Genomic DNA, 144,179 nt, shown 5'->3' with positions numbered 1-144,179 from the left:
AGGTTTGGGAAGGTGGTGGTGGTGGTGGTGGTGGTGGTGGTAAGTGCTGTCAAATCAAAACTGAATTATGGTGACCCCCAGAGGGTATTTTGAGGCAAGAAACATTCTCTATGTTGTAACCCTGGACTTCCTTACAGGTCTCCCATTCAACTACTAAGTCAGATCTGAACTTCCGATATCTGAGGAGACTAAGCTAGTCTGGGCAATTCAGATCAGGGTTGGTACTCCTCTTAAATATACTCCATCAGACACCTAGTTGGAAAGTCCCAAGTACAATTCCCAGGCTCCCTGGAACCTCTATTTTCTCCCTGGGTCTCTGCATGCCTGCCTGCCAGTAGGTGCGAACAAGATTTTCCGCACTTAACAGGAGGTAGGCCAGGAGGGACCAAAGCACACCCCTAAAGCTTGTGACAGTATAGTGGAAAAAAAGACACAGGAAACACAAAAACATCCAGAAGTTTTCCTAAGCCAGGCATCCTGTGGGCACATCTTAATGACCAATACAGAACAGTATTTGCCAACCTTTTGACCAGCACTGTTCTGTCTTGTCGGTGAAAAAACTCAGCACTGAAGCCTTTCGCCTCCACGGCCTCTACCTATGACCTGACTAGACCACTACCCAACTGTTCTTTCTGCTTGAAATTTAGCAGTTTTTATCCAGCAAAGAAATGTTGCTGCCCTTCATGCGTTATTCTGCAGGAATTTTTCTGCGCTTCCCTCCTTCCCGCAAGGTCAAAAACAAAAGGGGGGCAATCCTTTTTTCCAGAGGCAAAGCTTTACTTTGAACCAGTTGAGAAGCATTGCCAAAGGCACACAGTAGTTCAACTTCAGTCGTACGCTCACATGCACGTGTGCACAAGCACGCACATATATACAAAAGGAAGAAAAAAATGAAAAGTGAAAAACTAATACCCTCTTGCTGAATATTTTTTTTATCAAACAAAGGGGAGAAATCTGCATTACAGACTTGGACTAGTTTAAAAACTATCCCCTGTTCTTAGGAAATTTTGGGAACTAGTGTTCTTCAAGGGGGATTGAAAGAGAATTCTCAGCACCTTCTACCAAACTACAACTCCCAGGATTCTTTGGGGATGATGACAGAGTGGTACAAGGTCTCTGTTGTGTTTGTTGTGCAGATATGCCCAGTGTCTCTTGAGCAATATCCAGTTAATATCCTTCTGTTTTGCCATTGAGTTGGAAGAAGAGGAAGAACAGTTTTGGATTTTTGCCATGCTTTCCTTAACCGGAAGCAGTCCCAAAGCGGCTCAGAAACTCCTTTCCCTTCCTCTCCTCACAACAGAACCTTGGGTGGTAGGCAGGGCTGAGAGAGTTCTGAGAGAACTGTGACTGACCCAAGGTCACCCAGCAGGCTTCAAGTGTAGAAATAGGGAAACAAACCAGATTAGAGTCTGCCTCTCCTGTGGAGGAGTGGGGAATCAAGAATGTCAGAACATAAGAACAAGCCGGCTGGATCAGACCAGAGTCCATCTAGTCCAGCATTCTGCTACTTGCCGTGGCCCACCAGGTGCCTTTGGGAGCTCATGTGCAGGATGTGAAAGCAATGGCCTTCTGCTGCTGCTGCTCCTGAGCACCTGGTCTGCTAAGGCATTTGCAATCTGAGATCAAGGAGGATCAAGATTGGTAGCCATAGATCGACTTCTCCATAAATCTGTCCAAGCCCCATTTCTAGATAAGAGTCCACTACTCTTAACCACTAAACCATAGGTGTCGAACTCGCGGCCCTCCAGATGTTATGGACTACAGTTCCCATCAGCCCCTGCCAGCATGATACTGGCAGGGGATGATGGGAGCTGTAGTCCATAACATCTGGAGGGCCGCGAGTTCGACACCTGTGCACTAAACCATGCTGGCAGATAGAGGTGCAAAAAGTCCACCCTAAATATCCTGCACAGAAGCAGAAAGTAAACAAATTAAGCAGATTTACAACTGTTTTCTCCTTTTGTCAAATTTGTTCTGCTTCTACCAGAAAATGGTAGACACTGGAGGAAATCTGTTGGGGTTAGGACACAATTCATGATGACTAAACATTCTCCCATCTGCCAGCATGGTGTGGTGGTTAAGAGCAGGTGGATTCTAATCTGGAGAACCGGGTTTGATTCCCCACTCCTCCACCTGAATGGCAGAGGCTTATCTGGTGAACCAGATGTGTTTCCACACTCCTACATTCCTGCTGGGTGACCTTGGGCTGGTCAAAGTTCTCTCAGAACTCTCTTAGGCCCATCTACCTCACAAGGTGTCTGTTGTGGGGAGAGGAAAGAAAGGAGCATGTAAGCCACCTTGAATCTCCTTACATGAGAGAAAGGTGGGGTATAAATTCAAACTCTTCTTCTTGACTCCAAAGGTTCTCTTGGGGTACGCCTGAGGCAAAAAAATGCTTTATTTCCCCATTCATGTTCTTTATAAAGATCCCTTTTGTTCCACTTTTCATTTCATTTTTTCCCATCCATTATAATTTGACTAATTTTCATCTTTGCCCCTTTTTCTTAAAAAAAAAATCCCCATTAATTACAAAGGAAGAACCAGCCGCTCTTCTTCTGTGAGCAGACCTGGAGCTTTGAATGCAAATGAAGTTCTCAATATTTCTACTACTCCCTCAAGGCATAGCATATGCCAGATTTTAAAGAAATGTGACAACGACTGTCCTGTTTGGAGCTCCTTTTAAAAGACACGCAGCCTATAGCCATCCCATTCTTTGAAAGAGCTTTGGAATTTTATGGCTCGGTCAATTACACAACTCCCACCTACCTGTTCATTTCCCCGTAATTTTTCTGTGAATCCCACGAGCCATTTCAACGAACAGACCCAAAGCGAAATGCCTCCGCTGCATTTCTTAGCATCCCCAATGTAACAGCAACAGTTATTGGGGGCAAAAGCAAAAAAATCCAGATTTTTTGGTATTGATTTTTTTTCATTTGTTTTGGTTTCTTTTCATTGACTTCTATTGTTAAATCTCATAAAAACAAGTGGGGGGGGATAATTTATTCTGCTGGGATAGGGAAATTGGCACACGTGCTCCTGTAAATATTATTTTGAACCATAGATCAGTAGCGACTTCCCGGCACTTCCCCCCACCTCTCCACCTTGCAAAACTGTTGTGAAGAGAAGACAGAGTAGGAATGTTTCTCTGGGCAGCCTTTACGTTCCGCTGTGAAGTCGCAGCTGACCTAAGGCAATCTTGGAGGGTTCTTGGAGCAAAAGACAAACAGAGGTAGTTTGCCATTGTCTCCTCCTGCATAGCAATCCTGGACTTCCTTGGTGGTCTCTCATACTGAGTACTACCTATGGCCAGCCCTGGGTCGAATCCCCACTTGAAATTTGCACACAGATCCAAACCTGTTGGTTGTGAAACCGTGTCCTCTTCATCGGAGTTTCTCCCTCCCCACTGCAGTGAGCACACAGCAGACACACTCGGTTGCAGAACTCTTAGCAATCCCCACTACCAGGAGAGCTTGCTTCGCCGGTCTCCCCTGATTGGCTGGCGTGCCTTGATGGGGTGGGACCTTTTCCCACTGTGAAAACATACATTGTAGGGACATGATAAAAAAAACAGCGTGTAAAAGTTTAACGTTTAACTGTTTAACAGTTAAACAGTTAATAGTTACCTGTGTAAACCATTAACGATTCAAAGTTACACGTTTGACTGTTTAATATTTGCGTCCCTTTCTGCTGGCTGATCGCAAAAGTGGATATGAAACCAAGGAAAGGCTGGGCATGCATCGCAGCGCTGATTGGTTGCCTGAATTCTGCGTCACACTCCAGGGCGGGAAACAAGTCAGGGTTTCAACCCTCATCCCTCCCCTCGAATCAGTTCTGAACCGTGTTAATGGGGTCTGTGCCACTTGCAATCAGGTCCTGCCAGAATGCGGATTAACGGGGAGAATGAGCGCCAGAAACGGAATCTGCCACGCAAGCAATGGGGAGGTCGTCCCTCAAACCTGGTTAGTTTGTGTTCAAAAACCTGGCTAAGACGGTAGTGGGGATTCGACCCTGCTTAGCTTCCAAGAGCTGATGAGTTCAGTCTTGCCTGGTCAGGTCAGGGTGTGAGTAGATAAAGGTGGAAATGAAGAGTGGAGATATGAATCCAGAAGTTCCTGATAGTAATCCAACGTACTAACCATTACACTACGCTTCCTCTGACTTATAACACCACTGCACAGTCACATACATAGTCAAGTGAGAGCACACAGTGTGTGGCCAGGAAGAAGAAGAAGAGTTGGTTTTTTATACCTCGCTTCTCTCTACTGAAAGGAGTTTCAAAGCGGCTTACAATTCCTTCCGTCCTCCACAACAGACACCTAGTAAAGTAGGTGGGGCTTGTGAGAGCTCTGAGAGAACTGTGAGCGGCCCAAGGTCACCCAGCAGGTTATATGTGGAGGACTGGGGATACAAACCTGGTTCATCGGGTTAGAGTCTGTCGCTCCTCTGGAGGAGTGGAGAATCAAACCCAGTTCTCCAGATTAGAGTCCACTGCTCTTAACACTGCACCATGCTGGCCAAATAAAAACTATTGTACTTTGATGTAATGTTGAAGACTTTCATGGTCGGAATCACTAGGGTGTTGAGGGCTTTCCAGGTTGTTATGGCCGTGTTCCAGTAGCGTTTTCTCCTGATGTTTCATCTGCATCTGTGGCTGGCAGCCAAAGATGCAGGTGAACCGTCAAACGAAAATGCTACTGGAACACGGCCATACAACCTGGAAAGCCCACAACACCCTACTGTACTTGGGTTGCATAATGAGAAAACTGTACTTGGATTGCATTATGAGGTTCCTGTACTTGGGTTTGCATTATGAGAAAACAGGAGCCAGTGGAAGAAACCACAATGCTGGGTATAGTTGCAGGCAATTCCCCAGATTACAACCTGCCACTCTTAACCACTACACACCATGCTGGCTCTCAAATAATTTACTCGAGCTTTACTCACATAATTATCACTAGCAGACTAGCAGATATTGATGGGAGGCATTGTGCATTGTGGGCCATTCACACTGCAGAGTCTACGTCTTGGAAGAGGAGGGGAAAACTCCAAGGAGAAACTCATTTGTAACATTTATAGCTGAAGTGGTAAAGGAAAGCAAGAGAGATGCATGAGAGGAGTGGGCATTTAAAAATGAACGAGAGGGAAAACGTGACAACAAGAAGAAGAACCCCTCGATATGTTACCAAGCAGAGCACACAGCAGAATTGAGCATTTTAATACATTATGCAGCAAGGACAGCTGGTACATTTTTTTCTCGCGTTCGGCATTAATCTAAATGCAATGAGAGAGAGAAGTTTTTCAAATATCGCCGCTACACACTGCGCTTATGTTGTTCACACTTTCGACAGACACCTGCTTGTACCAGATAAAAACCAATATATATCTTTGTTCTGACAGCGCTGATGTGGAGCCATTACTTATACCGTCTAGCTCTTTAATCAACGCCAGTGTGGGACTGAACCAGAGCTGAACAGCGTTTTTGTCTGTTTTAAAGGAACCTCTCCTGAGGATTGTTTTTTTTTTAGTTTGATACCAAAGGACTGAGCTAGGACAGGGAAGAGCCCATAGCTGGTGTGGTGTACTAATCAGAAGAGTTGGATTCGGATCTGAGGGACCCAGGTTCGAATCTCTGCTCTGCCATGATTCGACTCCTGTTGAGTTCCCCACTCCTCCACCTGAGTGGCAGAGGCTTATCTGGTGAATCAGATGTGTTTCCGCACTCCTACCTTCCTGCTGGGTGACCTTGGGCTAGTCACAGTTCTTCGGAACTCTCTCAGCCCCACCGACCTCACAAGGTGTCTATTGTGGGGAGAGGAAGGGAAAGGAGCTTGTAAGCCACCTTGAGTCTCCTTACAGGAGAGAGAGGTGGGGTATAAAGCCAAACTACTACTCCTCTTCCTTCTTCTTCTTCTTCTTTTCTTCTTCTTCTTCTTCTTCTTCTTCTTCTTCTTCTTCTCCTCCTCCTCTTCTTCTTCTTCTTCTTCTTCTTCTTCTTCTTCTTCTTCTTCTTCTTCTTCTTCTTCTTCTTCTTCTTCTTCTTCTTCTTCTTCTTCTTCTTAATGCATCAGCTTTAGTGAACTCAGAGAAGGTGTAGCACTCATTAAGAAGGAACCAGCCAGAGTACAGAAGTTTTGGGAAAAGGTGAAATGACCTGTCCTTTTGAGGCTTCCCCACTCTGCCTCCTGTTCTAAAACCAGGACACCTTGTGTGGTTTGAGCCCAAATCCTCAATGATATTTGAGCTCATTTCTCTTGTTCCTGATCTGTGTTGCTAATTATGAGTCACGTCATGCCAAGGCGATCCAACAAATGCCTTGAAGGATTCATTACAACTCAAACCCATTTCAGTGCAATCCTGTGCAGAGTTACTGCTTCCTAAACCCACTGATTTCAGCTGATTTTGATGGCTGCAACTCTGCTTTGGATTTCACTGTGGGTATTTAATCTGCATCCCCCCCCCTTTTTTGGGACTAGAGCAACAGAAAGCGAGGATGCATGAGAATACCAATGAGAGGATTCTCCTATTCAATCCTTTTATTGCTCTATAACTCCCCTCTGCCTTCTATTTCACTCCTCCTGAATTTGCTTTAAGTAGTAGAATTTATAAAAATTACTTCCAGAACTGGGGTCTGCACAATTAATCTTAGGTTTCCATTCCTTTAGCATCTGTCTAACTTTCTCCTTCACCACACTGCTGATGCACATGTGTGCATTGATAAAAAGCAGCAAAGAGATGAGTCTTGATACAATTTCAGCACCAATTGCATTGAGCGGGGTGTTGGATCATGTGTTCCTGATGGGCAAGGATTCTAACACGATCACAGCAACAGGGATCCACAGACGGGCTGGGCTTGGCAACCAGCCATTATTTTCCACATGACTGATTTAATGCCCATTCCCACACTAATGTTACTTATAACAAGAAGAGCATTCTTAGGCCAATAGGCTCTGCAGCTAACTGTGATGATAAAAATCATAAAATACCACTATAAAACTCATATGAATATGGTGCTTAAACAAATCAGAGTAGGCTAATACACCCCAATCTCCTGATTTACAGATGGGAAAGGGGATGGGCCCCAAGAGGGAGGGAGGCCAGTCAGCTAGGTATCTCAGCTCCATTGCTGTCTTCAGCCATAGGCTTGGCAGAAAACCTCTGTCTTACAGGCCCTGCAGGAATGCAATAGCTCCTGCAGGGCTCTGAACTCATAGAATCATAGAATCATAGAGCTGGAAGAGACCCTAAGGGCCATCAAGTCCAACCCCCTCCAATGCAGGAACACATAATCAAAGCACTCCTGACAGACGAACTAATTCAGCAAAGCATTCCATCAGGTTGGGACCAGGCCCGAGAAAGCCCCGGCCCTGGTTGAGGAATAGCTGGACTGGTTTTGGGCCAGGGACCTCCAACAAGTTGTAATTGGCAGAGTGAAAAGCTCTCTGGGGGACATATTGGGAGAGACGATCCCAGAGACACGCTGTGGTAGGACTGATGAGTAGATGGCCATTTCACAGAGAAACCTGGAGCTATCCAGAGTACTGAAATCCTGCCTCTTCTTCATGCCCGCTGTAAGTCCTTTATTTGTGCCTTCCCCACAGCTGCCCGTGGCTGCTTGCTCCTTGCAAGGTACACACAAGGAAGTGTCCCACCGCTTGCCCCAAATGCAGATGCCATGTTTGCCAGCCTCTGGTGGCTGTGTTATTCCATGGCTTTTCCTTCACATTCTACCTTTTTTCAGCGTTTCAATGTTCCATCACAGCAACAATTGAATGATGGTGTTGAAATTTTTCAAAAGAGATGTTCCTCCAATCCCTAGAAGTGCCTGTGAAGGAGTGGGCAGAGGGACACTGAGGCTATTTCACTGTCCCTGCTCAGGCAGAGACAATATCATGCCATGCCTGCTCTTTGAAGATGTGGGGCTTCTCAGATCTGTGGTGCAGTGCATTGTGGTGGGGGAAATGTGTCGGTAAGTGAAAATCTCCTCTGAAGGGAATGCATACTCACCACGGGACAGACTTGTTGTCCATAATGGACCACAGACACCTGCAATCCACAACAGCCTGTCCACAAATCCTTTCTAAGGATAAGTGGGTGAGTTCTTCTGTGATCTACCCAGCTAACATGGTGCCTTCTCTGATTTCTAGGACTGTGGAATGTGAGACTCTGCCTCAGGGAAAGGAGGTGGAGCTTGCTTCTCTTGCTTTCAAAAAGTTGAAGTCATACAGCTGTTGCTACCAACATTGGCCTTTATAGCTCTGGCCCTGGCCTGGTGGAACGCTCTCCCTCCAGCTGTCAGGGCCCTGCGGGATCTTAATGAGTTCCGCAGGGCCTGTAAGACTGAGCTGTTTCGCCGGGGCTTTGGGGAGGCTAGCCGCTGATGGCCCCCTATAACATCAGTGGATCCTGCCACCCCCCTCCCCCCCCCCCCGCTTTCTGGTTTTTAGGGGATTTGATAGTAGGTGCCATCTATTATGTTGATTTTAGTATGCTGCGTTTTAATGGGATGGGGTTTATTTTATTTTATATAGAGCCAATTTAATTAATATTTAATGGATTTTAGTCTTTGGTTTATGTACTCTATTTCTGTTTTGTTGTTCACCGCCCTGAGCCCTCCGGGGGAGGGCGGTAAGTAAGTAAGTAAGTAAGTAAATAAGTAAGTAAGTAAGTAAGTAAGTAAGTAAGTAAGTAAGTAAGTAAATAAATAAATAAATAAATAAATAAATAAATAAATTGATCTGACTTCCAAGTCACTTAATAGCACCATGCAAAGAACATGCAAAGAACACCATTAATCACTGGGAGTCAGTCACTCATCCCTTGGAACTGTCATAAGGTTAAGTAGCACTCCTGAATGCCTGTCTTGCTTACCCTCACTAAAAGTTTTGCAGCTGTGAAAAGTGGACAGCGATCCAATCCAGATCAGCACTGGCTCCCAATAATTTCAGATTAGCAATTGACTCAGTGCAGCTGTGCAGGCCTCTGATTTTAATTTATTAGCCTTAGTATCATAGAATTGTAGAATTAGAGGAGGCCACAAGGGCAATTGTTAAAAGCGTAAAGAGGCAAACATGTCATTCATGCCCAATCAATCTGCATTTCGTCACCTTCAGCAGTTCAGTATCATCAAATGCAGCGCCTTTGTGTGATCACATCTCTCCCTGGTTTGGCATTCCCCAGAGAAGCTTGGCTGATTTTTCACCCCTGACCTCTTTCATAGAATCACAGAGTTGGAGGAAACCACCAGGGCCATCCAGTCCAACTCCCTGCCATGCAGGAAGGCATAATCCAAGCACTCCCAACAGACGACCGTCCATCCTCTTTTTAAAAACATTCAAAGGAGGAGACTCCACCACCCTTCGAGGCACCGTATTCCACTGCTGAACAGCCTTTACCATCAGGAAGTTCTTCCTAACGTTTCGGCGGAATCTCTTTTCCTGTAATTTGAATCCAATAGGCTGCCCTTCCCCTTTTGGGCTTGGTAAGGCGTACAACATAGATTTAAAATACATATAAATAAGACATGTATTTTTTTTTAAGATGCCAGATGATATCATGGCGACCTCAACCATATGCATGATGGAATAGCTCCCTCTTACAGCCCCTGCTGTTTCAGTTATTTCATTAGTATCCAAGTCCATGCCCCTTACCCAGACTGGGAAGGTTTAAATATTCAAATATTTAAATATTCCAAAGAGTATTATTAGATTCTTGAGGGACTCCACGCACATGGAGGAGAAATTTTGTCCTGGCCAACTGGAGTTATCTAACTGTGGCGAAATACTTCTGGTGAAATCTGCAGCAGATATTTGCATTGTGACCCAATATTGCACAAATTGGTCTTTCTTTCTGCAAAACTGGGGGGGGGGGTTGACACCCTTGGAAATATATGGCTTCCTTAAGTTTCATGGGCAAGATGAATATTAAATAGGAGCTGGCGATTTATTCATAGGGTCTGACTTAATTCACCGAGTCGTTCTGTGATCCATGTTTGAAAAATAGCCTCCCTTGGGAGATGAGTCATGTTTAAATTCAGGGCAGGAGACCTCCCCTTCCATGAGATGCCTACAATGAGACCACTGGAAATGCGCAGGCATAGAAAAAAAAATTTTTCACCCTCCCATAATTATATGCTGGGAAGCAAAGAAGATACTAATAGCAGTAATGGCAAGATACGCTGACGTAGCCGTGCCGTCTAATTGCAAGAAACAAACTACAGAGATAATAATCTAATCCAATTAGCAAGTACAAGAGAAGACGCCGAAAACACAAATGCCAAATACATGTGCAGCGGTTTATTAAAGAGCATGAACACCTGCAATTTAGCTGCAAGGATGCTCAGGAGGGAAGCAGCACAGGTGAGACCTCTCAGTGTTCTGCAGTGAGAAGGAAACGAGCTATGCCCGAGAGCTGAGAAGATGAAGTACAGAAGGTCCACAGTCAGACTGATCTAGAGGGGCCACTGCTTTGACACCTTTTAGATGCTTGTATGCAGCAGTGGCATAGGAGGTTAAGAGCTCATGTATCTAATCTGGAGGAACCGGGTTTGATTCCCCGCTCTGCCGCCTGAGCTGTGGAGGCTTATCTGGGGAATTCAGATTAGCCTGTACGCTCCCACACACTGGGTGACCTTGGGCTAGTCACAGCTTTTCAGAGCTCTCTCAGCCCCACCTACCTCACAGGGTGTTTGTTGTGAGGGGGGAAGGGGAAGGAGATTGTAAGTCCCTTTGAGTCTCCTGCAGGAGAGAAAGGGGGATATAAATCCAAACTCCTCCTCCTCCTCCTCCTCCTCCTCCTCCTCCTCCTCCTCCTCCTCTTCTTCTTCTTCTTCTTCTTCTTCTTCTTCTTCTTCTTCTTCTTTGAAGCATCTATGTTGCATTCCTAAAGAGCTGGAGTGAAATGTCTTTCATTCTCAGGGAAGAGAACTAGGAAAGGACCTTCCCTTATACCAGGTCCTGAAAAACCACCACCCACCAGATAGTTTCAGGTGTGTTGGACTGCCATAAAAGAGCAAGCTTCAAGTCCAGTAGTACTTTAACATCCAACAAGATTTCCAGCATATAAGCTTTCAAGATCCAAAGCCCTGTAGAGCCGTTCAATGTATTGGGGAAAGTTTTCATGACTAGAATAAGTTAGCTGTTGTGGATTTTCCAGGTGGCATGGCTGTGGAGCTGAAACCACCAGGCCATGGAGGAGTTAAACCCACCAGACCAGGGGGCTGCAACCTGCGGCCCTCCAGATGTTCATGGACTGCAACTCCCATCAGCCCCTGCCAGAATGGCCAATTGGCAGGGGCTGAGAGGAATTGCAGTCCATGAACATCTGGAGAGCCGCAGGTTGCAGATCCCTGCTCCAGACCACAGCCACAGTCTGGAAAGCCCACAATATCCACTCAAAGCTCCCTTCATCAGACTACCTACCACTATTGACGTGGTGCTTGTGGGTGCTTGTCAACATCCTTCCTAGAACCTTCTAAGAGTTTTAACAAAATGGGAGGAGCTAGGTGATATAGTGGTTAAGAGCAGGTGGATTCTAACCTGGAGAACCAGGTTTGATTCCCCACTCCTCCATCTGAGTGGTGGAGGCTTATCTGGTGAACCAGATGTGTTTCCACACTCCTCCATTCCTGCTGAGTGATCTCAGCCCCACCTACCTTTCATGCTTGAGATCCCAGAGAGCCACTGTCCAATCATTTGAGACAACACTGAGCTCAATGAACCAATGATTTGACTTGATATAAGGCAGCTTTGTACATTCATATAGGGGGGGAAAGGGGGAAAGAGAGACCAGCGGCAGAGTGCCTGTTTTGAATGCTGAAAATCCCCATTTCAATTCCTGGCATCTCCAGTTGAAGGATAGAAGGCACTGTGGAAAGACCTTTCTTGGCTTAAGATTCTGGACAACCACTGCCAAATCGTTTGGGACAATACTGAGTTCAGTAAGCCAATAGTCTGATTTGCAGCTTCATAGATTGAACGAGGACAATTTTTTTCAACAACATGCATTTTAATGGCCCACGGGTATATTTGCCATTCCCCACTACCACCAGAAGTGCTAATATTGATTTTGGTTTCAAAATGTCCTTTTATTTACATAAAGATGCAAGACCATGTTTCATGCCACTCATAAAACTGCATTGGCTGGTGCGGCATAGCTGCAAAGGCTGTGTGCCACGGACCTCAAATGAAGCAACAGAGAGTTTCTATCATCTTGATTCTGTTTTGGAAACCAGACCAGATGATTTGGAACTCCCAAATCCATGGAGAACTTGGGATGCCTTAATGTTTGCTTGATTGGTTAGCCACCACTTGGGACAAACGATCACTTCTCACAGGCAATTAGCTTTCCAGACTCAGCGCCGAAGCCGTTTTGGATCCTGTTGATATATGTGGACACCTGGGGTCACGCATTATTTTTTCATAAGCTGCTACATAAATTTTGTAATCTGCAAGGCTCATTAAAAGGAGGGTGGTACTGATTAGCAGATCTCTCCAAATCTAGCTCTACAGTCAGCATGGTGCGTGGTTAAGAGCAGGTGGAGTCTAATCTGGAGAATCGGGTTTGATTCCCCACTCCTCCACCTGAGTGGCAGAGGCTTATCTGGTGAACCAGATGTGTTTCCGCACTCCTCCATTCCTGCTGGGTGACCTTGGGCTAGTCACAGTTCTCTCAGAACCTTCTCAGCCCCTCCTACCTCACAAGGTGTCTGGTGTGGGGAGAGGAAGGGAAAGGAGCTTTTAAGTCACATTGAGTCTCCTCACAGGAGAGAAAGGTGGGGTATAAATCCAAACTCTTCTTCTTCTGGTTGAATTGTTCTTTGGGTCATGGCCTGCAGGTACCCATCAAAACAGGTAGCCTTCAGATAATGATGACAGTTTCATGAAGGAGAAGTTCACCAGTGGCCACTAGCCAGGGTGACTATTATTATTATTATTATTATTATTATTATTATTATTATTATTATTATTATTATTATTATTATTATTATTATTATTATTATTATTATTATTATTATTATTTATTTATTTATTTATTTATTTATTTATTTATTTATTTATTTAATTTGTATACCGCCCGATCCCCGAAGGGCTCCGGGCGGTGAACAACATTCACTACAACATCAACAGGAGCGGTCGTACAAATATAAACACATAGGCTCCATCCCATAAAATAGCTTAAAACTCATAAAACAGCAAAAAACCATAATACATAATAAAAGGCGTCCGACCCCAATTTAAAACCTACCCCCATGGGGGGGGATGGCAGGACCCCTCAATATGAGGGGACCCTGATGTAACTGCCCTAGGGGCAGGGCAGTAAGGGGGCACCATGTCAGCAGCTGGACGCTCCAAAGGCCCGGTGGAACAACACAGTCTTACAGGCCCTGCGGAACTCACCCAGGTCCCGCAGGGCCCGGACAGCTGGAGGAAGGGTGTTCCACCAGGCCGGGGCCAGTGCCGTAAAGGTCCTGGCCCGCGTGGAGGCCAGCCGCATCATAGAGGGGCCGGGGGCCACCAGTAAGTTGGCCTCTGCAGAGCGCAGAGGCCAAGTTGGGACATATGGGGTGATGCGGTCCCGAGGGTCCCAGGCCGCGCAAAGCCTTAAAGGTCAAAACCCACACCTTGAAGATGATTCGGAATTCAACCGGGAGCCAATGCAGCTGTCGCAACACAGGCTGGATGTGTTCTCTGAAGGCGCCTCCTGTGAGCAGGCGTGCTGCCGCATGTTGGACTAAAGGGGATCTCCAAATTTAGAGGCAGTAAACCTCTGAATATCTGTGTCAGGCAGCAACAAGGGCTCGGCTTATGTCCCCTGTGGGACCTCTAAGAGTAACTGGTTGGCCTTTGCATGAAACAGGATGCTGGGCTAGGTGGGTCACTCATCTGCTCCATCAAGTTTCTTTTTATGTGTTTGTGATTAATGGTAGCCAATCATTAGCCCTAGACCACTTGCAGGGTCAAGACCCACAGATTAGGCAAGGCTGTCCAGTCAAAGTTTAGACTAACCTGGAAATCTTTACAGGCCTGAGAGCCGACATGGTGTAATGGTTAAGAGCAGGTCCACTCTAATCTGGAGAACCGGGTTTGATTCCCCGCTCTGCCACTTGAGATGTGGAGGCTTATCTGGTGAACTAGATTAGCTTGTGCACTCCAACATAAGCCAACTGGGTCGCCTTGGGCTAGTCCCAGTTCTTCAGAGCTTTCTCAGCTCCACCTACCTCACAGGGTGCTTGTTGTGAGGGGGAAGGGAAAGGAGATTGTAAGCCCCTTTGAGTCTCCTGCAGGAAAGAAAGGGGGATATAAATCCAAACTACTCCTCCTCCTCCTCCTCCTCTTCTTCTTCTTCTTCTTCTTCTTCTTCTTCTTCTTCTTCTTCTTCTTCTTCCTCTTCTTCCTCTTCTTCTTCTTCTTCTTCTTCTTCTTCTTCTTCTTCTTCTTCTTCTTCTTCTTCAAGACAGCAGGCTCAGCGCCAGCAGGACAGAAAAACAGGAATGCTCCTCGGAGAGCTCCTCGGATGTTTCTGATTTGAGAGATTTAGAATCCCCACGAAAGAGCTAATGTATGCACGGCTCATTCCAAGGGCAGCTAATTCATTCATAGCTGTCACCAGGCTTAATCATTGCAGACGGTCTGAGCTGGGATAAGCTTTGGCCGGGGAGGAGAGGGGAAGGGCTATGCCACAGGTGTGGTTTCAACTTGCCTTCCCTGTTAATTAAATGAGCATCTGTTGAACAAGGTCAGGGGGAAAGGAATTGTCTCAAGGCAAAGGAGAATTCAAATGATGCCTCAACTGGTGTGAAGCGTCATGTTCTTGACACCCAGGAGCAGCCGGGTGAGAGAGAGCAACACCAGACAGCTGTTTGACAGTGAAAGGAACCCGGGGGCTGAGCTATGTTCCAGACCCTGGTTGCTGAACAGCAGGGGAGCTGTTCACAAGGTCACTGGGATGCTCAGTTTAAGGCAAGAACAGGCAACAGAGATTACTGCCTCTGTGTGTGTACCTTGCAGGCTTGTGCTGCCGCAGTTTGCCTGGGGCAGTGCAGAGAAGGGGATTAACCCTTCAACCTCCCCTGAGTTTTGCTAATCGAAACAAGACCTTCTGCTTAAGTTATTAGGATTTCGGATGGAAAAAATGTCTTTTTAAATCACTGGATTCAGCAGGATATGAGGGTAGAGTTTCTTCTGTGGTTTAATCTCAAATTTCCCATCAGGGGTTCTATGTCCTCTTGGCATCAGGGTGGTTTCCTCCAAAAAGTCCAGCTGAGGACACTTCAAGACACTGAACCAAGCAGAGCTTCAATTCAGTTTCCATTACGTGGGGACAAACGAATCCTGCCGCTAGTTTTTTTTTTAATAAATATTTTCTAGAAAGGCAGCATTCGCTATTCTCCTTTGAAGCTAATGCTTAGGGAGGTTAATAATGTTTTCCCCAATAACTGAGAATATTTGCCTTTTTATTTCTGTTTTGGTGCCAGCGTTCCTCTTGTCTTCAACTGTTTCATTACCCCTTTTAAGAATCCCTCCTCCTCACAACTGCTCCTTTCTTTCATTTTTTTTGTTGGTTATCATGGTGATTCCAGTTTTGGGGCTCATGCAGTGCAAAGTGATGATGTCATGGCACCACGTAGCCAATCAGATTGGCTTATGCGAGAGCAAATCAGAGGGCAAGCAAAGCTGATTGAGAAACATGGCAAACAAAGTCAGTGTCCATGACGAGGTGGATATCTTCACAAGTATGGCCAAGAGAATCACCAAGAATGTTCTAGAAATGCAGTGAGTCCTTTGCACCCAGATGTGCAGATTTCATCTGGTGAATAACCACAGGACACGTCTTGGAATTAAAATGGGCCACGGCCCTTTTTATTGAGGCAGAAACTGGGCAAGCAAGAGGAGCACATCCATTTGGCAGCTGGTCAGCACCCATGGCTAAACCCCATCACCAACCCTAATCCATCTTGGGGAGGACAGAGAAGGTACCAGGCCACCTGGGCGCCCGCCCCTTGTGGCCCCCTTCCTGCTGGGGTGTCGGGCTCAATTGCAGAGGCCTCCGTGGCATGCGCCATGAGCCCGCCCCACCCCAAGCCTCTTATGGAGGCCCCCAACCACGGGGAGGTCCGGTGCGCAAGCTCGACCTCCCCAAATAGGGAGGGAGGGTGGGTCAGTTTGCTTCAAGCGTCGAAGAAGGCCGGAGCAATCACATGCTGCCTAAAATATAGAGAGTGTGCTCTGCCCATTGCGTTCGTGCGCCAAAGTGATCAGGCCGGGTATGGCTCAGCCCCCCGGCCGGCTTAGGGCACGCATGCTCACTGCTCCGGAGCTCACCATGTGCCCTGCCCCCTGTCGCAATTACGGCCCTAGTTGACTCTAGTGCCATTATTTATTCTTCAGAGAAACCTACTCCTTGACAGCACCAGGAGCCTAGTTGGCATTGACCCAAGATCACCACTGTTATTCATAGCAGTGCATGGCAGCTATTCACTTAACGTGAGAGAAAACTGAGTTACATACTCAACTGTCTGTTGAGTATGGAGGCCAAATCTTTGCCCTGTCTTTTATGAGGAGTAGGTATTTGATTTCTTCTGCCTTAATTTCTGGATACATTCAAGAGCCCTCTGGGGATGGGGCGGTATATCAAATATTAAACAAACAAACAAACAAATAAATAAATAAATAAATAAATGAGTCAATAAATGAGTCAATAGAAGAGTCAACAGCCGCCAGGAAGATCAAAAGTTCTCCTTCTCCTCAGATCTTTTTCATCTTTTTCAGCGGTACTGATGTTTGTAGCTGGTCGGTGTCATTCACTGTTCTGTACAGAAACACAAAGACTCCAGCCGGTACGCTTCTGGGCATGCAAGAGGTTGTCAGAAGGACAGAAAAATTGCCTGGGTGGATCAAACTGAAGTCCACCTAATCCACCATCTTGTGTCCAGCTAGATGTCTTAGAGAACTTCATGAAGACAGTTTGAAGGAAATGGGCGGTACATTTTTGCCCAACCAGTGGTAACTGGTAGCATACTATGGAAGCCCTACAACAACTGTTTGGCCTACAGTGACAATCTGATAAAAGAAGTGAAAGGATACATATCAAAAATTTAAAATGGTTCTCTCTCACCACTTCCACCAGTGCCTTCCTAAACAGATTTCCAGAAATCAGAAGGGTGTCGTTCTGTTTAGACTAGCACCGTAACTCTCAGATAAGAGCTACTGTCTGTCTTCTGCCTATGGAACATCTTTCTCCATACAAAATCCAGACGGAACAAGCAAAAAGGTCGCAAATATCCTCTTAAAGATTCAAGGTCCACCAAGCAAAGAAACACCTGTTTCTAAATTCATCCTTTTTATTTTTCTTTAAAAGCCCCCTGTTTTTTAATTGGCCTCATAATGAATGAATGTCAGGAACAGCCAATATTGCAATGAAGTGAGAAGCGAAGTGGAACGAGCAAAATGTTTGTAAATGTAATTGAAGGCATAATGTGGCTTCCCCCCCCCCTCATTTTAACAACCAACGTTCCCCGCCCCCGCTCGTATCTCCCACTGTCAAATTGCATTTGAATATGATCCATCACCTTTGGTTTCATTACATGGAATGAATTTGTTAAATTGGTTCCATCAGTTCCAAGGTGAATGTTTTCATGGTTGGGACATGAAGCCCCCAAAGTTCTTCTGTGCTACTTCTCTAGAGAAATGAATGGCAGCTGAAACATCAGGATTCCCTCTTACAGCTTCTGGGTTTATGTAACAGTATTATAGTTTGAAATATGAATGCCATCAATGCCATCAAAGAGGACTGGGCTTTTTAGAAACGGGATTTGCAACATACAAACATTGTAAACTGTTTGAGGTTTTTCCCCCCACCGCAAATGGGATAACTGGCTGGAGGAGGATGCTCTTCTTTTAGTGTTTGGGGATCAAATTAGTTTAGATTTGGGGGTTCAGTTGAACTAGGCAAGGGTGATTTTACATCCTAAATGGATTTAGAATAATAGAAGAGTTGGAAGAGACCCCCAGGGCCATCAAGTCCAACCCCCTGCAATGCGGGAACACACAATCCTTGCAGATGGCCATCCAGCCTCTCTTGAAAAACCTCCAAAGAAGGAGACTCCACCACACTCCGAGGTAGGGCATTCCACCGTCAAACAGCCCTCACTGTCAGGAAGTTTTTCCTGATGTTGAGGTAGAATCACTTTTCCTGCACCTTGAACCCATCACTCCTGGTCCTGGTCTCTGGAGCAGCAGAACACAAGCTTGCTCCCTCCACAACAACCCAAGCTGGGAAACATCTGGAGATTTTGGAGGTGGAGCCTGAGGAAGAAGAAGCCCTTCGGGGGTTGGGCGGGATATAAATAAATAAATAAATAAATAAATAAATAAATAAATAAATAAATAAATAAATAAATAAATAAATAAATAAATAAGAAGAGTTTGGATTTATATCCCCCTTTTCTCTCCTGTAAGGAGTGTCAGGGGCTTACAATCTCCTTTCCCTTTTCCCCCCTCCCCTCCCCCAACAAACACCCTGTGAGGTGGTGGTGGGGGCTGAGAGAGCTCTGAAGATCTGTGACTAGACCAAGATCACCCAGCTTGCATGTGTTAGAGTGCACAAGCTAATCTGGTTCATTAGATAAGCCTCCACAGTTCAGACGGCAGAGCGGGGAATCAAACCTGGTTCTCCAGATTAGAGTACACCTGCTCTTAACCACTACGCCACACTGGCAGTGCTTGGTGAGGGGAGAGACTCAAATGGGAAGTAGAGCCATTTTCCAATGCCATTTTCTCCAGGTGAACTGATCACTGCAGTCTGGAAATGTTGCCATCGCAGGAGATCTCCAGCCACCATCTGGAGGCCACATAATAAACAACCTTGCTGTCAAGAGCTGCTTTCCTTCCATCAAAGGATTGCCCTTAAGGGGCCCTTCACACTTACTCTGGGGAAGGGGCCGTGTTTGCTCCCCTTTTCTATGTTAATGGACCTTTCTCTTCCTTTCATTGTCTTTGCTGCTTACAAGATGAAGAGGAGGAGGAGGAGGAGGAGGAGGAGGAGTTTGGATTTATATCCCCCCTTTCTCTCCTGCAGGAGACTCAAAGGGGCCTACAATCTCCTTGCCCTTCCCCGCTCACAACAAACACCCTGTGAGGTGGGTGGGGCTGAGAGAGCTCCGAGAAGCTGTGACTAGCCCCAGGTCACCCAGCTGGCATGTGTGGGAGTGTATAGGCTAATCTGAATTCCCCAGATAAGCCTCCACAGCTCAGGCGGCAGAGCGGGGAATCAAACCCAGTTCCTCCAGATTAGATACACGAGCTCTTAACCTTCTGCGCCACTGCAGCTCCTTAGATAACATAGATGCTCCTTAGATAACATAGATAACGAAGGAGGACTCAAGTGTGGGCTCTGGTGGGGGGGTGGCAGGTGGTTGATCTATCACTGTTCTGGCCTTGGGATGCTCCCCTCCCCAACAGTTCTTTCCTTCCGCTATGTGTTTCTCACATTCCAGGGAAATGGGAGGGGAGTATTGTTGGGTGTTACATGGGGATAAAAGTAGTTGTCATAGCAAGTGTGCCCAGAACTGGCTTTCGCAACACCAGATACATGCTGTTGTTATCAATAAAGACTCCTGATCAAGAATCCAGAGTCCTCCATCACCTTCAGGCATAAGACCCGACATTTGCACTCCTCGGCTAACAAAGCAACACTGCTGCATTTCACTGCATCTGAATTCTTATCGGTTTCCAGTTTCCTTAACAAACAAGCCTCGTAAAGCAAAGGTGTGTGTGCATCACACCAAAGCATCAGTTAACGTTCAAGAATCAGTGTCAACACAGAATACCAATATTTTTGACAGTTTCCATGTCAAATATTAAACAGCCCTATGAGTCTCTTAGGACTCTGAACCAAGTTATACAAACAAAAATAAGCAAATGTGTTGTACGCCACTGGACTGATCTGCTTCTGGTAATAACCTATCTCAAACAGACTTCATGGACCTGAGGAAGTATGTTGAATCTTCTTAGGCAAACCTCCAGTTTCAAACATTCTGGGTTTTTGAAATATGATGACGAACTGCATGCCACATTGTATTGTCGAAGGCTTTCACGGCCGGAATCACTGGGGTGCTATGTGGTTTCCGGGCTGTATGGCCGTGTTCTAGCAGCATTCTCTCTTGATGTTTCACTTGCATCTGTGGCTGGCATCCTCTGAAGATGCCAGCCACAGATGCAGGTGAAATGTCAGGAGAGAATGCTGCTAGAACATGGCCATACAGCCCAGAAACGACACAGCAACCCTGCATGCCACATTCTTTGCATTGATGCCACAGAGTCCACCCTCCCAGGCATCCATTTTCCAGCAAGGGGTAGTGGTTAAGAGCAGATGGATCTGGAGAACCGGGTTTGATTCCCCACTCCTCCACCTGAGTGGCAGAGGCTAATCTGGTAAACCAGATTTGTTCCCGCACTCCTACATGTGTGACCTTGGGCTAGTCACAGTTCTCTCCAAACTCTCTCAGCCCCACCTGCCTCACAAGGTGTCTGTTATAGGCGGATTCCGCATGGGCCAAAAACAGCAGTGTGAAAATGGTGTAAAATGGTTTAAAACAGTATAAAAGAGTATACACCGTTTTCACACCGTTTTCACACTGTTGTCTTTGGTGCTGACGCTCTACCACTGAGGTGCAGCTCTTCCCTGAGTTTTCTTTATGATCAGTGATGATTTCTTTGCTCCTGACAATGCCATGTTATGCTGTCTTTAATTTCCTTACACCGCTTAAATGTTGCAATCCATCAGTGCCGGATTTATCTACAGCCCTGGCAGGCCGAAGCCTAGGGTCTCAAAATCTAGGGGGCCTTTGGCCAAGGTGTAGGACAAGCTGTCTCAACAGACTAATTGAGACACGCCCCCTTTAAGAGAAATGGAGTCGATGCTTGCAGTTCGAAGAGAAACCAAGAATTTTAAGCGAACGTTGAGACTTCGGTTATTGCTATTGTTTGTTTCCCAATGCATGTGAATTAAGTGTTGTATTTATGTGTGCACGATTATATATGTTCGCTCTTGTTTAGGTTGTAGTAGCTTTAGAATTATATTATTAGGATTGCACTTTTGATGATGGTAAAATAAATAGCAGCAGAGTGCAACCCGTTTCCCCTCATCGTTAGTTTATCACGTTGCACTCCTTTGAGTATTTTTGATATAATACAATGACAGCCAGCATGGCATAGTGGTTAAGAGCAGCTGCACTCTCATCTGGAGAACCAGGTTTGATTCCCTGCTCTGTCACTTGAGCTGTGGAGGCTTATTTGGTGAACCAGATTAGCTTGTGCACTACAACACATGCCACTTGGGCGACCTTGGGCTACTCACAGTTCTTTGGAGCTCTCTCAGCTCCACCCACCTCACAGGGTGTTTGTTGTGATGGGGGAAGGAAAAGGAGTTTGTAAGCCCCTTTGAGTCTCCTTTCAGGAGAGAAAGGGGGGATATAAATCCAAACTCCTCTTCTTCTTCTAAACAACCTTTCAGTAATTTTCCTTGCGCTCCATTTCAGAATAATAGTGTTTCAACACAACAGCTCAACACTAGCATTGATTTTTGTATTGGTTTTTCCTTCCAGGACTTCACTGAAGTGGACCCCATTTTGTGACCCCATTTTGTGACCCCATTTTGTAGACCCCTTTTCCTCCAGGCAGGAGTGTGGGGGATTGGGAGCAGCCTCACAAGTGGAATAGCCTCTGGCTTATCTTCATCTAAATTTGACACTGCGTGCCATTTCCAAAACTGCTGATATGTAAGCAATGCTCAAATTACATTAAAAGAATGGATTGATTTGAAAAGGTAAAATAATTGGCATGAAAACAGTAAAGGGTAACACGAAACAATAAAGGATAACACAAAAATAAAGGCTCTAAGATGCTGGGGGTGGTGGGGGTGGTTTGCATTGCTCCAAAGTAAAATTTGAACACCGCAGCCATGTAATGAGTTGTTGTGTGAACAACTTAACCATTTAACATCCAGTTCAACTAAAACATGCTGGAATGTGTGCAGGGTTAGAATGCATGCTGTTTTTGTGAAAGCATTTATTTCTTCCAAAAAGAGTTCATAGGGTTTCCAAGACAAAAGGTGGTGGGAGCCAGTATGGTATAGTGGTTAAGAGCAGGTGCATTCTAATCCGGAGAACTGGGTTTGATTCCCCGCTCTGCCACTTGAGCTGTGGAGACTTATCTGGTAAAGCAGATTAGCTTGTATAGTCCAACATGACAGCAGCAGCAAGCCTTTATTGGCATAGACAACAGTACAACAATAGTAAAAACTGATTAAAAAACATATACAGTACAGGAAATAAATGTTAAGTGGAAGGAAATCTACTGGCATTTAGTAATTTCCCGAAGAAAGTCTGCCACTATCATACAGAGGGAAGGACCAGGATTGTCCAGCAAGTAGTGTAATCTAAATAAATCAGGGAGATCAGGTAAATGTAAAGGAGAACTCCAACCTGCCAGCTGGGTGACCTTGAGCTAGTCACAGTTCTTTGGAGCTCCCTCAGCCCCACCTACCTCATAGGATGTTTGTTGTGAGGGGGAAAGGGAAAGAAGATGAGAAGGCCCTTTGAGTCTCCTTACAGGAGAGAAAGGGGGGTATAAATCCAAAGTAACTCTTTTTCTTCTTCTCTTCTTGTCACTGCATAGCAGCTCTAGACTTCTTAATGGTCTCCCATCCAAGTACTGACTCTGCTTAGCTTTCAAGATCTGGCAAAGTCTGGGCCATCCAGGTCAGGGTTTTCAACAAAACAAGCCACGAAAGAGCAATTCAAACCAAAAAACCAAGAGAGCCCAAGTCCCAAAGTGTTAAGAGCCTGGAGGGGGTGGGCACTGTGGATCCAGACCAGCAAAGCAATTAAGCAGGTGCTTAGCCCGGCAGCCCTTCACTAGCACCACCTGGTTGAACCAAGTACCTTTAAAGTTGAACTATTGGTGTGACTGTTTTTAGGAGTGCCATATATCAGGTTCCTCAGTAGCCGTAGGACTTTGCTTCCACAGAGAAGGAAACTGAGGCAAAAGAGATCTGAAATCATGCAGTGGCATTCCCTGAGCAGTCCCTTTGTAAACAGAGTACACTTGGGGGCATGCTTTGCAGAATCCTGACATTCTGGCTTTCCTCAGCATGGAGATTTTTCCCCCTCCCGCTTTTGCACAAACCAGGCAGGTGGGGCAGGGATGCAAGGGGAAAGAATGAAAAAGCAAAATGCAAATCTCTTTTTCCATTTGCTTCTGGTGTCACCCAGCTGCCAGGGCGGCATGACGAACACCCCAGTCAGAAATCGCTCTGCCGTCCTTTCTTTAATTACTTAGTGCCACCGTCAATTGAGAGATGAAGAATGAGAAGCTGTGTCAGGGCACTTTTCAGGGCTGCATGAGAGACCTGAGAATTTTAAGGATTGCATCTTGTGAAATGAGCCTCTTGTAACAAGGGCTGACAGAAAGTACTGCTAGGGGAATTAATCTATAACCAAGGCAATTGTCCATCCGTCCGTCCGTCCGTCCGTCCGTCCGTCCGTCCTTCCTTCCTTCCTTCCTTCCTTCCTTCCTTCCTTCCTTCCTTCCTTCCTTCCTTCCTTCCTTCCTTCCTTCCTTCCTTCCTTCCTTACTTCCTCTCCATCCATCCATCCATCCATCCATCTCTACATGCATACATCCATTCACCTCTACATCTGTGTTTACATCCATCTCTACATTCACTCACCCACCTATGCACCCATCCATCCATCCATCCATCCATCCATCCATCCATCCATCCATCCATGGGGGGGGGAAAAAAAAAAAAAAACCACTTCAAAACACCCAATCCTTTGATCATATGCATTCGGAAACCCAAGACAATTTCTCCAGGGGGACTGTGCATTTTGGCACAGGTTTCAGGCATTTCCATAGCAACAGTAGACCATCAGTACCAAAAGATAAAGCCCAAATTGAAAATATTTAATCATGGAGCGAGTGCTTTTGTGCTTGTGTTTATGGGGAAACAAAAGGACTCATTTAATATTGCTAAAAAATAAAATGATGATAGAAAGACAAAAAAGAATACTTTGAGAGACTCTCACTGGTTCTTTTCACCCAATACTCATTAACTTCCTTTCTCTTCCTTTGTTTTTCTTCTGCCCTTTTGTTCTTCCTTAGTTTTCTTTCCCATCCTTCCCTTTTTCCTTTTCTTTCTGTTCCTTCTCTTTTTCTTCTTTCTATCAGAATAGCCAATAGATGGATAAACAGATAGCAATTCTAAAATGAGTTACCCCCGGTTCAGTGGCGTCAGAAGGGCGCAACACTGATTAGAATGGCACTGATAGTTTTTCAGTTCTCAAAACTTCAGGGAGCAATCCTGAAAAGGACTGCTTAGAATCCTAATGAAAGTTATTTAGCAGGGATTGTCCCCTGGACAGTGTTCTTCCAAATCCAAATCCAAAACCTTTATTAGGCATAAAACCGGTGTGTGTCATGAATTCCAAATACAGTAAAAAGATCATTATTACACAACTTGCAGTACACAGAGTAAAAATGTAGCAACAGCTTCAGAGATTTCAGCATTAGAGTTATTTAGAAGCTTAGCCAGTTTTACCTTACCAGAAAGAAGCATAAATCCTGTTGGTAGTACAGTTCTCAAATCAGTTCTGAAGCTGTTATATTTTGAACAGTGAAGCAGAATATGAGAAAGTGAATCAGTTGTATCAGGACAGAATTGACAGCAACGCTCATTTTGTGGGATATTAGAGAAGCGACCTTGGAGATGTACTGACGGAAAAGAGTTACACCTTGCTCTAGTCATGACCCATCTGCAATTATAATTAACAAGATGTTCCAGGTATATAGCAGGGCTAGATTGCTGAGGGATAATCCCAAAGAATATTGGAGAGCAAGAGCTTTGCGCTTTGCTCAGGAGAAATTGATATTCTTGATCAAATAATCTAGACTTTAAGCAATGGTAAATCTCCGGAGCGGTGAGCATTTGTAGGGCCTCCCAAGAGAAGCCCAAGGAAAAGATCTTTTTTTCAATATGTAGCCACCATTTCGAAAGCTGAAGCTCTCTCATTTCTAACTGGGACAAATGGACAGTGTTCTTACAGTCACAATAATAAAATTTTAGCATAGTGCATTACTATCTGTTGTCAAATACAGATAGTTTTTTCAGTGAAGAGGCCTTGAGCCACCATGGTGTAGTGATTAAGAGTGGTGGACTCTAATTTGGAGAACCAGGTTTGATTCCCCACTCCTCCACATGAGCAACTGACTCTTATCTGCTGAACCAGATTTGTTTCCCTGCTGGGTGACCTTGGGTGGCCACAGTTCTTCGGAACTCTCTCAGCCCTACCTACCTCACAAGGAGTCTGTCGTGGGGAGAGGAAAGGAAAGGCCTTTGTAAACCACTTTGAGACTCCTTACAGGGGAGAAAGACAGGATATAAATCCAAAATCTTCTTCTATTCTTCTTCTTGAATAAACAAGCAGTCCTTTCCTGTGCCTTTCAGAATCCCGAGAAGGTGACAGTTGTTCGCTTTGTGTGAGGCAGCAGAGCTAGCAATGCCTTTCAGCATCCTGACTTGCTCCCTGTATTTCTCTATCCCGCTCTTCTTCGAAAGAACTCAATGCACTACACTTGGTCCTCCATTTTGTCCTCACAACACCCCTGTGAACTTGAAGCAGGTTAGGCTGAAAAAGTGTGCCTGGCCCAAGATCACCCAGCAAGCTTGTACAACAGAGTGGGGAATCAAACCTGAGTCTCCCAGATCCTATTTAGATGTGAAACTGTTACCGCGCTGCCTGGTAACTTTTAATAGCTCCAGACCAACCAGCTCTTGGCAGCGCAGGGGAACACAAACGGGACCCGAAACAGCGAGTATAGTAAGTAATAACAGATTTTATTGAGATGCTGACCTATGCGTCAGCACCTCCGCACCACGGCAACTGCGCTGCCTAGCAGCTTTACAACATCTTAAATACACTTTCTCCTGCCGGGAGTCCGGGGGAATTCAGGACCGCCCACCACCATTCATTAACAAAATACACAGTAACCAGTGACGCATCTGCAATACATGGGAACCAATCAGAGTTCGACGGGCAGCCCCTTCTTGAATTTCGCAGCTGGGGTAGGACGAGGTGATGATGTAGGCACTGGCAGGAAGAACACAAAGAGTCCCTTGGGTGCCTGAGGTCGGGAAACGAAACTTGATAACGATGGCACCCTTATCTGCCTGCTGGTGAGATTAGACAGAGTGAGGCGCTTCTTCCGGGGGTCCCCTTTGTTAGCGTCCATTAAGAGTTTTACAAATGAAAGGGACATGCTCAGGTGGAGCAGGGGTGGATTCCTGCCTTGAGCCAAGGAGGTTCCATGCAGACGCAGATACAGAGGATACAAAAGATAACTATAAACCCTACTTTCTATCTAATACAGTTTGTTCCTACCTATCTAATACAGAAATACAACATTGTTCCATCTTTATTAAAAACAAGTCCAGAAGTGGAATAAAATCACTTCTGGCTCCGCTATCAACAACAACACTGTCAGCTTTGTGAATTCTCCACTTTTAAGTAACCGACCTTGCAGTAACATCCCCCAGAAACATTGCTTATGATGATCCTGGATACTTTGGAAGTTGCATCATCGCTCCTCCCCAAAAGGGCATATTTTCCAATGTGTAAGGCTGTAATTATTCATCATATGACAAGAGGTAAAAGGAAGGCAAGCACACAGTCAGATTTATCCCTAAGTGAACACATACTCTGGCAGAGGTCTCTGCTGCAGAGAGGCATCAGCTCCGTAGCTCCCTGCCAATGTCTGCAAATCACCCAAGCCCCACAAGTCTTAAACAAGGAAAGAAGTCCTTTAGCAACAGTAGAGCGGTGTGAATACAGGAGATCTTCAAGCCATTATTGTGAGAGGTCTTCCACCTTTCCAGCGTTTTTGAAACCAGGTTTATTCTATAGAACTGTATAATGAAATCCACGGCTTGTGAAACAACATTTGTGACAACATCAACCGCCACCCCACCCCCCACCCCCAATGGGATATGATAAAAACTTTCCCCGCATTTTCCCCTCATCAGTAAAACAACATTGCTTGGATTATCATAGATGGCATTACTGTCAATTGTCCTCATCAACAGCAGCAAATAACGAGACAAAACTGCCTCTGTTATATTTCTGTGAGAGCCATTGTGGTATGTGGTGTTGGACGGGGATCCCCACTGTATCACGGAAAATTACAGGGTGCTCATGGGCCAGTCACACAGTCTCAGCCTTCCTTGACCCTGCCTAGTATTTGGATGGGAGACCTCCAAGGAATACCAGGGTCATGACATGGAGGCAGACAATGTCAAACCACCTGTGAAATCTTGGAAACCTATGGGGTCGGCATAAGTAAGCTGTGACTTCACGGAATATTAAAAAATCTTACCTCGCTCCAGTGAGCCACATCAAATGCCTGAGTGGTGAGAGACAAACCATTCACTGCAGGGTTCAGTTCAGTGCTGTTGGTGGATCTCCAGCCTCCGCTACCAGGGGCTTTGTGTGGTGGTTTCTTCCCTGTTAATTGGGAGAATCAAACCTTTCTACATAGACTTCATGGTGTCGGTCATGGATAGGAACCCAGGACCTCCATCGGAGGGAAGTCCCGTAGCCAAAAACGCTGTGCCGGGCTATCGCAATCACCTATTGGCTGAGCCTTGGCCATGACTCCCTCCCTGTGGTCAGCTCCAAGCATCTGGAGGGCAATAGGGGTAGTAACTGGGTAGATCTCTTGGGAATTTTAGAGACACTGAAAGGAAACAGTGATGGTGGCATGCCAAATCTGAGAAAGACTGGGAGACGTGGAAGCATTTGCACATGAAGTTGTTATAAACTGCAGTCTCTATGCTGGGCCAAAATATTATATATGTGAGTGAATTTGTGTGTTTATAATATCTGACTGTTATATATATATATTTGTATACACCCATATATGCATATTCACATTATATATATATACACACACACACACACACATATATATATACACACACACACATATATACGCACACATATATTATATGTAAAGATTAAACGGCCCCCATGACGTTTTACAGGTTTTTCAGACATAAAAGAGTCCTCTGGAGAGAGACCACTTTAGCCCCTCTCGTCCCTTACTATTCCCTCTGGCACTTTCGCCACTCTTCTCTCCAGCGCCCCCTTTTCTTTCTGAGCCCTACAGAAATCTGAACCGCTTCCCCCTTTTCCTCCCCTCAGCCCCACGGCTCCAACTTTCCAACCTGTCCAAGGTTTCCTTCCCTCGCCCTTTTCCTCGTGACGAATCAGCGGTACAGAACCGCGAGCGCCATTTGCTTGGCGGAGTTCCCTCCGCGGCCGGAAGTGGCCTGGCCGCCATTTTGCCTCCCGGGCGATGGCGAAGCTGAGGGGGGCGAAACGGTGAGAGGCGTCCGGTTCTCCATGTACGTCGGTCGGGCGAGCGCGGCGGCGGCGGCGGCGGCGGAAGAGGCCAGGCCGGCGACGTCGCCGCCGCCGCCGCGGACGATGTTATCGGGAGGAGCCGGCGGGGGAGCGCTGCCGGGCGCGGCCTGCTCCTCCACCCCGGCTGCGGCGGGCCCAGCTGGCGGCGGCGGCCGCGTGGAGCTGCTGGTCTTCGGCTACGCCTGCAAGCTGTTCCGCGACGACGAGAAGGCGCTGCAGCAGGAGCAAGGCCGACACCTCATCCCTTGGATGGGCGAAAACGCCATCATGATCGATAGGTCGGTGCCGCAGGACCCCCCGCCCGCCTCGCCCTCCTCTTGACCGGGTTTGGGGGGGAGGGATATTGGGGAAAGGGGAGGGGGGGCGAACCGCCGCGACCCTCTGCCAGGCAGGAGCCGGGGAAGGAAGGGGAAGGAGGCCTCGGCCAGAGGAGCTGTCAAATATTTGTACGCATTCAAAACGGTCAGAGAAATGGGCTAGAGGGGTAGATCCTCATAGTCATTTTCAATTTGCATTCATAATTCATAAACCAGGAATTTGTGTCACTTTTAATCGTGATGTGTACTTCAAACTAGCACTCTGTAGAGTAGGAGTGTTCAACCCTGGCCCTCCAGATGTTTGTGGACTAAGAGTCCCATCAGCCCCTGCCAGCTTAATCTGTGAACATCTGGAAGGTCAGGGCTGGACCCCCCCTTCTTTAAAGGCTGGACACCCCTCTTATGTGCGAGTACTGGCAGGGTCTGATGGGAATCGTAGTCCACAAACATCTGGAGGACCAGGGTTGGACATCCCTGCTGTAGAGATTCCATTCATGGGACCGGGAACCTGCCAGCTGTATTCCGCTGCCATCCATCCAACCCACTTGATAGCGGGTGAAGTGGTTAGTGTCAGACTAGGCTCATGGGCAGCCCAAGTTGAATTCCCAGTTTGCCATGGAAGCTCACTAGCTATGTGAGATGACCCTGGGTCAGTCAGCCTCACTAAGCCTAACCTACCTCATAAAGTCATTGTGTCAGAATATAATGGAGGAGGAGAGAATGTTGTTGTAATCTTTGGATCTCCATTGGAGAGAAGAACAAGACATACATAGTACAGTCAGAGAAAGGCCTGGGAATCATTATTTTGTTGTCGTCCCCTTAAATAAATTAATATAGGCTTTTTTCCTCCCCGCCTCTTCTGCTAACACTGAGATATTGTGATGTTAGCTTTGATACTGCAGGGCTGGGTTTGGGATTTAAAGCCCTCGCTTAGCCAGGTGCTGGTCCTTGGTTTGGTTTTTGTGGTGAAGGTGTGTGGGCTTTTCCTTACAAACAGATGTACGAGTGCCCAGGCAGGGCGTTGACTGTGTGACATACGCAGATGTAACAAACACATTCATGTGATGGAAATCAGCATCACGGTCTAAGGAACAAAACATATGCATACCCTGTTTCCCCGAAAATAAGACATCCCCTGAAAATAAGACGTAGTAGAGGTTTTATTTATTTATTTATTTTTGAGTTTTTTATACCGCCCCACCCCCGAAGGGCTCTGGGCGGTGAACAACAGATTAAACAACATACAATTAAAACCAGTTAAAACATTTTGCTGAAGTGCTAAATATAAAGCATCCCCCGAAAGTAAGACGTAGCAAAGTTTTTGTTTGGAAGCATGCCCATCAAACAGAACACCAGAGCATGCAGCTGTGGAGTGGAAAAATAAGACATCCCGTGAAAATAAGACATGACACATCTTTGGGAGCAAAAATTAAAATAAGACACTGTCTTATTTTCAGGGAAACACGGTATGTATTGTCAAAGGCTTTCACAGCCAGATTCAACTGGTTATTGTGGGTTGTGGCCAGCATCTTCAGAGGTGTATCACAGAGAGATGTGTGTGACACACTGTGTCCAGTGAGATGGGAATGTTTAGTGGGGTATATATTGTCCATGTTCCAGGGTGGGGAACCAATCAGTAAGTGTTTGGGAGGAACTTGCTATGCAAAGGTGTTGGTTAACTGCATTGTATTTCGGGTGGGGTTTTCAGTCCACAGCCCGGAAAACCCACAACAACCATATGCATAAGTGTTTTCAAGTATAATTGTTCAAAATGTGCAAATGCATGCATGGGTTTGTATGTATGTGTGTGCTTTTGTGTGTGTATATATATATTCACATACACATATACATGTGCACGTTGAGCCAGTGTGGTTTATTGGTTCAGAGTGGTGGACTCTAATGTGGAGAGGCAAGTTTGATTCCCCACTCCTCCACACGAGCATCAGACTCTGATCTGGAGAAGCAGGTTTGATTCCCTGCTTCTCCACATGAAGGCTGCTAGGTGACCTTGGGCCAGTCACAGTTCTCTCAGAACTCTCTCGGAAGCAGGCAATGGCAAACCATCCCCAAACGTTTCTTACCTTGAAGACTCCATGGTCCTACATCAGCTGTGCCTTGAGGTCAAAATCACACATACATACATCCATGTATTATGAGAATGTAGTTGATGTGTGTAATCATATCATCATAAAGTTGACCACAAGGGACATTAAGTCCAATTCCCTGTCATACAAGAACACACAATTAAAACACCTCTGACAGATGGCCACCCAGTCTCTGTTTAGTACTTGGAACTTTGTTGTGAGCAAGAAGTGATTAGTCAGATTAAATTAATGCTTAGGATTTGGATGGAGAACTACCAGGGAAGTCCAGGGTTGCTCCACAGAGGCAGGCCATGAAAGTCAGCTCTGTTCATCTCTTGTCTTGAAAACTTGGAATCCTGGAATTGCCGTGAGTTACAACGCGATGTCACCCAATTATTAATTATATACATGTGTATTATATATCTTGGTAGGAGAAAATGTGTGTGTATTTTACTACATATGTGAACATTTTACTGCATATGTGAACCTAGATAGCTTTAAAAGGGGCTTGGACAGATTTATGGAGGAGAAGTCCATTTATGGCTACCAATCTTGATCCTCTTTGATTTGAGATTGCAAATGCCTTAACAGACCAGGTGCTCGGGAGCAACAGCCGCAGAAGGCCATTGCTTTCACCTCCTGCATGTGAGCTCCCAAGGGCACCTGGTGGGCCACTGCGAGTAGCAGAGAGCTGGACTAGATGGACTCTGGTCTGATCCAGCTGGCTTGTTCTTATGTTCTTAACATTTGGATTGAGTTGCCACCAACATGCCGATAATATTCAAGTCAGTCTCATGTTTCCAGCAGATCCCAGGGAGATTGTGGAAACCTTGAACAGGTTCTGGGATAAATGAGGGCTAACAAACTGAAACAGAACAGAGGTGCTGTCAGAGTGGTGAGGGGAAGGTTTGACCCAGGAATTGGGATGTCTCCTGTGCAGGATGGGGCTGTAGTTCCCCCAGAAGAACAGATTTCTAGCATGGAAGTTCTGCTGCTCCCAATTTGACATACCAGTATTGACCTTGAAAATCCTGTTTAGCTTTGGAGCACCATGGCTTAAGGACTACCTACTCTGTTGTGAACGTTCTGATCCACTCCGGTCATATTTGGAGGCCCTGCTTTGGGTACCCCCACCATCTGAGGCTAGACTGCCTTCTTGTTCATAGAGCCAAAGCTTTTAAACTCCCTCCCAAGAGAGATTAATCAAATTTCCTCTACTGTTGTCCTCTCTGGTTGCAGTGTTCTCTGTGTTAGTGTAGGTATGTATTTTATTGCTGTTTTAGTGTTGGGATGTTTTGATGTTTGCTTCCTTGAAAACCTTGTTTGGATGGGAAGGTGGAAGAGATATTTTTGAAAAATTAACTTACACACTTTTGAGTGCGTACATATATTTATACATACATAAAAATGGAACAAGGTTGGCAACTTTGGATTGCCGTTACGATGTCTTTTGTAGAGCAAACCACCTAAAGGCACATAAACTTTATATATAGCATGTGTGTATGTAGATATACGCACATGTTAACTGACAACAGCAAAGCTTTTTCCATCCATGGAGGCAGAAGAAAAATAAATGATTCAAAAAACCTTTCCTGCTCAATTTTTGCATTTTAACTGCCGATAAAAACAAATAGAGTAAAGCAAATAGAATTTGACAGAAAGCCCCAGGATCTGAAGCTTGTGGAATACTAGAATTGCCTAGGCTGATTAAAGAGCCTCCGGTCTTTCCCAACCTCTTTTCCTCCCTGGCAGAGGGTACTGTGTTACTGGGCCCGCCCTTCGTGCAGGTACAGGCAATCAAGTCCAATAAATAATAATAATAATCTCCTTTTCAAACCAAACTTCGTAATAGCTTCTCTTAATAAACAGGAGGGTGACTCTTTTGTACCCCTGTGGATGAACAAAATGATGTATTTTTCTGTGGGCTACATATGGATTTGTAAGTTGGTTAGTCCGAGCTGATGTGGTACTTGATAGCTTTTGATGCTGCTTTTCTGTAACACAGAGAATGTTTTACAAACGGTCATGCCTGCTCCAGCTTTCAGCGCAGCATGTTGCACATAGACTCATAATGGTGGGATGTGCAACTTGATGGTGGTATTTCCCTCGGAGATTGTTGAGTTCTTCTCTTCTATCACATTTCAATTGGGCTTCTCTTTCAAGTCTGTCAGGGTGACATACGTCTTAGCAGCCCTGGAAGGCTGGCCTTAGGGCTGCACATTGCGCTTTATGGTTGTCAAGGAGTTGATTCTGGGATTCTTGTGTCCAGTTCAAATATTTTTGATATGTTAACTGCTCTGGTATTTAATAATATGTCTGATATGATGACGGCAAGGTGTGCTTGTTAGCTAGTTCTTGCGTGACTGCAGTTGCTCCCAGTGTAATTTACGGTCTGCTTGCCGTTACGATGGATTTTAGAATTTTGTCAAAACTTGACATCCTGATTACTGGTCATAAAATGGAAATCCTGAAATAGGTGCGGTTTGGTGGCTTCTTGTGGTTTAAAAACTTTTTTTAATTTTTGCTTTATCAAGCTGAACGTTGGTACTCCATTTCATTGAATAATCTCAGGGTATGAGGCATTGAGTCTCCGTAGTTCAGTGTCTGGTTGCACTCTGCAAAGTGGGACTGAAACCACATTGATTTAAATCAGAAATAGGTTCTCCATGAAGTCAGTGCAGAAGACTCTGCAGGGCTTTGGTTTGAAAAGGAGCACTTGGCATATTGTAGGTGTTTGCTCTTTCCATTTATCTTCCACACAAATCTTGCCAGTTAGCAATGATTTCATGCTGGGATCTGGGGAGGATCCTAGTTTTTATGATGGGATAAACATTCCATCATTGATATAACGAAAGAGGTTAGACTGAGGAATTTTCTTTTAGTAGGGCCGCAAAATGAGTTAGGACATCTGTAGCGGGTTTCGTATATACAAAAACAGTATGGAATAGATGAGTGCCTTATCTTTGCTGCTTGACCAGACAAGTTTTTCCAATTCCTAGTGTTTGTGTTAAGTGGAAAATGGAGGATTGGTTTGGAGAACTTAGTTACACAGATTGAATAGCACTTTAAATTTAAGGACTTTGTTTGATTCTGCAGTATCCATGAAAAACATCAGTCAGTAGGTTAGATGAACTACAAACATAAGTTTGTTTAATTGCATCCTTTTCAGAATTTGTAGCATAGGATAAAATTTAGTAAAGAGTGTCCTTTTCATTTCTCTGCAGTCGTAGTATGGAATGAGTTGGCATGAGAAATGGTGGGAGCAAACTGTACCTGTTCACATGGATCTTTAAACCTGTTAATCTACATTTGTAAATTAAGGAGGTTTGACAAGCAAGTTCTTAACTGCAATATTGAATTGGTTTAATTTGTGAACTAAATTAGTGGGCGAAATCAGGCACATAAGTGTGGTGGAGGTATTTTAAAGTTTTTTCCTAGCCCTTCACTAATCATCTTCTTTTGGAAATCCACATTAATAACTTGAGCAGCCCAGAATAATTGTTTATTGTTCTGCAGAATTATTCTGCAGAAAAAAACTTGTAATTGAAAGATTTAAGGCAAAAGCTCTTAATGGGAAATACTTTTCAATTAGCAAAACTGATGTGCTGATTTAACTGATTTTGATGTAACCCTCTCCTCAAAGTTTGGACGCAAGATCCATCCAAGACTGGTGAAATTTACTCTGGCTTTTCCATCAGTTGCTTTTTCTTGATCACCAGGAAAATATTAGTGTAACCTAATTCTGTTCAGTGAATTTAACCAGCCCTCCCAACAAGTCCATAGATACCACTAGAGTACATGCCAACACAAACTTTTGAGGTGCTTCTGCAGTTGGCAAGGATGCCCTTGTCTGTTCATCTGAAGGTGATTTTCACTTGCCCAGGTGACTACTGAAGTGGTTGTTTGGAAGCCAAAACTAGTCAGTTTAGATCTAATTAAAAAGGTGTATTCCTCTGAGCATTTCTGTTATAACTTCTGTGATGAACCTCCTTAAATTGCACATTTGTGTTACTGTTCCTATGTATGTGTGTCTCTCTATCACATAACCCAGGACTTCTTTCCTCAGCCATATGGCTAGAGGCCGAGCCTAGCCATGATTTTACCTCCAATGGACGCAAGTTTCTTTGGTGAAGATTTCTCCTGAGAGTTCGACACTAGCAGAAAGAAGCGAGGAAATTGACACCGTTTGGTTCTTACGGATAGGTATTTATGTATTTGGGTTTGTGTAAATGTAAGCTGTTTTGACTTTCCGGAAAAAACAAACAAACAGTATTTTGGCAAGGGAGTGTTGAATGGTTGAACCATAAACGGTAAGAACTATGAAGGAATTGCTTCCTCTTAAAAATAAATGATTTTGCCTTTAAGCAAACTAGTCCTTTAATGGGGAGCTGAGACTTTAAAAATATATATATATAAAAGAACTTTGTAGTGGGCAAGAAGTGATTAGTCAGATTAAATTAGTGTGAAGTTAACTGAATTAATTTTTTTCAATGTTTTGTGGTAAGTATTTGTGTAGTGGCAGAAACCCAAGTCCAGAGTTCTTCCATTGACCATTCTTTTCACGTTGCAGGTATGATGGACGTGGTCACCTACATGACCTTTCTGAATACGATGCTGAGTATTCCACGTGGAACAGAAATTACCAATTATCTGAAGAGGAGGCTAGAATAGAAGCCCTCTGTGATGAAGAGAGGTATTTAGCCTTGCATACGGACTTGCTTGAGGAGGAGGCGAGGCAAGGTATTGCTCAAGGATAACTTCCGGAGTTAGAAAACATTTAACTGAAAATTTATAATAACTTAAAAAAAAATTAAACTTGTTCCCACTCATTTTATACTCACTCTTTCTGATATTATTTTGACAGTACCCAGTGGATTCGAAAAACAGGCGTCTTTGCGTATCTGAGAGGACCTCAGGATAGTTTATATGTAGAGCCACACAGAAATTGCCTGTGTTTTGTGGGCAGACTGAGAATTGAGACACTTTTAACTGTTCTTCTTTAACAGTATTGTACGAACGAAAGTTCACGTCTTTACCTTTCCTTGAAGTAAGAATGATTAACTCTTAAGACACTTATCTCAGCAGGAAAAAAATGATCAGCAGAAAACATGCCTTCTGCCCCCCATTCCTTTTGAGTTCTCAGTAACTTGTTGGCAGAAGCCTCAGTGTCTACAGATGACCCAATGCGGTGAACTTTCTTCAGTGTTTACATTTGGATGTTAGGAGTAAACCCTTAACATACTTTCTGTTTTTGCTTTTTTAAACTCAAACTGTAACTGAAATATGTCCATTTTTTAATTTGAGTTTTGCATTTTTGTTCCAAGAGGAAGAATACAAGAGATTGAGCGAAGCTTTGGCAGAGGATGGGACTTACAATGCAGTGGGATTCACTTACAGTAGTGATTATTACGATCCTTCTGAACCCACTGAGGAAGAGGAGCAGCCTTCAAAAGCAAAACGTAAGCAATTCCATGGATTAAGAGAGTGGCAAAATATTCTTTGTTCAGAAATAGTACTTCAGAAGTATCTCAAAACGTACTGGTAAATAATAATGATGATGCATTCTTGAAGGCTTTCACGGCAGAATCAGCTGGCTATTGTGGGTTTTCCGGGCTGTGTGGGGAGAGGAAGGGAAAGGAGCTTGTAAGCCTCCTTGAGTTTTCTTACAGGAGAGAAAAGTGGGGTATAAATCCAAACTTCTTCTCTTCTCCTCCTCCTTCAGTTTCTTCTTCTTCCTCCTCCTAAAATTACATCTGCATAGGTCAGAAAACCCACAACAGGCAACAATAATGGTGTCTGAAAAGGTTTAGTTTTAACAAGTGAGACAGCAGAATCATCCTAGAGTCTGGTAGTGCCTTCAGAGTGGAAGGCAGCAAGACCACCGTACAATGTCGTGATTCATAAAATGAGCTCATAGCCTCCTGTGAAGGCCGGTAATTTTTTATTTCTTCTCTCCCTTACGTGTGGCTCATTCAGTCACTCGGACTGCAAACAGCCGGCAGACTTGTCCAGCCAAGCAGTTAGGTGTAGCAACAGCTTCCTTTTGCAAGTGAGGATTTGGGGGCTCACAGCTTGGATTTCCCCCACCACTCAACCTCTCATAGTGCCTCATTGTGCTCTGACATGTGGTTTTGAGCATTACTGGTTTACAGAATGCAAAATATGTAATTAGCAGATCCTCCCTAGGAACACATCTAGCTCTGTAGGTGGCTGTCATAAGCAGTTTGGAAAATATGCTGGTTTTTGTGAAAACTTTATGCTAAGCAATATTTATTGCACAGGATTTTTAGTCAAATGGGGTTTTTTTTGCAAACTCTGATTAACTGTGTGTGTAATTCTGTTCCACATGTATTTGAGTTGATAATCCAGCCTGAAACAAAATGGAATTACCAGTAACTATTTTTTGCTTTAGAAACGTGTCCATTTCTGGGGTTGTCTGGAGGTGATTCTTATTTGCTGCAGACTGTCAGTTGGCTATTTTAAATAATTCCTCTTCAGTGGCAGAAATGTTTCAGTTCAGTGTAGAAGCATAATATTATTTGGAAATTATACTATTGAGGACATTGAGTAATCCATTTTGTTGTCATTGTGAAGACTGGGGCAAGTGACTTAAATTTGGGTAGGAGCAGTATGTTTTGTTCCTTGCCAAACTGGCTGTGAAAGAAGGTTAAAGACATCAGCCTGTTTTCTAAGTAATTCAGGCTATCATAATCCTACTCGAGAGTAGCAGGTTGGAATTCCAAACTCAGTTACTGTAAATGGTTTCTGGTACATAATGCTGTGAAGGCCCAGGAGAAAAACGCTTTCCCCTGAGAACTGTTGAGGGAGTACTGGAAAAAAGTATGAAATATTTTTTTGCAGTTGGAATGAAATGCTTTTTAAGAGAATTGTTTTGCTCAAAATGTGTTGTGTGAAGATTTTTATGCAAGGCAATCTACAGTAGTAGGGATTCAGTACGTTGTCGACATACACTGTCTTTTAAAAGATATTGTTATTGCTTAAATGTGAATAATTTTGTCTAATACACTATTAAAGGGGTCCTTGTTTTCTGTGTTATAAGTTTAATGTGCTCCTAGTTCTGCTGTGATTTTGTGATACTGTTTCTGGCCAAGTAACAAGAGTTTATTTTATTGACTGGAATATTTTTGTTTTCTATGTACATTCCCTTCTGAAATGACAAAAACTAACACGAACACATATGCACATTAAATTAACATAGGATGCAGGAGTTTGCAAAGATTTCTCTCTGTAATTGGTTACATTTACATTTTGTTTATAAACAAAACAGAATTTTGTACATGCTCACACTTTTTATATTTTATACATATGTTAAGACTTTTTAGAGTCTATAAGTATATAGGCATTATCTATATTTAACTCCCCCCCCCCCAACCTGTATTGGGGGGTTTTTGGGGGTGGGGGTCTTCCATGGCTTCAGAATTTCCAGAAATTGTGTATTTCTGCTTGTGAAGTTAAAAATGTGAATCCCCACCTAACTCTTGGTCACTCCTTGGGAGATTAAAATGCTTTTAGCATTTGGTAATGATATGGCTCACTGTTATGTCAGATCTTGCAATGCATTTGTAGAGTTTTCAGCACCACTGGAGAGAAACAGATGTTCTTCAGGCACATCATTAAAGCGGGCTCCCTGGTGTGAACTTCCTTGTCTAGAAGTGTCTTCCAAATCATGCTTTTGTGGAACAGGGGAGATTGAAAGGCAGTTTTTTTAAATAATTATTGGAAAAGTGTAGGCAGTGGTTTGAGGGCGGAGGGATTTATCTTTTGCACTCTTGGTGGAATTTGCGGCTCTGTTGGGTCAATATCATTGCGGAGCAGAATTTTTAGAACAAAAAGCAGCTCTGGGTAGAGATGGGGGACACCTAAGTTTGGTTGATTGTGTGTGTTGTAGGCGTTAGGTGCAACTTGCAGAAACTGATTGCTAGGATGTATTGTTGAAGGCTTTCATAGCCGAGTTTAACTGGTTGTATTGGGTTTTCTTGGCTGTGTGGCCGTAGTCTGGTGGATCTTGTTCCTAATGTTTCGCCTGCATCTGTGGCTGGCATCTTCAGAGGTGTATCACAGAGAGAAATCTGTTACACACTGTGTCACTGTAAACTAAGGGAGATTCAATGATGGGAGGAGAATCTGTTGGCTTCAACCTCTTAGATGAAGTGTACGGATTCACAAAGGGATTAAGAACATAAGAACTTAAGAACTAGCCTGCTGGATCAGACCAGAGTCCATCTAGTCCAGCACTCTGCTACTCGCAGTGGTCCACCAGGTGCTACTCTGCTACTCATAGTGGCCCACCAGGATTGTCTCCAGCCAGCATGAGATAACATGGTTGCAACCTAAACTTTATATTGCGATTGTGGGAAGTCTTTAACTTTGTGGTCCCTATATTGTTTTCCTACTGACTCGCTGCATGTCTGTTTTGGAGGGAATGGTTTCCTTACTAATTGGATCTGATCATAGGAGTCATATATGCTGGCATTAGATCTCATCAGAACTTATGGAGACACCGGTGGAAAGCACAGACGTAGTGGGGTGGATTAATGGCTTTGAGGTCCCAAGGGTGTACAATTTCCCCTGATTGTTTATGTAAAATTGTGTATTTCAGGCGGTCAGATTGAATGCTTAATTAGCAAAGCCCATCCTCTGGAACAATAAATGCTTTAGGTTATCTAGTGAATGCATGCATCTACCGGTTACCTCATTGCTGTACTTCTCAAACAGTTTGGATGTTTCTGTTGTAGTTAAGTCCGTTCAAGATGTTGCATCTGCTGTCATACGATCAGAAGAGCAATCTGTATTTTGGGGGACAGAGGTTTAGAAGGAGACGAACCATATTAAAAGAAACTATTAAAATGATAATGTAAAATAGGAAATAAATATGTCTGACGAAAAGGTTAGGATATCTGTTCTGATTTTTGTGTTTTACTGAGATTACAACATGTTTCTGTAGTACAGCGTTTCATCTTCTTATTTACAGTTGCTGCAGCCAACGTCAAAGCCACAGAAGAAAATGAAGAACCTTTTATTGCCCCTCCGGGATTGAATGTACCCTCTGATGTGGAACTGGTATGTATATTTTATAATTCAGTAGGTTGCATCAGTGGCGTTTTTAAAAAACTACCTGGAGTTTAGTTTTTCTGAATGGTAAGTTATGTAGCTAAAACTTGGCAGAATTCTAAACAGTAGTGTCAAAACCCATTGAAGCTGCTTCTTCAGTTTTTGTCAGAATTCATTCTGCTTAGGCCAGACTTTACGTTAATAGCCAGTTTCAATGATTAATGCAGAAATTTCCACAAGGCATTCCCAGGTATACCAGTATGTTTCAGGAAAATTGCTAGAGTGCCACAAGAAATCACTATAAATTCTCAGTTTAAGAGTCTGGACCAGTCTGGAGTGTTCCTTGGATAGCTGAAATGATGTAAAAAATACGCAGAGTAGTAAATTACAGGCATTTTCAAAATCCAGTATTTTTATAAGAAATTATGTAGCAGATTCTGTACCATGTAAATAATTCTTTTCCAAAAGTGTTAACCTGCTGCTAGATTGTGTCCCCTAACAGTGTGAAACAGATGAAAGATGTGAAATGTATTAACTTGTTGATGGTTTTTTAATTGAAAAGTAGTTTAAGCTTTTTTTAAAGGAGAATAAAGTACTGGATCCCACCTTTTAACTGAATTGGTGTCTTTCTTTTGTGTTCAGGAGATAATTTGATGTTCATATTCTGTTAATATTGGAAACGATAGCCACAGAACATTTGTTGCTATGAGGGTTGTTAATGTTATATTTAAAATGGGTTAATTTCCTGAAGATACTTAGGGGACCTTGAGCAATGAAGTCATGTGACTGGCACTGTGTCGGGGAACCTGGTGTGTGTGTGTGTGCAGACAATTTATGATCGTGTCTCCTGTTTATTGTGCCTGCAGTTCCTCTAAGCCCATTCACATATTGGATGTTTGCTCAGGGACCTGCATGCGTAAAGTCGAGTACCCGAAGGCAGGCTTGGATTGTGTGTTCATTAATTCGTTTAAAATCCAGGAAACCACCTTGCCATTTAGGCCTATACTTGCTGAACTTCATGTGCCTTGTGACTGCATGCAGAAGTGACTTTTCAGGATGTATTGTGATGGGGCGTGTCCCGCAGTTGTGACAGTGTACTTCTTTCTGAGGGAGAACTTGCATTCACTGTTCAAGAAGAAGAGAAGAGTTTGGATTTATACCCCACCTTTCTCTCCTGTAAGGAGACTCAAGGTGGCTTACAAGCTCCTTTCCCCTCCTCTCCCCACAACAGACACCTTGTGAGACAGGTGGGGCTGAGAGAGTTCTGAGAGAACTGTAGCTAGCCCAAAGTCACCCAGCAGAAATATAAGCGTGCGGAAACACATCTGGTTCACGAGATAGGCCTCTGCCACTCAGGTGGAGGAGTGGGGAATCAAACCCGGTTCTCCAGATTAGAATCCACCTGCTCTTAACCACAACACCACACTGGCTCTCATGGCAGCTCAAGCCTCCAGTACTCAATGAAGCAATGCACAGGCAGCTGTTGTGTCTTTCTGTCCTGTCTTCCCCAATTTTTAGCTTGTAGCCTTTGGCTCTGCGCTGTTACCATATTCATAGCTTTAACTGAAGGCATTTTAAAAATCATTCTTCATGTGACACAGCAGCAGCACCAGTAATCATAGCTAGCTATGTGAGGCCTCCTGTAATGTCTTTCTGTCAATATCAAGATTATTTACTGTAGTATTTTTCTCTTAATCTTGTCACGAAAGGGGAGATACATCACAAAAACGAGCTTAAGATATTTTCAGCTGCCACGCGCGTCCTTGAGTCAGATTTCTTTGTTTGTAGGGAATGGAGTCCTAATCTTGTTTTCACTTAAATATTGTTCCATGCTTGCTTTTCAATAATAACCACACAATTAGCAAGATGCTGAGCTGTTACATAAGCAACCTATGAATTTATTGATACCAAATCTCCCAACTACATGGAGAAAATTACGCAACAGGCTCATTTCACTGGATTGTGTCAGTAGCAATGGGTCTTTTAGATCCGCTAAATTAAAAAAAAAATTACGAAAATGCCTTTGGAGCAATTAAGGAAACTGGAGCTAGTGAAGTGGAAAATTAAACAAAAGCGGTGAGCCACATATTTCTGTAAAACAAAATGGTGATATTCAGGACATTTTGGTTTTGAGAGACCCAGATTACATTTAGTCAGCCATGGCAGTGGAACCACGCCTGGGCTCTTTTTGCATTGTTCCAAGGAGTACTAAGTGTTGTGCGTGTTTTCCAGTTGTCCTCTCAGCACAGCATTCACAAAAAAGCAGGTCTGTTGCGAAAATGGATTTCCTTCCTCGATTCTGCTCAACAGAAGCGAATACACTCAGCGGCCTTATCAGGTGCCGCTGTATAATAGCCATGCCTTTTATTGTAAAAGAACTATGCCCCAGAATCATTGTTGGGGGGGGGGGGGGGGGAACGTGCTTGAACGCTTTAAATTGGAAAATGGATTTGGGAAATGTGATGAATTCAAACTACTTAATCTCTTTAAGCCTGTGGTGTTTGTAGCTTAATGGGTTTTCAAAGCTAGGTCTGCCATCGTGAGTTTGAAATATTTCCTAAATTGAGCCTGCACAATTTGTCACCCACCAACTGTGGACTGCGACCGGAAAAGTGCTTGTTCAGCTTGGTGAGTCACCAGCTCTGAATGAATACTTGAATCCTGGTTACCTGTCCAGAGCCTGCAATCCTCAATAAGTTGCTTTGGAACTCTATGCCACCCTATATGTGTTAGTGGGTACTTGTGCATGTTACAGACATTATTGTTGTTCCTTCCAAAGTGGGGGGTTTTTTGCATGTAGTTGTAAGACCTTTGCAAGTGTAGCTCTTTTCCTTCCTGGTGCAGGAAGACGTTGCAACCCCAGGAAGGCGTTTAATGGAATGGTGTTAGAGACACAAGCATCTTTGCTCTTTCCCACAGCCACCCACAGCCAAAATGCATGCAATTATAGAACGGACCGCCAATTTCGTCAGCAAGCAGGGAGCCCAGTTTGAAATAATGCTGAAAGCAAAGCAAGCGCGGAACTCCCAGTTTGACTTTCTGCGGTTTGATCACTACCTCAACCCTTACTACAAATTTATTCAGAAAGCCATGAAGGAGGGACGATATGCGACGCCATTGGAAAAGAAAAAGGAGGAAGAGGAAAGTGAGTAACTGTTTTTTAGTGAAATTGAGCATGTGGAATCTCTGTCCTTGTACTTTTCTGCCTTCAGAATCTGACAGGTGAGAGAGCTGTTCTAATTCCTGTTTGTGAGTGGTGAGCAAAGGCTCTGTAGCTCACTTCACATGATGCTGAGGAGCTGAAATATATGTTAGAACAGGGGTCTGCAACCTGTGGCTCTCCAGATGTTCATGGACTACAATTCCCATCAGCCCCTGCCAGCATGGCCAATTGGAGGGTTAGGGAAGTAAGAAGTAGATAGAGGCTTACAAAAACAAGTTCTCTACCTCTCCACTGGACAGCCCTCAGCTTGGGTTCTCTCCCACTCGTCCATCAAGCACATGTGCAGCTGATCTTTATCACATTATTTTAAAGCCAGATGGGTAATGTATTTATATAGTGTAAGTGGGTGGACGGACGGACGGATGGACGGAATTTGGACGGATGGATGGAGGGATGACGGGAGGGATGGATGGATGGACGGATGGATGGATGGACGGACGGATGGATGGATGGATGGATGGATGGATGGATGGATGGATGGATGGATGGATGGATGGATGGATGGATGGATGGATGGATGGATGGATGGACGGACGGACGGACGGACGGACGGACGGACGGACGGACGGACGGACGGACGGATGGATGGATGGATGGATGGATGGATGGATGGATGGATGGATGGACGGATGGATGGACTGGATGGATGGGATTTGACGATGGATGGATGGATGGATGGATTTGGATGGATGGATGGATGGATGGATGGATGGATGGATGGATGGATGGATGGATGGATGGATGGATGGATGGATGGATGGATGGATGGATGGATGGATGGATGGATGGATGGATGGATGGATGGATGGATGGATGGATGGATGTCCCGCCCAATCCCTGAAGGGCTCTGGAAATGGAATCCCACATGCTTATGGAAACCGCGGAGCCCATTATATATGTAAGAATGGGCTTTCCTGCTCACATCTTAAAGAGAGAGAGGGAATTGTACTGGGTGGATGAGCACAGAATCATAGAGTTGGAAGAGACCCCAAGGGCCATCAAGTCCAACCCCCTGCAATACAGAAACACACAATCAAAGCACTCCTGACAGATGGCCATCCAGCCTGTCTTTAAAAACCTCCAAAGAAGACTCCACCACACCACCAGCCGCTGAGGGCCTTGTTCATCTGACACTATTTTTCTCCCCTTCCACACCCCCTTCAGCCAAGAGCAAATGCGAGGGTAGTCATCACCATTCTCCTAGTTCTCTAAACTCTGCTTGCTCACGGTGTATAATTTCTGAAAATTTCACCTCGGTTTAAGAGAAAACAAACAGCTGTTTTCCATTTAAAATAACAGAAACAAACGAGCTTAGCAATTCCTGCTTATTTTTCATTTCCAAATAATTATGTATTTTAAGTGAATGGATGTGACTGCAGTCGCTTTACATATTTCTGATACTAAGTGAGATTCTGATAAACTTCCAAATGCTTGATATTAGGTTGACACCCTTGTTCTGAGGAAGAGGGCATCTTGTCACTTGGGTGTTCCCCACTATCTGCTCAGAGAGGCAGGTCTAAATTTTCCAGTTCCCTTCTGCAGGCAAGGATTCCTGGCTCCATTTAAATATTTACTAATCTATTAAATAGGACAGGAAGAAAAAAAATGATGAACGTAAAAGACAGGCTAAACAATGTTTTCATAGCAAGAAGGGTATTCGAATGACAGTAACCAAAGATAGCAGTTGCTGAGGGACATTATTACTGATGTACCTCTTCCAAGTCTCTTTTGTGCTAGTTTAGCTCCAGCAGCTTGGGGCATGACAGTAGTCGGAAGGGGGAATAAAATCCGAACGGTGACTCACTGCATTTTAGTTGTCTTCTCCTTTTACCCTCACTTTAGTGAGGAAAAAAAAACCCATGCCAGTATTTAGAACTATATATAACGAACAATTTATTGAGCAGAGAAGAATAAGCTGCTTTGGGTCCCTATTGGCCAGAGAGATATAAATGAAGCAAATAAAATGTGTAGTGGTGGTGATAATTCTAATCAGCCACAAACTATTCCCTTCACTCCAGAGTTGATCTTAATTGGAATCAACAGGTGCACTTTTTGTATTTCAGTATTCAGTATCCCTGCTAAAAATTGATCTTCAGCACTTCCTGCTGTAGCTGGGGTAATCATTGGCTAGAATGCATTAATTATGTTTTCGTTTTATATGGTTCCCTTCTGCTAGTCCAGAGTCAATTGGAACAATGTAATATATTTTGTTAAACTTGGACTTTTTAAAGGTGTGTGTGGTTTTAAAAAGAAGTAACATTTGTTTGAATGTAGAATAATTCCCAGCATCTTCCAGCATGTTGAAAAATTCATTGAAATAGTACAATGGCCATTTTTTTAAGTTTATTTCTTTTAATGTCTTTCAATCCTGCACAGTTTTTAGAACAGGAAAGTTCTAGAAATGGGTCTAAGGGTTGTATTTATTTCAGTTGAAACCCACAGCCAATTATGGATTTGTCTAAAAGTTCAAAGAAATCAGAAAGCCAGTCTCATCCCAGGAGGGTAGTCTGTTGCATCAAAATTAAATAAAAGTCTAGTGGAATTTTTTAAAAAAACTCTTTAATATTTATTAAAGCATAATCATCTGTGAATTGGAGCTCCCTTCTTCAGGCGCATGAAGTGTATGGGCATAGCAAATATTTTTAAATATTGAGAGCCAGTGTGGTGTAGTGGTTAAAAGCAGATGGATTCTAATCTGGAGAACCGGGTTTGATTCTCCACTCCTCCACCTGAGTGGCAAAGGCTTATCTGGTGCACCAGATGTGTTTCCGCACGCCTACATTCCTTCTGGGTGACCCTAGGCCTGTTACAGTTCTCTCAGAACTTTCAGCCCTACCTACTTCACAAGGTGTCTGTTGTGGGGAGAGGAAGGGAAAGGAGCTTGTAAGCCACCTTGAATCTTCCTACAGGAGAGAAAGGTGGGATATAAATGCAAACTCCTCCTCCTCCTCTTCTTCCTCTTCTTCTTCTCCTTCTTCTTCTCCTTCTTCCTTCTTCTTCTTCTTGCCAGCAATAGAAAGGCAGGAGTAGGGAGATGTTACAAAAAGAGACCAGCTTGGAACAATAACCAATCAAAGGAACATTCAGTCAATTCAGAGCAGTTGAGCACCACTCCCAACTACTAGACTGTGTCACTCCTTTTTCCCATCTTTCAGTGGTTGGAAGTGGTCCTTAAGCTTCTGAATGCCTTGATTTTCTCTTTGATTGGCCATTGTTTCAAGCTGCTGTGATCTCTGATGCTAATGTTGGAATAAATTTTGTTAGTGCCGCTGGACGTCTGTTCCAACTCCCATCCCAGATGTTCCAAAAAGTGAAAATGTAACATGTCATTCTGTAACAGAAACACGAGATGCTGCTGATGAAGATGATGACGACGACGATGATGGAGATAACTACCTCCATCCAAGCCTCTTTGCCTCTAAAAAGCACAACCGACTTGAGGAGCTTATGAAGGTATTTAGTCACATAAGACTGTCAGAAGTGTATCCATTGCTAGTCTTTGGTATTTTTGGCAGATCTTAGTTGCTGTGATACTGAGCTTTTGTAAACGGGTGCATGCCAATGGGGTGTTTTTTTAAAAAAAAATCCTTGCTGTTCTTTTGAATAGCAAATGCGAATTCCATATAAATAATGGTTTTTGAAGCTCAAGCACCGATAAACCTAAAGCAATGCAGTTTCATCTTTGGTGTTTTGTTGAAATGTAGGATGCTAAAGATGCTAGAAAAGGGATTAATCCTACAATTAGGCTATTTCTAGGATACATCTTTTACATTTTATTCCTCCTTTAAGGGGCTCAGGGCAGCATAAGCGGTTCTTTCCTTTTCCTACTTGACTTTCCCATTAACCCTGTGAGGTAGATTCAGGTGAGAGAATTTGCCAAGGTTGCACAATGACCTCCATGGTCTTCCTCATCCCAGGATGATACTGAGATGCAAATCTGAAAGAACACCTCCCCCCATACAGACCTGTCTGGGCGCTAAGGTCAGTTCAGAGGGTGGGCTTGGTGGTGGCCCCATTGCCTTTCAAGATTTTTTGGGGAAAGCATCTCTGTAGTGGCCTTGGTGTTTTGGAACACTCTGCCCTTGAAGGTCTGCCAGGCGCCAACTCTGCAGGAGTTTGGGCGCCTGGCTAAGACCACCCTCTGTTCTTGGGCATATGGCTGGTGCCTTCCCTCCCTCCCCCCTCCCCTTAAACTCCTTTTTTGTTTTGGAAACCTGTGCCAGCTCTCTCCCAGTTTTTAGAAATGTTTGTGTTTCATGTAACTGTATTAATTGTGTTTCATGTAACTGTAATAATTGTGTTTCATGTAACTGTATTTTTATTAGGGTGTTGTGGGTTTTCTGGGCTGTATGGCCATACTCTAGTAGCAATTTCTCCTGATGTTTCGCCTGCATCTGTGGCTGGAATCTTCAGATCCTCTGAAGATACCAGCTGCAGATGCAGGCGAAATGTCAGGAGAAAATGCTACTAGAACACGGCCATACAGCCTGGAAAACCCACAACACCCTGACGATTCCGGCCGTGAAAGCCTTCAACAATGTATTTTTATTGTTCTTTTATTACTGTACCTTGCCCAGGGACTCTGGTGAGGGTGGGAAATAAATGTACAGAAATAAATAAAATAATTACTTTCACCACTGCACCACTCTGGTTCTGTGCAAATCTCTGTTCACTCAGGGACTCAGTTGGTTATTTTATATCCTGCTGTCAAAACATAAAAGCAATCAATTAACTTTAAAAATACAGCATTACTATAAAGACGATTAAAATAAATTTAAATACAATAATGAACACCCACACTAATAAATAAATTTGAAAGATACCTGTTTGTTAGATAAACTGGACTCATACTTTGCAGATTAAAATGCCAGTTTATAATGTTTTTTTGGGGGGGAGGGGGGGAAGTATTAACGTGGAGAAATAGTCTGATTTGTAGATTTTTTTCTAATTCTCTCTGAAGCTAGTGTTGGACTTGTAAAGTTAAATTATCCCGCATTCTTTTTGGTTGTCGAGGTTGTAAATAATTTGATCCAGAGAACTCAAGGCTGTGAGAAGTTGGTTCTGAATAGCTCATCTTTTCCCCCCTTAGCCGTTAAAGGTGGTCGACCCCGATCACCCGCTGGCTGTGCTCGTTCGCAAGGCTCAGGCTGATAATAACTTGGCTGCTGCGCAGTCAGTGGAGGGAGCAGCTGTTCAGACATCGCAAATAGAATATCCTTCAGATCGTAAGTACATTGTGTTGAGCGGATTAAGCGCAAGCAAAAAAATTTTATTAATAGGAAGTAGGAGAGACGGTGATAAAATAATATTTAGAAAGTGGCCGACTATTCCACTTTTGCTGTGTTGGTTAGCTTGATAATCTTTTTCTTACTTTTTCTTACTTTAATCACACACTTACTATGACTGGTTGAAGTTGGGAAAGGAAAGTGGTTTTTTATTCTCCTCTCCTTGACCAAAGCTGCATTTCAAAGGCCTCTTTCTGTTTTCGTCAGGGGCATAGGTGCCTGCTGCTAGTGAGATCAAACCTTCTGGCACTTTTTTGTAATGCTTGCTTTGGACATATCATTGACTTAACCTTGGAAATATCTTTTGGAGTGTTTCAAAGCTTCCCAGGTGTTTGATCTGAAATAAAATATTCACTTGTACTTGGAGAAAGTGAACACAAACAGTAAAAAGCAGTAAAATACAGAATATTGCATGTAGCGCTTAAAGAAAGGAGCTTACTTTAGAGGGGTTTAGTGGCATGAAAGTATTACTAGCTCAGGCTGTTCTAAGTGTCGGGCTAGATCTGATTTTCCATTTGTATCTGCCTGCAAGGGTTATTTAGGGCAGCACTTACCAAAATTGTTTTGATATCTGGACCGTGCATTTTTTTGAATTAAAATTAGAGGCTCTCTTGGTTCAGAGATATGCATTTTCTTAGTGATGGACAGGTGGTGGCCTTGCAGTTTGACAGTATGCCATTAAACACTGCTTTTCAGTATTTACCTATCACTTTACATTCAGGGCTATAGAAATGGACCTGTGTGGTGGTGGTGGTGGTGTTTGGGGGCGGGGGGCGGATAGTGATGTTTCTAGCATTCCTCATACGGTTCAACTGAGTGTGGATTGCACTGAATAACCTGGTTCTGGGTTGTCCAATTGTGCAGGGCACAGAGCAGTGGACATCTCCCACCAGGCGTAGTTTTTGTAATGCACTCTGTCTTGCATCGATTTGAACATTGGATCTTAATCAATTAAATGTGTGGAGTTCTGCTGTGATCGCTATCTTCTGTGCCAGTTACTGAAAGGGCAGGTAGAGATAGTGAAAATACGAGACTTATTTCTGATCTCATCACACATAGAAGGGGGGTGAGATATAAAATTTCCACAGATTTTGAAGCTGTTGGAAAAAACTATTTTTTTCCCCTGAAGTTTGGGACAATGTTTCAGCATTGTCCCAAAATTTCAGGCAAGCATACTTTTTATATATATATAAAAAAATAGGTAATTCTTTCTTGTCAAACGTAAACCTGTTATATTCCCTTAACAGCATAAAGTGCATCTTTTAATTATGCCATATAAACAAAATGGGAAGTGTTCTGAGAAACTGCTGCAATCTGCTGTACCCTCTGCTACTTTAGCGCATGTATCTTAATTTTTGCTTCCTGAAAGGTGGTGGGGCAGTTGAAATAGGAAAAAATGTGTTTTGAAATACATGCAAGAAAATACGTTATTTGAATAGAAACAGTTATAAAAGCCACAGTAGCATTCCCAGCATACAGCGCTAACCGCTTTGAACTTTGTAACATCAAAAATACCTACTATGTTTAGCAAACATAGTATATTAATTGCTGCGATAAACATATCCTTGAAAATATGTCGGCTGTGTCTGCGGTGCGCGTAGGATGGACCATTAATAGTCTAGATCAGGGGTCTGTAACTTGCGGCTCTCCAAATGTTCATGGATTACAGTTCCCATCAGCCCCTGCCAATTGGCCATGCTGGCAGGGGCTGATGGGATTTGTAGTCCATGAACATCTGGAGAGCCGCAAGTTGCAGACCCCAGGTCTAGATGGTTTTAAATTTTAAAAAATTCACTACACATATTGAGTGGGTAGGTACTTGTCTTTAAAAAGTGTGTCATTCGTTTCGAAATGGAATATTTCATGGGGTGTTTTTTTCTGTTCTCCCCCAATTTTACCAGTTTTTTCTATTACGAAGATTGATCGAAAGTCTCTGAATTTTCCTTTTTTCCTAAACCTTCGCACCTTTCAGTGAAAAGGGGTACCATCCAAACTTTTCTTTGAATATATGCGTTTCAGTGAGTGGTGCTGCCAAGCGGTGCTCATTTTGTGGCCCACAGAAAGCTGCGTTCACAAAGAGTGGTCTTTCGCTAGCATTGTTGAACCTTACCTAGTCCTTGCACATCTGGGGGTGACAGGAAAGGCTTCCCTTCCCATTCTCCCCTCAGCATGAGGCAAATAGTTCAGACCCGAGAGAGAGACTGCCAACGTGCCCAGAAGAGAGCAAGCTTTGGAGAAAGGGAAGTAAAAACTCCACTTCACTTCTCCCATCTCATTTTTTCCCAGGTGGCTGCCATGGTGGTGGTTTTATTCTCCCATCTCTATGGCTAACTTGCTGTCCTGCTAGTACCTACCCAGGTGGCAGCTGAGGGTTCAGAGGCTGTGTAGAAGGGAAAGGAGTATTGCAGAGAACAGGCCCTTTATCATGATCCTTGGCATAAGGCTCATGTCTCAGGGAAGTTCATAGCTTGCTCATCCTCCCAGACCCTCCAACTGTGACTGCTTCAAGGAAGGGACCACCTGCCAACAACCAATCTACTAGGCAGTGCCCCTTCCCTCTCACCTGGAACACAGGCCAGGTGCCACATTTGAGAACGGTGCTCAGAAGAGCCACAGGTGGCATTGCCAAGAAGCCACATGAGGCTTCAGAGCCACTAAAGGAATATCAGCGGCTTATGTTATAGCAGTCACCTTTGGAAAACCTTGATCTAACTCCTTAAGTGACAACAAAAGTTGCCAATTTCTGAAATGCAGTTCAGTCACACCCTGAAAGTCTGTTTTTGGACTTAAGCTGGAGAATAAATGTGTTATGGAACTTAAACCACAAAAGTGTGTGGTTCTAGCGTGTGGATTCCAGTTCTGCTTGTTTTGACTTGTTGTTTCTGTCAGCAGATATAGCTGAATCTGATGACTTTTTATGTACACAAAGATGCTCCTTTGCACTAGCAGTTCCTTCAAGATGTCAGCGATTGAGACTTGGAGCTGTTTTGTTTGTTTTTGTAAAATGTTGGCAATGTGACTGTATTTTTAAAAAAAAAAAATCACAAAGGATGCAATTGCCTGAAAATTGCAGAGTTATTCTAGGGAAGTCAGTAGGACAGTTTCAAAGCAAGTGATTTGAAAACTGCACACTCACCATTCGTGCTGCTTCTCCTAACTGTCGAGTCCATACAGAAATAATTTCCTAAATATGTTTGACAGACAATAGTTCAAAGGCAGGTGACCTAATTTACTTAATAAAGGAATGGGTGCCCATATCCCTTTTTGCAAAATCTTGCTTGTCTTGGCAGGAACTAGTAACCATTGGCTGTAAAATACTTTGCTTCTGTTGTCAGTGATTCATATTATCACTCATTCATATTATCATATGCCTACCAAGTGCTACACAAAAGCCAAATGGTAGCAACCTGTAGAAATTACCCAAATTGTATGGGAGCAGTGGGGTCAAAGAGGGCGTTGAGGTCTGGGTGCTTGACAAGTCAAAGCCCTACTCAGGACACCCAGCCCCATTTCTCCTGCTTCGCCAGGCACTCTTAGTACTCTTTGAATCATGACTGCAGGCATAAAGAACCGTGAAGCAAGGTCCATATGTCTAAGAGCATTTTGGATTTGTGTTTCTCTGATGGTATTAGTGGATGCTGCATGGTGAACTACTTCTTTGGGAATGAGATTTTTCAGAGCCAATTTGATGCAGCTTCTGGAGTTTTATTAAAATTGGGGTGGGAATCATACTTGGAGGTTTTGCATTACCCCTTGAGGAAGCCTAATGTAGATTTCTGGATCCTTCTTACATTCATGGATATTAGGGCTAAAACTTGTGTTGGTTTAAAAAAAAAAACCCCTGAAACTCTTGGGGTACTGAATCGCATGTTAAATACCAGTTTTCTGCTTACACAAGGTGCACAACTGTTGATGTTTCAGTTGCTGTATCTCAGTGCTTTCTCACTTATTTATTTATTTGTGTTATTTATAGTCTCTTACAGGGACTCCAGATGACTTGCATATCGTGAGTCAATACAATGAACAAAAGGGGGCATTCGTTCAATAGTGCATTAGTATTGTAAAAATCTGGAACCAGCCAGAAAGAACCAAAGCACAGACTAAATATTCACGTGGCACATTAAATGTGCAAAAAAAAATGTATTATAGGATCCTATACACAGTAAGCTATACACAGCAGTATAGACAAGTGTTGTCCAACCTTTTGGGTTCAGCATGTCAAAAATCCAGATAACGCCTAACTTGACTTTGCTGGTGTGGCACACCCCACCCTACCCTACCCCACCCCACCCCGATCAAAGAAGAAGAAGAGTTTGGATTTATATCCCCCCTTTCTCTCCTGCAGGAGACTCAAAGGGGCTTACAATCTCCTTGCCCTTCCCCCCTCACAACAAACACCCTGTGAGGTAGGTGGGGCTGAGAGAGCTCCGAGAAGCTGTGACTAGCCCAAGGTCACCCAGCTGGCGTGTGTGGGAGTGCCCAGGCTAATCTGAATTCCGCAGATAAGCCCCCACAGCTCAGGCGGCAGAGCTGGGAATCAAACCCGGTTCCTCCAGATTAGATACACGAGCTCTTAACCTCCTACGCCACTGCTGCTCCTAACACTGCAAAGTGTTATTTGCAGCTAGGTTACCTTGCTTTGCCCATAATAAAGCTGGATCCAGTATAACCCCAGGGCTTTTAAATGAGTCACTCACACCCAGCAGAACTCCATTAAAAGTAAGGAGAACATGTCCTTCAAGACCTCCCCCTTTCCAACCAGCATCACCTCCATATTTTGTGGCGTTGGTTTTAATTTGTTCAGTCCTATATGTTTTAAAGGAATTTGACCAGTTGTGGGGAAGTAAAGTTCTTTAAGCTAAGTTTTGAAAGCTCTGTTTTTCTCCATATTTCAGTGGCGATTCTGTAAGTCAGTTTTACGAAAAGAAAAGGTGACTGCCGTAGATTTATCAGGTGATATTCTCGTGCACATTTTGAAATCCATTGACGCTTGCTTTTGGAAATAACAGCATAGCATCTCGATAGATAATACTTCCAGACAAGCTTGCAGAAGCCACAGTGAGACAAGAGAACCTTGGAAAATAGATAAATTAATTGAGAAAGTGCTTGTAGCTGATGTTTCAAGACAAATGGAAAATTCAGTTTGGATGAAAAAAAATCCTGCTTGTCTGGGTTTTTTTTTTAAAGCATTGAGCATAATCCACAAGGCAGCAATCTCTAGACCATTTTCAATATCTCTGTGATTTGCAGCGAACAGTAAAATTCTCATTGGTTTCAGTGAGAACAGGATTAATACTGTTTATTTCCATCATAGCGGGCACGAGGAAGAATTTCTTATGGCAGTAATAAACAAGGGTTTTTTTGCATATGATGGTCTAACTTCGGTAGCTTCAGTCACTATGTACAGCAAACACTGCCCGTGACATGATACATGTTGACCTCTTGGCATAGTGTAATAAGTAATTCTGGAACGGGTCCAGAGGAGGGCAACCAAAATGGTAAAAGGTCTGGAATCCACACCCTACAAGGAGAGACTTAGGGAGCTGGGGATGTTTGGTTTGGTGAAGAGAAGGTTAAGAGGTGACATGATAGCTATGTTTAGATTTTTGAAGGGATGCCATGTTGGTGAGCGAGCAAGCTTGTTTTCTGCTGCTCCAGAGACTAGGACCAGGAGTAATGGGTTCAAGGTGAAGGAAGAGAGATTCCACCTAAACATCAGAAAAAACTTCCTGACAGTGAGGGCTGTTTGACAGTGGAATGCACTACCTCAGAGTGTGTTGGAGTTTCCTTCTTTGGAGGTTTTTCAAGAGAGGCTGGGTGGCCATCTGTCAGGAGTGCTTTGATTATGTGTTCCTGCATTGCAGGGGGTTGGACTTGATGGCCCTTGGGGTCTCTTCCAACTATGATTCTAGGTAGAGAGTAGACTGGGGGATGAGTGAGAGATGCTGTTTTAGGTGCCACTTGATACATATTCTTTTAAAAAAAATGTTGTAGTAGTGGTAGTTTATTATCAGCCGTAGTCTATCACAAATACAAAAATAGTATAAGAGCTTAAATTGAGTGCCATGGATACACTAAGATAATATTTCTAAAAACGTAGCAGTACAAAACAAAACGAGCATCACAGTTTAACTTTAAAATATTGTTTTGCCAGTTCCCATTCCATCAGCTTCATATTTTGACTTTGAGCACAGCCAAAAAAAAGGCATATTGAATTTTGGTTAAATTGTAAATGTTTATTTATAGCTTGGTCCTGGGCTTTCGATGTAATTTTTTTTTTGTATTCATTGATTTGTTTTTGCATAAACTCTCAGGGTTTTAGGATGCTAGCCCTGTGCAAGCAACAGGTAATTACCAGCCCATGGGGTGATGTCACATCACATTTACTAGTCAGGCATTGCCTTCCCCAGTCATTCACATTTTATCCCCAGTACACATTTTACTGACCTTGGAAGGATGGAAGGCTGAGTCAACCGTGAGCTGGATACCTGCATCCGACTTGCATCGGGGTCAAACTCAGGTCGTGAGCAGGTTTTTGACTGCGGCACTGCAGCTTACCACTCTGCACCTCTGGAACCCCTAATAGACTACAAGTACCATGTTTAAAGGCTAGAATTCACAAATGATTACTGTATTCATCTAAGGTTTTTATTTTGTTTCAAGGCAACAGTTTTCCTTTCAAGCTGAAAGTGTTTTTCCCCTTCGTTTGTACTCTTTTCCAGTGAGAAGGTACTTGATTTAAGGTAATACAAAGGATTGTGGAGAGCTTTTTGCATTTATAGTTTTCCCCTGAACTGGAGGGCATCTTGTGGGTGATTACCACTGTCTAATTGGGGAGGCAGAAAATTATTCTTTCTTCCTTGTCCTGTTTGGAGTGGGGTTGCCCCCTGCTCTGTGGCAGCTCGCAGGCTACAACTCACGAAGGCGAGGAGAGCCTTGAAGACATGCATCAGTCGATTCGTAAAACAGACTCCATATTTCTGAAGATGCCAGCCACAGATGCAGGCGAAACGTCAGGAGAGAATGTTGCTAGAACACGGCCATACAGCCCGGAAACCACACAGCACCCAAGACTCCATATTCATCTCTGTAACTCCCCACAATGTGGACAAAGTGGTTTCCAGCAGCACTATTAGCAGATGCCTAAGGTCGTGCATCATAGAGTCATACCGCTCACAAAAGTTGGATTCACCTCTGGGCATAACAGTTCATTCCATCAGGGAAGCAGCAGCCAGCTTGGCCTTTCCCAAGAATGTTCCATTGGAGAGGTGTTCAAAGCTGCCACATGGTTGACTATCTCAGCTTTCATCAGGCACTATAAAATTAACTCTTACAGTTCTGCTGATGTAGCCTTTGGCTCAGTGTTCTCCAACATATTCTCTGCATTCCTGGCGATGGGAGACTCCTCTGGGAGGTCCCACAAGAAGTCCTCCAGCTCAGAGGAAACGATCCTTGGTACTTAGCTGTGAAGGATCCTTTTCTCTGAGCAATAGTAAGACATCTTGCCCTCCCTATGAGTCATTGTCTTCTTTTCACACTACTTTCATTTTAAATCTGAGACACTTCTCTATCAGGTAACCTGTTTTTAACTTGTTTCTGGGTGTAACTTACCATTTCCTGCCTGTTCACTTTGTTAGGGGTACTATATAGGAACTGTTAGCTATGTTTTGCATGGCGTCGTTGAGGTTATTGAAGTTATCAATCAAAGTTATGGTTGAGTTTATAGTAGAGAACCTTCACTGCTATTTGGAACAACCAAACTGAAGAGCAGGGGACGATCTCACCCCAAATAGGAAGAGGAAAAAGAATAATTTCCGGATTCCCCAGTTGGATGGTGGGAAACACCCCCAAGATGTCCTCCCATCGCTCAGAGGAAAAGGATCTTTCATGGTCGTTTTCTCGAAGGAATGTTCAGCTACTAAGAGAATGTTATTTCTGCCCTTCCTATATCAGGCTGAAATTGAAAAGTGGTACGGTCGTTTATTGCATATTAAATATTTAAGTGCGTTAAAGGCCAGATGAATTAAGGTCATAATGCTAATCACCAAATAGTTGCCTTTAATAAGCGATTCGTCTGAATTTTTGCCTAAACCTAATTTTCTCAGTTAAGCTAATATCCTACAGCATAAAAAAAAAATCCCTGAAGACATAATAAAACAACATGGGAAAATGTAACCTCTCCATACAACGTCTAGGTCTTCATTCTACTCTGCAGGGAGCAGCATGCAAACCTCACTGTTTGGGGTGTGATATTTTTCAATAGTGCTCGTGAATTTCTGGGTTTTAGGCTTTGGAATTATTGAATCAGAATGACATGGAGGTTACGGAGTTTAGTCTGGACAAGTAGTTATCAGAGAGAGAGAGAGAACTCTGAGGAATCTTGGCTCTAAAACTGCTCACAGTTATCTGTTTTCCATCTTTTGCGTATTCACTTTTCACATCTCCCACTCTTCCAGGACTTTTGCAGTCAACATAAGGAGCAGAAACCTTTTTTTAAAAAAAAAATGTTTTCTTAGGTTCTCAAAATGCTGAATTCTACAGTGGATGACAGTTTTGCTTAAAATGCATACAAGTTCTTCCAAACTTCCATAGATGGGTTCAAGGTGAATGAAAAGAGATTCCACCTAAACATCAGGAAAAACATCCTGACAGTAATGGCTGTTTGACAAATCAGGGCAACATTTATTAGAAACAAGGGCATGGGTTGTAACTGCACTGACCCTAACAGTTTGTCCCAGTTAGAAATGAGAGAGCTTCAGCTTTCGAAATGGTGGCTACATATTGAAAAAAAGATCTTTTCCTTGGGCTTCTCTTGGGAGGCCCTACAAATGCTCACCGCTCCAGAGATTTACCATCGCTTAAAGACTAGATTAAGCTCTTGCTCTCCAATATTCTTTGGGATTATCCCTCAGAAATCTAGCCCTGCTATATACCTGCAACAACTTATTAATTACAATTGCAGATGGGTCATGACTAGAGCAAGGTGTAACTCTTTTCCGTCAGTACATCTTCAAGGTCGCTTCTCTGGTATTCCACAAAATGAGCGTTGCTGCCGATTTTGTCCTGATACAACTGATACACTTGCTCATATTCTGCTTCATTGTTCAAAATACAACAACATCAGAACTGATTTGAGAACTGTATTACCAACAGGATTTATTCTCCTTTCTGATAAAATAAAAATGGCTAAGCTTCTAAATAACTCTAATGTTGAAATCTCTGAAGCTGTTGCTATATTTTTTCTCTGTGTACTGCAAGTTGAGCAATAATGATCTTTTTGTTGTATTTGAAATTCTTGGCACTGGTTTTATGCCTAATAAAGGTTTTGGATTTGGATTTGGCTGTTTGACAGTGGAATGCTCTACCTCGGAGTGTGGTGGAGTCTGGAGGTTTTTAAAGAGAGGCTGGATGGCCATCTGTCAGGAGTGCTTTGATTGTGTGTTCCTGCATTGCAGGGGGTTGGACTAAATGGCCCTTGGGGTCTCTTCCAGCGCTGTGATTCTGTGATTCTATGACATGTGCATCTATTTCTGAGAGAATCTGCATTTAAACAAAATGAGGTAAAATCAGAACCAGAACTTTCCTAAGTAGCCCAAATCCTCCTCTGTTAATAATTCCCTTTTCGCCTGAACTCTGTCAGGGCTCTCTTGCATAATTCAGACTGCAGCTCTGTCTCAGCTAAAGCTAATCTGATTCAAGTCAGCACTGGATGATAAATTAAACATACAAATTGGATCTGGTGTATTTTTAATCAAGTGATTCCATTGTGTTGTATACTCTGTTCCACGGAAAGATGATAGTTCAGTCAGCTGAGGTGCAGTGGTTGAGAAAATTGTATGCTTCTGCATTAGAATCCAGTTTTGAATTAATATGAAAGTTATCGTTCATTTTTATGCGCTGCCTTTGTCAAAACCATTATTTCGTGCATTGTTGAACATGTTACTTTGATACAAGAGCACTGATGCCAAAATGTATTTTTACTTTCAAATGAATGGGAGGGAGCAGGGCTAGTTCGGCATTAGGACCCAGGTGGGGCATTCTACAACAAAGAAGGTACAGCCTTTTTTGTTCTGTGGTGGAGGAATATACAACCCTACTGTCATCTTTCTGCAGAACGGAGTATAGCATCAAATACTGAACCCTTGGCTGAAGGTGGGTTTGTAGTGGTAGGATTTGTTTTGGTTTAGCTTCTCAGAATGTGGTGAACTCAGAAAACATAGAAAATGCCCTGGTTTTGCAAGTGGATAATATGAAGGACAGGGAGCCACGTGCCGTAGTGGTTAAGTGCTTGCATTGCCACTCACACGGTCAGGAGTTCGAGCCCCCTGTGGGTCAGATACCCTGGCAGCTGGCTCATGGTCAACTCAGCCATCCATCCATTCTTGGTCGGTAAATGAGTACCTAGCTCACAGCTAGGGAATAAAGAATAGCCGGGGAAAGCAATAGCAAACTACCCCACAAAAGCGGCTTGCCTAAAAAAATCACTGCTCACAGTGGTACCCCAGGGTTGGATACGACTGAAGGGGAAACTTTACCTTTAATATGAAGGACATTGGCAGTGCTGTCCTAAGAGAGATAGCCTTCTGAGCTGTTTGAAGTGAATGGGTTTAGAAGGGTATAATTCTTCTTAGGATGCACTATTAAAAATTAAAAGTGTCTGTGGTTTTCCTTCACTTTTAAAAAACAAAAAGCTAAGGATGCTTTCCCCTGTGCTCATGAGTGTGAACCAGTTTTTTTTGTGATTCTAACATGTGCAAAGTTTTTTTCCCCCTCTACTGGAGGTAGAGCGTAGACAGGATGGATTTATTTAAACAAATTTGGGTGTTGTGTGTGTTTTTGGGTTGCATGGCCGTGTTCTAGTAGCATTTTCTCCCGACGTTTCGCCTGCATCTGTGGCTGGCATCTTTCCTCTGAAGATGCCAGCCACAGCTACAGGCAAAACATTGGGAGAAAATGCTACTAGAACACGGACATACAGCCTGGAAACCACCCAACACCCCAGTGACTCCGGCTGTGAAAGCCTTCGACAATATATTTAAACAAAGTTTCCCATTTTGCCATTCCTGTGGCTATACTCATCCAGTGGCTTACGAGTTATAATAATTGGCTCATAAATAAAGCCTTTTCATGTTGCCCTGATGTGCTCTTTTGTCATCCAGTTACATTCACTTAGAGAAAAAGGACGCACTTCCTTGAAGACAAAGACCACAAGCCAGTGTAGTTTGTTCCAGGCCTTTTGCAGAGTAAATGTGGCAGTGATTTAGGAAAAAGGCTGTCCATAAGATGAAAACATTCATAATTTGTCACAAACATAAATACAATGTATGGCCTATTGAATCATATTCGTAATGCTTGCTTAGGAAGTCACGTGGCTTTTTCCCTCGCTTTCTTTTGTTTCCTAGAAAAGCAGGTTTTCCGTTTATTTGCTGGAGGGTTCCGATTTGAATTACCGATGGGAGAAATGCATTCTTTTGAACATTCCTCTCTTTTTTAGACTATCACAACAACATCATCTTCTAAATGTCCCTGGGCTCTCATGGATATGGCCTGGACTTTTACTATTGCTGGTCTGCCTTTCTGTCTCCCAAGAGGGGCTGTGGCACTTACCCTTTGGGCTTTTTAGCAGGGCTTTAAGACAGGATTCTTTCATAGAGTTTCCAGTGTAATGTATTGTCAAAATGCATTGAGAGCAGCAGTGGCATCATGGTTAAGAGCAGGTGCATTCTAATCTGGAGGAACCGGGTTTGATTCCCTGCTCTGCTGCTTGAGCTGTGGAGGCTTATCTGGGGAACTAGATTAGCCTGTACACTTCAACACACGCCAGCTGGGTGACCTTGGGCTAGTCACGGTTCTTTGGAGCTCTCTCAGCCTCACCCACCTCACAGGCTGTTTGTTGTGAGGGGGGAAGGGAAAGAAGATTGTAAGCCCCTTTGAGTCTCCTTACAGGAGAGAAAGGGGGAATATAAATCCAAACTACTACTACTACTACTCTTCTTCTTCTTCTTCTTCTTCTTCTTCTTCTTCTTCAAAAGCTTTCACAGCCAAAATCAATTGACTGTTGAGGATTTTCCGGGGTGTGTGGCTGCAGTCTGGTAGCTTTTCTCTTAATTTTTCACCTGCCTCCTTGGCTGCCATCTTCAGAGGCATGTCATGGACGAGGACATGCTTCTGAAGATGGCAACCAAAGATGCAGTGGTATAGTTGAGCCATTTCCCACACAGAATTTGTAGGCTGTTTGGTTAAACCATGCTTTGTAATGTTTGTATGTTGGGAGATACCTTGAACAGCTGAATCTCCCAATCTGAGACATTTCACTGAGGCCCCCTATTATATTAAATACCATTGATGTAAACAGTTCACAGCTGTGTGTCTGTGACATGCGTTTGTAGTCATTTAGGTGTAAGAACTTAAGAAGAGCCTGGCTGGATCGCACCACTGGTCCATCTAATCCAGCATCCTGTCTTACAGAGCGGCCAACCACTTTTACTGGAGTTCCAGCAACAGGGCATAGAAGCCAGGACTTTTCCCTGATGTTGCCTCTTGGTATTGTATTCAGAGGTTTACTGTCTCTAAACAAAGTGGTTCTCTTTGCTCGCCAGTTCTAGGAGCTACTGGCAGACCTCTCTCCTCCATGAATCTGTCTAGCCCCCCTTTAAAGCCATCTATGTCTGTGGCATCTTCGGTTTGCTAAATTTTGTTTGTACTAAATGCAAGAGCCCCTCTTAGAATCTTTACATTCTGTAAAGAGGTCCATTTTTTCCTACAAGTAAGCAATAGCTCTGAAAGTGCTCATCCATTATTACTGAGCTTTCACACAATTTGCAGTATTCCCCCTGAACATGTTTGTTTTCTTGGGGTGGGGTGTTATCACATGCTGTGATAACAAGGTGCTAATAGTTGTGGGCTGACAGCGCCCTTTTTCTTTTAGTAGCCTGACTGCTACAGTAGATTGAGTGGGGGCAGTCACCGGAGCCAAGCCTCTTCTTTTAATTTTCTATTTCCTTGAGCTCTTGTTTGTGATTGCCTTCTCTGCAGTTTCCCCGTTTTAGATAGTACTGCAGGCAAACAGCCTACTGGTCCCAGCCAGAAATTATTGATCTTTTTTTGTGAACTAGATGCCATATGTACTTTATGCCACTTGATATAGTTGATACCAAGTGATAAAACTGTCACTTGGTGAATTCCTCTGCATTGATTATTTTCAATCTCTGACAGCCCAACTTTCTGAGCTTCTTTCTTTCCGTTTACTTGCTTCACCAATGCACAGGACTAAGCAGTCTTGTTGAAACCTCTCTTGTAGTTCAGGATGGCATCTTTTATATAGATTTGCATTGTGGCCATTCAGTGGAAACAGTGGGTGTGCTTCATATTTGATGAAATGCAGATGTAGACAGTCACCTGTTAGTAGCACACATATCCCTAGTGCACATAAGTGCTGTGCTTCAGTGGCAACACTTTACTGCTCACACTGGGAACTCCCATGACAGGCGTTAAAAATATTTATTGCCCCCCTCCTTAAAAGAGAGAACAACACTTCCACTACCTTCTTTGTCTCAAACCACAGCCCAGAATGGCAGTTGGATACCTTGAGTATGTTGTTGTCCAGCATTATGTCACTTGTCTTACTGTTTCATAAGATGTCCCTCCTCTTCTCATAGGACTTTTTGTTAAAATCACTGTGCTTCCGGAATGTGCATTTTATCAGAGCTTGGCAGGTGTATGCCTGTTACCATGGCACAGCATGCGACAGCCTTCCACTGTTAAGAAGAGAAGAGGAGTTTGGATTTATATTCCCCCCTTTCTCTCCTGTAGGAGACTCAAAGGGGCTTACAATCTTCTTTTCTTCCCCCCTCACAACAAACACCCTGTGAGGTGGGTGGGGCTGAGAGAGCTCCAAAGAGCTGTGACTAACCCAAGGTCACCCAGCTGGTGTGTGTGGGAGTGCACAAGCTAATCTGAATTCTCCAGATAAGCCTCCACAACTCAGGTGGCAGAGCGGGGAATCAAACCCGGTTCCTCCAGATTAGAATGCACCTGCTTTTAACCACTACGCCACTGCTGCTCCCGTGAAACTTGGTTTGACAAAATGCTATAGTTTTGCAATAAAGCATTTCGAAGTAGCTAAGCAGGCACTAAACTGTGGAGCTTGGAGTTCATCTCCAAATGCATGTCTGCTGTTGTCCCATTGTCTGTCTGGTTCACTGGAGATGAAGGTGCAGGGTCTGGCAGGCAGCCATGACAGTTGGGCTGACCCTTGAGAATTTCAAAGGACCCTTGAGAATTTCAAAGGTAGCACAGGCTTTGATCAATCTTCTTTGGCTCTAGAAGCAAGCCCAAAAATATCAGGTTTTGTATTTTAATGACATGGCATTTGGGCAAGTGTGTGTGTGTGTGGGGGGGGGGGGGTTGGTTACCTATGGTGGGAATGGAGAGGCACTAGGTCTGTGGTGGCGAACCTTTGGCACTCCAGATGTTATGAACTACAATTCCCATCAGCCCCTGCCAGCATTGCCAATTGGCCGTACTGGCAGGGGCTGATGGGAATTGTAGTCCATAACATCTGGAGTGCCAAAGGTTCACCACCACTGCACTAGGTGTTCAGAATAAGAAGGAAGGCAGTGGGGGGGGGGGGGCATTCCTCCTCCCTCAAGCTCCCTCCCCCACCACAAAGGGTATCAGATTCTACCAGCAATTTCAGATGTTTGGGAAAGCTCGCCACAAAACGGTCTTCTTCTCACCAGCAGAAGACAATGAAATTGCAACCTCTCTAACTTTGTCACACTTTCACCTCTTGGAGCATCTCTTGACTGTACTTCAGAAAGATAAATGCTGTCTCAAGGACTACTACAAAAAAGACACTTGTGGTGTGCAGTTCAAAATCTGTATTAGTTAGATTTTAAAGAGGCAACTAAAGAACTCTAAAAATAGCACAAGGACAAAAATGCAAATGTAAATTTGACCTAGCAGGGCGTTTGGATAATTTTAATACCAGAAAAGATTTAGAATGACAACATTGTATAATGAAAAGTAAATTATTGTTTAGAGTGGGATATTTTTTATCTTTGAACTTTAAGAAGAAAATAAGGGCACATTATTCAAGCAATTTTGATCCACGCATAGATTTCCAGTTGTGCCTTTTCTCCCTCGGTAATATTATTAGTTGCGGCCAAGTCTGCATGAATGCATTGAGAATCCATAGAAATGCTTTGAAGAAAAATGTCAGCTTGAAACACTGAGAGCCAGAGAGGTGGCTAAATAAGATTTCTTGCCCCCAGGGGTTGTGGCAACGGTAAAGAGTAAATTATTCAGAATGAGGGTGTTTAAATGTGTTTGATTTGCATAGTTTATCCTGGTTTCTTGGCATAGAGTTTTTAGTCCTCAGTATTCCATATACATGGACAAGGAACCAAGAGGTTGTGTTGCCTTTTTCTAATTGGTATAAATTTACAATATATATTTGGGCTCACTGTTCTTTTACTCTCTAAACTTCGACTTAGCTGTTAATGAAAAATAGAAGCAAAAAGCTGTCAATTCCTTTTTGGGAAGTTTATCCGATTCCGTGGGATCTGTAACTTGTTGCAGCCATTCCGTAGATAGTGTGAGAACTATTGTCCCCAAAGGGCTCATAATCTGAATAACGAATGCATAAAGGGAGCAAACAAAAATAATAATGAATTGGGATCTTGTATGGGAGTTTATAAAGACTTCCAGGGTTGTCTCAGCTGGCATAGCCAAACTGTGGTTCATCTGTCATTTCTGGGCTTCGGTGGTGTCTCTTTTGTTATATCCTGCCGTTCTACCAATATGGACTGTTGGAGTGGCTAATTAGTTGGATAGGGTGCCTCCTTCTACAGGACAGTTGATTGAGGTTTTGGACAACCTGAAAGAAGAATTAGAAAAACTCTGAAGCCTTTGCTGCACTAGCATGAAAGAATATTCTATATCCAACTTATGCAAGATGGTATATACCAGACAGATTGCTTAAAAGCTGGAACTTGAAAATATTTTCGATTCCCGCATGCTGTCAAATTTCACAGCACAGTGCAGAAAACAAACCTCAAATTGCGACAACTCAAAATTTCCCCCAGTTATAATCAGATGCCTGGAAATCTCCCAGCTTGCTAAGTGCCTGATTGAAATCTCTGTCTAAAGGTTGGAGCTTGCTTTTTCTTAAGGAAGGAAAGTGCTGAGTTTATCACACTAGGCAACCTTCCTTTAGAAATGGTTTCAATACCTTTGATTATCTCAGGCTTCATAATTACCATGTTATTAAAATCAGCCTGTAAAATTAAGGTTATGTGTTTTTGTTAATATTTTATTACAGTATAAATTAAAATGTGTTTTGTTCCCTCCCATAACAATTTAAAAGATATCAACCTGTTCATTAGCATCATCTTTGTTGTGTTCTGTGTCCACTTATCCATTATTGGTATTAGCTTATTTTTCCAGTATTTTGCCAACAGGATTTGGGATGCTATAAATACATTCTCCATTAGAATGTTTTGAGGTATCTCAGAGGGATCACCAAGATGGGCTTAATTTCAGCAGCAATAATGTCTGTAAACATTTACAGCATTCTAACAGTAGCCTAAAACATGCTTGTGTTAACATTAAAGTATGTACCATCTTTATTTGAAAACGTGTACCCCACTTTTCTTTCCAATATGTACCCAAAGCAGCTTATTAACATCCTTCTCCATTTCTCACGGCAACTTGTCTGTCAGGTAGGTTAGGTTGAGAGAGAGTGACTAGGCCTTTTCCACATGGGCCAGTAAATTCAGGGTGCAGCCAGGGTACATGAGCCCGGTGCAGGCCCAGGCCCTTCGCAGGGCTCCGGGTGGACAGCCCTGGAGCCAATGCAGTTGGCCAATGTGCCTTCGCACAGGGGCGCATCTGTTAGTGTACTTACCTCTCCTGGCAACGCAGCCGGCCACGGACGACCCCCGCAGCCATTCTGACATCTCTGGACGTCTATGCTCTCCTGCATGACCACGCAGGAGAGAGGCAGGGAGGAGGAAAGCAATAAGGCACAGCTTCATAACACTCCTCACATCCACGGCCATTTGCTCGGTTGCGGCTGCAAGGTGGGTTAAAACCAAAGAATCGCACAAAGTGTGATTCTTGAATAACCAGGGTTGGGGGCGGGGAGGAAACATGGAGCGGATCCGCATTAGGATCGGGATCCATGCAAAGAGGACATTATTAATACTGTAGAAATAGCGAGGGAGAGCCAGCATGGGGTAGTGGCTAAGGTGTAGGGTTAGAGTCTGGGAAACCCATGTTTGAATCTCCTCCACTCTGCCATGGAAACTTGCTGGAGCACTCACACACTCTCAGCCTTGACCTTGTAAGTGTTTGACTGGGAAATCTACAAGGAATACCATGATCCAGACATGGAGGTGGGCAGTGGCAAACCACTTTCAAACACCTCTTGCTTTGAAAACCTGGGAGGGAGGGAAAACTACGGATCCTTAAAATCCTTGGAAAAGGTAATGGGTTTACAGTAGGAAAACTCTTCCTGCTGAAACAAAATGCGTACCGTGTGGCAGATTTTGCAAGTATATAGTGAAATTGACAAGGGTGGCACACACAGTTGAATGACATTGCTGCGTCTCTGGCATGAAAAAGTGGTTTGGGGTCAGTTTGTCAAAAGTGCCATCCTTTTGTGTTACCAAAAGTTTTGAAGTGAACTATGCTACTGTTGCAGCAAAGTATACTGGCAGATTTCCCTTCTGGTGGTCAAAATTAAAGTTCTGCTGAATTTTATGGACGCCGTGTTCTTCCTTGTGCCTCATGTGTGTGCATGCAGATGAGTGTCGTTTACGTCCTGTTGCAAACAAGTTTAATAAAAGATGGCCGTTTACACACCATCAGTGTTCACTAATGTAACACAGGTGCCTGGTAAGCTTTGGTCTCTGTGTCTTTTATTCACAAAAGTTAACATTTCCTTCCTTGTAGCTTTCTTGTTTTCCTTCCCCTTCCCCTTCTGTGATCGCCTTGCCTTAAAATGCTGGGTCTAAGGTGGTTTTTATTATTCGTACTGAAGGGGGGGTGGTTCTTCCATAGTTGGGAAAGGCTCACTGCCACAATTTGAAATTAAAGCAGCCAAATTTCAGACATAACTCTTCCTCTGTTTCCAGTGGCTCATTCAGCTGTAGTTTTCATAAATATGGAATTCATGCATGTATAATTAATAAAATACCATTAACAGCTGTGAACTTTAGGTATTTTTTTGTCTCGGTAGGGTAAAAACCCTTCGTCATTTTTGTTGTGCTTGTGGAACGCATGAATTATGCACACTTTTCCCAACTCATGGCAGCAAGGTAGTCGTGTAAACAGCTGAGCCGTTTTGCAATGCATGTTACAGTGATCAAAAATGAAACACTTGCAAACATGATTTTTTTTAAAAAAAAAAAACCCCATTCATTCACATTGAATTTTGACAGTGAGAATGTTTTCCACCCTGGTTGACTTCACACACTTTTAATCCCCTTGCGTCTTTTGAGTTTGAAATCCCGTTCAGTCTTTAGAGTTAGGGGCGGAACATGCCTTTCAGGAGAGGAAACACAAATCTGTGTTTCTTTTGGGTGGGGGAGCAGAGGTTTTATACTGTCATTTTCAAATGGTGCACCTAGGAATCCTGGCGCTGAAAGATGGGAAAGTAATCCAATAAAATCCTGGGTTTCCCAGCAGTTTATCTGGTGCTGCTGGATGGAAATATCTATAATAGCAGGCAGACATTTCTGTAATACACTGGCTGTGTTGAGACATCACAATCAACCTGCATACCTACAGGACTGCCTCTCCCCGTATTGTCCCATTAGATTCCTCCGTTCGTCGGAGGGAAACTTACTGGAGATCCCTGGCCCGAAGGATGTCCGGCTGGCTTCTATTCCACCCTACCTGGTGGAAAAACTCCCCAGTGAGATCAGGGCCCAGCAAAACTTGAATGACTTCCACAGGGCCTGTAAAATGGAGCTTTTCCACCAGGCATTTCCATCTAGCCAGCTGGCCTGACCAATACTAACATTGGCCTACCATGGGTGCAGTAAGTTTGGGGATTTTTCGCCATCTATGATTGGTCTTGCTGTTTTAAATACTGCACTGTTGGTTATTTTATTATTGTACTTGGATTCTGTGTTGTTGCGCCCCTGAGCCCTGGGGAGGCAGTAGATGAATAAAAATATAAATAAATAAAATTAATTGTAGTTTAATTAAACCAATTTGCCCCAGGTCTAGAACAAATCTTTATGCAAAATAGGAACATTTTCAGAATTACTCAGAGTAAAATAAATCACGTAGATTTGCTTAGTTTTGTATAACTGGTGGAGCCTGCACGGTTTGCACCACTGAGTACAAATTCATATATACATTTAGCCCTCTCACTAGGCAGTTGCAGTCCTGTTGAGGAACGGGTTAACTTGAAAGCCACTCTGTGCTTCCTCTGGTTAAAAGAAAGCCGTTCCATAAAGCGACAGCACTTTTCCAATCATAACGAGACAAACATAGTTTTAATTTACCTAAAAGGCACACTAAAGTAAATTAACTTCTGAAGAAAAATGGGGGCACTTGGGATTACTTTAATTTTTTTTGTTCATTCGCCACCATTTGGCCCTAGTTGTGTCTGCCTCATTTAACCCAGATGTGTTGACATGAGCGCTGTTCCTCATACAAGAAAAAGCAAAGGACACATTAGCAAGTTTGAAAATTTGAATGAAAACATCACTGTACTTGTGGTCACAATGTTGCAAAGGAATAATTCTGTGTTTCTCCCTGTGTTTCTCCCAGCCAGCATGGTGTAGTGGTTAAGAGCGGCAGACTCTAATCTGGGGAACCGGGTTTGACTCGCCACTCCTCGACATGAAGCCTGTGGGGGTGTCCTTGAGCTAGTCATAGTTCTCCCTGAACTCTCTCAGTCCCACCTACCTCACAAGGTGCCAGCTGTGAGGGCGGACGTGATCGTAAGCCACTTTGAGGCTCCTTAGGTAGAGAATAGCAGGGTATAAAAACTGTTCTTCTCTTCCAAATTGCCTGAAACATTGATCGTAAAATGTCTTTTTATAGCCACCGTGGCAGCCATGTATTACAGTTACTACATGCTGCCGGATGGAACCTATTGCCTTGCCCCCCCACCCCCTGGAATCGACGTCGCCACTTACTACAGCGGTCTGCCGGCAGGGGTGACTGTCTCGAGCACTACAGGAGTCGCAACAATAACAGCCCCTCCACCTCCCGGCACTACACCTCCGCCGCCTTCTGAGCCAGCCGACGATAGTAGCGGAGCCATGCCTGTCACAGCTTCCGCAAGGTACCAAACTTTAAACCCACTATGAGGGTCAGCGTGGTGTAGTGATTAAGGCGTCAGACTTGGATCTTGGAAACCCAAGTTCAGATTCCCACATTGCTGTGGAAACTTGCTGGGTGACCTTGGGCCAGTCACACGCTGTCAGCCTCGATCCTGACCAATAGTTGGGTGGGTGACACCAGGAGCACGACGCAGGCGACCTCCCATGAATACCAGGGGCATGATAAAGAGGCACGTAATGCCCCTCCTCTCAGCTACCATTCCCCTGCACCTCCGAGCACATAGGAGGCACTCTACTCCCACCTCTCTAGCCAGCCAGCCATCCAATTTGGTGTCTCTGGTCATGGCTGCATTTCTGACAACCAGCAGTACCAGCTGACATAAACCTGGGGTGGCTCTTTCTCCCTCAGCTTGCCTCAAACTGATGTAAGCCAGGTGCCAAAGAGCCCCCCAGGCAGCCAGCCCACTTGTCTGCCTGCTATGCAGATGGCCCTGTGGCTTGCGGGGAAGAATCCTGCGTGGGATTTGAGGCTGTCATCACGGTGCTTCCAGAGAAGTAGGATTTGGTTACTGCAGATTTGGGGGGGGGGGGGGGGGCTGACATTGCAGATCAATAACCTTGAGCATCTAACACATTTAATTAACCAGCAGCCCCCTAAATCCTCTAAAATACCTGGCACCCTTCACACCTTGGCGCCAAAATTAAATTGTCCAACTCTGGTGGTCTTATGCAGATCCGTGTAGCCTCCTTTCACAGTCTCCGCATCTGATTTTTCTAATGCCTCGCGGATAGCTCTGCCTTATGAAAACTCACATTTCAGCATCAAATAGCTCATCGCTTACTCCCAAATGGTGATCTTTGATGTGAATTCTTTCACAGGCTTGCTACGTTCTGCTTTCCTCTGTTCTGTGTAAATAATAAACTTCCCATGTTTTCCAGCACAATTCCTCCTGTGGTCGCCATCATCCCCCCGCCCCCAGACATTCAACCTGTAATTGACAAGCTTGCGGAATACGTTGCAAGGAACGGGATTAAATTTGAGACCAGCGTTCGTGCCAAGAATGATCCAAGGTGAGCACGAGGGGCTTTTTCCTTAATTGTTTCATTATGTGACATGGTGAACGAGAGCAGCTTGCCCATCTCTCTTACTGACAGTCTGTTTTGCAAAGAGAGCCGTTCACGTAATGTGGTGTTCTTCCTTATATTAAAATTCGAGAGACTACTCAGAGTTAATGATGAAGCCTCCTTGCCTAAGACTCTCGAAGCTGGTGCTTCTGAACGTATATATCTTCTGGGCATTCAGTTATAAGTTATTATATTTCAAAATATCAAATAGCATTTCTGGACCCGGGGTGAAGGAATATTAAATGGCATTTGGCGTTGGCTATGTCGAGGTGCGTGTCTTTAACAAATCACATTCCTTTCTAACAGGTTTGAATTCCTGCAGCCGTGGCACCAGTACAATGCTTACTATGAATTTAAGAAAAGATTCTTCCTCCAGAAAGAGGCCAGCGACAGCTCAAAGGTATGTTCTATAAAAAGGAGCGGTGGTGTGCATTTTGCTTCTCTGTGCTGTGCTGCATTCAGGTGAACCTGAGATACAGACAGGGAAACCCTCCCTCCCCTCCCTTGCATGCCATCCCTCCCCCTCCCTCCACTAGGGCAATGTCCAGATGCTGAGCCCCCTCCCCTCCCTTGCATGCCTCCCCTTCCCCCTTCCCTCCCTCCGCTAGGGTGGGTGGGCCATATTTATGCTTGTAGACAATTAGGCTTCCCTTGGTTCTCCTGTTTCAGGGGAACAATGTTACATTCCCATGGGAACGATGTTCTTGGAAAGAATATTTAGAAACTTGAGCAGGCCATTTCATGCACCCAAACCCCAAGAGATGCCGGCTACTAACCTGTAGCTCTCATGTGGGACACAGAATTAATATTAGAGTGTGTAGAGTCCTACACAATAAATGCAGAGACTTCCTAATCCCTTATCGTATTGGGATTCTTATAGTACATGAGGCATTTGGCCTTGTCAGTAGCGATCCTGGAAATTCAGTGGAGGGGACCAGTCAAATGGCATCGGCCTTTCTCCTGAATATTGCTGCCAGTGAGATTCCTCCACTGTAAAAAGCTGAAATAAGACAAGTCTTTTCCCTTTGATTCCAGGTGTCTTCTGAAAATGTAGACTTACAACACACAAGCTCTGAAAAGAAAACTCAAAACTGTGCAGAGCTTTAGATCAGTTAGTCCCACCCTTTTTGTTATGGTGACCCACAAACCCAAATTTTCTTGGTATGGCAGTCCGCTTTCGAAAAACAAAACAACATTCGCAAATCAATAAAACTGCAAAAGCCTGCGACCCTCTTTCACAAATGTCGCAGCCCACTTTTGCGTGAAGACCTACAGGTCAGGAACAACCTCTTTAGGTCATCAGAATTCTCTTGGGTGGGGCGGATGACTGCCTGCAATATATTCATGGGCTTTAGGTTTTCAAAGGGCTCCACTCTGTTGTAGGAAAACGAGAGAGAGAGTTATCTCATTGCAGAAGATCCAGGGATGCAGAATCACTTTGGTTGTTTGCTTATAAAACAGTCCCCCATTAGAGGCAGGAGCACTGTAGTGCTGACTTGTCTACAAGGCCTGTACAGATGACCCGCTGCTTTGTGCTGTCATGTATACCATGAAGTTATCAGCTGGAATCAGTTATCTTTCCCATGAATGGGGAGATAAGAAGCTAGAAATCATTACCCGTGCTGTTTTTCCCAGAAGGTAAAGCTAACCTGCCTTGCCCTCTGAAGAGATGCCTGACAGTATCTTTGTCTAGGTAGAGGCAGCCTCGGAAAGTGGCATGCCAACACGGGTAGGTCACTTTTTAAAATATGGGCATTTTCTGTTTATCTGCCCTGAATAGTTTATAATGCCAAATTATGTTTATGAAAAAGATGGTGAAGTTCCAACATTGTTGCCAGGAAACAGTTTATATAACATCACTTGCCATGATGAGGATTAGTTTGCTTTGAAATTAAAAATTCCCTAGGCAGTTTGTTTGGTAAAACAAAACCCCTTGTTCCAAGGTTTAAAAAAATTGTGAAAGGTCTGGAATCCATGCCCTACAAGGAGAGACTTAGGGAGTGGGGGATGTTTAGTTTGGTGAAGAGAAGGTTAAGAGGTGACATGATAGCCATGTTTAGGTATTTGAAGGGATGTCATGTTGGTGAGGGAGCAAGCTGGTTTTCTGCTGCTCCAGAGACTAGGACCAGGAGTCATGGGTTCAAGGTGAAGGGGAAAAATTCTACCTAAACATCACAAAAAACTTCCTTACAGTCAGGGTTTTCGACTCTACCTAGGAGTGTGGTGGAGTCTCTGGAGTTTTTCGAGAGAGGCTGGATGGCCATCTGTCAGAAGTGCTTTGAATGTGTGTTCCTGCGTTGCAAGGGGTTGGACTTGATGGCCTCTGGAGTCTCTTCCAACTCCCTGATTCTATGATTCTAAGGGGAAAGAGTGAATGGGAAAACCCTGACTGAATCATCTTGTACAGCTTTATTTTGTTTTTTATTGTCTCTTCTTTTTTGGCTAGTTGTGTTCTCAGGCCCATCTGATGCCCACATCATTGAACAAATGTTACTTGACAATGGAAAAGGGCTTCAACATCAGTTTGTGGCATGGTAATGGAGTCAGCTGTTTAAAGGGTGGTGTGGGGGAAGGGCAAGCTTAAAAAATGCTGCAGAGCTCGCCCAAGCTGCCTGCATCCCTTTCCTCTCGTAAAAGCCTTGCAAAGCTAAATCAGTTTGCTGTCTTCAGGGTTTTCTGTCAGTGGCCCTTTCCGCACGGGCCATATACAGCGCCCTGGGGACGGCAAAAACGCCGTCCCCAGGGAGCCGTTCGCACAGGTGGCACTGCTAAAACGCAGCAGCGCCGACCTGGCTTACCTCCACTACCCCCAGGGTGGCGTCAGGCCACCTCCAAAAACCTCCCTCGTGGAGGGAGGTTTTTGGAAAACAGCGCGTTCCCACCGGCGCGGTACGAATGGCACCGCCGGGAACACGCTGTTTTCCCCGTCCCTCTCCCACTCACCTCATTGCCTTCGTCGCTCTACTGGACTGCTGAGACCCTCCCTCGCTGTCCTCCGACCCCTGGAGGTCGGAGGGCAGCGTGGGCGGGTCTTAGGAGTCCAGCAGGGCGACGAAGGTGACGAGGTGAGTGAGGGGGGGACGTATGGAGCCGCCTCTCCCGCGCCGGCCTCTGTGGGGGCCGCTCGCACGCTCCTGTGCGAACGGCCCCCACCCCTCCACCGGCAGAATTCCTGCTGGTGCAGGGGCGCCCTTTCCGCAGTGCAGAAAGAGCCAATGTTTTCTGTCAGTATTCAGTCATTCAGTTCCTCCAACAGAATAATGTTTCCAATTGCAGCGGTGGATATGTCAGTTCGTAATATTCCAACCTTAACGGCCTCAGACTCCCAGTTTGACCTGTAAGCTATTCATGAGGGTCTGCTGACCCCCCAGGAACAAAATTGGGAGGAGGTTAGGTTGTGGCAGGAAGGGGAAATTGGAATGTCTTGCTTTATGGTCTGTAGGTGGTTGGATACAACCCAGTGGATTATTTAGGAGAGGTTTTTTTGCTACAGAGGAGATAGTTGATGTTCAGGCATCTTCAATCGTATCAAAAAATACCAAATGAAATATATGAAAGGATGCTTGCATTCATCATTGAAACACTAGAGCATCTGTGGTATGTCTTTAACTTTGGATTATTATTTTTAAAAAGTTCTAAACTAAGATGTGTAAAAAGAGAGTCGGTCAATTGACCCTCACCCTCCAGTAAGTTATAGTAATAAGAACTTTTGAGCTTCTCTTGACCTTGACAGCAGCTGCAAATGGGGAAATTCTTACACTTCAGAAACTTTCCATTCCATTTGGCTGGATTAAAGCTGCAGCAAAGACACCCACGGAGAAAGCACAAAAACTGTAAATTAAGGCTTATTTATCGAAGTTATTAAATTTTGAATAAAGTACGTATTGCTCCAAAAAGTAATATTGCGGCGTCTCAGCTGTCTGTCAGTGAAGCGGCCGTTTAAATATACTGAGCACCCAGCGTGGGCTCGTCTGTGTGCCTTCCCCTAACTTTGAACTGACTTTGGTTCATTGGGCTAAGTTTGGTAAAATAATTTAGTTGAAATGTGTAGAACAGGAACGGGCAGCTATCAGTCCTGGGGTTTCAAGCCAGTCTCTCCCTTTAGGTAACTAAACAGCTTTCTCCTATGCCAGTGGTGGCGAACCTTTGGCACTCCAGGTGTTATGGACTACAGTTCCCATCAGCCCCTGCCACCACGGTCCTATGCTGAAGCAGCAGTCAAGACTGCGGTGGAGTTTTCTCTCTTAGGCCCCTCTGCTGTTTAGTCCCATTTCCCAGTGTTGCCCTTTAGTGCTGGCTCAGTTCAAAACACAGCCCCTCTTATTTAGAAGAAGAGTTGGTTTTTATACTCGGCTTCTCTCTACCATAAGGAGTCTCAAAGTGGTTCACAGTTCCCTGCCCTCTCCCCCCAGGCATCTTGTGAAGTAAGTGGGGCTGAGAGAGTTCAGAGAGGACTGTGACTGGCCAAAGGTGACCCAGCAGGCTTCGTGTGGAGGGGTGGGGAATCAAACCCTGTTCTCCGGATTAGAGTTGGCCACTCCTAACAACTGCACCACACTGACTCTTCTCTTTCCTCTTAGCTGAAGGGCAGCCAGCTTATTAGCTGTCAGCCAGAATAAGTCTCCTGCCCAGTTAGTTACCTTTGCAAGTTCACCAGTTTCGTTCAAGAGACTCTGTTCAGATGTTCAGATGAGACTCTGTTCTTTCCACTTCATTTTGCTTAACACCTGGAATCTGAAACCTATCATATGTGCGCCTCTCCTAATTGCAAATTTTTCAACCCTGCTTAACGTTGATTGAAAGCGGACTACCTGGGGGCAGTCAATCAACCTTTTTTAGGAAGGCACATTAATTTTTTTTTAAAAAAAAGGTTTCCATTTCAATTTCTACATCTTTTAAGTCTTCAAGAGCCTTTTTCTAAATAACAGTTCATGGTAATGAAATAGTTCATAGTCACATTATTTGCCCACTAGTTTGAGGTGACAGTAAAAGCCCTACCTCTTAGAGCAGTGATTTCCATCTACCTTTGAGGTTCTGAAGAGCCACTCACAAAAGCTACTGGTGGATCAGGTTAAGCGAGAAGTTCCAGTTTCATTAGTCAAGTCTGTTGTCAACGATTCGACAGTCACCGTTAGCATTGAGCGTTTTTTACAGTCCCAACTATTTTGTCTGAGCCCCGTGGCCCGGAGTGGCAAGCTGCAGTGGTGCAGTCAAAGCTCTGCCACAGGTGTCAAACTCGCGGCCCTCCAGATGTTATGGACTATAGTTCCCATCATCTCCTGCCAGCATGATGCTGGCAGAGGATGATGGGAACTGTAGTCCATAACATCTGGAGAGCCGTGAGTTTGACACCTATAAAAGCTCTGACTTTTGCTTGCAGAAGGTATCTCCTTCCATCCCAAGTCATAAGACGAAGAGAAGCCTCCTTCTGGGACCACCAATTGGTGCTGGTACCACTAGTCCAAGTCAGTAGTTTTGTCCTGGCTGGCTGACACATTCCAAACAACTTCCTAGTCCTTATTGGTTTGATCACTTTGGTAGTATCTTTCCCTATTATAACTGTATGTTCCACTTTGATTCACACCTCTTGTTTCCTAAGCAAGCTGTGACACAAATATCCTAAACAAACTCTTGACACAAAAATCTCTATGAATAAATTAAGCCAATTAACTCAAGTGGCCCCCATGGAGGATAAATTCCTATTACTGAAGTTTTATCCTTGCCCAATGTTTTCATCTCTTTCTCTTTTACTGTTAGAAGTTACTGATGCTTAAAAGTGCATACCATGAACACTCTTAAATTTTATTGGTGTCATTAACTGTAGCAGATAAGCGAAACTAAACTTGAACATGGTTCCTTAAAGATTTCAGATTTATTTTTTTTTTAAAAAACAATAACTTTATACTCAGCCATTTCTTATGGTAGAATTACTTTATACATTCTTATTATGAAGCTGCTGTGCGGTGCTTTTTAATGACTCCCTGGAACAGCGTAATGGCAACGAAATGGCGATGTCAAGCGTACTTGAATCATTGCAACTAGTTTCCGCAGAACTACTTTCTTAAAAACCTCTGAGCCCGTTAATAACAGGTAGATAAAATTAAAGTTTCTTGACAAGTCAATAAGCGAAGCAGTTATCAATTCTGCATTATTTTGTGTGTTGTGAAGAGAGGCCAAAGATGATGTGACTTGTTATAAACCTTTTTGAACTCTGGTTTAAGTGTAGATCTTGAATCTTTCTTTGAACCTAATGTGTGGTCCGTCGGCAAATCTCAGTCATCTACAGCAGATGATAGCAATCCAGTGAACAAAGGTTTTTGCTTGCAAATGAAAAGAAGAGTTTGGATTTGTATCCCACCATTCTTTCCTGTAAGGAGACTCACTGTGGCTTACAAGCTCCTTTACCTTCCTCTCCCTAAAACAGACACCTTGTGAGGCAGGTGGGGCTGAGAGAAATCCGAAGAACTGTGACTAGCCCAAGGTCACCCAGCAGGAGTGTAGGAGTGGAGAAACACATCTGGTTCCCCAGATAAGCCTCGGCCACCCAGGTGGAGGAGTGGGGAATCAAACTCGATTATCCACCTGCTCTTAATCTCTGCACCACACCACCTTCTCTGAAGGAATGCTGCAGCATATGAAGCTGCCACCTGCCATTGTAGTCTACCGGTCCATCCAACTCAATGTTGTCTACTCTGAATGGGAGCAAACCTCCAGGGTTTCAGGCAGAAAAAGGTCCCCCCCCCCCCCCCCCCGGATGGTCGCTTGTAATCGTTTGGCTGGTTTGCTTGGAATTGAACTTGCAAAGTGTGTGTTCTACTACTGGGTCATGAACTGACCCCCGAATGATGCCTTTGCACCCTGACATCAAATGCTTGTGATTACACACACCCCCTCCCAAATATATTTACTCTAAACTGTTAACTATAAGAATTGAATAGTAATTAGTCAGAGAAGAGGATAATGCAGTGGGAACCCAGTACAGAATGACTACCATGTGCTTGTAAGTTCAGCAAATGGTTGGGCTTGGGTGATTGATATTTATATATTATATGGCATTTTGTCTTAATCAGGTAGCAGTGGTGCCATGTATAAGACAGCGAACACGTACCCTCTGTGAGGTTCATTTAATGCACTCGGCTTGTGCGTTGTGCCGGGAGTTGCATTGGTTGTTTTTTATAGCGCTCTTTACTTGGCATCCTTTGGAAAGTACACTGAATATTGCGAAGAGGGGCTTCAAAAGTCTTGCTTGGATTAGTGTCGTCCCTGTAAATCCTTGCTAAAGTAGGATCTGTTGAGCCAGCTGTTGAAATAGCTTTGTGTTCTCTTTCCCAGTCAAAGGAAATTGCTTCCTTTGTACACGCTGCACAGAAGGAAATCAACATGGCATATCTCATTTTCCTTAGCTTATAGAGACGCCGCGGTCGGATCGTTTTTGCATAGGCGTGTTGGCAGGGGTCGTGGCTCCGGGACATAAAATCTGCTTGGTGCTACTGAAGGTCCCCGGTTCAATCCTGGACATTTCCACTTAAAAGGACCGGGCAGTCAGTGATGTGAAAGATTTTGGTCAGCTGCCACTAGGCGGAGTGGAAAGTGTGGACCTCTGTGGCTCCCTCATTCCATATAAGGCAGCCACCTGTGGGAATGTACCTTTGATCTGGTATACTGGCATACGCTGAAGCCTTTGACACATACACAGTCAGATATTCAATCAGGAGGATTTTAATTAAAATTGAGTGCAAAAACTCTTTGAAATCTCTGCATTATCTTGCCCCATAGTAGGAATTAACTACTCTCCTTGGTGTCGATTTATATGCTACCTCTGTAAAATACAGGTGGGGAATTCTAGCATTGGACTCCTCCCCCCCCCCAAAAAAAAGAGAGAAATGAACACCCAGAAAGCTAGTACATTGGGAGTGTGATTCTGTCTGTTGGGTCCTTTCGATGAGTTCATTTTCCAGGGAGTTCTTCTGCTCCTGTTTTGAAATGATTACACTCGTAAGTGTTTGATCAGAATATGCAAAGTAGCTTTCATAAAGATGCTTTACAACAATATAAGTAATGACAGTTGTCCCAAGAGGAGCTGACGGATTGCATAGAAGCCTGAATTATAGTGCTTTTCTCCCCATTCATTGCAAACAGATAGTTGTTTTTCTAGATTTTGAGGGATTATCCACACTGAACCATGTTAATTAGAGAAGTTCATATTTCTAGGGTTCTGGGTGCAAACTTTGGCAGCTTGGAATGTCCACCTTCCGTGAATGATCTTCTCTGCTCCCATTTATTATGTAGGGTTTTCCGTGGCTAGCTCTTTTGCATGAGCTGCCGCTTTCCTGTGGTGCACCCTGCCAGATGTTTCTGAAATGGTGCCTATGCGCTGGGAAGATAATAATGGCTGGCTACTAGGAGGGCCAGGACCTCTATGCCCCTGGCCCCCACCTGGTGGAATAGGCTCCCCATTGAGATCAGGGCCCTGCAGGACTTAAATTGTTTCCGCAGGGACTGTAAGACGGAGCTATTCCGCCAAGCTTTTACATCTGACCAGTCAGGTTTGAATTGAATTAATTTTATCGCTAGTGGCCTCCTGTGGACGCAGAAGGGGGTGGGATATTACCAGCTATTGTTATTTTGGTTTTATGCTGATTGATGTTTTATGATTGCTGATGTTTTATACTGTTTTATGTTGTTGTTGTTCACCACCCTGAGCCCTGCAGGGGACGGTGGGCTATAAATTGAAAAATAAAATAAAGAAGGGGGGGGGGGAAGTGGGGAATGTGAAGCACACGCAAAGGAAAGCGCAGGCGTTGACCAGACCTCCTTATCCTCCAGTGGAAAGCCCTTTGGTTTGAATGAAGACAGCCAATAACAAGCCTTGCCGCACAGTGGCCCTCTCCATTGCCCAAAAAGTTCGGTAGGCACCAAAGGAAGAACTTTCAGATGCCCATGGTGCCCACAGGTGCCATATTGGGGAACCCAACTTTACAGATCTAAATGCCAGCTGTCCAGATTGGATGTCATACACTTCTGTTTTAGTTGGAGATGACCTGTGTCTTTGTGTCATTTTAAAGCAGGTGATATCTTTGCCTGAAGACATTCCTGCTGACCCTGTCAACGTCGCACCCGTTGAAGCTCAGTTTGCTGCCGACTCTGTATCTGAAGATGCAGAATCCGCTGGTCAAGGAAACGATACAATGGACCCAGCCGCCATCAAAATTGCCAATGATGGCAAGTTGATTAAAGGTATGTTGATGCTATCGTAGGAATCCAAATGTCTTGGTATGTTGGTTTTTTCCTAATGATCTGTAACTAGATGTCCTTGGGATAATTGAGTGCATTGGAAACGTGGTGGTAAACCTCTGAAGCAAACCATTTGATTTTCTTTAGCTGTCTATGGGTCAAATTTCTGTTTAATTGTTGGACTCCAGTCTCCAAAGCATACTATAGAGTCCTTGACAGTATATTGGAGTTCTCTAAAGAAAAGAAAAATGATCAGCTGCAAATTTCACCCCTTCCCCAATTTCTACCCATGGGCAGATAAAGTGTAATGATCCATAGGACGAGAGAAATGTGTATTCCATGGGGAACTTCATGTCTGTTTTCCCGTTTTCCCTGCAAAGCCCAGGTAAACATAAAGACCTGTTTCATTTGGTCACTTGTGTAACCCACTCAGAGTCCCCTTCCGCACATGCAGAATAATGCACTTTCAGTCCACTTTCAATTCACTTTGCAGCTTGATTTTACTGTGCAGAATAGCAAAATCCACTTGCAAGCAGTTGTGAGAGTGAATTGAAAATGCATTATTCTGCATGTGCAGAAGGGGTCTTGCACTTGTGTTTTTTTAAGAAATAGTCCCACTTTTTAAAGAAATAGTCCCTCTGAAGATGCCAGCCACAGATGCAGGCGAAACGTTAGGAACAAGATCTACCAGACCATGGCCACTCAGCCCAGAAAACCCACAACAACCAGTCCTGCTTAGTTCAATAGTGTTTATTCCCTGTAAATGTGTGCAGGTCATCCAGGGTATCATTTGAAAGAACATGATCCCATAATCTACTTGAAGCTGTAAAGATCCGCCTCTGGTCAGTGCCTGAATGGGAGGCTGCCTGGGAACATGAGATACGTATTAAGTTTTGTGGTGGAAGAGAGGCAGAATAGAAATATAATAAAAGTTTTAAAAAATAGAATCACAGCACTGAAAAGTGGATTACTACTCCCTCCCCCACAGCTGAGGCTGTGGAGAAAACACTTTCCTTTTTAGGAAGCCATTTGTCTGATACGGAGATTGCTGCAGCTGTGGCACAAACATCGCTCTTGGTTGCAGTGTTTAATCTTTGACGTCTTATTAAATGTTTGAACTTGTGTGTTAAATGCCACAAAAGCCTTCTGGCTCAGTGACCAAGCGAAGTGAGAGCCGGCATAATAGAGTGGTCAAGAGCAACTGCCTAAGGTGGAGAACCGGGTTCGATTCCCCTCTCCTCCACATGAGCGACGGAGTCGTATCTGGCGAACCCGGTTGGTTTCCCCACTGCTCCATGTGAAGCCTGCTGGGTGACCTTGGGCTAGTCACAGTTCTCTCAGAACTTTCTCATCTGCCTTGCAAGGCGCCTGTTGTGGGAGGGAAAGGGAAGCTTTGAGACTCCTTAAAGGTAGTGAAAAGCGGGGTATCTTGTAAGCAGTTCAGTGCATAAGACAAGGACAGCCCCTCTGTGATGCTGCTGGTTATGGGGTGGGGGTTAGGGTGGGGGTTTTGATTTTTGTATGTTATAGTGTTTTTAACAGATGGTTTTATGAATGGGGATGTTTAACATTGTAGCTGCCTAGAGATGTTGCATATAGGCAGGGTATAATTTTTTTAAAAAATAAATAAAATGAATATAACTAGCAATCAGATTCAACCACCTAGTTGTTAAAATATTGTGGTAAGTAGCTGAATACTTGCTTGGTGAAATGTCTGTGTTCTTTGCTTGAAAAGCTATTAGGTTAAGAATTTTTCACAGCAGGCAACACTAAGTTTAAAATAAATGTGTACAGGCTATCCTTTGCCTTTACTTTTAATTTGTAAGGGGAAAAGCTGCTGCCAGACCATTGCTGTGTAAAATTGGTATTCTTTTTTTAAAAGAAAAGAATCTGGACGTGGAGTTGGTGTTCATCAGTTTTGACTGGTGGTTGGAGCAAATGTTCAGCTAACTGCCAGTTACAAGATAGCTTTGAAATGTTGCACACAGAGAGAATCCATGGACTGTGTATTTAATTCTGCTCTTCTAAAATGTAATTAATCCCTGTGAGTAATTAATTTTCCTGTAGATTAAAAGAGGTTGTCTATTATTATTGTGTGAGCCTGGCAGCTCATCTTGGTGAGCAAACAGTTAGATTTCGGAAAGAGGGTAAGGAAGCTGGAATTCAAAGCGAGGAAGCTGCATTTGAAAGAGAAATCGACTGTGAAGGGAAAACATTACAGTATTTGGTTTGTAGCTATAGCAAACAAATGGATTTATTCGGGGTTTGAAATTGAGTAACTCTAGAGATTGTATTATAGTGGAAGAGTGGCTTTCATCTAGCAAGTGGATCTGGGAGGGCTAAATTCAAGAGTTCAGCACAGCCACTGACTCAGTTCAGCCATCCCATCAAACCATGGTTAAGAAGTCTTGTCGGTGAATTAGCTTTCAATCTGAATGGACAAGCCATGGTTTGTGATCAGCCAGCGAGCCAGAATGAAAAGCTCAGAGTATTATCCTGGTTTGTGCAAACTGTGTTTCATTGTGATGTTTGGATTGTTGTATTTCCAGATACTCTTCATCATAGAATAGAGGTGCTAAATAGATGGGAAATTATGAGTAACTCTACCTTGTGATTTGGAAGCTCAGGCATGAGTTTAGATTTTAAAGTGTGGTTAGGGCGACCATGAGCTTGGCGAGATGTGTGAGAGCCCGGCTACACTGTGGGGAGTTCCTTCCATAAATGTGGAGGTGGACATGGAGTATTTTGAGCACACGCAACTCCTGAGTTGTGCAGATAACCCTCCACTGGGGCATTTTCAACTTGGGAGAACGGTATGGGGCAGGATCCCCTCTCCACCCAAACAGCAGTCTTGAGCCAATTTGGGATTTTGCGAGCTTTAAAAACAATGTTCTCTGCAATTGCCGTGTGGCCATGGGGCAAGAGAGTTGGATCCATGCAACTCGAATCTGACTCCTGACAAAATGTTTTGTGTACCTTTGCTCTGAGTTGAACCACTGACTCCTTATGTGGTTGGCATTGCATTTTGTTTCCCCTGCATGAAGTTTAAGGTCTTTGGTCATCGCTTCAAAGGACCTCTGGCGCAGCACTGGCACTAAACCATTTGACTTATGGCGATCTTGTCGAGTTTTCAAGGGAAGTGATGTTCAGGGGTGGTTTGCCATAGCCTGCCTCTGCAGCCCAACACCAGTGTTCCTTGGAGGTCCACCATCCAAATACTAGCCTGGGTCAACCTAGCCTAGTTTCTGAGGTATGATGAGATCAGGCTAATCTCAGCTATCCATGTCAGGGCTCAGTGAACCATAATCTCTGTTAAAAAAAACCTCTCCTTTTTGTACCCTGTTTTTTCTTCAAAGAACTGAGAGCTGTTTGCTTCTGGCTGCTCACAGCTTCCCTCCCATCAAGACAGTCTCCAGGACCACATCTGTTTAAACTACGCCAGCACAAATGATATCGTGTGCTTTTTCTGGCTTGCAAATCTGCCACCCTCTGCCTCAATTTATGACAGGGCACCCTCTTGTTTTACTGACCGCATGAAAGTTATTTACAAGGATAAATAAAGCAGAGATTTTAAAAGCAGTTGCGCATGGGAAGTACTGTAGAAATTACAGATGAAGGTGTAAGCTATGTCTTCGATGCTTACTATTTCTGTAAAGTTTCCATTCTAAACACATTTTGTCAGTTCTTTCCTCCAAGTCTGGAGGCAGGCCAGCAATGTGTGGCCAAGGCTCAGAGCCGCACTTACTTATATGTGTAAAGCAGGCGAGTTGATTTGTAAAAACAAATAGGTTAATTCTTAACTCTTCTGTACCTAAGACTTGTAGGCATTTCACTGAAGCAGCTGTTTACAATAGAGGCAAGAGCTGAAGCCAAGGGTGCAATGCAACAGTTGACAAATACCTTTTGAAGATTAACAAAGCTTGGCTACCAGTACTGAAAAACACCAGAATCAAAGGCATGCTAAGTTCATGGACAATGGTCCCCACCCAGACACAGGATTTGCATTCACCAATACTGCTGCTGCAGGGCATGCAAATGCTACTACAAATGTAGGAGCAGCAGTGGCGTAGGAGGTTAAGAGCTCGTGTATCTAATCTGGAGGAACCGGGTTTGATTCCCAGCTCTGCCGCCTGAGCTGTGGAGGCTTATCTGGGGAATTCAGATTAGCCTGTACACTCCCACACACGCCGGCTAGGTGACCTTGGGCTAGTCACAGCTTCTCGGAGCTCTCTCAGCCCCACCTACCTCACAGGGTGTTTGTTGTGAGGGGGAAGGGCAAGGAGATTGTAAGCCCCTTTGAATCTCCTGCAGGAGAGAAAGGGGGGATATAAATCCACTCTTCTTCTTCTTCTTCTTCTTCTTCTTCTTCTTCTTCTTCTTCTACTACTACTACTACTACTACTACTACTACTACTACTACTACTACTACTAAATGGACTGATAACCCCACCCGCAATACAATGCACTCAACCACACCTTTGCATAGCAAGTTCCACCCAAACACTTACTGATTGGTTCCCCACCCTGGAACATGGACAATATATACCCCACTAAACATTCCCTTCTCACTGGACACAGTGTGTAACAGACTTCTCTCTGTGATACCCCTCTGAAGATGCCAGCCGCAGGTGCAGGCGAAACGTTAGGAACAAGATCTACCAGACCACGGCCACACAGCCCGGAAAACTCACCACAACCTTTTTCTTTTCTTTATTAAAAAAAGTTTATTTAATTATTACAACAAAAAAGAAAGCATATATATAAAAAGATCTTAATGGAAAACTCCTCTCATTGGAGTCTCCGGTCATGCAAAGATAAAGTATGCAATATACAATTTACAATCTCAAATTTATCCAACTTCTCCATCCCAGTCTTGAAAATAGGTGCGGTAACACAAAGTATTACTTACTAAACCTAGTTAATACAAATTGTGTATGTTTACAACTGGTCAACATATTGATCATTTATTCTAACATTATTATCGGGCTGTGTTAAATTTGTCCCCCAAAAAGTTTTTTTAATGGAGTCCACTGTATACACACACACACACACACACACACACACACGCAAACTCTACATCTTTTAGTTTCATGGCTGTGCAACTGGTGTCTAGTAATTGTTAGCTGCAGATCTTCATGACAGCATGAGAAAAACCCATTAGAATCAAACCAGTGATCTGTCTGATCCAACATCCTGTTTCATGCAGCAACCAGCCAATTTCCCAGGAGGACCAGCCAAAGGGCACAGAAACCAAATCCTCCCCCTGACATTGCTTCCTGCTACTCCAGTGGTTCTCAACCTGTGGGTCGGGACCCCTTTGGGGGTCGAACGACCCTTTCACATTGGTCGCCTAAGATTCTCTGCATCAGTGTTCTCCATCTGTAAAATGGATAAATGTTAGGGTTGGGGGTCACCACAACATGAGGAATTGTATTAAAGGGTCGCGGCATGAGGAAGGTTGAGAACCACTGTGCTACTCGATTCCAAAGGCTCACTTCCTGTGAAGGTGGAGGTTCCTTTTACTTATCAGCAACTGAGGAGCCATGAATCTGATTGAGTCAGAGCATCCCAGGATGTGTAGGGTGTGCCGAGAGGTACTTTGGGCGGTCATTTGTCTTCTACTCTTTAAGCAGCCATTAAATCTGAGTGGGGTGAGTTGTCCTAGTGCTGATTTATGTTGTTTGCTTCCTCCTGTTTAACAATATACCAATTTGCTAGGAATTGTTTCCTTTTTAAAAAGGATGTGCGCTGGAGCATTCAGTCTTCAGAGAGCGAAGAGAAGACGGATGCCCGGGTGTTGCAAAGAATCAGTATTTTAATTTTTATTTCTCCACAGGTGGTGGTGCAGCAAACCGCCCTTTCCCCGCTGTTTACATTAATCTTCCCCCCCCCCTCGATATTAATTCCTGAGTTTTGAGGCCATTGCCACCAACAGACAACAGGCGATGATTCCCTGTTCTACTAGCCCAGGGGTAGGGAACCTGCGGCTCTCCAGATGTTCAGGAACTACAATTCCCATCAGCCCCTACCAGCATGGCCAATTGGCCATGCTGACAAAGGCTGATGGGAATTGTAGTTCCTGAACATCTGGAGAGCCGCAGGTTCCCTACCCCTGTACTAGCCCCTCCCCATTACTCAGCTCTTTACCCATGCAGTAATCAGGAAAGATTGCGCCATTAACCCGACTTGTGTCTTTCCTTTTTAACAGCATCGTTTGCACCTATAAGCTTTGCAATCAGAGCCAAAGAAAATGACATGCTTCCCTTGGAGAAAAATCGGGTGAAACTCGATGACGACAGCGACGAGGAAGGAGAAGAAGGGAAAGAAGGCCAAGAAAACGCACACAGCACGTCCAACAGCGGCACGGCTTTTGCCGCGTACAGTAACGCTGCCGAGGAGAAGAAGCCTCAGCTTACACAGGAGGAGCTGGAAGCCAAGCAAGGTAAAAGCAACCTTCTGGAAAGAGAACATGCCTAAATAGAAGAAGAAGAAGAGTTTGGATTTATGCCCCCCCCCCCTTATTTCCTGTAGGAGATTCAAAGGGGCTTACTATGTCCTTTCCCTTCCCCTCCGCAAACAACAAAGACCCTGTGAGGTGGGTGCGGCTGAGAGAGTTCTGTAGAGCTGTGACTAGCCCAGGGTCACCCAGCTGGCATGTGTTGGAGTGCACAAGCTAATCTAGTTCCCCTGATAAGCCTGCGCAGCTGAAGTGGCAGAGCGGGGAATCAAACCCGGTTCTTCAGGTTAGAGTGCACCTGTTCTTAGCCACTACGCCACTGCTGCTCCTCTTATAGGATCCAACGTCCAGTTCCACAATAGCGTCCAGTTCCACAGAAGGCTTAACCAGCACAGTGTTTTGGAAGTTGCCTTTGTGTAGGTGGCCGGCTCCGTTATAGCACCTGCTTTGCTCATGGAAGAGCTCAGATTCTGTCACTGCCATCTCCTCTTATAGGATTTCTGGGAGAAGCTGTTTGTTTCTACCTGCTACCCTTGGAAACAGCTTCCAGTCGAAGTAGCCGTTTCTGAGCTAGATGGACCCAATAATCTGATCCGTGGCAGATTTGCACATTCATAGGCATCGTTAAAGTGCACTGTCACTTAACCAGAAGTGATGCAGAGCCTGTTAATGATACTTGCGGACGTACGAAAATGGGAACGTAGCGTGAAAAAAAGTTGGCTGGCTGTGAAATGAATTCTCCACAGTGCTCAGTTTTGTCCTGATCCATGGTATCCTAGTGCGGGGGGGGGGGGGGGCTTTCTGCTGGTTATCAAGAGGCAGTATTGAATAAGAGCTTGACCTCCTTTCATGCTGCATTCATGAGCCCCCTACGAATCAACCCCAAGTGCTCACGAGAAGTCTAGGGCTGAATTGGGCCGTGATGTCCTCTCATTTGAATTTCCGTGACTGAGCACTGAATTACAAAGATGCAGATCATCAGTGCCGTTGTCTGGCTGTGGTCCTAGTGTTGTGGCTGATGTTTCTGCCAGCCGAGCGTTCTGAAAATTGGTCCAGAAGCTCCTATTCAATAGCCAGATACATGTGTGTTGTGGTCTTATTATAGCGAACAAATGGATATTTAATTGCAGCTTCCATTCTGGAATATTAGTTCTGAGAAAATTCATTACCGCCACCACTCTGGCAGCATATCTTCAGGGCATCTACCTGAACAGAGCAGTCAGTACGGAGTTGAAAGGTGCTGACCTCAGATTTCCACAAAAGTCTTGAAATTATGTGAGGCAGTGCCGGTGGGATCCAAACTTGGAGAGGCTTATCTATGAAGCAGAGCTGTTCTGCATTCGGTTCTTTAAAAAAGCACAATGAAGCTGTGGATGCGCAAACTCACATTAGTTTATTGCAACATGCTGCCTACCTTTATCATCAGCTAGAGCTGGGGGGGTCAAACATGTGGCCTGGGGGCCGTATTCAGCCTCTTGAGAAGGTTTGTCAGGCCCGCAAAGCAGCTGAGGCACCCCCCTCTCCATCGCCCCTTATCTGGCATAGTGGGTCCGCTGCAGACTCGCCAATCAGGGCACCTACCCCCACCCTACACCAGTGATGGCGAACCTTTGGCACTCCAGATGTTATGGACTACAATTCCCATCAGCCCCTGCCAGCATAGCCAATTGGCCATGCTGGCAGGGGCTGATGGGTATTGTAGTCCATAACATCTGGAGTGCCAAAGGTTCGCCACCACAGCACACTGATCTGGCCTTCAAGCCACACGCACACACACAGCCCTGTGCCAGTTTGAACTGGTTTGAGATAAGCGGCATTTTAAAAAGTTTAAAAAGTTTGTGGGCTAGTTATCTTCCCCAAACTTTTGGCAATTGGCATGTGGAGATCAAACAGATGCAACCCCCAGGATAACAACATTAGTCTTCCTTTGTCAATAGGTTTCTGAAAATTTTGAGTGATAGTTAAGTCTTCAAGCAAGTGTCTAATTCAATGGAATATTTTAAAAATTAATTTGATGAATTCATGTTGGTACTGCAGAGAATGCGTTTCAGTTCCTGCGAACGGGCTTCTCCACCAGCTGCAAAGGATGTGAATATTAATTTTAAAAATCATGAAGCTGTTTCCAAATGGAATTATTTATTTAAAAATCTCCTACAGGAAGTATCATTTGGAGTGTCAGGTTCCTGAATCTCATAGTTAGCTCCGAATGTATTATTCCATGTCTGCAGGTGAAGAAAAGCTGCTGAGCGTCAGATTCCAGTGGGAATTATTCGTTCCCTCATTCTGAAAGTTGATACACAATTTTTAGTATATTTGTTGATCTGGGTGATAAAATGATATTTTTAAAAGGCAGAAAAATCATTAGCTTTTTAATGTGTCAGATAAAGTTGAGTCTTCATGTAATTTGAACTGCTTAGAGATTACTACTTTAAAATGTTCATTAATTACATTTTAAATGCATTCTAGACCCAGAAGGCATTAATCAAAATAGAAATGAGAAAATTGAAACATGCATACTTGATCACAGTTGAGCAGTATGAAATCAAAGTGCATGAAATACTTTTTAAAAGAAATATTGCTGGAAGAATTATTTTAAAATCCACAAAGTTTACTAGCAACCATAAATGTCCCAAATACAATTTGTCAATTCATATTCTTACAAATCATTACCTTCAACCTATTGAATACTTTAAAGTCCCCCATCAGAACGGAATGTGAACCAGAAAGCATTCAAGCTCACATTCTTGCAACTTGTGTCAAAGAGGATCGTGCTTAGGTTGGTGGGATTTGAGCAAATTAGTTTGAGAATGGCACCAGTGATCATTTTTTGGGCTTGACCCTTATGAAAAACAAAAGAGGCCTGTTGGACCAGACCAGATGTCTAGCAGTCTTTTACTTGCCCATTGTCCTCCAGTGACTGTTATTGTCCTCCAGCGACTGACATTCAGAAGCAAACTCTGTCTGACAATGAAGGTTCCATTTTGAAGTTGTCCAGTAGCCATGGGTGAACGTTTCCTCCTTGAGTTTGTCTAATTGCTTTGGAAAACCATCAAAAATAGTGCCTGCCACACTGTTCCGTGCGATTAAATTCCATGAAGGGATTTTGTGTTCTGTGGTGTAGGGCTTCCTGTTGCCTATCCTGGATGTGCTGCCCATCAATTCATTTATTGTGTTACAGGAGAGTTTTCCCATATTTTAAGCGGCACACTCACTGTTTCAGCTGCCTCGTCTTGCTATTGACCCAGCATGATGTAGTGGTTAAGAGCATCAGACTCTAATCTGGAGGACCGAGTTTGATTACCTACTTCTCCACGTGAAGCCTGCTGGGTGACCTTGAGCCAGTCACAGTTCTTTTAGAACTCTTTCAGAACTCTTTTACAACTCTTTTAGAATTCTTTCAACCTCACATGGTGCCTGTTGTGGGGAGTGGAAGGTGATTGCGAGGCACTTTGAGACTCCTTAAAAGTAGAGAAAAGCAGCGTATAAAAAAACTCTTCATCTCGTTAACTGAACTTCCATCACAAGAATGTCTTCAATTGGGAACAGGTCAGCAGGACACAGTACTCCTAACCTTGTTAGAATCCAGTGGGAAATGTTTCTATAAGCCCAACAGTTTTCTGTCTCAAAAAACCAGAAGTTTCTGTGTGCACAGGGCTAGCCATGTGGGTAAACTGCTGCCCTTTGTGCTACTTTGTCACATACATCTTAATTTTTGTTAACTCGTAGTTTTTTAAAAAATAAAATTTGACATAACAAAACATATTTTGTCGTAACCAGTCTTCGGACGAAAACACTCTCATTTAGTCACAATAGAATTAATGTATTTGGGGATCAAGTTAAACTTCATAACATTGAAAACACTGAATAATATATGAATCAAACTCATTATAGCATAGCATTGCCAAATTTATTCGAATTTGAACAATAATTGTATCCTTGAAAACAGGCTGTATGTGTCTACAGTACGCACAGGAATAATCATTCTCTCAGCATTTAGAATGTCTTACATATAAATATGTTTGTGCTACATATTTTGAATGTTAAACCTTGTCTTAGAAGCATTCTCCTCATTCCAAAGGAGGAGGAGTTTCTTAGTAGTTTCACAATATTTTTCATCAGAAAGACTGGAAAGGCTTTCAGAAAAAGTGTTATTTTCTTCGGTTTTTCCTGGCCGCCGCATTTCTAAAGGTGGTTCCATCCATCCTTTCCAGCTTTGCTTTGTTTGTTCGTCTGCAGCAAGTCTACAACAAACTTGTTTATCCCCGAAAATTGATCAAATATAAGCCTTGGGCACTCTTGGGGGGGAGGGGGGAGGTACCTAAGCTCATTTTACTCATTTGTTTAGCAAGTACAGTTAAAGGAGAACCCAACTGTTAGCTTCCTAATTTGCTATTTCCCTCGGACAAACCATTCTCAACTTCTGTGTGGTTCTCCCCCCACTCCATCCGCAAAAAAAGGGGAGATTCTTTAACTTGACCAAAAGTTGATCCCCCTTTCTCAGCTCACTACCTGGATCCCCTTTTGTTTTCCCAGCAAAACAGAAGCTAGAAGACAGGCTGGCAGCTGCTGCCAGGGAAAAGCTCGCCCAAGCCTCCAAGGAATCAAAAGAGAAGCAGCTTCAGGCTGAGCGGAAAAGGAAAGCCGCCCTGTTCTTGCAAAACCTGAAGAATCCCCTGGCGGAAGCAGAGGTGGAGAAAATTGAGGAGAATGCCTTTAATCTGGAGGTGAGAAACTGAATGCTGTTTGAACCTTTGTGCTGTTTGAACCTTCGTGACGTGTTGGTGCAGAGACCGTCTCAGAGGAAGATGGAGGGGATCACATGCTTTCCTGTGTTACTACTTTGCTATATTTGAAGGAAGGCTGAATTTAATTTCAGCTGCTGTCAGTTTTCCTGGGTTTGCTGAAATTGGCCCACCACATTCTAGCAGTATGCACACATGTGCATTTTCAGCACCGGTGGGGAAACTTAAATGAGTAACTTTGGTGTAAAACCTTGCCTTGGATCTTGAGACTCTCAGCCTGGTTCTTTTGGCTAGAGCATTGTGTATTCTTGTTTTCTATGTGAAACTTTCCATTCACATCTGTGGTGTTTCTTTTTGTGTGTGTATTTTACAACTGAACCATTCTTCCACAGGTAAGTTACTTTTTAATTTCCTGGGGTTTTGTAACGTTTGCATCCTACCCTTCCTTCAAGGAGCTTATAGTCTTACATATATATGCTTTAGACCGAGATGGAGACTGACCTAAGATCTTCCTGTTGGTTTTCATGGATTTGAACTCAGGTCCCCCAGTCCAAATCGACTTCTCTAACCACTTCCTGACTGGTACAGTGATAATATAAAATACCAGCCATAGAATCATAGAGTTGGAAGAGACCAGAAGGGCCATTGAGTCCAACCCTCGGCCATGCAGGAAGACACGTTCAAAGCACTCCTGACAGATGGCCATCCAACCTCTGTTTAAAAACCTCCAAAGAAGGAGACTCCATCACCCTCCGAGGCAGCATATTCCACTGTCAAACAGGCCTTGCTGTCAGAAAGTTCTTTCTAATGTTTAGGTGAACTCTGAATTTAGGTGAATTCAGAATTGTCACGTTGCAGTTAAAAAGGGATTCCCTGCAGAAGTCATGCAGCACTCAGTGCAAATAGTTATTGCTTTAAAAACAAATCCAAAGAACATTATCATGGGGGTGGAAAGTTTCATGCAATCGTTGTATTAAGTGACTATAGTATGTGAATCTCTGCCAGAGCTATAAATAGAGGGAAATTGTCTCCTCTCCCCCCACCTCTAACCATCGCTCCAGGTTTCACTTCAACGCAATATTTGGAAGTGCTTTTATCCAAGGCTGGGCATTTAGTGCATAACGTAGAACAAAAGTAGAGTTTGTGCTAGTATTTCTGAATAAGGGCAAGCACACAGTAAGCCCCGGGCACGTAGAGCGAAACAAGGCTGTTCGAGAAACGGTCACTCTTCCATTTGCACATCACTCAATTTCAAAAGCAGCTGTGCATTCAAAATCAAAGAGATCGTCCGTCTTCGTTGTGTTAATTTTTGTTTTTTTACAGCCAGCACCCCCAGTATTTTTAGATTGAGGCAGAGGAAGAGCTCTAAGGCCCACAAGGTTGCTAGGAGCAACTTCAGAACCTTGATTCTGAAATCATTAATGCCCGGGGACTCCAGGACTTCAGCTGATTGATGAAAGCCATTCCATGTGGCATACAAATTACCGTATATACTCATGTATAAGTCTAGTTTTTCAGCAGATTTTTTGTGCTGAAAAAGCCCCCCCGACTTATACACGAGTCAGGTGTATTTTTAAAAATATTTCAGTGTTTTTACTTTGTCGGCCTCCAAGGGGCGTAGTTTTTAGGCTAGTGGCGCCAAAATTTTAGGGTGTCATCAAGTGACACTCCTGATGATACCAGCCAAGTTTGGTTCAGGGGGTCCAAAGTTATGGACCCCCAAAGGGGGTGCCCCCATCTTCCATTGTTTCCAATGGGAGCTAATAGTAGATGGGGCTACATTTTGAGGGTCCATAATTTTGGACCCCTTGAACCAAACTTCACTAAACCTGGGTGGTATAATCAGGATAATCTCTTGCTGATACCAGCCAGGTTTGGTGATGTTTGGTTCAGGGGTCCAAAGTTATGGATCCCCAACGTGGGTGGTCCTATTCCCCGTTGTTTCCAATGGAAGCTAATAGTAGATGGGGCTACCCTTTTGACAGTCCATAACTTTGGACCCCCTGAACCAAACTTCACCAAACCTGGGTGGTATCATCAGGGGGTCTCCTAAAGATACTCTGAAATGTTGGTACTGCTAACATAAACATTCCTCCCCTGACAGGTTCGGCTGGCCACTACTAAGGCCAGGGCCTTTTTGGCCCTGGCCCCCACCTGGTGGAATGAGCTTCCAGCTGAGATCAGGGCCCTGCGGGACATAGGTGAGTTCCACAGGGCCTGTAAGACTGAGCTCTTCCGCCAGGCTCTTATATCTTGCCAGCTGGCCTGAACAGTACACCGTGACCTCCCATGGGTGCCTAATCAGTGTTTTTATTTCCATTTTTACTGTCTTGTTGTTTAAAGTTTTTAATGGTGTGGTTGTTGCACACACCAGTTTTATATGGTATTTTAAAAGTGTTTTTATACTGAAGTTCACCGCCCTGAGCCCTGTTGGGAAGGGCGGGATATAAATGTAAGAAATAAATAAAAAAAGAAAAAGAAAAGAAAGACGAATTCAAGTTGTACATATACACAGCAACCCATGGTGAAAGAAGCCTTAACTTACAACGTTATTACAATCTCCATCATTTAATACTGCTCCCTGTCTTAGCCTGGATCTGCACTTATTACATACTAGCATGCAAAATTTAAGCCAAAATTTATCAGTCAGCCTCCATCCCTGCCTCTTGTCTTAATACTACATTAGCTGTACATTTAGATGTATTGAACAGGGCTCTAAGGAATACAGATAAGACTCTCTCTAAGGCCCTTTCCGCACGGAGGCGGAAGGGCTTGGGTCGGCGTTTCCATGCGGACGGTCCCAGAAAGAACTGGGAAGACGGCGCCGCTGGGCGCCGTCGCCCGGTCGACTCACCTGCTCTCCGGCCCTCTGGCACGTCGCCGGGGCCTGGGGGCACGCCTCCCCTGCCCTGAGCGCCTGCTTCCGTGTCGCAGAGCAGTGGGGCGTGTCCCCAGGCCCCGGCGACGCGCCGGAGAGCAGGTGAGTGAAGGCAGGGAGTGGGCGGGGGGAGCACCGGGAAGCCGCTGCCGTTCGCACGGCAGCAGCTTCCAGCTGGCGTTTTCAGAAAAGTGCGCTTCCCAGCGCACTCTGAAAACGCCGGCTCGCCCCCTGTGCGAATGGCGGCCTGGGGACGGCCCGTGCGGAAACGGCCTAATAAAGTAAAATCCTATATTATTGCCAATGGAGCTCTGTTGTAGCTGATGCATATATGGAAAGAGATGGTGCTAAAATATACAGATTATGATGGCTTTTAAAGAGGGTAAATATACAGATCATGATGGCCTTTAAAGAGGGTAATTCAAGGAAACAAAGGTGTACAGGACAATAGCTGCAGTCCTGGATGGTGTCTGAACAGCAATCAACTGCTCTATATTAGTTTTTTCGGGGTGGGGGGTGATTATTTTTAAAGAAAAGTACACTTTTGGTGTGATTGTTATGAGAGTCGTGGAAATTTTTATTGGCTCTGGTGCAAGCACAGGTGCAAGAGTAATTCTTGTGTTGCTCAGATGGGCCAGTGACATGCTGCTTCCCTTCCTCTTGAGAGGTACAGCGTTGACCCAGCGAAGAAAAGCATTTTCCACTCGTACCATATGATTTCTCATTTCAAGTACTGTCAGTGTGACACAAGGGTCAGCCTTCTAGAAGTGGTGACAATTGCATAGTTATCACAATCATTGTCCTTCAAAGGAACACTTGGAAGCTTTTCTAGCATTCATTTGAAGATAGAAGAGGCTGAAGGATGAGTCTTTGCTCATATGTGCCCCCCCCCCACACACACACACACACACCCCAGCGTAGTGGTTAAGAGCAGGTGGGTTCTAATCTGGAGAGCTGGGTTTGATTCCCCACTCCTCCACCTGAGTGACAGGGGCTTATCTGGTGAACCAGATGTGTTTCTGTACTCCTACATTCCTGCTGGGTGACCTTGGGCTAGTCACAGTTCTTTGGAACTCTCTCAGCCCCACCTACCTCCCCAGGGGAGAGGAAGGGAAAGGAGCTTGTAGGTCACCTTGAGTCTCCTTACAGAAAAGAAAGGTGGGATATAAATCCAAAATCATCATCTCCTTTAATCCTGATTATTTTTGGGATTCAGCCAGGTACTTCACACAGCAAGCATACCAAATTCTTGTTCCAGATAGGTTAAGATAGGTTAAGATAGGGAGCAGCAGTGGCGTAGGAGGTTAAGAGCTCATGTATCTAATCTGGAGGAACCGGGTTTGATTCCCAGCTCTGCCGCCTGAGCTGTGGAGGCTTATCTGGGGAATTCAGATTAGCCTGTACACTCCCACACACGCCAGCTGGGTAACCTTGGGCTAGTCACAGCTTCTCGGAGCTCTCTCAGCCCCACCTACCTCACAGGGTGTTTGTTGTGAGGAGGGAAGGGCAAGGAGATTGTAAGCCTCTTTGAGTTTCCTGCAGGAGAGAAAGGGGGGATATAAATCCAAACTACTCTTCTTCTTCTTCTTCTTCTTCTTCTTCTTCTTCTTCTTCTTCTTCTTCTTGATATTCAGAAAGAGATGGTGTAAAGCTGAAATCTCCTGGAATCCAGTTATTCTAATGTGGGGGGCGGGGGGGGGGGATATATTCTGTATTCTGAACATCTCTTATATATTGACCAAGAAGTTGAAAATTGTTGGTTATAAAAACAATTAGCCATTTTCTGTTTCATACTGCGCAACTCTATGGATCCGGCTAACTGAAGGAAATTAAGGGTAATTGTTTTTTATTGCTGGGCATGGATATCAGAACTATCACACTGATTGAAGCTGGATCATTAAACAATTATTTTTTTCCCCAACAAACACCCTAACCAGCTGTCTTATGACTAGTGGGCCGCCCTGAAACAATTTCATTCTGATCGATACCAGTGGAACATTTGATATACCCCAGTGGTGGACTAATTTTAGTCTTGTTTTCTGGTGTTGTAAAACTACAAATGAAATCTTTTAAAATAGATTTCTCTGGGCACAAGAATAATAGCTTAAAACACCATGTCGCAGTATGTGTTCTGTTTTACCACATTTTCAATTTGCTACCTTAAATCAATAGAGCAATTTTGAATCAATGGAACCATTTTCTTAAAAGCAAACTAAACAACAGTTTTTGTGAAAGCAAACCCAAATTATTATGATTGTACAATCATAATTTTAGCTGACACTTCTTGAAATAACCACCAGATGTTTGCTGTAGGTATTTGTCTCTCATTCAGTTTCATTAAATACTGATGACAGACATACTATTATCAAAACATTTCTATAGCCTGTAGCTACTCATCCCCCACCACCACCCCGTCAGACATTGCTGTTGATTACAAAGCTAGTTACCCTTTTCATCAGGTCCACCAGTGTGAGAAATGGCAAGGCTTCCAAAATGTTAGGTGGTAATGATACCTTGATTTGGAAGCTCAATCAAAACTATCATAAACTCTTCCCATCAGGAACAAGAAAAAATCCTCACTTTAACAGAAGTGTAATGCTGGGGTTTATTGCTATAAATGGTGTGCTGCAAACTTGTATTTCATATTAAGGCACAGCACTGGATCCAGAGTTGAGCCCTTTGAGGGGGGATTACATTTTCAGTCGCATCTTTGTGAGCTGATATGGCATTAGTACGTGAGAGACTGAGGTATGCATTTGGAGGTACCTGGTTTGAGCATCACCTCTGCATTGAACTCACTTCAGACTGAGGCCCCTTCTGCACGGACCTATAAACACAGGGTTAAGGGCAGGATAATACCTGGGTTGGGGGGGGGGGGGACTTCTCATGGATCCCGCTCCTAAAGGGAGTCTGCTCTGCGTTTTCCCCCCAACCCGGGTTTTTCAAAAATTACGATTTGTGCAATTCTTTTGTTTTAACGCACCTTGCAGTCACGGCCAGGCAGGAGGCAGGTTATGAGTCTGTGCTTTCCTCTTTTTGTATAATTCCCGGCTCCCTTGTGCGGAGCCACACTGGCATTTCTGGGGTCATGAGGTGTCAGCAAAGCTCTGGGGGTTCATGTGCTGCCTGCGTAGCTGCGCATCGGTGGGAGGTAAGTAAAAAAAAAAGCACCTCCGTGCGAAGGCGTGCACCCCAGCTGATGCACTGGCTGTCCACGGGACAGCCAGCCATGTGAACGGTCCGTGGTGACGACGGATTCATGTTTCCCGCCTGCAACCCGCTTTAAATTTGCTATGCCGGAAAGGACCTGAGGCCCCCAATCTTTTCGAGCTCGTGGGCAGCTTTGGAATTTTGATGCAACATGGTTTCTCTTCTGATAAGATTTTGGGTGTCCTGAACTTCAATAGACTAACAACAATAGCTGTTCGTGCAAGTGTGCCTTTTATGAATGAAGTTTTTTTTTAATTTGCTGTGAGCAGGCTGTAACAGAAGGAATCGGTCTTGAAAATCCATTTTCTCCTGTTTGGGCATTCTCTTAAATCATACTTCCTCTTCCCACAGTGGGACAGAAATTATTAATGACCCGCCGCCAGTTACACTTCTCAAACACAATCTGTAGACTAGCCTTGCTTTAATTAGCAAGCATAATGTGGGTGCTAAAGGTTATGCTTATTTGTGGAATCCTCTTTCCTATTTGTCTGTGCCAATTTCTGTCTTGTAAAAATAGTCAACTTAGTCGACCTGTCCTGATAATGTTTTCCTAGGATTGGTCTCAAAGACAGATGGGAGCATCTCAGGGTTACACCCACTCATCACTGTGCTTTGCAGAGTCAGAAATGAATGGATAGTTGCTTGAATGTGGGAATTTTCCCTGGCTCAGAGATGAAGACTGTTGAAGGAACCCCCCACCCCCTGTATGGACAGCCACGACCAAACAACATTTTTTTGCACCAGGTCTTGAAGTCAGTGTATGGACCCGGGGGGCGGGGGGTGATTTTCTGCCCCCACGTGACTAAATGGCCGCAGCCTGGGGACATTTGACCACATATGTCCCTCTGGGCCAGTGGTGGCGAACCTATGGCATGGGTGCCAGAGGTGGCACTCAGAGCCCTCTCTGTGAGCACTCAGAGCCCTCTCTGTGAGCCCCCCACACACACATCTAGGCTGGCCTGGGCCTCTGGGTTCGATTAATAGCATTAAACCTAAGACCTTATTTTGAGGAAACAGTGTAGGTAACCCTGTTAAGCGCTGATTTTTATGAAACCCCACTGATTTTTATGAAAAAAACTAAAGCGTGATCCTTTACCTGGGAGTAAGCTTTGTTGCTGGCAGTGGGGCTTGCTTCTGAGTAAACCCTCCTAAGGTTCTGATTCACCTGTTCGAAGAGTGGCATGGTTGCTTCAAAGCAAAGCCAATGACTACCACCAAGCTTACTCCCAAGTAACGTGCGCCTCAGAGCCAACCGTTTTTTTAAACTAAAACCTCAGTATCCTGGTTAAATTGCCATGTTGGCACTTTGCGATAAATAAGTGGGTTTTGGGTTGCGATTTGGGCACTCAGTCTCGAAAAGGTTCGCCATCACTGCTCTGGGCGGTATGCCCCTTTTGTGCTATCAAACAAACAGGCCTGTAGCCTCAGTTCATCTGTATCACAGACCAAATCTAATTAAAATATTATCACTTCCCTTACCTCCTGGAAAGCTTGGAATGTAGTGCTTTTCACAGGGTGCTGGTAGTAGAACTGTAGCTCCAAGAATTGTTTTGAATATTGGTCATCTTTTGGTGGGCTACATGCTGATCTTAGTTGGTATCAATACCATTTTCTTCAGCTGTTTTTGATTGGGGGGGGACAGGAAGGAGGATTTCCAGATGCGAAGGAAGGCAGAGCGTTTCTTTGTCCTTTACAGATGTGTACTGGAGATGATTTTAGGAGTTCCAGCATTTCCTATTTATGTGTAACAACCTGTATCTACTGAAATTCCTATTCAAATTGTTGGAAATTCTTATTTTATTTACTTGATTTATACCCCCTTCTCCCCAGTGGAGCCTATATAGACAACACTTGACCAGTCTATTTTCTGACTTAAAACAGGCAGGAGTTCTTAGAAATTGCCTTCTATTGAAGTATGGGATCGGTGGTAGAGAATATAGGCTATTATTTCTGTTCTTAACCTCTTGTTCTGTAGGGTTCTCTGTTCTTCAGTTTTGCTTTGACTTTGTTCCCTGTGGCAAGATCAAAAAAAGATGTCTGCTGGGGCGAAAAGTCCTGAAAGTTTGCTTGCTGAGAAAAGGGGGACAGTGTGACTATTCTCTAGTCTTCATTGCTGCTGGGGTTTTTTAATCATTATTGTAGAAATTGGCTCTTACTATTTTCACACCCCGTTTTGGGGGGCGGGGGCATCTTGTATCTCTTAAGGAGGGCAAGTCTTATTACCCGTTCGAGGAATTTTGGAAAAACATCGAGCAATAATATTTCACTCTTTAGAACAGTGTAGAATAAGTAAAGCTGTTGCTTGTGGGAGGTCAGAAGTAATGTAAATTATCAGAAGAATCTTCCAAGTTGCAGAAGCCACTTACCGTGAGCAGTGGGTGGGGCGGGGGGGGGCAGCAATTTTGCATTGCCCAAGAGGTGCTTCCTAAGGAAATTTACAAAAGAAAGGGGAGGCAGGAGTACAAGATCTGCGTTTAGTGTACATGCAGCCCTGCAAGGGGCAAATACAGCCAGCTCAAGGAAATGGTGTGGGGCAGGGAAGGCTGGGATCCCTCACTACCAGCCTGCATTTCTATCCCAATCGAAATTGAACTCTGCAGCATTTGGTCAGAAGTAAGTTGCTTGCAATTGCCATTCGACTATATGAAAAGTTGAATGGAGCCAGAAAGACCCATAAAGTTCTCTGAATCTTCAGCTAAAGCATATTTTTAAAAAATGAGCTCATAAAGCATCCCGCCAGGTAACATTGTGACTTACAGTGGTTAAAGTTGATAAGCCCTGAGTTAGAAACCTAGTTAGAAGACTGCAGAAAGCAGAGAGGTGTCTTGTTTTTTTTTTCCAGCATGGCCATTGCTTTCACATTTTTCCAGCATAGCCATTGCTTTCACATCCTGCATGTGAGCTCCCAAAGGCACCTGGTGGGCCACTGCGAGTAGCAGAGAGCTGGACTAGATGGACTCTGGTCTGATCCAGCTGGCTTCTTCCTATGACATTCAGAGCATGTTGCTTCATGCACTGTTCCCTGTATTGCACTGAAGAAAGAACTGGCTGGGGCACAGTTATTCCACCACCATCCTTATTGTCTGCTCCGACTGTTCCGGGGCGTCCAACAGAGGACTTTAGCTATCTGATCCTTTTAGTGGTGCCTAATCTTGAACCCGGGATCTTGTATGGATGCTCTGTTGTTAAGCCTTTGGCAAGAAGCTGCTCCTGCCTCCCTGTGAAGGAGTCCATTAAGGGAGATGAAGGCAGAACCATCTCAGAAGAGTCCAGAGCTGCAGATTGAGGGATACGCTATGACATCGTGTGCGGGATACGTTGGCATAGCCATTTCCGTGAGTGGTGTAGTAGTTAGGAGCAGCAGACTCTAATCTGAAGAACCGAATTCGATTCCCTGTTCTTGTGCACGAGCATCAGACTCTAATTTGGTGAACCAAGGTTGTTTTCTTCCTCTTTCACATGAAGCCTGCTGGGAGACATTAGACCAGGCACAGTTCTCTCAGAACTCTCTCAGCTTCACCTGCCTCACAAGGTGTCGATTGAAGGCAGGGGAAGATGATTGGAAGCCGCTTTGAGAGTCCTTAAAAGTTGAAAAAAAGGGGGTACAAATACCCAGTTTTTCTCCTGAGTGGGGGTACCCTTCCATACCAGACTGAAGGGCATCCCAAGTCAGCATTTTACAGATACCTTAAATACTCCCGGCCCTTTCTAGTTCCTGTGCATCAGGGCTTCAGAAACATTCCGTGCCTGTGCTAAAAATAAGTGAAATGTATGTAAATGGGACTTCTTTGTTTTAAATCTTTTTCTAATCGCTTTTCTGTTGTTCTTTTTAAATAGCACTATTCATGGTTATTAATGAGCATGTGGGAATGCAAATTTAAAGTTCGACAATGAATATCTTTAATTGCTCCCGAACAACAATAGTTGTAATTAAATTGGTTGCTATGAATGGCATGGTAAATTGTACATTATTAGCCACCAACAAATTTTCAAAGCTCCCCCTCCCCTTGACTTTACTTTGCTCTGAAGTAGTTTGAGAGCTTATTCCTTGATCAGCCAATTCAGCCGAGCCTGCGGTTTTGATCTTAACTGTTCTTTTTGCCGAGCGATCCACGGTGTCTTTGGCGCAGCCGAGACGTTCCGAGGAGGCAAAGCTGAATCTTGATGAGGGCTGAAGTGAACTTGTGGTTATGAACGAGTCAGGTCCACTCATTCTCGAGGGTAAGAATGGCTTTGAAAACTGAGATAAAGCAGGGCTGGTATTTTATCTTAGCAGAGATGGAATTCAGAGCCAGGCTACTGTTGAAGTTTTACAAGGATGAAACAGAGCTGCCAGGAATGACATTTAAAGCAGATGTAAACAAATGACCTCAGAGTGCTGTGATGACTATTTGGCATACTGGAAATCTGGCGTGTAACCCAGTTCTATGCAGGACCTTGGCAGAAGAGGGCACCAGAAAGCCCTTTGGAAACTAATCCGTGTGCCAACTGTTCACCTTTTCAAAACAAGAGATTTTTTTAGAAGTGGGGAGAAGAGTTTGGTTTTTATGCACTGCTTTTCTCGACCTTTAAGGAGTCTCGGAGCGGCCCACAATCGCTTTCCCTTCCCTTCCTCACGACGGGCACCTTGTGAGATAGGTGGGGCTGAGAGAGTTCTGAGAGAATTGTGACTGGCCCAAGGTCCCCCAGCAGTCTTCATGTGGAAGAGTGGGGAAACAAACCTGGTTCACCTGATGAGAGTGCGCTGCTCACGTGTAAGAGTGTCAGTCGGTCAAACTTTACTTGATAGCCGTAGGCCATTCAAATTAAGGCAATAATAAATCAACAAATTAAGACACATGCATCTTTAAAGCTAAATCTTTAAACGAAAGAACAAAACCTTAAGAGCTAAGGAGTATGGACGATATTGCAGAGTATAACTTAGCCTTCATGCTACAACCTTTCTGCAATCTGAGTTTAAATGAGAGAAACATAAACGTGGCTACCTTGCGCATGACCACCTCAAAGACATCAGCCATTATAAATCACACTTTATTCTCCTCAGTACCTGATCATTTTTTCTAAACTATTTTTAAGATATAAATTCCAGATATGAGAATGCATGGGACAGTACAAGATACAGGGCATCACATCTTCTGTCTGATCTACACCACAATCACATATACGTTGATCTTTTGGGCTCTTGTTGAGGAATCAGACCCAGTTGTCCAGATTACAGCCCACAGTGTGAAGGGATGGGCTAAAGCAGGGGTCTGCAACCTGCGGCTCTCCTGATGTTCATGGACTACAATTCCCATCAGCCCCTGCCACCATGGCCAATTGGGCTAATGGTGGCTGATGGGAATTGTAGTCCATGAACATCTGGAGAGCCGCAGGTTGCAGACCCCTGGGCTAAAGAAAGGTTGGGAGTTTGATGGGACTCCCTGAGTGGTCCCTTGTGAAGGGCCAGTGGATAGTCTTGCTGCTGCCCAAAGGTACCTTTCTCTTGCAAGGTGTGTTTTTCTGTAACTTTTTTTAGCTTCGTAGGGCATTGCTGTGTTGGGAGTTGATCATGGCTTGACGTGGAAGGGTGGGTGGGCGTGAGAGCTCCAATTAGGTGAACTTCAGACCCTTTTCTTCCCAACAGGTGTTCACCTCTTCGTACTAGCAATCGCGGAGTCACTGTTTAACATCTCAGCTGCCGTGGATCGTACGTCGTCAACTTTTCCCCAGCCTTTTCTAGCACAGTAATGGCCTGTCATAATAAACTTGATTTGCTGTGGGTTTATAAATGTTGTTAAGCACTTATCCAGCTTTGCGTCACCAGGCTTTAGCTGGTACTTCTCATTCGCATACATCAAGCAGGTATGTCAATAACTAGGACCCGGTAAATGGCTTCTACCCATAATAGGAATTGAAGCAGAGCCTGTGTTCCTCATGAAGGAAAAATAATTGATATTCAGAGGAGGAGGATTGATTAAATATATGCCTCTCTTGAGAGCTTGAAAAAAAAGGTCTATTCCAAGACTTTCTGTTCACATGCAGCTTAGAACACATTTGCTCAAGGGTCTTTGAGGTTAAAGTTTGGAACTTTCCAAAAGGGATTAGAGAATTGAATAATAGTTCTTCTTGATTTTATCCTATCTCTTGTGTGAGCTTTTCATTAACCTCTCTAAGACAACCTTGTGTTCATCTCACTACCTGGTTTCCTTATTGCTTTGCCAATATCTGTGCAGCTTCCTCATCTTCGTCCCCTCCCACGCCGTCTTTTCTCTGTGTCGTTGTCAACACAAACTTTATATCCCAGTTCACTTGTGGACTCCGTTTCCGGGTTTTTAGTGTTGCCATGATATCGTGAGAAGAGTTTTGAAATACGATCTCAGAGAGCCAGATTTTAATCCCCACTCGGCCATGGAAGCTTGCTGGGTAATCTAGGGCAAGACACTCTCCGCCTGTCTTACTTCACAGGGGTGTTGTGAGAATAAAAGAGGAAGAGAGGACAGGATATAAGCTGCTTTGGTCCCATTGGGGAGAAAGGTGGAGTATAAAGATTGTAAAATAATATGTGTACTTAAAGAGAGCCAGTGTGGTGTAGTGGTTAAGAGCAGGCGGATTCTAATCTGGAGAACCGGGTTTGATTCCCCACTCCTCCACCTGAGCGGCAGAGGCTTATCTGGTGAACCAGATGTGTTTCCTACATTCCTGCTGGGTGACCTTGGGCTAGTCACAGTTCTTTGGAACACTCTCAGTCCCACCTACCTCACAAGGTGTCTGTTGTGGGGAGAGGAAGGGAAAGGAGCTTGTAGGCCACCTTGAGTCTCCTTACAGGAGAGAAAGGTAAGGTTTAAAGCCAAACTCTTCTTCTTTTGGTGTATAAAGGGGATGTTGTGGGCTTTCTAGGCTGTGTGTCTGTGGTCTGGTTGTTTTTGCTTCTAACATTTCACCCACATCTCTGGTTGTCATTGTCAGAGGCATGTCACCGTAAGAAGCGCTTCTCGAAACACACCTTACCATGGCATGCCTCTGAAGATACCAGCCATAGATGTGGACAAAACTTGAGGAGCAAAAACAGCCAGACCACGGCCACACAGTCTGGAAAATCCTCAGCACTCAGTTGATTCTGGCAGTGAAAGCCTTCAACAATACAAAATACTTTCCCTAATTTCACCAAAAGCCAGTTCTACACAAGTGCATAAATCTCAGTGCACAAACTAGAAGCCCGCTTTCCAACAAACATTTTTGAAAGCAGACTTCAAATTGAACGGCAGGCCAGCACTCAGGTGACCCCAAGGGAATATTTTTTAGTGTGGAAGCACACGATTTCGGCCAAACAACTCTGGACCACATTTTTAACTTTCCGTGAGACAGGGTCTAACACCTTTATGTGAAACAGAGCACAGCTGTACTGTGAAAAAAAAATGATTTTCTTTCTATTAGAACTCTTCTTCCACTCCATGTAGCTTTTGCTCATTGCCTTGCCCTTAGCTTTATACTTCCTTGGGACTCCGGATCACCAGATGTTTCAAAGGAATATATTTCATAGCTTTGTGGGAACATTCAGGTGAACACTTGCTATCAGGTTTTGCTGCACTCAGATGCTGCTTAGAGAAGAGCCGGCATTGTTTGCTTTTGAACTGTGCTTGAATATTTTTGTGCCTTCAAACGAAATATTGATTCCCCTGACACGGCTGATAAAAATGTTTTGTTTGTGTGCTCCACTTTCTGGCATTTTGAAGACTTCTTGCTCAAGACTGTTTTCGCTGCAGTTGCATTTTTGTCAGTAGGCCGTTCCAACATCATATTGCAGCGAGAGACAATATTTTTATGCCAGACGCTAAAACCACCTGCGAGAAGCCACAGGAATGATTTTGAACTCTTATTTCCAAGCAATTAATGGACAGTCTAATCCAGGGGTAGGGAACCTGCGGCTCTCCAGATGTTCAGGAACTACCATTCCCATCAGCCCCTACCAGCATGGCCAATTGGCCATACTGACAGAGGTTGATGGGAATTTTAGTTCCTGAACATCTGGAGAGCCGCAGGTTCCCTACCCCTGGTCTAATCTGTCTTCTTGAAAAGAATGATTTCTCAAAACGTATTTCTCTCATCGTCTAATGAAGGAGCAGTCTTCAGGCATTTCATGCTGATGCCTCACCTTTGCCGGTCCCTTTTCTTTTATCCTAAATTTAAAATTACAGAAGTGATAAGTGCTGTGCTCAGGATACACCTTAGGTCATGACCTTGCACCTTAGGTCATGACCTGCATAGAAGAAGAAAAAGAGTTTGCCTTTATACCCCACCTTTTTCTCCTGTAAGGAGACTCAAGGTAGCTTACAAACTCCTTTCCCTTCCTTTCCCCACAACGGACATCTTGTGAGATAGGTGGGACTAAGAGAGTTCAAAGAGAACTGTGACTGTCCCAAGGTCACCCAGCAGGAATGTAGGAGTGCAGAAACACGTCTGGTTCACCAGATAAGCCTCTGCCACTCAGGTGGAGGAGTGGGGAATCAAACCCAGTTCTCCAGATTAGAATCCACCTGCTTTTAACCACTAAACCATGCCAGCTCTCAATGGCATGTTTGAAAGCACACTGGCATAGAATAGTAGATAACTGTTCAAACGTTTCAACCAATTGTGGTAGTCCTTAACTCCAAGCAAAACATCTGGCTTTTAGGTGTACCGTGCTTCCTCACTGACTATTTTTTTCCAAGTATTCCTATCTTTGTGTACCACTTTTTAAATTTGGAACCTTCATGTGCATTTGCAACTTCTTGCTTTGTTCTGCTTGATGAAAGTACAAGAGCCACGTTTTCAACCGTGTCGCTTGTAAAGCCTTGAAGAGATTTTATGTTGTTATTAATGTGTTTCTTTCCTGCTTTTATCCATCACATACGTCCTTAATAGGTTGTAAATCCACAAAACATAGACAGTGTCAACAAAGGAATTAAATAAAACACGGTAAAGCTGTTGTGCGATAAAGCCTCTTGCTGCCCTGAAGGCCGTATGAAGAAGTACAGAATAATTAGTTGCAGAAAAAGTTGCAGAAAAAGAAAAACAGCCAAGTAGCTTTATAAAAACAAATTCTTCAGTAAATCAGAGCAGCACCCCAAGAAGTGTGCCCTTACTGTTAGTGAATATTGCAAAGTATTGCAAAATACTGCCAAGATATGATTCATTGTGTCAGCCGGCATGGCATAGAGAAAGCCAGTGTGCTGTTGTGGTTAAGAGCAGTTGACTGGAGAACTGGGTATGATTCCCTGCTCCTCCATAGGACTGGCAGACTGTTATCTGGTGAATTGGATTTATTTCCCCAGTCCTACACATGAAGCCTGCTGGGTGACCTTGGGCCAGTCACAGTTCCATCAGAACTCTCTCAGCCCAACCTGCCTCCCCAGGTATCTGTTGTGGAGTTTGTAAGACCCTTTGAGTCTCCTTACAAGATATAAATCCAAATTCTTCTTCTTCAAATGTGCAAATGAAACAGCTACATATATGGAAATATGGATATCATTAAAAAAAACCAAAATTGTACTGCTTACATTTACTGGAAAAATTCAAACAGGTTTCAGGAATAGGTTTCCCTGTTGGATCGATCTCTGCTTCATTGTGGGGTGATTTTCATATGTACTGACCGCGTACGACAGCATTTTTCTCAGATAATTGAGGAGGCAGAAGGCTCCACTCCCAGTTAATATTTCTTCATTAGTAGTCTTAAGCCCCTTCCGCACACGCAAAATAATGCGTTTTCAAACCACTTTCACAACTGTTTGCAAGTGAGTTTTGCTATTCCGCACAGCTTCAAAGAGCACTGAAAGCAGTTTGAAAGTGCATTATTTTGCATGTGCAGAATGAGCCTTAGATTTTTTCTTGTTCTTTTTTTGGGGGGGTGGGGATAAAGGTGCCATATATCTTTTCACTTTTAAAAGTCTTGCACTTAAGTAGACTTAAGCCCAGATCCCTCTCTGATCTCGTAACTTCCACATAAACAAAGCCTGATGTCTGCACTATGATCTGACACTCAAATGATTACAAGGTCATTGTACTCAGATTCCGACTTTCTCGGGCTGATGCTTGCCATCTTAGCCTGCTACAAGCCTGTTCAAGCACAGCTGATCTTTCAAAGATGGGAAGCTCCTGGTGCCTCCATCTTTAATTTCCACTGGTTTTTATCCTTTCTGTCCCAATGTGCGATTCTGCCGCCTACACTTAAGCAAATGCTTTGACATTTTAATAAGAGCTCCTCTGCTCCCCTTCCAGACCTCACAGCACTGAAAACCTCCTTTGATTTTGTTCTGGCTTTTCTTGCAATTTCGCTGTGAAACATCAGAAAGCACCATTCAAAATAAGGGTCAGTTCTTCTGTTCCCTTCATACATGGAATGCCTCTACCACTTTATCTTGCTCCCCACTTCTTCTGCCTTTAAATTTTGCAGTAGGTCATCTGTTCAGGGCTGCTCGTCCAAGTTTTTCTTCCTTATTTCCAAATTATAATTTTTTTGCAGAAAACTTATTTTGCAATAATGAAAGAATCTCTTAGGAATTGCTAATATTGCACTGCAGTTCACCCAGATCTGAGTCACTAAAATCCTGGTCAGATCTTGTGTTTTTACTCTTCAGACGATGCTTGCTCACACCGTTAAAAGTGCACGTGTCCTTTTCTTGACACATCCGTACACGTCACGTTGATAACTCAGAGCCATCTTGGTTTATTTTTAAATCGCTGCCGTGCTTTTGTTATAAGCATAACATTAGAGACTGTCCTTTGAAACCTTTAATACTGGGAAGTGCATGTGAAGGTGCCATTAAATATACATAAGCAATGTTGTTTTGTGTGCATTTTGTGATTCAGCCCCTTCTTTGCAATCAGAGCTTTCACCTTTTGCTGCTTTAATGTGGTGCTGCGAGTTCCTTAAAAGGCCACTGAAGTCAGTTATGCTCCATGAATCTAGCAGCTACTTGTAGATCAAGGATGCCATTTTATTGATTCTGGCCAAGGAAAGTCGTGGATCTAGGTGGGGGTTTGCTTAGCCTGAAATAGTTCCAGATAGGGCACAGCTAACGTTTCCTATCTGTTCTGCTGTGCTGATGTTGATAACCGAAGGACTTTTCAGATCAGAAGAGCTTGTCAGTTCCGGCTTGTCGCAGAAATGTTTGCATGGATCTTGATATTAACGTTACTATAAGGCATTTGTTTATTTGGGTTGGAAAAAGGATTGCCTTTAGTTGTATTTCTGTATATAAAAGCCAGTTCTCAGTGCTTTCACATGACCAAGAGGCAGAGCCCAGGATTTTGTAAAGCCCTCTTGGCAGAGTTGCTGGCGTGAAAGTTATCCGCACTACTGACGGTGCTGCATAATTTCTAAACACCCTAACGGTTGCCCTTGTGTGATTCAGCAGCCTTTTATTTCTTGCTTCGTGTCTTAGTCTTTCCGTGTTTTAGATCCACAGGCTAATTAGATCGCCCTGCCTCTGGTTCCCTGTCATCACCTGCTCTGTGTGGTGTGGTGTGGTAGAGTGAAGTTTCCTTTTCTGTGTTAGCTCACTGGAGAAGTGGCTTAAAATGTTGGAAATGAAATCAGTGTTGTATAAACAGGCTGATTCTGCATGGACCAAAAACAGTGGTGTGAAAACGGTGTGAAAACAGTATAAACCCTTTTACACCATTTTAAGCCCTTTTACACCATTTTCACACCATTTTCACACTGCTGTTTTTGGCCCATGCAGAATCAGCCAGTGTGCCTATCATCTGTCATCCAGTGACACCAGTGCTTAAAATCTGCTTTGCTATCTGTGCTTGCCAGATGTATAGAAAAGATGTACAGAAACCCTGCCGCATCCAGATAGCAGCATCTCTCCCACCAACTCCACCCTAACTTGCCTTTTAAAAAAAATTAAGATGCAGATTATTGTTCTTGGATGCTTTTATTATTTTTATTATTTTAGTATTTTTTTTAAAAAAAATGTACCTTGCTCATCCCCAAAGGGCTCAGGGCAGCTATGCAACAATCTAGAATACAATATGGTTCAAGTAAGCAATAAATATTTAAAATACAGCAGTCCAGCATTCATACACAAGATGGCAACTTAAACCCCACAATCCCCCTGGAGACCAGTGATAATATATGTCAGCCTGGCTGGCCTCTAGAAAATGCCCGGTGGAAAAGCTCCGTTTTGCAGGCCCTGCCGAAATAATCCAGATCCCACAGGGCCCTGATCGTGCTCGGGAGTTCATTCCACCAGGTAGGGACTAGGACCAAAAAGGCCCTGGCCCTTGTCGAGACCAGCCAGCCAGACATCCTTCGGGCCAGGGATTACCAGCAGGTTCTCGTCCGAGGAGCGAAGGGACCTGATTCGGCAGTATGGGGATCACAGCATAAATTGGTCTAGGCTTGTGCCTAGCAGATATAATATGGTTCTCAACTGTATTTTTCTAAGCAACCTGGAGCTCACCATTGATATCTGGAAATCACATTGCTGGATTTGTTTATTTTATTTAATATATATTGCCCATCTTTCCTGTAGCCCAAGTCAGCCTACAAAATTCCAATTCAGCTGCCTCCCACTTTAAAAGGCATTATGCCTCTACCACATCAAAAGCTCTAGAAAAAGAAAATAATAGCTTTGCAGCACCTCCTAAGCACCTCTACCGCGATGGTGCCGTTTCAAATCCACAGGCAGGCATTTTGATCCTTTTGATGCGTTGGTCCTAGGTCATGGAAGGCTTAAAAAGGTTATAATTCAGGAGATCTGTAATGTGCTGTGTAACATAATAGCAGTCCAAATGTTTTGGGGGGAGAAAACAAAGTAAAATCGAATGAGGGTTATGTGATGTTTGAGACACTGTATATAGAGGGGTCAAGCTAAAAATCGTTCGTGTGGATGAGGCAAGGACATCAGATGCATGAGCATAAACAACTCCTCCAAAGAGTGATAACATTTACTGTCGATAATAACAACCAGATGTGTATAAAGCGCTATCAAATCACCATGGCAACTCCATAGAGTTTTCACTTCATGAGACAAACAGGTGGTTTAATGTGGCCCGTCTCTGCCTAGCGATCTTGGTCTTCCTCAGTAGTCTCCCATCCAAGTACTAACCAGAGACTACCCTGCTTAGCTTCCAAGATCCTTCAAGATATGGCTAGCCTGGGCTATCCAAGTCAAGGGTCCACACAGAGATACCTGTGGTGAAATGGGCCCCAAACGCTCCTTGTTCCTGCTGCAGGGATTGTTCCATTTACTTGGCTGGCACAGACCAAGATCCCAGACCCTAATGAGAAGATCGCCATCTTAGAGTCATTTGGACGCAGTCATGCTTCTCCTCGCCTTTCTTTGGTACCTCGATAAAAGTGGGCCTTTTAAAAAAATTCTTAGAATGAAGCACTTGTTTAAGGGAAACAGGCCTCTTGCATTCCAAATGTGTATGATTGTTGTTTGTACCAGTGCGGCTTTTTCCACTTGGTTGGTTTTTGTGGTGCCCTTAATCAAAGCAGTACCATGCCTAAGTAATCTTATTGCATTCTCTGTACACCAAATGACAACATGTATACACATCATCTTTCCAACAGGCCTCTGTCAGTGGTATCTTGATGATCTTCAGCGATGTAGTGAAACAGGGCAAACTTTTTAATATTAATATTTTCATCGGCACCACTGTCTCCCCCTCCCCAAGCAAACTGAATATTTAAAAATATACCAGATTTTACTATGCCCCAAGCTCCATTTTATGCCTCTGCATCCCATTGGTTTATGAATGCCGCTGACTGAAAAGCTTGGGAAAATTGGACATGTTCTTCTGAAGATAAAAACCTAGTAAGCTGCAGTGGCTACTGAATATTTAAGCAGACGGCTTGCGAACATCATAAAGCAATCCACTGTCTTGCTGGATATGAGAAGTTGTCTCATCACAGCCAGCATGTAAAGCAGAGATAATTCTTTTTCTTCAGGTCAGCTGTTGCTTGGAGCTAAAAATTAGCCACGCTGTCCAGACTTACAGATGGCTTCTGCAGGCAAATGGTTTTATTAGAAAATTACTATTAGAAATTAGGACTCTCTTGCTGATATTTCTGTTTATTAATTGCATCTATCAGAAAAAATTGTCGTGATTCTAACTGCTGTTGGATGTATAGGGGAAAAAAACTTTCCATCGGGCGAGTATAAAAAAAACTCAGTTTTCCTAGAGTTATCGAGTGAAGCTAAGCAAGAGGTGAGTTCAAATCTGCACACTGCAGTGATGCTCACTGGTGACCTTGGACGAATCAATTTCTTTCAACCTATCTCACCGGTATAGTGATTAAGAGAAGACCATGTTTGCTGTCCTAAGCTTCCTGGGGGGGGGGGGGGATCAGGAGAAAAATGTACAAGATAAAGAACAGGGCGTTGATGTTCCCATTTTATAGATGGGAAACAATCTGCAGTTAACTTGCCAAATCTATGCAGCGAGTCCATGAAGGCTGCTGAGGTTTTAACCTGTACTTCCAGGATAGGATTTAAACACACTCGGTACCCATAACTGTAATGATAACCTGTGACCATTTAACTTCCAGACTGTCAATAGCATGCCTTGTGCTCTGTTGACCAACGTGAGGACATTGCCAGCCTTGGAAATGAAAGTATCGGAAAGGCCTTCAAGCAAAAGCAGAGAGCTTCCAAGAGAGGAAGAAAAGGAGAAGAAGAGAAAGAAGCACAAAAAAAGATCCCGGTCGAGATCCCGGTCACCCGCTTCCAAGTATCATTCCTCCTCGAAGTCCAGGTCTAGGTCACATTTGAAAGCCAAGCACTCGCTTCCTACTGCATACAGAACTGTCCGGCATTCCAGGTGAGTTCAGTACTGAACTAAAACTATCCTTAGAAGCTCTTCTGTGTTCCTTCTTTTTTTCCATTTATCTGGTTTGCATTTCAGGACCACAGAACATGTCTGATAAAACAGTAACGTTTGAAAGAAATGCACGACATTTGTCTTGCTTAACTCTCTTCACAGGGTCTCATACAGACCCACAAATTCCTTGCACTGCGTCAGGAGCTGATCATGACATTTGACAAATACTACCAAGGCTAGGGAGATGATATCAGCCTGCAGAGATTGTATCAGCACTGCAGTAGTACAGTTTTCTCCCTAAAATATACAGTGTAATATTAAACATTAAGTCTGTTCAAAACATATTTCTTTGATTCTGTGGAGGTGCTGTCAGAATACTTCCAGAATACCTTGTGGAAATATCTTCCAGCTTCACAGCTCAAGACGTGGCTGCCAAGGCAGGCTTGGTGTCAAGTTGTTCAAAGCTGTCTCAGCATCTCTTCCTGGTTCCTGATTAGCCTGTGCATTACAGTTCCATTAAGGGCCCCAGCGCATCAAACGTTGCAACTTTTCGAGATTTCCAGGGAAAATCTGAATAAAAGTTCCTGTGAATTTCTCCAGGGGCTTTTCCTCACTGGGGATGTTTGAAGTGGAACGCTGGGTGAGAAGGAATATTTCGCATCCTCTCACCTCTCCAGGGGGACAATTTTGACAGGTGATCCTTTCCAGACTCCTTCCAGGAATCTGCAGGCTCTGAAACCAACAAGGACTGTGAAGGAAAGGCAGCCTTTAGAAGCCTATAAGATAGACCTTCCCCTTTTTATCTTCCTTCTCTTTTCCTTCTTTATTATATGGACTTCACATAGGCTTTTTTAATAGGGCTGCCTTTTTTAATAGCACGACTAAGAAATTAAGTTGGTAGTCAGTTGGCTCAACTGTCTAAATTACCTGTTTTATGAAAAATCTTGAGTTTTCAATCTATACATTTTGGTTTAATCATTGTTATGTGAGCGATAGATGATAAAATTGGTGCTTTTAGATATTTCTGAATGTGTGTGAGAATTTAGTTTTTAAAATAGTATATGGCAGCGGTGGCGAACCTATGGCAGGGGTGCCAGAGGTGGCACTCAGAGCCCTTTCTGTGGGCACACGTGCACATAGTTCATCATGTGGGGGGGTGGAAAATCACCCCCCACACACACACACACACACACACATCTAGGCTAGTCTGGGCACAATCCTTTACCTGGGAGTAAGCTCGGTTGCTGGCAATGGGGCTTGCTTCTGAGTAAACCCTCCTAGGGTCGTGATTCACCCATTCGAAACGTTGCACGGTTGCTTCACCAAGCTTACTCCTGAGTAACGTGCGCCTTAGAGCCAACCGTTTTTTTCTAAACTAAAACCTCAGTATTCAGGTTAAATTGCCGTGTTGGCACTTTGCGATAAATAAGTGGGTTTTGGGTTGCAATTTGGGCACTCGGTCTCGAAAAGGTTCGCCATCACTGGTATATGGCAAGATTGTATAAAATATGTAAGCAAAGAAGAAAGACTACATGGCATTGGGGGTACACCAAGAAAATAAGAAGAGAAGGGGCAGGGATAAACTGGATGTTTTAGAGGTAACGGACAAGCTTTCGGAAACTTTGAAATAGCAAAGCCAGCAACCAAAGTAAACAATCAGAAGAAAGAACTCAAGAAAAAAATTAGACAAGTGGAAGAGAACACACATGAAAGGATAAAAAAGAGGTTCAAGGCATGAGACAGGCAATATCAACAACAGTAATTGAAATTTTAAAAATACACCAGAAATCAGAAGAATCAAAAAAAGACAGAAAGGAATTGAGCTGCACTTGTATGCTTTTCAACCAAAAGAACTAAGTAGAATTGTAACGTCACTACATGCTGGACTGGTTTGCTCCACTTGGGTCCTAGTTCCTACCTAACAGAACTAAGTAGGCACTAGGATAGGCTGACCAGACGTCCCGCTTTTGGCGGGACAGTCCTGCCTTGAAACAACTTGTCCCATGTCCTGCAGGTTTTTTCAAATGTCCTGGGTTTTGGAAGGCTGTCGCACTGCCTTCTGGGGCGCAAGGCAGTGCGGCAGCCTCCCGCGCAGCCGCAGGAGCGCACGGGCTTCTGGGGCACTGCCGTTTCCCGCCCTGTGACAGGGCGGGAAACAGGAGCGCCCCAGAAGGCCGTGCGCTCCTGCGGCTGCGTGCGCATGGGCGCGGCCGCCCGCTCGCCTGTCCCAGTTTGCGAAGGTGACCATCTGGTCACCTTACGCTAGGACCAAGCAGAGCATTCTGAAACAAAGACTGTCCAGCACGTGGTGGATGAAGTTATCATTCTACTTAGTTCGTTTGGTTGAAAAGGGTATATATGGAAAAGACCTTTGGATGGAAAAGATGGAAAAAAGGATTAAGACTTTGGAGGTGCAGTGCAGAAGCAATAATATGCAATGTAGGGGAGTTCCAGATGATCTTAGTAGGACAAATTTAGAAGGCAATTTTTGCAAGTTGTTACAAGACTACCTGAAGATCCAGGGAGACTTTCCAGATATTGACCAGCTGTTTGGAATAAATTAGATTTTCAAGAAGAGATAATCTTTGGAGACATGAATGCGGTAATGAATTTTTAAAAGTCCAAAAGAACAGTGGAGGAAAACTTTCTAAAAACGTTCATAATGACATGGAAATGTTACAGTTGAAGATACAATTGAGAGCCAGTGTGGTGTAATGGTTAAGAGCAGTTGACTCTAATCTGGAGAACTGGGGTTGATTCCTCTCGCCTCCACGTGAGTGGCTGTCTCTTATCTGGTGAACTGGATTTGTTTCCCCAGTCCTACACATGAATCCTGCTGGGTGACCTTGGTCTAGTCACAGTTCTTCAGAACTCTCTCAACCCCACCTTCATGAGGTGTCTGTTGTCAGGAGAGGAAGAGAGGAGTTTGTAAACCACTTTAAGACTCCTTACAGGAGAGAAAGGCGGCATATAAATCCAAACTGCTTCTGCAGAAGTATCAGAGAGTGTTTGCTGGACATCAAAAACCTTAGTTATCTGTCTAGAGGATGCAAAGATACAAGGCATTTGCATTTTACAATCCATTAGCAGTAACTTGGCAAGAAAACAGAGATAAAAGAGGAAGATGGAGATTTAATTACAATCTTCTATTACAAGAAGACAAAGGAAAAATGTAGAAAAGGTACAGAAGAAGAAGGGAGGTTAATAGCTTAACTAAGAAAGAGAGAGACGCAAACCAAAAAAACAAACAATTAGATCTGCATCAAACTGAGGAGAGACTGAAGAAATTAACATTTTTGAGGCAGAAGCATTTTGAACATGCAAAGGTACCTGGCACATCATTTAAGAGAAGGCAGTGGAAGAAGAATAGTAACAGGGGTGAAGCAAGGAGATCAAATTAATGTAGAAAAAGAGATACAGGAACAGTTGGCTCTCTTTTTAGAATTACACAAAAAGGAATCAGCAACAAAAGAAGGAATATATATAAATGGAATACATACTGAGAAGTTCATATCTGGATGCAGGGATATATTGAATCAAACCATTACGATTCAAGAATTATCACAAACTATACAGAAATTTGTTCTTGGAAAAAATATAATACTGCCACTGCAAAAATAAGCTTACATAAAAATAAGCTTACATAAAGTTGATAAATAACGAAGGCAGTGATCCGCTACTACAGTCTGACAGAGCCATCTCATTACTGAACGTGGACTATAAAACTTTTACCTTTGATGTCAGGAAAACTAAGGAAATGTTTAACAAAATTAATTTATACAGATCAGACGGACTTTGTACCAAAGAAATTAATGAAAAGCAATGTATTAATGCAATAGAATTTGTTAGGAAAAAAGGAGAGGCAGTATTTATGTCCTTGATGCAAAAAAAGGCATTTGGCAATATAACTTGGCCTTTTTAAAATTGAAAACACTTAGAAGTTTAAATTGCAACTCAAGATTAATAAACTGGATGCAGAATATTTATACAAACAATCAGGCAAAGATTTTAATAAATGGAGTGTCAAATTAAAAAAAGAAAGGCCAAGACTGTCCATTGTCACCACTTCTATTTGTACTTGTGCTGGAAGTGTTGGCTACTAAGATCAAGCAAAACTAGATGAAATGATTGAAAATGAATGGAGAAGAGTTTAGAATGAAACATTATGCGGATGATGCGGTGCTGGCAAACCCCCACCTGTTGATGCAGTCCATAATTATATCAGATCTATGCAATAGTGGCAAAATTGTCAAACTATATGCATAAAAAGCCAATCAGAGAATTTCAAGACATATTACTTATATTTTACATAAAAAATGGAAAGCAGAGGATGAGGTTGTTGAAATGATATATTAGAATTATTACTAATCCTCTTGATATGTTGTATTGAAAAGGTGTTAAGGAGGGGAGAAAGAAGCATTTAAATATATTCTGAATGCATGATGATATGTGAAATTTTTCAATATTTGGGAAGTTTAGAAATTTATAACAGTAATTAGCACTTTTAAGTTTTTTTATGTCCATTCTATTTCATTAGAATTTGTCTTATAATACTCTCTATCATTATTATTGTGTTTATCAAGTATTGTATATAGCTTATGATGATTTAACACTCATTTTATTGCTATTTAGTGCTCATCATTGTTGCTTTCATCTTTTATTGTTTACTGTTCACTATATCATTGTCTATTATTATTATGTCCATACTTTTTCTTTTTTCTTTTGATGTAACTGTAATTGATGCTGTGTATGGGTTTTACTCTCTTTTTCCTGTTCTGTTCATTTTTTTTTTAATGATTTTTTAGAATTTCAAATTATCTCTTGGGTAAATTTCCAAACATGGAAGATGCGTTATAATTCTGCCAAGCCTAGCATCATACAGATTCCATCTTTGGGCAGAGCTGTTATCTTGAATATGACTTCTGTCTTGCAGGACAGCTAAGTTGATAAGCAATTGGCAGAAAAATTAAGAACTCTGCCTTGACTTTGTTTAAGCAGCTGTTAGGATTTGTTTGCCTTCCGGAAGAAAAAGAGTTGGTTTTTATACCCAACTGTTCTGTATCTCAAGGAGTCTCAAAGCGGCTTGCAATCACAATCCCTTCCTCTCCCCACAATAGGCACCTTGTGAGGTTGGTAGGACTGAGAGAGTTCAGAGAGAACTGTGACTAGCCCAAGGTCACCCAGCAGGCTTCATGTGGAGGGGTGGGGAAGTAAACCTGGTTCTCCAAATTAGAACCCGCCACTCTTAACACTGGCTCTCAGCCGCCACACTGGAATACTTAGCTGTTTATACTGCATATGGTTTTATCAAAATGTTGCAAGTAGCTCTGAGCCTGCTTTGGCAGAGAGAATGGGTTATAAATCTAAAAAATAAATAATATGTTGAATAGATGTTTGAAAAGGCAGCAGATCCACTGAAAGCATTGTTGGGATAAATGCCACACTTGTAGTGGCTCACCTGCAAATGTTGCCTAGAGTTTCAGATCAGAAAGAAACTACAGTGTGTGAATGTACGGCTGCTGGAACAAAGGGAATCCCTTAAGGATTCCATTTTAAGCACCTGGCAAAACCTGGTATGTTCCTGTTCATCACATTGAGTCTTGACTAATATTTGGACCCTAAATTATCCCCTGGAATCAACTTATTTTTAATTGTACGTATTAACGTGAATAGAGGTACAGGTCTTTTGACAGCGCCTTAAACTGCTGGTATTTTTAAACCCTTCGGACAGGCTTTAACTGGAAATCCAAGAATCCTAGCAATCCCTCTTAAGGTATCTGGCCCTTGTAGAAAGAACTGTGAAAAAAGGAGCTTATTGCCACCTTCCTGTAGATAAAGACATCTGTTTCATGAAGAAACAGCTTCTGGCTTGCAAATTTGATTTGCCATAGCCCAGCGTGTACTTTAGAGCACATTCAAATTTGCAAATATAGTTACTTACCTAAAGACATGTTCTGAAGTCTGATGATTGTATTCATGAGCAAAAAACCCCTGCCATCTTTAGCCCATTTCCTTTCCCACCTTCCTACAGTCCTCCTTTCTTATTTTGTGCCCCAATCAGAGGAACTGTTTAGCTATGTGGGGGGCGGGGGGAGGAGGGAAGGAGGGAAGTGGAGTCAGACCTTTTATGTTCTGCTTTCAACACCAGGTTCTTATATTTCACCCAGTAGGTGGTAAAGCCCATGAAAAACATGATGCAAACAGACTCTCCGTGGTACAGTGATTTACTAGATATGAAGCATAAGACTTGGCGGGTTTAATGTGTTATGTTCTAGTTGAGAAGTTTCAAATTTCACAGCTGAGTATCAGTAAATACAAATAAGGATTGCAATAATTGGGGCGTGTGCATTCTCTTTATGTTTTGCGGAGTAATTTTGCGAGAGGGAAGAATGGTGGCGCAAGTCGAAGGGATTGTCAAAAGAAGCTATCATACAGTGACCGACTTAATGATTTTGCTGCAAAATCTTGCAACTGAAACCCATTTGTTCAGAAAGTCCCATTATATTAAGGCCACCTCGAGAGAAGCATTAATGTGGATTTCATGAATTTGGCTTCTTCGGAATAAGTCTTTTGGGGGGGGGGGGAGAGAATTGCAGGCTGCAAATTTGCTTTTCAGGTGAGCTGGAAACTTCATTTCACATTAATCATTTTTCTTTATATACTTCAATAATGGATTACTTGCTAAGCCACCTACTCTGTTTGCCCAGCTAACGAACTGTGTGTAGTAATTAGCAGAGAGAGGCATCATTAAAGGATTAGTTTCTTAAGATGAATTGATCGGCATAGGTAAACTTGGTGCCTCTGTTCCAAACTATGAGTGGAGACGAGCTAGAAATGGCTTCCTCCATGTTTGGTTGGCAAAAGCGGGAGTTTGGCAGCATTTCAGAATTCCTTACTGTCCCCCAGGGGCAACATGCAGACTCAGCTTCTAAAGATGTAGCTTGATGCACCGAGTCTTTCAATATAATGGGACTTTTAAGAGAGCCTGGTTGAGCAAGATGGTTGGTATTAACTTCAATTAATGGAGTCAGAGAGGCCTTATGAATATCTCATGCAGTCGGTTGCTGTAATAACCCACCAGCTTTGTCATGTTAAGAAAAGCTCAGCCTTTTATCACTGGAAAACTAACAGCAACGGCCCTTCCCCCCGCTTAGAACAGCAGTAAAAGATAACGCAGCCGAAGCCGCTCTGTAAAAATATCTGCATGATACTCATAAATATTTTAAACTTGATGCTGGTTCTCCTCCTGAATGTCTGGGCTCGTGTAAGTGGAAATGGTTTGAAGCATGCTTCCATTAAGGGCTGTGGTTAAGGGATGGGAGCTTTCTCCGAACCCTGGTTACCTCCCCAACGTTAAGCCCGTTTTGTTCTGAATGTGAAGTGTGTGCCTCCATATCACAGACTCCCAGAATCCACAGGGACATTGAGCATGGAGCCGTGGCTGAGCAGCCCGTCATTGGGAGCCGCAACAGAGCGCAGGAGTTCTCAGGCAGCCTCGACAGCGCAAAGATATGACTGCCGGAGCTCATTTGAGGGAGATCCCGGTAAAAGATCAAGGTGTCTGACTGACCTCCAACTTCTATCAACTGCTTATTTATTATTATTATTATTATTTATTATTATTATTATTCTCCCCCTCTCCCCCAATCTTTCTGGGAAAGATCAGATCCCTAAGCGAAGCTGCAGTATTTTCTGTAGTCCAGTGTGCCAACAGCATCTTTTGCATATGACAGAGTACCTCCCCCCTCCATTTTCCGTTTCAGGATTCCTCTTTTTTATCCCCGAGCATAGGCTAGGCATGCAAGGGGAAGGAAATGCGTACACAGCAGTTTGCAGAAAAAGCACTGCTCTCAGACCGCTTCCTCGGGGGAGAGGGTCTGCTTCTTAACGTCCCTTTTGAAGGATGCTGCCATGAGCTTTGGAGTTGCACCTGCGTCTGAAAAGGTTGCAGTAACATAACATCAAAGCTACAGTGTAAATTCCCTGTATTTTTGGAGAGAGCAAGGTAAAAAGTTTTAGAGCTGGCTCCAGAGCTTGGATTTTTTTCCCCCTCTGAAATCAGGGTGTGCTTACCGCAAGCGCTGACATATTAAGGGTATTCAAGCTCCAGGTATGTCTAGTTCATTAATTAATACATTCCCCGCCTTTCTTCCCAGTGAGGACCCAGAGGAGCTTACATCATACTCCTCCCCTCCGTTTTATCCTCACAACCATCCTGTGCGGTAGGTCAGGCGGAGAAAGTTTGACAGGCCCAGGGTCACCCAGGTTTGTCTTTTAAAGCAAATGTGAGAAATAGCCTCTAGCGCAAACCCAGCCGTTAGGGGAAATATCGGTTTGATCTGGCGTAAACTGGTGGCAGCAAACTCGACAAGGGGTAAAATTGAAAGGGCTACCAAAATGGAAAGGCGATTAGAGACACTGAGCTAGGATCCCCCCCCCCCCGCCAGATAGACTTCATTCATGATTCCCCCCCCCACCCGCCCCAAGATTCTCTTGTCTCCCATTTCCCCAGTGAATGTCTTCCGTGCCGAACAGCACACCACGCTGTTCCAACTCTCTGGGCTCTTCTGATTATCTCTGATCTTTAACAGGGGACAGGTTTCCACTTGCATTCTCTCTGTAGGGCTGAAGAATTCCAGTCACGGGCTTTTAGTTGATTTTAACAGGAATATCCAAACTAAAATGGTTACTCTCTTCAGCCTGGTACATAGAATGTTGGGTGTTGTCAGTTCCCTGAGGGCCACTAAATTTCCCAGGGGTTTAGCAAAGTCGATTCTTCTTTCCTCTCCTTCTCCTCCCCATCTATACGTGTCAGCTCTGTGTTGCCCTGTATATCTTACAAAACTGGGCCTCCTAAATCAACAGTACTGATTCAGAGAGCCTTCTCTTTTCTCAAGAGGCTCAATTCACTTGAGACAAGGAAGGTTCCTTCTGCGAGAGAAAGGGCCACCATTAGCAGAACAGATCTGCAGGATCCAACTCTCTAGTTTTAGTCCCTAAAAGATTTGCGCACACATTATCTTGGCAATTCCGTCAGAGTGTACATTATCTCCTAAACCACTGTTTAGTACAGGAGAGAATAATCAATCTAAAATGTATTTTGCTTTGGAATCAAGGGATTTGGGTACTTGAGTATATGAATGTGATTTTAAAAAAAGAAACCCACAGGAAGCTGACAATATCTCAAACCTATCTTGTTAAGGGAGAAAAAGTGTTTATGATATATTGGGGCGCACCTTTAAATGGGGCTTGGAGACCATAAGTACTGTCTGAAACCAAGAACTGAAATAAATGCCAAAGCGTTCCATCCTGAAGAAAGCTAAAACTTCCCCTCTCTCTTGTTCAGATCTCGCTCAAGATCACCCCGGAGAAGGGCCCACACACCTGAGCGGCGCAGAGAAGAAAGGTGCATTCCGACAGCTTACCGGGTTAGCAACAGTCCAGGAATGAGCAGGAGGCGTTCCAGGTAGGGGCTGAAGTGGGAGAAAATGTCCTGTAATTTTCAAGAGGTCCTTAAAGGGTTCTTCGATCTTGTTTAGAGCCAAATATTTAAATTCAGAAAATATAGAATTTTTTGTTGTTGGTGTCGCAACGCTGAGACCTAGTTCACCCTAGGCTTGGTCAATACCCTAGAAATTTGGTAAAATTCAGATTCGGATTTATATGGGCATAAAATGTTCTGTATATCCAAATAGACAAATAACATATTCGAATATACCCGAATATTTGGGTATACCTGAAAAATTCGGGTACGTCTGATTTTTTTGTATTTTTGGGTGGTTTTTTGCATTTCAGTCTGCAGGGGGCGCATTTTTAAAGCTAGCAGCATCAAAAGTTCAGGATATCATCTGGAGACTGTCCTGATGATACCACCTGAGTTGTTCAGGGGGGCCAAAGTTATAAACCCCCAAAGGGAGTCCAATGGGAGCTAACAGGAGATGCTTTCTCATGTCGACCTGTGATATAGCGAAACCATGATGGGGAAAGCCACGATAGGAAAGAGGTAACTGTACAGTTGTCCAAATTGGGTAAGAGCCCAAGCGGAAGTAGCTAGCACAGTCTCCAATTCCACTTGACCTCTGCATCGTCAGTAGTCTTGTGCAGTTCCACAGACTTCTGTATGGAGTGTTCTATGTTTGAACCAGACTTGAGTTTTGTGTAGCTTGGTTGGGTTCAAGCTGTGCAGGTTCTGCAGTTCATCTCAGTGAAATTCCAGGCTAGTGAGAGAAACCTCAGCCTGGGCTTGCAAAGTTTCCTATTCTATATATGCTTTGCCATTACCTCAGCAGTGTTATGTCTTCTGTGTTTCTCTGGAATTCTCCTGGGTCTTGTGGAGAATCTTACATCACTTTGAAGACAAACAGATTTATTGCAACTTAATAAAATTCATGGAAGCTTATATTAGCCTCTGTGCCACAAAGTGTACTTTTGTTTCCCTGTGGCATACTAACATGACTCCCCCTGTGCAATCTCAAATGTGCTATTCTTCTTAAGGAATTGAATTTAAATATTTACATTTTTAAAAGTCTCTGGGTGCAGTCGAACTGGGAACTTCTATGTCAACCTGACTGTACTTCAGCCAAGCTTCCTTCCTTCTCTTCCCGAAGACTCGGGTTTCGTTCTCTGATTAAAGGATGAAATGGAGTAGTTATTGTACTGTGATCAGGGTGCTTAAGCTTGTTAAATAGATTCTTTTGCTTCACTTTGGATACATGGCTGTGGGTCTATTGTTTATTTGTTAAAAATAGTTCTGTGCCATTTTTCTCATTGAAAAAGTTGGCTCAAGATAGTTTGCATAGTCTATGCAAAATATGGACTGAAACTTCAGTCGTGCACCTTACTATCCGTACAAAACAGTTCCTGTAATTGTCACTGGAAAAGACAATAACGCTAGGAAAAGTTGAAGGCAGTAGGGAAAGAGGAAAACTCAACATGATGTGGACAGACTCAATCAAGGGAGCCACAGCCATCAGTTTGCAAGATGTAAGCAAGGCTGTTAACGATACGATGCTTTGGAGGACATTGATTCATAGGGTCACCATGAGTTGGAAGCATCTCGATGGCACCTAACACAATGCACAATATTTTAATGCATAGAGAAGAAGGATGCATCACAACAGCTTACCTGATTAGCAGCAATCCAAGAACGGGCAGGGGATGCTCCAGGTGTGGTCGCAGGGAGGGGGAGATCGTACCGATAATAATTTAACCCTACTTTGTCACCTGGCAGTCTAAAAACCATCCGCAGAGGTCAGTTAAAGTTATTTGTGTATATGAATTAAGTGCCCTAAACAATAGCAAAGTGCCCACCCGCATACTGGACTCCAGTATTTGTCACGATGGAATGCAATACCAAGATGGAAGCGGATCTGTGCGTGCAGGGGTGTCACATGGCATCGGATGTGCGGCTTGAACCTTTGGGAGGTAACTATTTGGTACGCAAGCTGCCGAATCCCGAGACCACCTAATCTCAAATTGCGGAATTTTTCTGCTGATGAAGGCAAGCAGAGTGGGGAATAGCAAGAGCTTGCTCTCGAGTGTTATCCCCGGGGTCCTATTGCCAGCTGCCCTTCAAGGCACGTGGGAAGTCCATCTGCACCCTCTCCTTGCAGCTTCCAGAACAAACTCGGTGAATGCAGCCAAGAACAAAGTCAGTTTCAGGAGAGAGTCTGTTAACATAAGATCCATCTTTCTATCATAAACTGGTTTTAAGATGGCTTAACCGCCTTGCCCTTCTCTCCGCGGGTTCCTTTCAGGGAGGATTATGACGTGAAAGAGATGAGTATTGTATTGAAGATCTTAATCGCTTGTCGCTTCAGAACTTCACTGTGCCTTGGAAGGGAGCTCTATTTAGATTGTCACACAATAACCGGAGACTCTGAGAGAGCGCTCGGGAACTCTTTTGCAGAAGGGTGGTTTTTGCAACTGAGAGGTCTGAAAGGCTCACATGTTTTCATCCAACACAGCATTTTCATTTATTCATACAAAGCTGGGTCTGAAACGGACTTTTGATGTAGATGTACGGATTACACACTCCTTTCTTTCCTTGGTCATTTGCCTGCAGAGAAACTCCCTATGAACAGGAGAGGGTACTGGGGCACTTTTAAAGATGCTTACTCAATTAATATGGTATCGCTAGTATGGGTAGGAATAGTTTAAGTCAGGGGTCTCCAACCTTTGGCCCTCCAGATGTTCATGGACTATAATTCCCATCTGCCCCTGCCAGCATGACCAATTGGCAGAGCTGATGGGAATTGCAGTCCACGAACATCTGGAAGGCCATAGGTTGGAGTTCCCTGCCTTACACTTTATTATCACCTTGTACATCCAGACAGATGTTAATTTATTCCATTGTTTCCTATGTCAATCCACTACAAAGGAAAGATTGGTAAGAGTAAATATTGTTCAGGGTTTCTTTGAGAAAAAGCGTGTTCATCTTCATTGATTTTCAGTCCCTGGTCCAGTTTCTGAGAAGCTCCTTGTTTGAAAATTACCGAAGCTGATTATCCATATGAGCAAGAATTGTTCATGTGTCCTTAAAAACAGGAGATAGGTTTTTCTTGTATGCCTTTTGCACGTGTTTGCAGGGATGCCACGGAGTTGTTTCCATGGGTACAATAGATGCAGTGTGCACTTCTAGCAAGTCAACCCACTGCAGGAAATTCTATTTTATTTTATTGACTTTTCTCAGCGAGACTCAGGATGGATTACAGGATGTAAAACAGTGCAGGCAGACAGAGTATAAGACAGGGGTCCCCAACGTGGCTCCAGTGCCTGCTGACACATTTTCTGGCACTTGGCGGGACGGTTTTTGCCCAACAAGACTTCTGGCTGACTATTTGAGGTTGGATTGGCCATGGAGATTTGTTAGAATTGTTTTGGCTTCAGCTGCCACCATAGCGCAAGGATTTATGCTGTATTACTGAAATTAATCTGCAGCAACCATTCTGTGACTGACTCCGCCTCCTGTGGCAGCCGTTCTGTTGCTGTGCCATCCATGCTATTCAGGATTCTAAATGTGCCCACAAGTTAGGCCGTTTCCGCACGGAGGCGGAAGCGGCTGGGTCGGCGCATTTTGCGCCGACCCGACAACGCTGGGACCATCCGCATGGACGGTCCCAGAAAGAGCCGGAATGATGGAGCCGCAGAGCGCCGTTGCCCGGCCGACCCGGCATGTCCCCGGGCCTCTGGCACGTCGCCGAGGCTTGAGGACACGCCCCCCCGGTCCTGCACGCCTGCTCCAGCATCTCAGGGCAGGGGGGCGTGTCCCCAGGCCTCGGCAACACACCGGAGGCCCGGGGACAAGGTAAGTGCAGGGAGGGAGTGGGGGGGAGGCGCCTTGAAGCCTCTGCCGTTCGCACGGCAGCGGCTTCAAGCCGGCGTTTCCGGGAAAGTGCGCTTCCCAGCGCACTCCGGAAACGCCGGCTTCGCGCCAGTCGGGCGGCGCGAGGGCGGCGCGGCTGCGATGCAGCTGCACCCCCTGTGCGAATGGCGGCCTGGGGACGGCGTTTTTGCTGTCCCCAGGCCGCCATATTCCGCCCGTGCGGAAACGGCCTTAGAAAAGTTGGACCTCTGACAGAAGACAGCCAGCGACCAGTGCAGTCAGACTAGGATTACAAAATTGTCGAACGATGTGATAAATAATAATAATAATAAGAGGAGGAGTTTGGATATATACCCCTTCTTTCTCTCCTGTAAGGAGACTCAAGGTGGCTTATAAGCTCCTTTCCCTTCCTCTTCCCATAACAGACATTTTGTGAGGTAGGTGGAACTGAGAGAGTTCCGAAGAACTGTGACTAGTCCAGGGTTACCCGGCAGGAATGTAGGAGTGCAGGAACACATATGGTTCACCAGATAAGCCTCTGCCACTCAGGTGGAGGAGTGGGGAATCAAACCCGGTTCTCCAGATTAGAACCCACCTGCTCTTAACCACTACACCAAACTATCTAAAGTAAGGTAGTCTTCAAGCAATACGAAAGGTGGATTGCAAGGTATAAAACAATGCCAGGAAAGCAGGGAATACTTGCAGGAGTTGTTGCAATGGTTTACTATCCTTTTCCTTTACAAACTTGCCCTCCTGGGCTGTCACATCTTACCACAGTTCGAATCTCTGGCCCCTTCTGCACAAGCAAAATAATGCATTTTCAAACCACTTTCTCAACTGTTTGCAAGTGGATTTTGCTGTTCCGCACAGCTTCAAAGAGCACTGAAAGCAGTTTGAAAGTGCATTATTCTGCATGTGCGGAATGAGCCTCTATGTAAAAATGCCCACTGTTTCTTAGGTTCTGTGAAATGAGACCAAATGTGCTTTGCGAATCACCTTCCAAAAACAGGCATGCCTGGTTTGGGGGCAGTTGGGGCCATTAAATATGGGGTAGTTAGGGCCATTAAATAAACATGCATGCCTGGGTTTGGGGTAGGTTGGGCCATCATCTAGATAAAACTTTTTCCCGACTCCTCAGACTCGTCCTCTTAGATTGGCAACTGTGCCTTTTGTTGACCTCTCCTTCTGTACAGCAGGAAACAAATGTAGTGTGGAAATGAAATCGCAGCAGCAGCGGTGGGGGTCTGCAGAGTTCAGTGGAAGAAAAGAAAAGCCTCATTAAGATGCTTAATTTAAAATGGGGGAGGTGTTTTTTCCCCCCGCATAGTAGTCTCATCCTTACAGTCTGTTACCAGTCAGACAACTGGTGAACTGGATATTTGTGAAGAGGTGTGTGGGTTTTACAATGAAGAGGTTTCGGAGGTGGGGGGTGGCACAGTCATAACGACAGAGTTTTCCCAAAGTTGCACGCTGCTACTTTCCAAACTGTTAATTTTTATTTCCACTGGAGACATCTGCTGCAAACAGTCCAACCACTTAGCGTTTTTTCCCCGTTGTTTATAGTTTTGCTAACTATGCTGTATCCCAACCGCTTGATTTGCTCTGTGGCCTCCAAAAGTAAAAGTAGTTCTACCCTTTAGTCATCTTCATTGTCCCTGAAAGAGGAGCGCAGAGGCAAGTAAGTGCATGTTGCAGAGCTGGAGGGGAAATGTGGTTCCTGGGATAATTTGAAACGGCCGAACATCACATCCCCACATGTGTTATTGTAGGAAAGCATCCTTGAGGGTGTTTAATAGCTTAAATGCGGGACTTGGGGAGTGCTGGGTTTTCAGCTTGGCCAGTGGCTGCCTGCACGTCTGGAAAGCCTGCAGCTGCTGAAGTTCCTTGTTCACTTTTCTTGTACAAGCGGGAACAAAGAGTACGTTCTTTACATGCTTTTAAGTTCATACGGAGTAGAGATTTTCTACTGGCCTTTTGTGCCATTCAGCAGCATATTGAATTTTGATCATACGACAGTAGATGGTTTGGGCTCTAGTTCAGTGAAGAAGCTGGGAATCGGTAACTATTAAGCTTTCGGAGGATTGGAATCTTAAGATCCTTTTAAATACCGAATGTTTCTTCTGAGTGAAAGCCCTTTAACTTTTGTTGGAAGCCTTTGTGTTCTTGTTCATAAGAGTTTTTAAAATGTTGAGTTTTTGTTTGGGTACCTAAAGAAGAAGAAGAGTTGGATTTACATCCCCCTTTTCTCTCCTGCAAGGAGACTCAAAGGGGTTTACAATTCTCCTCCCCCCACAACAAACACCCTGGGAGGTAGGTGGGGCTGAGAGAGCTCCAAAGAACTGTGACTAGCCCAAGGTCACCCAGCTGGCATGTGTTGGAGTGCACAAGCTAATCTAGTTCACCAGATAAGTCTCCACAGCTCAAGTGGCAGAATGGGGAATCAAACCCGATTATCCAGATGAACGTGCATCTGCTTTCAACCGGGTTTTATTCCCCACTCTGCCACTTGAGATGTGGAGGCTTATCTGGTGAACCAGATTAGCTTGTGCACTCCAACACACGCCAGCTGGGTGACCTTGGGCTAGTCACAGTTCTTTGGAGCTCTCTCAGCCCCACCTACCTCACAGGGTGTTTGTTGTGGGGGGAGGAGGGAAAGGAGAATTGTAAACCCCTTTGAGTCTCCTTGGAGGAGAGAAAGGGGGGATATAAATCCAACTCTTCTTCTACCTTTACCTTTTTTCTTATGTTCACTCACTGCCTCCGTAATACAAGCTTGGTTCCTATCCTCTCTGGGCACAGTAGCTCTTGTGGATTTGGATTTCTAAATTCTCTTCCCTCCCTCCCTATGCAGTCTGCCATGCATTCTGCTATGCTAACTCTAGGAATAAGTGGGACCACCAGAAATAGAATGGGGAGGGAGAGATGGCAAAAAAAAAAACATCCCCCCCCCCCTTTTCCACTGTTTGTTCTGTCTGGTATATTTCACCACATGGATTCACAAGAGACATTCACCTGCTTAGCTTGAGCTGATGCGATGTATTCTCATCTGTACCCAGGATTTTCTGGCAGCTGCTGATCCCTGTACTTTTTGAATCCAGGAGATCTCAGTGCAGGCTGCTTTGTGCTTTATTTTCTAGGCAGAAGGTCAGATGCTCACAAGCCCAAGGCTGGCTTTTCTTGTCCTCTTGAGCGCAGAAATGGGCTTGCAAGAGAGGACAAATACTAATGAGTTGTTCACTGTAATTGGCAAACAAAACAAAAAACAAAGCACAAGCTTACTTTGGATAGTGAAAAGCATATGCTATTGCAGTAAGCATATACTTTTGAAATTGAATTCACTGTAGAAGCAATTCATCTTTGTTCAACTCAGCCTTTCTCTGTAAATCGTGGATTGTTTTCCTGCATAAGACTTGCTTGTATCCCTACCACTCTGTTTATTGGGAGGTCCCTGTGGCTCTCTGTCTTCACGTGCTGTACGTGAATCGTGAGAGCTATTTTCTGAAACTTGGCTTGAGGCACAAATTAACTGTGTTTTGCGTAGGCATATTGGTTTCTTTGGAGCTCGGCTCTCCTCCTTTAATAATGAACACATAAGAAAAACCTTGCTGGCTGGTCAGGTATCGTGTTTCACACGGGACCCCTTTATGGCCAAAACCATAAATAGAGCACAAAAAAACTGAACTCACAGGAAATGCAAATGCTATTCAGTTCTGTTTCATAGAAAGCGTTCAGGCTCTATTATGCGCGCCAACTGATAACCGTGAAAATTCAGCGTAACTGTGACATTGACAAAAAGTACAACTGTAACGGTATGCTAAGTCCTGGAAGCCAGATGTGACAATAGCACAATGTAAGCATCCTAGCACCCAAACAAACAAAAATACAAAGAGTTCGAGAAAACCCGGTCTATCAAATGTATTCCCTTTTCGATGGGTTCTATTCCCCTTCCTCATCTTTTTGGTCAATTTCCTTCTGCCTGTACATCCTTCGGAGCTGAACGTACATAATAACAAAGACAAATCAGGTATTTCATCTATTGTGCTAAACTGCAAGTCATAAATATTAATACATATACATAAATGCAACCATTGAATAATAATTGAACTCCATACAGCTTAGGGAATATATTTGACAGACCTGTTTTTCTCATACTCATTGTATTTTTATGTTTGTTTGGGTGCTAGGATTCTTAATTTGTGCTATTTTCTGTACCTTTAAGGAAGTAAAGTGGTTTACAATTGCCTTCTTTTCTCCTCCCCACAACAGACACTTTGTGAGGTAGATGGGATTGAAAGAGTTTGGGGAGAACTGGGACCAGCCCAAGGTTGTTTGTGGAGGTTGTATGTGGAGGAGCAGGGAATCAAACCTGGTTTGCTAGATTAGAGTCCTCTGCTCATGTGAAGGAGGGGGGAATCAACCCCATCCAGATCAGAGTTTACCGCTCTTAACCACTACACCACGCTGGCCAGCATTTCTGCCCCTCGTGTTCTTTGACCTGTTCAGTACAAGCCAAAATTCTTTCAACTAGCTGACACTATATCGGTATTTATTTATTTAGAAGAAGAAGAGTTTGGATTTATATCCCATCTTCTTCTCCTGTGAGGAGACTCAAGGTGCTTTACAAACTCCTTCTCTTCCTCTTTACAAACTCCTTCTCTTCCTCTCCCCACAACAGACTTTACAAACTCCTTCTTTACAAGACTTTACAAACTCCTTCTCTTCCTCTCCCCACAACAGACACCTTATGACAGTGGTGGCAAACCTTTGGCACTCCAGATGTTATGCACTCCAGATGACTACAATTGTAGTCCATAACATTGTATTGTAGTCCATAACATCTGGAGTGCCAAAGGTTCACCACCACGGCCTTATGAGGTAGGTGAGGCTGAGAGAACCCTAAGAGAACTGTGGCTTGCCCAGAGTCACCCAGCAGGAATGTAGGAGTGCGGAAACACATCTGGTTCACCAGATAAGCTCTGCCCCTCAGGTAGAGGAGTGGGGAATCAAGCCCGGTTCTCCAGATTAGAATCCACCTGCTCTTAACCACTACACTACGCTGGCACTCAACTACACTGAACTTCATTGTCCAGGTAGTTGCCCACTTGCCCCATTTAGAGATCAGTTACCTAGTCTGCATTGATTTTCCCCATCCTGAATAATTGGGTGTAATCCTCAAGCACAGCCACCACATTGCTCACCAGTTCCAACTCATTTATGAACAAGCTATGAAGTTGTGGCCTCAGTACCGACCCTCGTGGTACCCTGCTATTCCCCCTAAGAGCTGTCCATTTATTCCTCCTGTCTGTTTCCTGTAATTTAACCATTTTTTCAAAAATCCACACCCTGCACCTTCGAATAACAATATCACAGAAAACATGGTGTTCAAAAGAGGATGTGATGGCTTTGGATATTTGGAAATGGTGCTTTTTCACTCGGCCACGCTATAAAAATAACCTTTGAAATAACATACTCAGGCCGTTTAAAAAAATCAATAGCCTTTTATTAAATCTAGTTGGCCATTTTCTTCTGCGTTTCTTACTCTGCGGGTCTCGCACAGCTACAGATATTCTGTCGTGTACTTTTAAATGTCTTTGGCATTGCATAATTCACTGTTTACGAAATAGACTTTTGATAGCCGCTGAGGTGCTGTCCCTTGTATTCCGTCCTCTGTATTCCATTCCACCTTTGGAATTACATCTGGAATTGATCGCCGCTGAGCTGGGCTACTGATATCTAGATCTGTGATATTTTGGAGTTATTGGATATTTTAAAATGATTTTAACTAAGATGTAATTTATTATTTTATTGGGGTTTATTGATTTTGTTTTGGTGTTTAATTTGTACACCGCCCAGAGCCCTCAGGGGATGGGGCGGTATATTAAATGCAATCAATCAATCAATCAGTCAATAGTTAGCATTGCCCCATGTTGAATATAAACCCTAAAGCAGTGATGGTGAACCTTTTCGAGACCAAGTGCCCAAATTGCAACCCCAAACCCACTTATTTATCGCAAAGTGCCAACATGGCAATTTAACCTAAATACTGAGGTTTCAGTTTAGAAAAACCGGTTGGCTCTGTGACATGCGTTACTCGGGAGTAAGATTGGTGGTAGTCAGTGGCTTTACTTTGAAGCAACCATGCAACTCTTCCAGCAGGTAAATCACGACCCTAGGAGAGTTTACTCAAAAGCAAGCCCCATTGCCAGCAACCGAGCTTACTCTCAGGTAAAGGATCACGCTTTAGTTCTTCGCATGAAAATCAGTGGGGTTTAACAGCGCTTAACTTCCCCAAAAGTAGGTCTTAGGTTTAATGCTAATAATTGAGCCCAGCGGCCCAGGCCAGCCTAGATTTGTGGAGGGGGGTGTGTGACTCTGTTTGCGCATGCCCACAGAGAGGGCTCTGAGTGCCACCTCTGGCACCCGTGCCATAGGTTCGCCACCACTGCCCTAAAGGAATGTGATTCATTCTCACACAGTACGATGCAGCTTGCTCAGGTGGAGCATTTACATGTTAAATGAGCGGCAAAGATAAGTTTGATTATGATTGTCAAGTCCCTCGTTTCCAGCTCCTGGTCTCCTGTCTTCTAGGAGGGCAAGCTGTGTTGATTTGCATTACAAGGGCTAGTTTCAACTCCAATAGCCTCGGAAAGACCAACAAGGTTTCCAGGGCATGACCTTACGAGATTTAACGCTCCCAAGGGAGCTTATACCCTGGAAATCGTGTTGGTCTTTATGGTGTGACTGGACACAAATCTTGCTTTCCCATATCACAAGAGTCCAAAACCGAGCTTGATGGCCAGTTGTTACTTTCTAGCAGCCAGCTGTCTTCGTGGTTGGCTTGCTTCAGTGCTTTATCTTCACTGAATAACGAAACGTGGCTGACTTCACTATTGACAGCACTCTTTCAGCCTTTTTTGCAGGATGGATGGATGTGGAGACAGAGAGATGGAGATGCATACATATTGGAGCCAGCATGGTGTAGTGGTTAAGAGCAGGTGGATTCTAATCTGGAGGACTGGGTTTGATTCCCCACTCCTCCAGCTGAGTGGCAGAGGCTTATCTGGTGAACCAGATGTGTTTCCGCACTCCTACATTCCTGCTGGGTAACCCTGGACTAGTCACAGTTCTTCGGAACTCTCAGCCCCACCAACCTCGCAAGGTGTCTGTTGTGGGGAGAGGAAGGGAAAGGAGCTTGTAAGCCACCTCGAGTCTCCTTACAGCAGAGAAAAGTGGGGTATAAATCCAAACTCCTCCTCCTCCAGTTGGCCATGCCAGCAGAGGCTGATGGGAATTGTAGTCCATGAACATCTGAAGCGCCAGAGTTGGACACCCCTGTTGTACAGGAGTGGGGTAGGCAGTGGAAAACAACCCTTAAACATAACTAGAACAAGTCGTGGTGTGGCATCACCCCGTTGGTCAGTAACAACTCGGTAAATGCGCAAGAGACTACCTTTACTTTTATAGTAGAGCAATGAAAAAAGTGCATAAATCTCGTTCCAGTATTATGACTTTTCTTGGGTTTTAATAGGGGCATTTTAATAGGGGCGCAACTCCTACATCTGTCACCAGTATACTTTAGACCCTGGCTCTTGATTTTTACGATCAGCTGCTCAAAGGTGCCTTCTGTGTGGCTTTCAGAAAATGAGAGCCAGGCACCTTGGCTGCTCCAGCGAGGTTGATACTTAAGCTTATATCGTCTTCCTTAAACAGAGTGTGCCCAACCGCAGTCAGGGGGAAACGTGAGCATGTTGAGTTACTGCTAGAAGGTTGATTTGGCAGCTGTCACCTAAAGGAGCTTCAAGGTTGCCGAGCAAATTGTCAGATTGTTCACAGAGGCCTAACAAATCCATGCAACTCGAATATGATTCAGTCAGGCTGGGCACTGTTGGGAAACCAGCTGATAGCTCTGCACTTGCCAACCATGTACAAAACTAAGCTTTCTCTTTTCTGCCCCTTTCCCCAAACTCGGTGTTCCACAGACGCTGTTTCTCAAGACAGCTTGCTTCATCCTGCCAGGGATGGCCTCAGTACCAGACCCACTGACTGCATAGGATGCTGGTGTTGGCAGGATTTTGATTAGAAGAAGAAGAGTTGGATTTATATCCCCCCTTTCTCTCCTGTAAGGAGACTCAAAGGGACTTACAAACTAATCTAGTTCACCAGATAAGTGGCAGAGCAGGGAATCAAACTCGGTTCTCCAGATTAGAGCGCACCTGCTCTTAACCAGTACACCATGCTACCCAGTGGTCTTGTTAGCTGGCCAGTGGTCCTCAGTACTTTGGGTGGCGCTCAGTGATAGTTTCATACAGAAAATTTTCCAGTGCTTTGTTCTTCCAAAGAAGTCTTTTTTCCCCATTTCTGTTGTTTCATTGTTTCATAAAATTAATAACTTGAATGAATGCCTTTGCCAAGGCAATATCAGATAATCTTGGCAGTTTCAGAGTGGTAATAAATGTTTTTCAGGTGACTCCCTAAGAATTGGGTGAGAGCGCGTATATGTCTTAATAACCCCCGCAGATCCTGTTTGGTTGTGGAGGTCAGATCAAAACCAAAGCTCACATTCTCATTTGTATGACTCTTCTCACATGTTCAAAGGGATATTGCCAATCTTATGGGCAACTAATAAGGGATGCAAGTCATCTATGGAGTGTTGCCGTGAAACTGAGGCACCCTCGCTGACCTCTGTGGAAGAGAGTTATATCCTGTTGAAACAGATGAGTGGATAGCCTTCTCTTCTGCAGTATATCATGCAGAGGTCTTTGGGTTTGCCGAAATTAATGTGTCAACAATTTTCAGTGCCTTGGGCTTTTGTGAAAATCTAAACAATGGAAGGAAAGTGCATGCTTTATTTTCTTGAAAGGTTCAGAAGTATCATTCCAGTATGGATAATTTCCACACAAAACTTTTAAGTTTGCTTGATTGTAGCGCTTAAGCCAGACCAAAAGTGGGGTGTTTTATCTGAATTTTAAATGAAAGCGTTTGTTGCTCTTGAGACATGGGGTACTACTGTGTTTCCCCGAAAATAAGACAGTGTCTTATATTAATTTTTGCTCCCAAAGATGCTCTATGTCTAATTTTCAGGGGATGTCTTATATTTCTGTGTTCTGTTCGTCGGGCATGCTTCCAAACAAAAACTTTGCTACGTCTTACTTTTGGGGGATGCCTTATATTTCACGTGACTTCTTAGCAAAAAAACCTCTACCATCGCCTTTACTTCTTCCGTGGGATGTCCTTATGTATTTGGGATTAAAAAAACAGGGTATTAAAATTTCGTTCTCTAAATGTAACGCGGTAAACAAATTTATGTTTTCAGCCCTGTCCAACAGCCCTGTCCTCCACTGCGCCAGCCACCGCTACTAAAGAGACTTCCCAGCGGTGTGAAGGGGCTTAAAATGCAAAAAAGCCGCCCTACCTCTCTTCCCAGAGGTAGGGAGGCTTTGTTGTGTTATACCAGGGGTCTGCAACCTGTGGCTGTCCAGATGTTCATGGACCACAATTCCCATCAGCCCCTGCCACCATGGCCAATTGGCTATGGTGGCAGGGGCTGGTGGGAATTGTAGTCCAGGAACATCTGGAGAGCCACAGGTTGCAGACCTCTGTGTTATACGGTGGTGTAAATCTGAAGCCCCGGCTGCCAGCCCAAAGGGGGCGATGGCTGGAAGGAAGCTGACTGACATCGACTCTTCCTCTGGCCGCTCCTCCACAATGTTGGCGGGGGCACAAGGACACTGGCCTAGTCCCCCACCGCTCCTGCCAGTTGATTCCTCCCCCCACCCCTTGGATGGGGCTATTTGTTTAGGAACTCAGGTTTTTCTTATAAATTCACATCGTTGTTTTTCGCAGTGCCAAGCGGCATGGAAGAATTTCAGGTCAGGGCATTTGGAGGCTGGGTCCAGAAGTGATTTGACGAGCCTGGTGCTCTGTTGGCGATCTCCAGCATAATGTGGATACACCCACCCACCCCCAGTTGGGAATTGGAGGGTGGAGAAGTCGGTGAGAGCCACCCAGCACTCTGAAGACTGCGAGGCCCCTTCCTCATGGCCCAATAAACGCAGGATAACAACGGTGAAAACCCCGCAAGGTTCCCGCCCCTAATGCGGGTGTGCCCCATGTTACCCCCCCCCAAAAAAACGGGTTTTACCTGAATTGTTCTATCCATGGGGCATTTTGAAAAGCCTGGGTCACAGCCGCTTGCATGCGAACGGCCCAGGCAGGAGGCCTTCTCCGCGGCTGCGTGTTCTGCTGTGGTGTCCCTTTTCGCCTGTATCTGCGTGTCCACGCATCAACGGGAGGCGGGTGGGCATAAAACCCCGATCCTTCATGCAAAGACGCGACGGCAGCCCGTATTGCCTCCACGGGCTCCTGTCGCAGCCTACACAGAGGTGTGCAAACGGGACAAGAGGGAGAGCGGGTTCATTTATCCCTCCTGCAACCCAGTTGCCCTGTGCTGTGCTGAAAGGGCCTGAAGGTTGCCTTCTGTTCCCCCAGCTGCTGCCCAAGTTAATTGATCACTCTTTTGCCCTGATGGGAGAAGGCAGTGGATGAAGGCAGTATGAAAAGAACAGGCCCAAGAGCATATTCCTAAGCCATCAAATAGCCCGTGACAGTCATGAGAAGCCAAACTGCTGCAAAGAATGTTTTTGAAGCCCTGTTCAAAATATATGCTCCTTTACTGTTATTTTTTTATTGTACATCACCTTGGGCCTTTTTTTTTTTTAAATCAAAGAGGAGGTTCATAAATCTCTGCAGTTTTGCCGCCATTGATACGAGTGAGACGACAGAACAGGAGTTTGTGGTCCCCCAAGAATGGGCCATTCCTTGGAAAGAAACATCAGGGAAGCTACAGGCTACGGGGGGCGGCAACTGTGATAGATCGCGGAACATTTTGTGCTGTTCCCTTGTTATATCGACAATAAAAAGGATTTTTATGTTCCCGTAAAACGTCTTCCTCTTGCGGTAGCGATTGACAGTTGTGTCTATCGGGCACGTTATCTATTCAAAGTAATCTCATGCCCGCTGCTGCAGCTGAGGCAAATGGGTGGGGCCAAACTGCTCATTACACGGGAGAGCCGTACTTGGAGTTCGAGACTTCTTTAAAAGGCTTCGGAACCGTTGCTGGGGGCCCAAATTTAATTCAGGCTGGTAGCGGTAGGGATTATTCTTTGGGCCCAATTTGGAGCCATATAATGTAGGGCAAAGCGACTTTCTTTCTCACCCATACCCAGTTTCCTTTTAATGACCTAAAAAAGGTCGGTAGGAAGTCTGGAGCAGCTCCCATGTAGCTAAGCATTTGGCTCTGGCATTTTGTTCCTGTGCATTAATGTTGAAGTTTCTCAGAATGTGAAGTTTGGCTTTAAAGAGCCGACTTCCATGCAAATATTAAGCACATTTGCAGCAGTTTCCTCGCTAAGGAGCAGCAGTGGCATAGGAAGTTAAGAGCTCATGTATCTAACCTGGAGGAACCGGGTTTGATTCCCAGCTCTGCCGCCTGAGCTGTGGAGGCTTATCTGGGGAATTCAGATTAGCCTGTACACTCCCACACACGCCAGCTGGGTGACCTTGGGCTAGTCACAGCTTCTCGGAGCTCTCCTCTCAGCTCCCACTCCACCCTCTACAGGGTCCCATTTGTTCGTTACCTTCTAGCCTCTTCCCCTCACAACAGTGAGGGGGGAAGGGCAAGGAGATTGTCAGCCCCTTTGAGTCTCCTGCAGGAGAGAAAGGGGGGATATAAATCCAAACTCTTCTTCTTCTAAGGTTCGTTCTCCCTTCTTTGAAACACCAAATACTTCTAGATCACTGGTATGACCATCGCAGTTCCATCATTAGAAGTAAACTGGGATCAGCAACTTTTCAGGGCGAACTCCCACCGTCTGTCTTCTCTGGGAGATGGTGAATTTGAAGTTTTTTGGAGAGCTTCTGGCTTTTTGTGCTGTTGATACTGCAGAGGAATTGCTTCCGTCAGAATTGGAAGGACTTCTTTTTAACAGCGTTGTGTTCCCCCCCCCCTCCCCGCTTCAGCTTGCCACATAGTTTCAAGATGAAGTAAATTGCTTTTGTTTTGTTTTGTGGTTTTTTTTCCTTCTCAGAAGCCCTCATGAAAAGAAGAAAAGGAGATCTCACTCCCACACCAAGTCCAAAGCAAGGTCTCACTCTCCCTCCGTCTCTCCGGGCAAGCAGTCTGCACTTAAGAATGCCACCCATTCAGCCAGCGTCTCTCCTGTGGAGAGTAGAGGATCCAGTCAAGAACGGTCCAGGTAACGGGCTCTATTAAGTCTGCGTGTTGGCTTTTGTCTACTTGCAAGCCAATCAGTCCATCAATACAAGAGCCTTTATTGGCATAGTTATAATACATCCTCCCCAAAGAAAACACTGATCAAAAAATCTCTTAATAACAGAGATTTCTAGCAAAAACTTGGCCATCAATTCGCAAACTACAAGATCAGAATTATTTTAACAAGCTTAAGATCTTTTGCGTACCTGATATCCTATCACAGTTCAAAAAAAAGAGCGTTTGCATATTATCCCTTAATTCCCTTGTATTTAGTGCAGTAGAAGAGGGAATGGGCTAAGGCAGTGATGGCAAACCTTTTCGAGACTGAGTGCCCAAATTGCAACCCAAAACCCACTTATTTATCGCAAAATGCCAACACGGCAATTCAACCTGAATACTGAGGTTTTAGTTTAGAAAAAAATGGTTGGCTCCGAGGCGTGCGTTACATGGGAGTAAGCTTGGTGGTAGTTGGTGGCTTTGCTTTGAAGCAACCGTGCAACTCTTCGAACGGGTGAATCACGACCCTAAGAGGGTTTACTCAGAAGCAAGCCCCATTGCCAGCCACCGAGCTTACTCCCAGGTAAAGGATAGTGCTTTAGTTCTTCACATTAAAATCAGTGGGGTTTAACAGTGCTTAACAGGGTTACCTACATTTCTTCCCCAAAACTAGGTCTTAGGTTTAATGCTAATAATCGAGCCCAGTGGCCCAGGCCAGTCTAGATGTGGGGCGACTTCCATCGATGAACTTCCTGCTTCTGGCGTGTGCCCACAGAGAGGGCTCTGAGTGCCACATCTGGCACCCGTGCCATAGGTTCGCCACCACTGGGCTAAGGTTTCCAGTTGATTTGAGTTACAGGCGCAGAATCTCTTCGCACCCTTGTTTTTTTTAAATTCCCACATCAGTGCTAAAGGCAGAATGTTAAACCTAGCCATTGTTAAACCTAGTTCATTCTTTCTGTAACCAGTGGATGAGAGGGGAGATCTGTGAATTGATATAATTGAGCCAAAGGCCCCTTCCGCACATGCAGAACAATGTACTTTCAGTCCACTTTCAATGCACTTTGCAGCTGGATTTTACTGTGCAGAATAGCAAAATCCACTTGCAAACAATTGTGAAAGTGGATTGAAAGTGCATTATTCTGCATGTGCGGAAGGGGCCGAAGCGAAGTATTCAAGCTGCAGTTTGATTGTCTTACTGAGAATCTGATACAGTAGTAAATGGTCAAGACTATCTGCCCTTTTTCTGGCCGCATCTGCGCCAGTTCTTTCTGAACAATTGTAGCTTTCATCTGAATTCATTTCAAGAATTACATACTTTCTTTCCATGCTGTTTACTACAGCCACAGCAGCGTTTAGAAATAGCCACTTTGCATGAGAAGACAGCGCTGAGTGCTGCTTCTGGGAAAATACACTCCAATGAGCCATTCGCACTCAAGCATCCTACGGGAGAACGGCTGTCCTGTGGAACTTTTCAGCAGTAATTTAACACCAACCCTCCTGCTGCTCAGCTGTGAACCCTGATAGCCACATTTGAGGCAGCCATCTGTAAACTTGGCTGCACCAATGTAGCGTAGTGTGGAAGGAGCTGAACTTTGCGTGGCGGAGACCTAAAGCAGTCTTCGGCCAGTCATTAGTTTTCTGCCTAACCACCTGTGCTAGGATAAAAGAAGGGAGGAGAATTTTTTGTGTGCTGCCCCAAACTCCTAGGAGAAAGGCAGACTAAGGTTGTAGTGGAAGAAAGAGAAAGAAAACAGCCACTGGCGAGAATGCACCAGCAATAAAAGATCGGCCAGCTTTGAATGGAGTCCCTCTAGATGTTTTAAAATCAGTTTTCCTTTTACTTACAGTATTTTGTATTTATAAAAGTGCTTTTCCGGAGCGTTCAAAACCGTGACACATTAATCTTTACAACAAACCCAGGCCGGTTTTATAAGCCCTACAAAGAAGTGAACCTTAATGGTGTTGTCGGAAGGCAGCCTGCAGCAGAAAGCAGCGGTGTTGAGACAGAAGACTGGGATGAGATTTGAGTACGGGCAGCTCCGATTAAGGGGGGGCGTGCTCTCAAGCCGTTGCCCTCTGCAAGTTCTGTTTCTTATGCGAGTTGAATACCCAGATGTCCATATTCATGTGCCACTACCAGGATGTTGATGTGTGTCCCCTTTCTGATTTTTAGGGGAGTTTCTTTGGAAAAAGACGGCCAGATCTCTTCAGCCATTGTGTCATCAGTACAGAGTAAAATAACTCAGGTACCGTTTACTATGTTAATGCATCGTGGGTAAAGAATGAACAGCTTTGTAATCGTATTGCAGCCTGTTTTAATTACAGCTTCGATAGTAGTATGGCTCTAAAAGGGCATTGCAAATGGTCTGGAGTCATTGCCCTTTCAAAACCGAATGTGTCTGGTTTATAAGGCACGTTTCCTTGTTTACCTGCCTCATTGCTGAGGTCTGTTTCTTGAGATCAGTCAAACTCCTTTACAGCCTGAGTTCTTTTCAGAGCCGCAGGGAAGTCAGCCAGCCACTCGCTTATCACTCGAACCAGATGGAGTCCTCCTTCAAGTTCTCCAGATCTGAGTCCGCCATTCTTACACAGTATACCACATTGGCCACCCCTTCAGATTCTGCACATGCCCTTCCCAAGGGCACCTACCTGACTTGCCACTAAATCTGAACTTAAAACGAACTTTTGCCTGAGTTGCCAGCAACTTACCCCCCTTCGGGGATTGGGCAGTATACCAAATCCAATAAATAGTAATAATAATAGGTAATCTCAAAAGCAGATTGGCCTGAAGATCTCACATATACATTTTAAGGGGGGGTGGGGGCAGCTTCCCTTCACTCCCTGGGCTTCTCTTTTCTCCTGCCTTGCAGTAAGGCGGCGGCTGCTCTCTTGAAATAATAAAATTGTACTGTGAGTAATGAATTCATGAATTCAATTCACAAACCCGTCATGAGCACGGGGATATATCAGAAGCCATAAAGCCGCGCTTATATAGAAGACGGTGTTTGGCTCTGGGTTGGGCATGCAGAGCTGGTGAGCTTAGTGGTGCTTGACTTTTGTTTCCATGGAGGAATTCGGGTCTGTTGGAAAACACTTCTCTGCTTTCGGGAGCCCAGCCCAATTAGCCATGCTGGCAGGGGCTGATGGGATTTGTAGTCCATGAACCTCTGGAGAGCCACAGGTTGCAGACCCCTGATATAAGTCATCTGTGACTTGATGACACTTTCCACCACCACAGTAATCCAGGGAACATGGCTGAATTCAAACACCCTGTTCCCCGAAATCATGGTTTGTGGGTCAGGAATGGGTCTGGTGGGTTTGCTTCCTCCCCACCATTTGTACACTCCCCCCTCCCTGTTCTATTTTCTTCTTGCCGTAGTTTGTTGTCACACCTGAATTTTTTAACCGAGGGATCCCATCTCTTTTTAGCTGTGTTTACAGTGTGCTGCTCATCCGAAAAGTCTTTTTATGAATATCGTTTGAGGCTGATGAATGTTGTTTTATGTCCCTAGCTTGGCTTTATTATTGATATTTCTTAAGTAGCGGTTTATGATTTTATTGTGTTTGTGAGCTACCTTGAGCAGTCTCTGAACAGGCATCGTATACATCTTCTACACAGTAATTTAGCAAGCTCTCACGAACACTAACCAGCTGTTGCCTCCAAACTGGGAGTTGCTATTCCCCGTCAAAACCTGATGTTCAATCACAATTTTCTCAATGCAGATCCAGCGACTACTAGGCCAAGGTGGAATAGGGGAAGATGGTGCATGCCATAACTCCAAATTAAGTTTTAGAGATCAGAAAAATGGAATATCTGATGCACTAATAATTAACCATGTGCAAGAACACATGACGTGGTGCAGAGTGGTGAGCTGCTGTTCCGCAGTGGAAGCTCTGCTCACGACCTGAGTTCGATCTCAACGGAAGTCTGTTTCAGGTAGCTAAGTTTGACTCAGCCTTCCATCTTTCTGAGGTCAGTAAATTGAGTCCTGGGGGTAAAGTATAAATGACTGAGAAAGGCAATGGGAAATCATAGACATAGTCTGCCTTGTAAACATCATGAGACGATGTCACTCCATGAGTCAAAAATGACCCAGTGCTTGTACAGGGGGAAACCTTTCTCTTCCTCAAGGAGTTTCTTATTTATACAATCAATGACAGCATGTCGGAGTCTAGCCTACCAGCCAACTGGACCCACCTGCTAGGTTGAAGTGACATCTTCAGGGTGAGTGGGGCATGACCATCTCTCCAGGGTATGCGGGCCTCAACAGTTCCAGGAGGAAGTACCACCGTCGGCAGAACGAATCCAACCCATACCTTTCTTGTTTATTTGGCACACTTTTGCTGGTTCTTGGCCACGGCACAAGTGACTTGCATCGTGTGGACTGTCACTAGGGTGAGTCCAGCAGGTGCTGATTGTTTCCCTGTCTTCCTTGCAGGATCTCATGGCCAAAGTGAGGGCTATGCTTGCAGCTTCCAAAAACATCCCTACCAGTGCCTCCTGAGACCAGCTATCCAGAAGACCTTCTGCATCTGGAAGCTTCGATCAGACGGCTCCCAGCATCCTGATTCCCTGACAGTGGATTTACAAGGAGCTAAACAAAACCCTTTGCTATGTACCCTTGGAACTTTGATCCATTTTCCACGTGGAACGTCTCGTCAGCAAGGTGCTGGTGCGGGAGGGATTGTAAATCACGTTTCGACCGGTGCTTCAGTAACGTTTTGCAATGGAAAGGGGTCTGTATATTTGTAAATACAATGTTTTTGTGAGTGTAACTCAATAAAAATTGCGGAGGAGCCCTTTTTATTAGCTATATGCTGAGATGCTCTTTTCCCCCCTCCCCGCTTTTTAATAGTTTAAAATGGCTTCATTCGGAGCTTTTCGTTCAAGGCACCTGTTGCTGTTTTGAAGCGCGGCGGGATAAAATGCTTTCAGCTCACATACATGCAGCCCTTAATTGCATTTATTTAAAACATTTCCTTCCCACGTTTCTCCACCGATGAACTCAAACACCAATTGCATAACCCTGTCAGCGTGCCAGAGAGTGCCACTTCACTTGCTTTTAGTACACATTTTTCTGTGTTGCGTTGTTCATTTCACTTTATTTTTTAAAAAGTAAACAACATGCGGCTTTTCCCAAGCTCAAAACAGCTTTCAGAGGTCCAGGGGAAAGACCATATAAAACCAATAAATAGCAAAAGTACCACAGTTAGTTAAGAACATAAGGAAGAGCCTGCTGGATCAGACCAGAGTCTTATCTAGTCCAGCACTCTGCTACTCACAATAGCCTACCAGATGCCTTTGGGAGCTCACATGCAGGTTTGAAAGCAATGGCCTTCTGCTGCTGCTCACGAGCACCTGGTTTGCTAAGGCATTTGCAATCTCAGTTAGTTGAGTTTATTGTATATGACCACAGACCTTCACAATACAAGCACTGAGTGATAAAATGTTAGTTACATGCAAATGAAAACAGTGTACAACACAGGTCTGAAACATCAAATCGACGGATTGAAGAGCCTCAGAGGTTACAACTAACACCCTGAATTGGTTTCAGAGACAAACTGACAATCATTGGCTCATGAGAATGCCACCCCAACCCCACATGAGCCACCACAACTTCTGAGCTGTTTCCAAGGAGAGTCTTTCCGCAGCATGTTCCCCTTAACTTTTACCTAAATGCAGAACTGTTACTGTACTGCTGAGATCCCAGGCTGTCCTTATTTAACTTTTTCAATGCTTCAGAGGAAAAAACAAACTGTGAAAGTTAGCAAAGATGCTATCTTGGCTTTTATAAACGGCCAGCAGCCGATAGTAATTATATGCTAAATCTTGTCAGTGCCCTGTAATTATAAAATCATCTATCACACAGGCTGAAGATCAGCAAAGCGACCTGAAACATGGTTCAAAATGCCGCTGCAAAGTTCTTTGGAAAAAAGCTGAAACCTGAAAGATAAAATGATGATCAATGGCCTCTTGCTGCAGTTGAAAGTTGAATAATCCAGCTTCACAAATAACACAGTGTGAAGTAATCCTTTGGCTTCTTACCACAGAATAAGTCAGCCAACGGTTCTCTTCAGACTGAGTACTAGCTAACTGAAGAACAATCTTAGGAGTTCTTCATTAAAAGGTCAAGTATTTATTCTGTCTTTTTCATCTGGTAGATCAGCTGGTATTTTCCCAGTTTGTCTGATCATCAGAAGAACTAATGCTTCAGTTATCCTACAAACTAACAGCCCCATCCAATGGGCCCCGCCTGGCTGGCCCCCTGCTCCCATGGAGGCTGTGCTGCAGGCAGGCAGGGCATGGTCAGGTCCAGTCCCACAGGACAGAACAGGCAGCAAACAAGAGCATGGTCAGAAGACAGTCCAATGGGTCAAGGCAGGCGAAGGTGTAGTCACAGGTCAGTCCAACAAGTCACGGCACAGGAGATCAGGCAAACAGAAGACCAGGTACATGGAAGCAACAGCTGTTGCACCCAGGCAGAAGCAAGCTCACAGCAAGGCTTATTATACAGAGAACCTTGTTCAGGCGGTTGGAATTCTGCGAGGAGTTAATCCTCATCAGATGCAATGACTTCTAATCTCCCATACCTTGCTGCCAAACGAGCACTCCTTTGCTTCTGCAGGAGCTGCCTCTGCTTCTGCCTCCTGTGCCCAGCTGACTCAATACTGGGTTTCCTAGAAGGATCTGCAGGCTCCTCCACCTGCACGTCATCAGGCATGGAAGGGCTGGGAGTTGGCTCTGCTGCCTGGTCTTCCTCGGGAGCAGCCTTCTCTGGCTGCACCATGTCCTCGGGTTCTGCCTCAGAGTCCTCTGTGTCCTGGTAATTACCCAGGGGTAATTACAGAGGCTTCCCAGCAGTGTGAGGAGACTAAAAAATGCAAAAAAGCCTAATCAACTTACACCACTTAATCAACTTAATCAACTTACACCACCTTTTGGGTGGGATAAGTCTAAAGTCCTGGCCACGGAGGCAACAGTCGATAGGAAGTCACTAACATCAATTTCTCCCCTCGGACCGCCCTCACTATACCGGCATTAATTGCCCTCAGGAGGGCAAATCCACCAGTGTGGCCCCACACTGCTTTCACCAGCAGATGCTCCCCCCTTTCTAGTCACAGTTCTCTGAACTCTCACCCCCACCTACTTCATAAGGTGTCTGTTGTGGGGAGAGGAAGGGAAAGGAGCTTGTAAGCCACCTTGAGACTCCTTACAGGAGAGAAAGCGGGGATATAAATCCAAATTATTATTCTTCTTCACCTTCTCCTTCGAAAAGGCAATAGAAAAAATAGTAGTTTTAAAGGATGCTCGCAATTCCATAGGCTCCATGAGAATCCAGATCTGTGGCTGAAAACTACTCAAATTACAATATCCCCA

The 144,179-nt window shown here is 44.1% G+C and overlaps 1 protein-coding gene across 5 annotated transcripts; it reads left to right on the top strand.

Annotated features, from left to right (window-relative positions):
- The first annotated feature begins 28,379 nt into the window (after positions 1 to 28,379).
- Positions 28,380 to 141,615, top strand: LOC125443139 (splicing factor SWAP). 5 transcript variants are annotated; one of them, XM_048515077.1, is made up of 20 exons: positions 28,390 to 28,461; positions 28,527 to 28,755; positions 35,449 to 35,618; positions 36,203 to 36,337; positions 39,871 to 39,959; positions 42,870 to 43,095; positions 46,514 to 46,626; positions 48,263 to 48,398; positions 68,523 to 68,766; positions 69,704 to 69,835; positions 70,196 to 70,289; positions 78,955 to 79,126; positions 85,332 to 85,565; positions 90,114 to 90,304; positions 110,935 to 111,206; positions 118,608 to 118,763; positions 120,553 to 120,672; positions 136,617 to 136,784; positions 138,975 to 139,047; positions 141,241 to 141,615. In XM_048515077.1, the coding sequence occupies exons 2-20, from the start codon at positions 28,541 to 28,543 to the stop codon at positions 141,304 to 141,306; spliced, it is 3,006 nt and encodes a 1,001-aa protein (XP_048371034.1). In that variant the 5' UTR covers positions 28,390 to 28,461; positions 28,527 to 28,540; the 3' UTR covers positions 141,307 to 141,615. The 5 variants fall into 5 exon arrangements, with proteins under 5 accessions (XP_048371033.1, XP_048371032.1, XP_048371035.1 ...); XM_048515076.1 differs by having other exon boundaries at positions 28,380 to 28,755; positions 78,958 to 79,126; XM_048515075.1 differs by having other exon boundaries at positions 28,381 to 28,755.
- Positions 141,616 to 144,179: the final 2,564 nt, after the last annotated feature.

This window comes from Sphaerodactylus townsendi, linkage group LG13 (genome assembly GCF_021028975.2).
Source record: "Sphaerodactylus townsendi isolate TG3544 linkage group LG13, MPM_Stown_v2.3, whole genome shotgun sequence".
Taxonomy (NCBI): Eukaryota; Metazoa; Chordata; class Lepidosauria; order Squamata; family Sphaerodactylidae; genus Sphaerodactylus; species Sphaerodactylus townsendi.
This window is presented reverse-complemented; position numbering and strand designations above follow the sequence as displayed.

Coding starts and splice junctions, on each gene's coding strand:
- LOC125443139 (XM_048515075.1), top strand. CDS start 28,457: ATGTACGTCGGTCGGGCGAGCGCGGCGGCGGCGGCGGCGGCGGAAGAG. Junction 69,836..70,195: donor CGTGCCAAGAATGATCCAAG/GTGAGCACGAGG, acceptor CCTTTCTAACAG/GTTTGAATTCCTGCAGCCGT. Junction 136,785..138,974: donor TCCAGTCAAGAACGGTCCAG/GTAACGGGCTCT, acceptor TCTGATTTTTAG/GGGAGTTTCTTTGGAAAAAG.